Raw genomic sequence first — 144,179 nt, forward strand, 5'->3', positions numbered from 1 at the left:
ACAAATGCTGTATTAAAAAGGTTAAGTTTCATCCTGCATACTGAATAACGATTCAGTTGGTATCTTTGACACTGCGAACGATAGGAAGCGTATAGGGCCATATACGGTGTACCAAAAAGCTTCTGCTCACTGTGTAAAATTATTTTTAATTATATATTAACACTTTTTATAATACTTTTTTGTTATTATTCTGGAAATAAATTATAAAGTGTTATATACACTATTAGCACGTATTAAATGTAGAATAAAAAAAAGTGTACCTTCCGCTGATAAAACCCAAGAACACTCAATTTAGTGTATTCAGGTGTATCGACAAATCCCAGTACACGAAGTTTTATGTCCTTTCCTGTCCTACTAAATCGTTACTTGTTCGAGAAAACTCCTAATAGATAGCCAACAAAGGGGTTGATTGAACATCTTGTGTTGCTTTGCGGAGCAGGGGGCATTGTTTATTTCACTTCTGACTTGATCGTTAAGTTTACGTGTTATTTTATTCATAGAATTAAAAAAATGCTAATCTATTATTGTTATCCATGTTATTCTATTGAAATTGCCAACCGCAAGAATCTTCTTCAACTGAGAAATGTTTCTTTTCATGAGAGATGAAATCTTTTTTCTCGTAGTCAATATCATTTTTAATCCATACCAATGCGCATTTCCGCTTTACCGAAGACTATAAATGCTACAACGAAGCACTTATCCCACCGTTTGTCACCATTCAACTCAGTATTAGGCATTTAATCAAATACCTGCTGATCTCCGCGGCTTCGTGCGAACTATTCCAATATTAAGCGCTTGAAATTGATCATTGTTTTGTTGTAGAGTTATGTATCTTTTTCTGTGTCGATTTTTTAAGTGAAAAGCGGTGCTCGCTTTGTATGGCCCAATGTCAGATTATATAAACACAGACAGACCTTTAAAATAAAATAAGTATGTAAAACATTTCAAAAGATCTGTCAAGAATAAGCTTAATTTTGAATGCCTTAGTAAATTAACTAATACTATATATGTAGAGGCCAGGCCGATTTCAATATCAGCATGGCGATAGTATTGATTGATAACTAAATTTCTGCTGTGTATGTTTTTTTAGATATTCCTATATCCTTCAAGAAAAGAGCGTACCAATTCTTAAAAGGCCGGCAACGCACTCGCGAGCCCTCTGGCATTGAGGGTGTCCATGGGCGGCGGTATCACTTAACATCAGGTGAGCCTCCTGCCCGTTTGCCCCCTGTTCTATAAAAAAAAAAATATTGTTAGTTCTACTCTTCATATTATAATTTTTTTTCCTGTTCCCTCTTTATTCTTAAAACTTTATTAAAAAAAAATTCAAATCATTTATTTCAATCAGACCACCTATAATGGCACTTTTGAACGTTAAATACTTAAAATATAAAGATGATTCTAGTTACCCCTTCCAAAAGGTAGTTTCGTGTGGAGAAGAATGGGCAAAACTCCACACTTACTCTTCTATAAAAAAAATTCAATATTTTTAATATTTATTACAAACATAAATTAAATAATTTTATGTGAAGATAATGTCCTCCCAGCATAAAATTACTAAACTATTATTGTATTATTAGTAAACATGTTCCTCACATATTTACAAATATTGAAACCGTAGAATATTATACATTAAAGATTAATAAAAAAAACAGTAAAACAGCGTCTGAGTTTAACATAAAATAATGCGTTTGTGTATTATACAACAAAAAAATGTGAAATTAGATCAGCAACCAATTGATTCAGTCAAGGCTCTATGATTGTCCTATGGAGCAGGGCCAGCATGATATTATATCACTATGTCTTTATCACTTTAAAAATAGTACGACTTGACTATAATATTATGGAAGTATGGAATATTTTGGTCGCTGTATAATATTATTTATCTGCCTGACAGTCTAAAAGATTCGACATGATGAGTGATGAATATAAAGAATGTCAGCTCTCAGTTGTCAGTTCCGTTTAGACATTGACTGTTGACAATTGTTATTTGTCGGTGTCGGCTAAGTTATTCTAATGATTATGTTGATGTGATTTCATTTATATTTTACTTGGGTTTAGCTTTCATTTAAGTTTTTAATTGGATTAAAGTTTAAAATGTCGGAAAATGAGCTCGATGATGCGTAAGAAAACCCAAGTCTCATTCGTTATTCGGGACGAGGAGGAGAAGAGGCATAAAAACGGTGTCAGCTCACTTCAATTGGATCCTGTACAAGGAAGGCTTTATACCGCCGGTCGAGATGGCATCATTCGCGTATGGCATGCTGGGAACGGGTCCCAGGACCGCTATATACAAAGCATGGAGCACCACACGGACTGGGTTAATGATATCGTGCTCTGTTGCGGTGGAAAAAACCTTATTAGTGCTTCTTCGGATACTACAGTAAAAGTATGGAACGCTCCTAAAGGATTTTGTATGTCCACGTTAAGGACTCATAAAGATTATGTACGCACGTTGGCATACGCAAAAGATAAAGAACAAGTTGCTAGTGCTGGATTAGACCGAGCTATATTTTTATGGGATGTTAATACTTTAACTGCTTTAACTGCTAGCAACAATACAGTAACTACATCTAGTCTTGTTGGTAATAAGGAATCCATTTACAGTCTTGCTATGAATCCACCTGGAACTATCCTGGTTAGTGGTTCTACTGAAAAAGTCCTCAGGGTTTGGGATCCTAGAAATTGTTCACGTCTCATGAAATTAAAAGGACATGCAGATAATGTAAAAGCTCTGGTTGTCAGTAGAGATGGCTCACAATGTGTGTCAGGTAGCTCCGATGGTACCATCAAGCTATGGTCATTATCACAACAGCGGTGTGTATCAACAATCCGAGTACATTCTGAAGCAGTTTGGGCCCTGTTGGCTACTGAAACATTTAGTCATATCATATCTGGAGGTCGAGACAGGCTAGTTATCATAACAGAGTTAAGAAACCCCGACAACTTCATGATCGTCTGTGAAGAATCAGCACCAGTACTCAAATTATGTTTTACAGCAGATCAACAAGGTGTTTGGGTTTCTACATCAGATTCAGACATAAGGTGTTGGAAACTTCCTCCAGTTAACACATTGAATACAGAAATGTATAACCAAAACAATTACAATACTAATAATGTGTATCAAACACAACCCTTGCATCACATACCAGGCGGACGTGCCATAAAAAACTATACAGTACTAAATGATAAGAGACACATTTTGACTAAGGACACATCAAACAATGTTGTATTATATGATGTCTTAAAAGCTTCTAAAGTTGAGGATTTAGGTGAAATTGACTATGATGAAGAAGTTAAGAAACATTTTAAGATGGTATATGTTCCGAATTGGTTTAATGTTGATTTGAAAACTGGAATGCTTACAATACACTTAGGACAGGATGAGACTGATTGTTTTAGTGCTTGGGTGAGTGCAAAAGAAGCTGGATTGACAACAGAGAATGATCAGAAGGTTAATTTTGGGGCTTTATTGTTACAAGCATTATTGGAGTATTGGAATCATCCAAATAGAGTAAATGAGGGTGGCCAAAAAGTATTTGGAAATAATTTCTTTTCAGTTCCACTACATACACCGCTTATTTTTAGTGAGGTTGGTGGAAGAACATTGTATAGGCTTCAGGTAATTATTATTTTTATAACAGTATAACAAATATAAAACCCCTTTATTAGATTGGGACTAGATTTCATACATTTGTTTATTAAATCAAAATATCTTGATACCATATGAAAAACTGATACATAGGAAAGAAATGAGTTAATCTACTCTCCTTAAGTTTATTATAGATAGTGTTTGCCTTAATATTTCAGGTTGGTGATGCAGGTGGCGAAACAGAAGGCAACATTTTGTTAGAAACAGTGCCCTCATGGGTTGTAGATGTAGCAATAGAGATGGCTGCACCTAAACTAAACAAACTACCATTTTACTTGCTACCACATTCCAGTTGCCAAAGCAAACAGGATAGACAGAAAAAAGTAAGTAACTATTTGTAAATTTATTAAACATATTTTGCAACATTTTTTTCTTTTTCACTGATTTACCAGAAACTTTAACCTGATGCATTCAAACATCTTGACTGTTCTCAATAAAATAGGAACTAGAAAAGGTGTATTTTAATTATATCATCATCAGTTTATCATTTAGTAGACATTGTGACAATTGACTATGCAAGAGATAGATTTTGACAATTGCATTCACCCATATATGTAAGAACTATGACTAATATTTTTTTAAATTATTAAAGTATTGAGCTATACTAAAGATAACGAGATTTATATATATGTACCAGTTTTAACGTATTTATTTTTATACCGGTGGTTCTCAACGTAGGGCCGACGCCGACAACGATACAAGGATTCGAAAATTTATTAAAATTATTTGGAATTTCAGTTTTTCACTATATATGTATATTGAAAATTAACATATTGTTCCGTTAACAAAAACCTAGTAATTTTTCCTAAAACCTATCCTATGTTCTCCTTAAGTGAAAAATTCAATTTATTAATTTTAAAATACGGCATAAGAATTTTATATAGAGCATGCCATAAATAACGTTGGCAAATATTTATTGCGAAGGTTTTTTAAAAACATGATTATTTTAATAAAGCTAGAAAAAATCGTGATTGTGATTAATATCTTAGGAAGTATAAAGAATAGCTCCTAGACAAATGAAATACGCGCATTTATGATCCACACAGGTGTTAACAGGAGCAGATTTTGTTTATCAAATCATTTATTAATTTATGTTACACAATGTACGCTTATGAACATCAAGAGAGAGAGAGAGAAATACATACTAAATGCTCCTAATTTCACATTTACTACCTACTCTCCGCTACTCTTTTAAATCGCCAAGTTTTTTGTTTAACACAATGTTTGTTTGGATCTGCAACCATACACCATGTTCCACATGACATAATAAGATATGTATTGGTGTACTAAAATTTATTAACTATGGTGAAAAAATACTTAGTATGGTTTATAATTTTTGATATTAATGTTTAAATCTTACAGGATCGTCTTGTAGCCAATGATTTCATCCAATGCCGTAAAGTTGCCGAGCATGTTGTGGAAAAAATAATTGGTGGTGGAGATGTGAACGGGTCTGGTACAGCCAAGACTGAGGAGAATTCTGATGCACCTGAAGAAAAAGTTGAACTGCTTTGCTGTGATCAGGTCTGTTGTCATATACTGGTTATTACTTTAACTAACGAAATTCATTTTTTATGACTATCATGTAACATCACGATAAAAAGTCCTTTTTACGTTTACTTGTCTGTGGTTGGTTTGCCTCCATACAGTGTAAATGACTTTATAAATCCCTTTGAAATTGACACTGTAAGCTTCTAAACGAATTTATAAAATGCTCTTTGAACAAACGTTGGATGGGACAACAGAAAATTTGCATGAAATGTGCTGTATTGAATAACAATAGTAATGTGGTGCTACTACTTTTGGCTTGAATTAGTAACCTGTGTTGTGATTTTTTTTGCCAGCACCCCATAGAATTTTAAGGCATGCCAGTTTTCTCATAATGTTTTCCCTCATTGTTCGATCTAGTGCAAACTGCGCACATAAAACAACGTGTGCAATTGACACATAGTAGTTTAATATCAATCTTTAATTTCGAAAAAATTTAATTTAATTATAGTTTAAAAATCGATGAAACGAAAAAGGGACATTAAAAAGAGAATTTTTGCAGTAAAAAGTAAATTAAATTATTGCAGTAAAATGGTTTCATTTCAATTTTCTTTTAAATAAATGATATGATTTCATGTAATTTTATAGTTGAAATTTAAAATCCAAATTAATATGTTATTTTATTTATTCTCTCTCTCTCATTTTAATTCAGAAAATGATCAAATAAATGTAATGTTTATTCACTGTATTTATATATAAGTTTTACTAAATGAGTACACAAAATTATACAAGAAAATATGATATCTTAAATTTTACACACAAATACATGAATTATATTAGAAAATAAGCAGACCATATGCTTGCTATCTCATTTTCTCCCACGTTAAATCTTATGAATTTTTATTTTTACCATCTCTTTCACTCACTTCAAAATGTCTATATTATAGTCTACATAATATTTTTATTTTGACACAATAATAATAGAGTATTACTTATTCAGGTTTTGGATCCCAACATGGACCTACGTACAGTGCGTCACTTTATATGGAAATCTAATGTAGAGTTCACACTACACTACCGAATAATAAAGCAATGAAATTCAGTAACACTTCATACGGGATTAAGGATTTGTTGCTCGACTCACAGCATATTTAATTTTTCCTCTGAGACATCTTAGTACTTGAATTTGTGGTTTGAGAGCAATCTAACATTATATGTTTACTTAGTGTAGGATGAAGTTCTGTTATAAAATCTAAAATAATTCATCGCTGGCTATTTATAGTCCATTCACATCCTAACAATATTCATAACCAACTACATTTTTTATGATTGAGTCAATGTAAAGCCTTAAAATGGTGTGAAGTATTAAATTAGAAAGCTGTTGCAATAGTGAAATCAGTGCTAAATGATCTTTACCAAGTAAAACTGTGTTTACTTATTACTAAAGAACGAGACCTTAGCTGTGAAATCAATTTATTTAATAACAGTTATCAAACAAGTTTTTTAGTTAGTGTGTCTATATCTTAAACTGTACTGTCAGTTACTAGACTGTCTTTAACTGGTATCATATAGAAATGTACCAAAACTTATCTAAGTATACTCTGATTTTTAATTCCTTAGAATTCTGACAGCTAAAATTTTTTGACATGTCAGAGATGACAAACCTTTTCGGCCAGGCACATTTTTCAATTTCAATACGTAATGTATGCATTTTGTTAAGTGCAGTGCTCCACAATAAAGGAGGTTTTACGTTGAGTGATAATAACGTCCCTCTTCACCTAAACAGTAACAAAAAGCACTAGTAAAGGGGACTTTTTTTAATTTTGTTAAACTTTACTAAACCTTAAATTAGTAGGCGGTGTTGCCAGCTAAATAATAAAATAAAGTAATTAAAGTTAATTTGATATGTTGTTCGTGATATTTAAATATGTTATTTTGTCGATTAAGTTTAGTTTAGATTTACCTTGGGTAAAGCATAAAAATACGTAGCATTTTCCATGGATAACTTTTTTAGTAGCAACACTTATGAAATGTCTGAATTTTATAGAATAAAAAATCAGAGTATAGATGTATATGACTTCATTAGTAAAAGTAAAAATACTTGCCTCACCCTATGTGCGTAATCTGAAAAGTAGAAATAAAAGGAATATTGCCACAAAAGAATTGTTTTGTATGTTGAATAGCAATTTGAACTTTCAAATATTTTGATTTGTGACGATGTACATTTTTCTAATTTGGTGTGGTGTAATGTGTCACCACATTGGTATTTAAATATAATTTATTTGTCAAAAATTATGTGATTTGAATTATTTAGAAAATAAAAAAACACTAGTTGTTTATTCTTTAAGAATAATGAGAATTGTTTTTTGTTATGTGGCCTATTGACAAATTTCTGTACTGTATTTGTTATTTGTATTGTAAAAGAATATTATAATAATTCACCTTGCACTTTCATTCAAAGTTTTGTGATAGAAAAGCATCAAAATCTTTCCTCCTTGAGTTGGTGAACTAACCTGGAGGAACCAGTAAATAAAATCAAGATGTGTACTCAGCTGTTTGGAATATAACTTAGGTGCATATTAAAAGTTAGTCTTTTATGAAAATTATTTCGACAAATTTTTAAAGTTAAAATAGATTTCAGGAGAATTATGATACATAATTGTCATTGAGTTTTTGAGCAGAATGTATTTAAACTATTGAAGATCAAAAATTTGGCCGTGATTTTTTAAAAATGATTTTCTGTTTATTAAAACAATTTTTAATATTTTTGTCTTTTTCAATGAATATTATTTTAGTGTATAAAACAGTTACATAATGAACAGCTAAAAAATATGTAAAATAAATGTTTATTGTCAATACTTAACAATAGGCAGTTAAATTATTATAAATAGTATTGGTTATGTTTGATATTGTATTCAAATAAACTGGTTCTGTAAATACATCTTACAATTTTGTATCCCCAATTTTTAAGATGAAGTATTTTGGTTCTATTAGCCCTGTCAAAAAAATAAAAAAGTATGTATATGCAATATGCATTACACAAGCTAATGGCTATGTCTATTGAACATACTGAGTTTTTTTCTTCGTTTTTATTTCCGTTTATTTTCAAATATTTCTATGAATCCTGTAACGAACGATCCTGTCTAACGATCACAATTCACGGATCGGCTTTTATATAGGAGTGATTTTAGTTGTTTCATATAGAGATTCCAAATTCAAGTAAACTCGAGGATATAAAGGTTCAAAAAATATTTCATTTTATGGTTGTGGGTCACGAAATGATGACGGATTAACTGGAGGCAGTTTTAGTCCAAAAATCTCTCTCTCAAAAACAAGACGCCTACTGACGTTGAAATCTTGCAAAGGTCTCATATTTGGATACGGGGGCCAAATAACTTTGATCAGTTATGGGCTTCGTAATATCCATTGTTGAATTTTGCATAACACAAACTAAATTGTTTGTAGTAACCGGCGCTATGCTGAAATAAGTGAGCATGTTTTTGAACTTCTATCAGGGACATAGGAAAAATATGAAATCGCGTCCAACTCAACTTTGGATGACCAAGGGAGTGTAACACCGATCATTTCGCGGTGCAAGCTGTCCGCAAAAGTATCTTCCTTGTCCTTGTCTAAGTCTAGCGGCTGATGGCACACCCCGCATGGGAAGCGTATTTGTACTCCGGAGTTGGCAAATGGCAGGTTCTCGTGTCCAAACGCGCCTCTCCAAGAACACCTCTCATCTCAATGTAAGGATTTAGAATGGAAAGCGTTTAACCATTTTTATTTTTTACGTCTGTGGATTAAAAGTCAAAGAAAAGATCCCAAAAAACTTATTTGCCATCTATTTTTTGACAGATGAGAAATGACATAAGTAATGCCTCTACTTGATCTGTGTTTAGTTTTCTAATTTTGTTATCTAAGATTTGTTATGAAAAGTATAGATAACCTAAAATGAAACTATTTCTCTGATGTTGGTTTGATTTAATTAAAAATGAATGGACGAGTCATATTACGTTCCGTCTATTGTATGTTTACACAGAAACAATTTGTAGGACGCTCTTTTTGTCCAGGTTATAGAGTATGTATTAGTCTAATTAGTAAAGATTTACGAAATTTTTCTACTAAAACAATTCCTGATATTGTTGAAAAAAAACATTGTAATGTGGGAACAATAGGACATGTTGACCATGGAAAAACTTCACTGACTGCAGCAATTACCAAGGTTTTGTCAAAAGAAGGCACCGCAAAGTATATTTCTTACGATGAAATTGATAAGGCCCCAGAGGAAAAAGCAAGGGGTATGCACCAATTAATTAGTTCTAATATAGGGCAATAACTGTAAAGTGCTAATCTGAGATGTTTGAAGGGCTTGAAAATGTATTAATTATTTTACTACTATTCTTGTTTATCTATAGAAAGGCAAAGTATTCAGTGTAGAAATAATGTACTCCATTACAGTCTTATTTTTTAGTTGGAGGAAAACTTTGTTGCCTATGAAAAATATTTATTTTCTTAACCATATTATATACAGTCTAATAAATCTGAATGCCAAGATAAGTTATATTTAAACATTAAGAGTGGGTGATATTCGGAAACACAAGTTATTTAAAACTAGGACTACCATATGTCAACATTTTTAAACATAATGGAGTTTCACTTATCACTATGTCTTGTTTCTAAATCATACCCTGAAGGACTTACATAATAACAATGGTTTCCAGGTATTACTATTAATGCAGCACATGTGGGTTATAGTACAAAAAAACGTCACTATGCTCACACAGATTGCCCTGGACATGCGGATTACATAAGAAATATGATATCAGGTTTGTATATAAGTATATAGGTGTGATGAGTCATTTATATTTTTATTTAATGCTTGTAATAAGTAAGAGAAATCAAAATCAAAGAAAAGCTTAGTAGAATGAATAGGAAACTCAAATGCAATGATAAAAATAAATAAACTTCAATATCTATACTTTGCTATTTATATTTTTCAGGAACTTCACAAATGGATGCAGCCATTTTAGTTGTGGCTGCCAATGATGGTCCGATGCCACAGACACGCGAGCATTTATTACTTGCTAAACAAGTTGGTGTTCAATATATCATAGTGTTCATTAACAAAGTGGATTTGGTAGACAATGAGGCAAGTATTATAATTTCAACTTTGAATTAGTTTACAATTCCTATTAACTTCTGAAAAAAAATTACACCAAGAATTCACACACACCTTTTAAGGAAATGTGGTATGTAAAATATACTGAAGTATTATTTGTGAGTCAAAAGCACCTAATTGTAGATAGCTGATTAAATGTGTACATTTATACCTTTTTTTTAGTAAACAAAATGTTAATAAAGTTTGTACAATGCAGTTCATTAAAAGGGTAAGGGCTATCCAGGGAAGTAATTGTGTCAAAAACCATTGGGGTTTTTCTTTAAAATGATTACACTTTTATTGGTACTACTAAGAAACAACTTATGTTGTTGTATATTTACATATTCGAAATAGAATTCAAATCTTTTACTAACTTACAACATAACATAACACAATTGTACATATAAGGTTCATAAAAATAAAACTTTGTGTGATCCCGCTAACACTACCTAATAGGTATGCCCGTATTTAAGGTAGTATTAAATATAATATATTAATACATATTTCCAGGTATTAGAACTAGTAGAATTGGAGATGAGAGATATGATAACCGACTTTGGTTATGATGGAAGTAATGTACCTGTTGTCAAAGGATCAGCCCTGAAAGCGCTTAATGATGACATGTCTGAACTAGGTATGGTTTTAAATGTAATATGCCAATATTCTAGTAGTTGCCAGTCAACAGTTTTGTATCAAAATTGCAATCTTATCGAAAGTTACAGAGTACTGTAGTACTTCTTTATGAAATGTCATAAAATATAAATAAAATAATAAAATCACAATTGTGTCTACTATTCACTGATTATATAGAATTGAATAGAGCAGTGTTTCACAATGTGGGGCCCATTCCCCACATGGGAACAATTCGATTGTTGAGGAGTTTTTTGTAATTTGAACATTTGTGAAAATTATTTAAAATTTGGATTGCAGTTTTTCATTATCTTATCAGTCTAGTTAATTTGATCAACATTTTATCTAAGCTTTATAATTTTTTAGGAGTACCCTCTATTCACAAACTTCTTGATACCATAGATAATTATGTACCAACCATAGTGAGAGATCTAAAGTCGCCATTCCTAATGCCCATAGACAAGGCTTTTACAGTCCCAGGTAGAGGGACAGTAGTAGTTGGTACAATTAAAAGGGGTATTATGAAGAAAAATGATCTAGCGCATTTGATGGGATTTGGAATGAGTGTGAAAACATCTCTCTCTGACATACAGATTTTTAAAAACTCTGTTTCAGAGGTTAGTATATTTTCTTTCTTCTTTTAACCGTCATCATGGTTTAGTTGATGATGTCTTATAATCCAGTTTGTGTGTTTAGTATGGATGAGTAGTGAGGGTTCACCTTTCTGCTTACCAATATTCTATATACCATAGATTAGATTTCTGGTCTACCCTCACAGTTTAATAATCAATAAGTGTAATTAAGAAATGCAACTTTTTTTATATGAAGTTTAAAATATGATTGTTTAATCCCGCGTTAGTTTCTTTAAAGTAGGGTTTATTTAATAAATATTTGACGGTACTTTTTTCCAGGCGTTAGCAGGTGATAATGTAGGTGTATTATTACGAGGTTTAAAACTCCGTTCAGTCGAGACTGGGATGTTGTTATGTGCCCTGGATAGTGCTTCTATGAGTAATCATTTCAAAGCGAAGATTTATTTCCTCTCCCGAAGCGAAGGCGGCAGGAAGAAACCGGTATTTTCCAAATATTCGCAGCAAATGTTTAGTGGCACTTGGAACATTGCTTGTCGGATTGATTTAGGTAATTATTTTGTGTTTCACCAAGTTTATTTAATATTCTTAAAGAGGTGGCAACGCACCCGCAAGCCGTTAACTAAATTAACTACTTCTAACTGAGAAATCTTTTTAATTAAATGTATATTTAACAAAAGGTTTAAAGAAAAAAATATGTTTTCGCACCTACTTATGCTGTCTAAAGTTGGAAAATCATTTTTTTGCTAGATGCTACTGGACATTTATGTGTGTGCATGTCGTAGGTTCGATCCCCGGTAGTACACCATTGGACTATTTATTAGTTAACATTCGCTCTAACGATGAAGGAAAAAATTCGTGAGGAAACCGACATGTCTTAGACCCAAAAAGTCGACGACGTGTGTCAGGCTCAGGAGGCTGATCACCTACTTGCCTATTACATTTAAAATGATCATGAAACAGATTCAGAATGAGAGAGAGAGACCTTAAGAGGTTGTAGCTCCACTGATTTTATTTTTGTGTGTCAGATATTGTTATTGATTTGTATGTTAACCATAACTTTTCTTGGGTTGGTTAAATTTGAAATGTTTTTTTTGGTTCTGAAAAATTATAGTTATCAATATCTGTAGAACAAACCAAAATCCTCATTTTATTCTATAATAGCTGACTCGGCTAACTTCGTTCCGCCTAACACTTTAATAATATTATCTTAAGTATAGTTGAACTTAATTTAGGATTTCATTAAGGTAATAACATTAACACAACTTATATGTTAATACAGTAATGTTTTATTGCTTGCTATTGCGAAAGATCAATGGCAGTTTTACAAATTAGGATTTTTATGTCTAGCGCCAATATTGCAATACTGCATGTTAAAGCATTTGCTCATATGTAACATTTTTTGATGAAGAAACACATTTCTTCACCTCAAGATAGGAATTTCTTGATTTGACCAATTCCATGTAAAATGATGCGTAGTTTTGTCAACAGATGTTGCAAAATAATTCATTTATTGTTATTTAATAACTTATCCGATATTTTTTTGCTTATTCTGCTATTCGGATCGGAGGAGAATCCACCAAAAAAGAGATAACTAACTTCAATCCATCCGATCTTGATTTAAAAGCGGTGTTTTATATATTTAAAATATTTCCTAGACACGTAATATTTATTATTACACTTTTCAGAGCCAACCATGCAAATGCTTATGCCTGGTGACCATGCAGAGGTGTATCTCACCCTTCTAGAGGGCATGGTCATGGTTACTGGGCAACCATTCACGGTCCGAGAGAACAATGTGACTGTCGCCACGGGGATAATTACACAGACATTAAATAGCGTAGACGTACCAAGTGGGAAGCTGGGAAAAGTTCAACTGGCGCTTAGTGAAGAGAAGTGAAGTGTTATAGTGTATAGTGAATACAGCGAAAGTATTGAGGCACTATCTGTTCGAATAAATTTAGCGAACTAAATTGAGCTTATAATGTAAAATACTTTATGTAAATAATTTTTTGTAGATATCCAATAAATTATTATATATATTTTTCTGTCTTTTTAATATTGATCAAAATTATTTTAAATTGTACCGACATTAGATAAATATAGATTAGATTTCGGTATCTACGAAATCATCTGTTTAACTAATAGCCTTCTGTGGATGACACAATGTCGCCATTTTGGTCTAAAGAGAAAAGTCTCCATGATTTCCTTCACCATATGGGCGTTGTATCATATACGCACACAGACATAGTCACACATAGCACAGCCGGAGATCGAACCTACAACCACAGGCCAACACTTAACTAATTCTGAAAAGTCTAGTTGTATATTATTGCAAATTTAATAAACTCGCTACCAGCTACACTATTTACTAATATAACTAGAAACAATATTAAATTTAAATTAAAAAATTATTACATAAAGGAAACAATTATAAATTACGCATAACAAAAATCAGACTTCGTCATTTAATTCATATTTGAATATTAGAACACATCCTGTAGTCGATTGAGAATTCTCGTCAAGAACAGGTTTCTTGCATCGGCTATGTATGAAGCGGCGGTGTTTCGATTGTTTTAGTGCGTTGTTTGTGCAATTTTTGAGGGTAAAGGTGTTTTGTTGTACATTATGTCACTTAATTAAGTTAATTATAATTAACTAAATATTTTCGACGTCCTGGTGGACAGAAAAACTGTGTCCAGTTTATGTTTCCACCATACCAACTTCTACTATTTAAGATTATTTATACAATAAAAAAATAAATAAATAATAATAAGCCTCTTATCCTGAACTGCTTTCTGTTTTCTTTGTATAGTGGTGTCTGTTTATTTATAAAATATCTCTTAGTTCAGTGTGCCTCTTGGTCAAGGCCTCCTCTAACAATTTCCAATGTACTGTCTCCAACAACCCTTCTTCATTTTGGGCCTGCCGTTAGTTTTAATTAGTCTTCCCATCTCTTGCTTTGTCTCCCTCTGTTCCTTCTCCCATCTCTGGGTACTTTGGTTTCACGAGTAGTTTTTGAAGTAACACTTATTTTGGCGCATTAGGGACAATATAAAAAGAGTGGCGGAGAGTTTATTGCCAGTTCCTATCTTCTGTTCTACCCCCTTGATTTGAGAACTGGCAGTAAATATAAAATAAGAATCATTTTATATTTCATTTCTTTTTTTGACGTTCATAAGTGTACATTATGTTACTTATTTTTGACTTTTGATTATGGGAGTAAAAACTTATGCGCGTGCACACCGACACCCTGAAGTTAGCTATAGTCAACATTTTAGTTTTTTTTATTGCTAGTGTAGTTTTTTCTACTAACGTAGAATAAAGCGAATATTTATCTTGTTACGCCAAAGAAGTATAACTTCTAACGCGTATGCATCATATCTCGCATGTTTTTAAAACAAACGTGTGGCACTCGGGGACTGCCGCGGTAAAGCCATTGCTTAGGATTTTTTATCAACTTATGCATTGATAATTGGTTATTTATGCAATAATTTTTAAGTTTTTCTTTGATATTAATTCAATCTACCACTCTACCACACTACAAGACTGACTAAAAAGCCTAGTCTATCTAGCCTTTACCTTAGATGCAAGAGTAAGATATCGTCAATCCAATCCACGATGGATTGTTAATCTGTCAATATAAATGAAAATTTTAAGTGAAACTTCTTAGGCGCGCGAGAATATATTTTTTTCCGGAACGTCACGAACATGTGCAACGTTTTTGTCAAAGAAAAGGGAGAGGGCTATTGGAATCGATTGAGAAAAAAATACACACTTTTGGTTGATGTATTCGTTTATTTATATATTAGAACTTTACATAGCAATTCTGTCGAATGACGTCGTGTGCAGTAAACGCTGATTGTTATTTATTTATATTATAATTAGCATGTATACAGGGTGTAAACAGTGTAAATATAGATATGTACAAATATATGAAATGATCATATGATCACATGATCATCTATTGGGGCTTTTACCTTAGTAATAATTAATTTACGAAGAAGTTTCACTTTTGACATGTGTACTTTGTACGCATGATATTTAGTAGGATGGATGGAGAAATATGGAAAAAATATAATAAACAAGAATAAAAGGGTAAAATAAAACACAAAATTTTATATCATTATATATTTTGTCAGAAGGTCATTAATATCGTGCCAAAACAGTAACAAATTATTAGTAAGAAAAATCATGACTGCAACTAGCATAACTACTGAATAGAGATAACCAATATCTATGACTGCTCATGAGGACAACACCTTTAACACTGGCGTAAACACTAATAAATCGTCAACTATAACACCGATACGACTAAAATGTTCTACGTGAGGGTAGTTGTATATTTAAACATAAAATTAATTGGGCGACAATTTACTTTACACAATAGTTAAAATAAAAGATCTGAATTGAGAACAACGATTGGTCACATAAAAACTAAATATTTTCTCTATGTTGGGCATTGCCCTATTTTTTGGATAAGTTCATCCAAGTATTGTCATAAAGTTTAATTTAATATCTAAAATAACACCTAGGTACATATTTAATTAGGATACAAAAACAGATTTTTCGCTGTCATATTAGCTTCTGAAATAATACTTATTTAAACCAACCCAACATGGGGCCCACGCCCCACTGGGGGGCAATATGATTGTTAAAATAGATCTTTTTTCAATTATTTAGAATTTCAGGTATTGAGGGTACTTACTGTTTTGCGTTAACAATTTCTTCCTTATATTATTACCAATATGAATTTTAAAAAAGGCTTAGGTGTGGAATGGCACAAAAAAGGTTGGGTAACATTGGTTTAAACAGTAATATTATTTCAGAAACAAATTAACTTAAATACATTTTCTATCACTTAATATATAAAATTCAGCTAAATTTTATTTAGTTCAACAGACTCATGCAAGAATAACAACAAATAAAATTTTCAAGAAATAACAATGAACTTCGTAACACCAGTTGGCATCAGTTGATTTTCAAACAATATTGCACTATACCATTGCTGTTTTGACATACAAAATTACAACTACCCTCATTAATACTGCGAACCAGCATTCTACCTTTTGTCCTGAACACAATCCATTAAATACCTGCCCTAAATCAGTCTGTCACTCGTCTACGCCATCTAATTCTTTATACCCACAATGTTGAATTCTAAAAATGTTTTATTCCTTTGAGTACAAGAAATGCATTTGGCGAATTCAACACTAAAATCAATGTGAAAGTCTAAAATTACAAAGATATTGTATACACCGATCTAACATGTAGAGTTCAAAATATTAAACATTTAAAATGCTAACTGCCAGCAAGTGAAGTGAGCTACACTTGTACCTTGGTCCATGCGACAGATAACTTGGCATCTTATGAAATATTCTTCCTTTGAAAAAGTCACCACGGCAAAATCGTACGAATATTATTTATTTATTTATTATCTGCATATATCGGCAGACCTTATGTTAAGTGATACCAGCGCCGCCCATGGTCAATGCCAAGGAAACACAGAAAATTTGTAACATTGTTACGTCATTATAGTTCGAAAGTCACCTTTAAAAATATATAATTTTGTGAAGAAACAAAATGACGCATAGGAAATAATAATTTAATTAGATACCACACGGACTATATGTAAAATGTTGCGTATTTGAGATTTGAAATACGATTTTGCCGTCTTTATTTTTCACACTCATCGATTTTACACGTCTCATCTTGTAAAACTAAAAATGACGGTAGTTTCTTAAAATTGAAAAGTAGATGCCAAAAATTTGTTATAAATAAAATATATACACATATATAACAGTAATGTTTATAGAATAAATCGGTAGAATAATATATATGTGAGACGTGCAATATCAATCAACTTTACAACTACGCAATCCCGAGGGAATAAGGCTCGTATTACAAAACGTGGATTCGAATCGAGTATGAGCAAACAGTTTCCTCATTTTTGACAGGACTCAAATTGAGGTACGTTTTGAAACACGCGCCCGAGTGATAATAAGCTCATAAAATTCGATATTCACCACAGACAGTAATTTGTATTTATCTAAAACATCTATACGGACAGATCGAAACTTTGAGGACTAGCGAACTTCACACCTAACTTAACGGCCCACCGCACATACGATAATAATAGGATTATTCCAAAATCCACCTAAAGCGTGTACCATCTGTACGGTTAGCGTAAGAAGCGAAAAACAACAACGTAATAACAGATAAAATTATACAATGGGCATTTGGAAATTGGCAGTGTGACGCGCAGCAGATTCGTAATGTCAAAACAGAGTCAAATGTCATTTACGACTTCTGACGTATTTGACAGTTCTCGAAAGTTTTGACATGACGAATTGGCGGCTAACAAAATGCAGGGACGATAAACAAATAGATGTAAAGCCAACAATTTAGTAAATTTAGCGTATTCGTGAAATACAAACATTACAGGAACGTTTTCCATACAACTTTGTGCTGTGCACAAGGAATTTGAAATTTAACTATTAAATCGGATAGTTGTACCGATGCAAAAAATCGGATATTCGTACTGATACGAAAATCGGATGGTTGTACCGATACAAAAAATCGGATAGTTGTACCGATACAAAAAATCGGATAGTTGTACCGATAAAAAAAATCGGATAGTTGTACCGATACAAAAAGCGGATATATCGCTGAACTACTAGACTAGTTATTTCAGCTATCGCAATTTATATGAAGCTTCAACAGTGTCATTTGATAGTTAAATTTCAATCTCCTCAATGAGTATTCCATCACAATAAACATAAACAGTAACAATCTTAATGCAAAACATTTGTTTGTATCTTAAATAACCCAAATAATTGGAAACAATTATCACTTAAACTTAAAAAATACACCGTGAAATGTATAGCACCGCAATGAAATATTCGATATCGGCATTTGCGAAGACAAACTAAAAGCACATCTGTTATAATACTTGTGCACTCTCGACCGTTCGACGACTCTGTTCAACGGCAAAACTCGCATTCAACTGCGGGTAGACGTCCAAAAATATGTTCATTACGAGATTAAGACATCAAACAGAAACGCCGAACCGCCGCCAACCGTCTTACAGTAGCTACATAGTAAAAAAACTTAATTCATCGCTTACAACTATAAAAATATCTTAGAAATTCTCACTTACATTAAGAGGAACTGGCAAAATAAATCCTGTTTCATCCGTAACACAACACGAATAGAAAATAACCAATTTGGTCCTCACGTATCAAAAATTCATGATGCCATTCCTATAAAATTGGACAGAACTTACGCAAATCGGCGAGTAGCAAAAATATTAGTTACGACTATATTATTATATGCACGCTAAACAACCGCTGAAAAAATATCAAATCCACTAAATACCCATTAGAAAAAAAACCTATTTTACGGCAAAACCGCGCGGAAGCGTTTAACTTAAAGTAACCGAGGTGGTACAACCGTCTGCAACCTATCACAATAGTTCGGGACCACTTATTGTCCGACTACTCCGAGCTCCACCGGCTTTGACTCCCTCCGCCCGTATCAGAGATTAAACATTTATCAATAGAGTATTTGTGCACGATGCAAAAGGCGCCCATGGCGACTAAATAGCTCATAAGACATCGAATAAAACCTAACCGTCACCATAACACCGAAATTCACATCGAATATGCTTTAATTATAAATAGTCATATATCTATAAGAGGATTCTTGAACATTACGGTCGATAAGCATCGGATAGTCTACCCGGAAACGGCAGGCTTACTACACAACTAGCGTCGTTTAAAATAGAATTACAATAAGTTGCGGGAATATTCTAACAGTGAAACTCGCTACCACATTTACCTTTTTTTTTACTGTTATTATTTTTATAATAAATATTTTTCCGTAAATTATTATCAAATTCGATAAAGCTCTAAGATTGTTCCACATTCACATAAATAACTTTTCAGGCGTCATCTGACATCAAAGCGACGGTTTGTCAAATTATATAATATTAGGGATATCTTCGTCACGATTAACATTTAGATAATTATACATTAAGTGCCCCGCTTACGATATATTTTCAAATGAGAGAACAATTCCAGTGACGCTAAGGGTACACAAGCGAATTTCTAACAAAAACCTAGCAGAATTCACTAGCGGTGTCACTTTTGTACATTCAGGATTTGGAGCATGTTTGCACGTGAGAGCAACAACATACACTACGAATAATTAGGGCCCCAATACGTATCCCTGTGGTGGGCTCTGAACGAGTCTTAAATGAAAACACAACAATATAGGAAATTCACTATCTACTAACATCTAGCATCGAATAGAAACTCTAAAACGTTTTACTATAATATTTGTCGTGTCACAAATCAGTACCATGAAAATCTAACATTGAAGATTACATTTGTAATTATCTAAGTACACCTATTAATATAAGAGATATGAGGGAAACCGCGTTTCCCGACAATAACGAACGGATACACCTACGCTTGGAATATGATACGTCGTCGAAGGCTTTCCACAAATCCACACGGTACTGACTCAAATCATCTATCTCTTTTGGCAAACGTCAATATATACTATTTCCAACATTTCTATGGAATTGGACAACAATTTGTGATAAAGGACGAATCTTAACTTTACAAGTTATCCTTTACAAGTCAACCCTAACAATTTAACTGCGTAGCATAGCATTAAATTAAGTACAGTAGATTTGGTTTAGTATTTATAATAGGACTTAGAGGACATTTTATTTAGGCTATATCACACGATTCTTAAAAGATATGCTGTTAAGCGTTGGTCGAGTAGAAAGTTCGGATAATTTGATTCAAATCAAAGATTAAAAATACATAGAAGCGACAGAAAAACTTCGAATCCTGCGCAGATATTTTAGTTAGTTAAAAAATTTGCGCAAAATTTGAGGATCCTATGGAAGCTTAGCCTATGCAAATTCCGATTTCTCTGGACGGAAGGAACTTTTGAGCGAAACAAATTCGGGTTAATAAAACAAAGACGCTAATAGAGTGCAATTTTAAATGAAGCTAGTTGTGGAACTAAATAAACACATGCATAGCCGGCAAACGGAATAAAACTAAGTAAATAAATTCTGAGATAGCAACAACAAGGGTAAACATTTCATGTTCTTAGCACTAAGGGCTGCCACTATTGCACTAAAGACTGAAGATAAAATATATCAAATAAATATAACATCCGAAATTCTACTAATTAGGAGCCAATTGTCATCTTTAGAAAACCGTATATTTTATCAACAAGGGCTCCAGAAATCGCTGCTAAAACTGCCATCTAGCGTATAAAAACGGAACTTTGCGCAAGATCAGATGCAGTTTGAGGTAATAGTTAAGATATGGCAACAACGTGAACAGCGATCCAATTTGATTTGAGGATAAAATATCTAACTACTAACATTCGCTAAGAAACTAAACATCATTGTGCTTAAAGTCGAATAAATCTTTGACTAACCTAAAATATACTAAGTGCGAATTCATTGTACTAAATAGCGTTTTGGAAGTAAAATGGGGTTGGTATGTATTTTCGCGGTAACGTCTTAATACTATTACCTTAGCCAACTATGTCGCACCCTTACACACCCATGAAGTATGGCAATTATTCCTTTGACTTTAGAGACAAGCTTTGTTAAACTTTATGATTTAAGGGTACTACAAAAATTGGCCACACGGTAAACGAAAATCACATGAGAATACGTATACTTATTTGGATTACTGTACTTTGAAAGCTAGATTCACTAATTTCTTTAATAAACCTCTATCATAAGCATTTTAATAAATCGCCCTTAGCTAATTGAGCGACCCACTTGACTAAGTCAAGATTTTAGGCCTGTGGTAGGAATAACTACACATTTGCCTAATTTGGACAAAACGGGCGTTACCAACCCCGCCTTTCGTTTGAAACAAAATAATTCTATTGAAATTTTTGTACACATAGGAAAATGCTCGATTAAAGGCACTAAGTTAAAAAAAAATAAGTTATAGCCATTCATAAATTCATTTAGTCTTTGTCAAATTGATTCTAAAAGCATCGAGAATAAATCATTTTCACTTATGACTAAAAAACTTAAAATTGAACTAATTATTTTGGTTAATACGGCCCACTGAGGCAGTGAAAACATTTGTGCAACACATTATGCACTAATGGGACATTCCCCTAAGTATTAAAGCGTACAAGCTGCAATCGAAAATGTCATAGACAGTCTGACATATGTCAGATGTCAACCGTCAACGCGTTTCGAAATTCGAAATCCGAAACGTTACAGACATATAGTCTGTGAAATGTCATTGCGACTAAAACTAAAAATTTACGAAGACCGAAAATGCCACTAAAGAACAATATAAGCGATGTGTTACCATATGAAAAAAATAAAATTAGCCACTTTTACGTATACTTATTTTGTTCTTTAGAACTCCTTAGAACAGCGACAAGACAACCACTTAATGCTTAGACTAATTAACCTCATATCCAACCAACATAGAAACATCACATGTATAGGTATTTTATGTCGGTGTGAGACATTAATACTATTGCAATATAGGCATTTTGTAGACTTTAAAAAGTCATCGTGTTGCCAGTTAAAAAATATATTTCTTTTGGGATGTAGAAATTCATTTTAGAGTATTGGCCCGTATGAGTCGAATTTAAATGTTTTAAAATTGGGCATTGTAAACTTTGACAATACTAAAGATTTGACTCAATACGGATTAGAAATTGGAAAGTGACTAGAAAAAATGTTATCTGTTTATAAAACTTTATAAAAGTGAGAAAATGTTGGTAATCAATTCCTTACGCACTCACACCGACGCAATTGGCAAGGTTGTGGTGTTACCACAATTTAAAAATTCGCCAAGCAACTATGCAATATGGCTACCAGAGTGTACTTCAAAATTGATATGATAAATCTGAATATTAGAGATATTGTGTCGGGAAATTCTGTTAAGTTTTATTTAATTTTAAAAAGTAAAAAATGCATGCGCACGGCGCAGTAGAAGCGAATCCAATAGTTCACATTAAATCGCGAATAAAAATTTCCCGTCACAATTTCAAATATATAAAAAAAACTGGCAACACCGATTCAGTAAAACAGTATAAAATAGCATAGCAGTGGGTTAAAAGGGATCACAGATTGATCAGTGTTACCAGTTAAACACAGAATGGGGGGGCGGGGAATTTTGATATTTACCAAGTCAGTTCCACATTTGACACTCATTATATTCCTCAAATTTGGTATAATTTTGCCCCTAACCAAAGATAAATATAAAAATTCCCAATACAATACGGTTTTCTATCAGAAGCAAATTTGTCAGGTACGGATATCTTTTAGAAACACCATGCCCCCCATATTAAATTTTTATAATCATTTTAGAGATCAGAACAGCTCCAATATAGTATGAACCGGATAAAACAGTGAATTGACATGTCAGAAATTAAATTAATTAATCGGCCCAGTGGCCAAGTAGTGATATGGTCTCATAAAACGATTATCGTACCTCTGATTTTTTTGATAAAAATCATTTCTCTGATTAACTTTGTGTCTATAGTTTTGTGTGCGACGCCTTTCTTTGTCGTTTTGTTTCTGTTTTTCTGTCTCTTTCGGCGTCTCGGTGGATGCTTTTTCCTGAAATTATTTTGTTAGCACTTTAGTCAACTTACTCGATTAAAATATATTTATTCAACAAACACGCGCCTAAAGAAGTATAAATTCTAAAATGTATAAAAAAAAAGAAATAAATTTAATGAAACATTAATTTAAAAAATTGTGATAAAAAGTAAAATCGAACATCACATTTAAATATTAACTTTTAATATTTATTATTTAATTGATCGTATAATATAATAATAAATAATTATTATTTTTGATACGCCAAAGTATAACTTCTAACACGTGTACATAAGTACACACAATCTTTTCTTTTAATTTATTACTTTAATAGAGTTAACTGTTGCATACCTAATAACATATGTTTTTTTATTTTAATGTAACGTAGTTGAAATAAATAAACCGCCTTCTTTGACCTATTAACATTATTAACTTGATAAGCACATATTTGTTACAAATGTCCTACAATGCTTGATATCTATAACTACTGACCCAATTAAAGATATCCGAGATAATGTAATAAAATTATCAACTTAAATCAATGTTTATATAAGTCACAACCTAATGAATGGAAAACGTATAATATATTTTCCTTATTAAGGATGAAAATTAATGCTAATAATTACCTCCTTATTATCAGAGGTTGTCTTGTTTGAGTTACTGGTTGGTGACTCGGACTGTATGCGTTTGGGCGACTGCTGGTTCGAAAACTGTGGAGAATGTTCGATCTGAAATTTTATATTAAAGTTTGAACTCATTTATATATTATATATTTAAATATTAAAAAATAAAATACGTTTATTTTGGAACATAAGATCTTCCAGGTATCACTTATTCCACGTCAATCAATTCGAACTTGTAGGCATCCCTACTCATCGGCAAAGACAGAGGGTGTAGGCCGAGAGAAAAAGCCGGCGTAAAAAACTCTCGGTACTCTTTTAAAAAAGCAAATCATCAAACAATATTTAAAACAAATATATCAAATTAATTAGAGGCAGCCTGCCCAGCACTAGTCCCAGGCCCTTTTATCAACTAGATCTATTATATATTTAAGCAAATATTTACATTATATCAAAACCATTTAAATACGTTCGTGCAAAGTACACACATCAGAAGTGAAATTTACTTGTAAATTATAACTAAGGTAAAAGCCCCAATAGATGATCATGTTCCAGTATATGATCACTTCATATTTTATCATAAATAAAAATACTTAAACATAAGAAACAAACCTGTTGATTGGGATGCGGGGCGAGCGCAACTGTGAGAGTGAGATCGCACCACATCGCCGCTCTTGCTCTACGGGCGCACACGCACAATTGCTTCACTGCCTCCGCTAGCGCCACTATCGCTATATTATAACGGTAAAATTATTTGAATTATTGTAAAAAATATATTTTTATATAATTATACAAAAATAAAGAAACATACATCAATGACAAGTGTGCACAACAAGGGAAACATTACGATGATAAAGAGAAAATAACTTAAACAATAAAAGTTAAAAACAAACTGGAGAAATCCAAATGTGCAATTTAAAACAAAAAAATATTAATACATTTCTACTTTATAATTGTCACTATCGGTCACGCGTTGAAAGCATTAAAAGATTTTTTACGCGACACCTAGATCTCATAAGCAGAGGATTTTACATAGACAACCGTACCATCACCGACTTAAAAATTTTAATATGATATCACTATGATCGGAGAAATTTAGCCGGTGTTACCTTCTTACACAAATTACTAAAAAATTCCATAGCAGCGACCTCTTATAGGTCGGTTATCGAAAGCTGGCGCGTGCACAGTACTCACACTAATTCAATTTCACTATACAGTGTGTTTAAAAATATGACTTTTTTGTCATTATGACTATATTTAGTCTACTTTGGGTTTAGTAAGGTTGGGTGGGTTGTAAATAAATAAAAATGTGTCAAATCGTACAATTCTTTCATAAAACTGTTTTTATTAAGATGCTTAAATTAATTATTAACATTGTACGCTATTACAGGAGATTGTCCTGTTAATGTTTGCCCGAACCATTATTATTAATTATTTCATTTCATAAGCCATTTTTTTCTAAGTATTCTAACCTCCGACCAATTAAGTAAACAATCACAGACAAAATAATACTGAGAAAAAATTTCAACATAAACATTTTTTTTGATTTTACTTTATTTTGTACTTAATCTTATATAATTTGTTTTAATTTCTTTGTTTGTAAATCTTATGTTTACCATGATTGTCATAAATTTTTGATGAATTTTGTAAAATAATCAGTAGACTTAGTATGTATTATGTATGATCTATATTATGTATATAAAATTTTTCTGTATGAGTTTTATAACACTACGGTATCAACTCACGTCCATCCAAATATCTGTGCGGGGCCAACTCCCTTCTCCTAGCGGCTTGAACTCCAGCCATTGCGTTACGCCAGGCTAGCATCGCGCTCTCTATCTCCGTGTGAGGAGCGCTGAAATATTAAAAAAAATGTAACACACACACACACACATTTATAAATTTAGTTTATCTGTGGGTGGGGAAAAAAATTACTTTTCATCCACCAGGATGTTTTTTTTTATAGAAGGGGCAAACGGGAAGAAGGCTCACCTGATGTTAAGTGATACCGCCGCACATGGACACTATCAATGCCAGAGGGCTCGCGAGTGCGTTGCCGGTCTTTTAATGATGTTCCGTAATGTTTTTTTTTAAATTTTTTATAGAACAGTGGGCAAACGGGCAGGAGGCTCACCTGATAAGTGATACCGCCGCCCATGGACACTCAATGCCAGAAGGCTCGCGAGTGGGTTGCCGGTCTTTTAATGATGTTCCGTAATGTTTTTTTTTGTTTTTTATAGAACAGTGGGCAAACGGGCTGGAGGCTCACCTGATGTTAAGTGATACCGCCGCCCATGGACACTATCAATGCCAGAGGGCTCGCGAGTGCGTTGCCGGTCTTTTATGATGTTCCGTAATGTTTTTTTTTTTAATATTTTATAGAACAGTGGGCAAACGGGCAGGAGGCTCACCTGATGTTAAGTGATACCGCCGCCCATGGACACTCTTTAAACATGGAAAAACTTATCTAACAACATTCCTTACAAACAATTGGTCAAAAATGCGATTAAAAACAGAGGCGTTGAGTTTATTGCCAGTTCTTCTCTTTTTACGCCCTTTATTTGAGAACTAGCAGTAAATATAAAAATTAAGAGCATTTATTACTTCTTATTGACGCTCATAAACATTGTGTTAACTTAATAAATATATGATTTTAATTTGATTAATATTATTAGCGTTCAATTAACAGCCTAGCGGTTTAACGTGTGGCCTGACAGAGGTTTTTAATTAAACGGCCAATTAAGCTAATTGGCTGCGACATATACACTTAAAAAAAATGTGAGCTGTCACAGGACGCCTGGCAAATGTGAAACATCGACATTATTTTGTAAAAGTAATATGCAGAAAAGAACAGACTGTGATAGGAACTAAATATGTCATAATGATAAAATCAAATATTACGATTTTTTTCCAGATAACGATGACTATTTGTTGAATAAACATTATATTCATTAAATATTTTTAATGTGAAATTTACTACTGCATTTAGACTGTATATAATATAGCGTGGCGACGCGTCGCCACGGCATGCGTCGCCACGCCAGAAATCGGTTTTACGTGCGGCTATAGATGTTTCACATCAAAAACTTACATTTCAGCCAAGTTCTTAGCGTCCTCCTTCCATGTACTGGGATCGTATGTGGCCGGATCCAACCCTTTATCATCGGAAACATTCCCCTGGCCGCGTTTTAAAACCGTAATTTTGCCGTCCTCGTGTTTATTCGACTTTTTATTGTACGCAACGCACACACTCGCCCGCAACGTCTCCATCTTCCCCATTAATGTTAACACCTGAAAATTCATTTAAAATTGAGGGACTGTCTCCTGCGGCCTCAGGTGACTTCTTGACTTAGCGATTAAAGAGTGGCGGAGTATTGCCAGTTCTTTTTTACGCCCTGATATGATATATGTGTAAAATATATTAGTCTTTATGGAAATGAAGAGGCTATTATAATAATAATTAGCGACCCGCCCCGGCTTCGCACGGGTGCAATGCTGATACTAAATACACTACAGAAAATCTGTGAACGTTGTATATAAAAATGTGGGTTATCCATAAGAGATAGACATATACCAACATGGACTTTTCTGTAGACCTTTTCAATGTGTACAATACTTAGTACATTATTTTGATAAAACTCGTAGGGTTCAGCCTGCGTTTGCAATGTAAGCGGAAAAAATGTAATTATTTACGACATCACATTAGAAACCTCAAAAATAACAGTACTTCTCCACTATTTAATGGATGTTATTATACATATAAACGTTTCTTCTTGAATCACTCTATCTATTAAAAAAAACCGCATCAAATCCGTTGCGTAGTTTCAAAGATTTAAGCATACAAAGGGACATAGGGACAGAGAAAGCGACTTTGTTTTATACTATGTAGTGATAATATTGGTATCTATATTAATAATTATGAATGTGTGTATCTAAACTGAAGGGAAGTAATTAAAAACTAAATAAAATAAAACTTTTATGATAAAGAACATATATCTATAGTCTGACTTAGTAGACTAGACCATAAAATAATAATAAAAATATTATTATATTAATAAAAATAATATTATAATTTTTAAATTTGAACTTTGACGTGTGGGTATTTGGAACTAAAGGAAAACAACATTCGTTTAAATGTAATGGAACGGACGTGACGTATCAATCGCTTTATATTATTCTATAATATTTACGCTTTATACATATATTTATGATTACTAGTAGATTTTGACGTGACAACGTCTTATAAATTGGTTTGCCGGGTGACACTTCAAGAAACTGCGTTACGCTCCGCTCACGTTATGCGCTCACAATGAGAGCGAGTGAGAGGCACGCGTCCCTTCCACTCGGGCATGGTTAGCCCGCCTAAGAGCGAGAGAGACAGACATAAAAAGTGATTCATCCTTCTTCCTACTATACGAATGAATATTCACATTAAAATTATTTTACCACTCAAAGTCGTTGTCACGTAAAACTTTCGCCCGTATACCGACTTTACAGGCAACCAATTTTTTTTTGTTCTCATACTATTTATTATACCAGCCAAATAATACCTTAGTATGCTCCCTCAGCATATCAACAGTCAATCTGTCTACCCTCGAAGGACATGGCGGTAGTCTCGGCACGGGAATCGAGTTGGAGGACGACACAGCCCTCCCCGGGTAGGCCAGGGCCAATTTCGCCTCTGTCCGCTTCCTCTCCCTTTCCAACTGCTTCCATTGCTCATAGCAGGCGTCTAAACGGGCATGGAGGATACTTGATGACGTCACTGTACCTCTGGAATTAATTTTTTTATACGATTTTAAACCAGATATAACAAGACACCGATGTTTTTGCTTGGTTGACCGTTTCGAGTTTGTTGTGTCTACCTGCATTTTTGTTGCTGTTGTTGTTTTGTGAATGTTTATATACCTTCATCTGTGCGTTCTAGTAATAATTATTTAGTCTTAATTTGTAATGTTTTCTCAGTAAGCGAATTTTTAACTCATATGAGAAATAAAGTTATTCTAAACGTATATAACTGAATGGCGAATATTGAGTCTATTTAATATCGCCTTAGAGTTAAAACAAGAAAGGCTAAGGGCATGGCAGAAAAATGCATAAAACTGAGACAAAACAAAAGCAATAAAAGCATACAAACAATGAACAGGATAATAGTAAAAAAGAACATAAGGGAGCGTTCAAGTATGACGTAACGAATTGTGGGGGGGAGTTTGGGGTAAAACGTTACGATGCGGGGCGGGGATTGAATTATGCCTTATTGTAAATATTAATTTCGACTCTCCGATACTTTACACCAAACAAATGGCAATTTAAAGGTGCAATTAGTCGCTGTGTGGCAACGAAACGTTTTACTATTGGGTACAGAAAATTGTTAGGGCGCGTTACATGGGGGGGGGGGTCAATAATCTTCCAAAATTGCGTGACGTAATACTTGAACGCTCCCTAAAGAAAATGAAAAATGACTTAGTTAAATCTTTACCTCATATTCCTCATAGCGTAGAAGGGCGCTAGAAGGGGCAAGTCCATCATAGGTGATGGCATCACTGGCGGAGGGACAGGCGGACTGGGTCCTAGTAGGGCACCTATACCTGAAATTGTGTTTTCCATAACCCCTTAATATATTTATATGTAATATATTCTCGTATCACAATGTTCGTTCCCATCCTCATCAGAAACGGCTCGACTGATTCTTATGAAATTTTTATTCATATTCAGTAAGTCTGTTTCAAACCGTGATAAGGAGTGTCCACACAAAAAAAAATGTTTTGTTTTTATTTTTTTATGATACATACAACACTTAATTTTCTTCTACCCTCTAGAATCAACCCCTTATTTTTTGTTAGTAATATCTTCGTCTATCGTCTTTGGTTAAGCGGGTACTCCAAAAAAAGCGAATTGGTTATTCGTTGACTAACAACTTAGATATGAATAAAATTAAATCAGTGGCGGAAAGTTTCTTGCCCGCTCTACGCCCTTGACTTACGTACAGGTATTAAAGGTGAATTATTAATGTATTTAACTTTTTTCTGATGTTTGTAAGTGTAGGTACTTGTTTACCTATATGGATAAAGTTATTTGACTGGACTTTGAATACTGCTACAAACTACTTCAGTTAATAAAGCCTATAATCATATATATATTCAGTTATTATTAACTCTTACAATACCCCATATAACGAGATATTTCCCCGCTCAAACGCAGAGATTTCTAAAGTTTTTTTTTATATGTAATTTGTCAAGTTTATAATTCATTTTGCAGACCTGCACCTACAAAAAAAAAGGTTTTACTAAAGTTGTCCTACAACGCGATTTCCAATAACGCGGTTATAGGGGAATTACTAGAGTAGAGTTGATGTAGACATCATATCCTTTATTATTAACTTTTATTATATGATTAAATGGTTAACTCTTATTAAAAGAAAAATATTTTTAGTTGCGTCATAAATCGATCGCGATGTACGCATCCGTTTTAATTGAACCTAAACCTAGGTTTTACTAAGATAGTTAAATTGTTACTAAAAGTATAGACTGGCCGACTCCATGGTTTTATTGGTCATATATATTATGCCAAAAGCCCAAGGTTCGATACCTAAATAGATCAAGATCAAGTAGTTATTTAATGAAATAAACGTCCGTCCCGGGTCCAATTACGCTTAACAGTAATTTTATTGCGTAAAAATGCAATAATAACAAATTGTAAATTTTCTGATACTTAATTTAAACATTTCTAGATATAGCAATCAGCGGTGGCCTAGAAGCTGTAGCGTGCTACTCTCATCCCCGAGGTCGTAAATTCGATCCCCGACGTAGGATCGAACGCTGAAGGAAGCAATCGTAAGGAAACCTTGCTTTAGACCCAAAAAGTCGAAGGCGTGTGTCAGGCACATGTGTCCACCTACTTGCCTATTAGGGACCAAGCTAATTTACTGCAATTAATCCTCCCCTCTTTTCAGGAAATCTCAAAAAAAATAGTACATGTAATATATTTTTGTACTATTTCTGGAAAATGCATTACCCTTTCAAGTATAGACAATGTGTGGGTATGTGTAAAAAAGTTTATAATTACTGCTGACGTAATCACCAAATAAGAAAGTCAAAGACAAGTATAGTGCTTACGTAATAGTTGTACGGCATTTGGACAAATAATCATCGAGGCCATCAGAAATCTGAGGCGCAGAGCTAAAATGGAAAGCTACTCACCAAGATTGAACGGTGTGTTCTCATGCAAAAACGACACGTCAACATTCAATTGATTAGGCGGTGGTCTACTCCTCATCAGCATATTCATTTGCCTCGCGATTTCCTGCTGACGCATTTGATCCCTATTGCCCCCATTCTCGAAGTTCGGCCTCTGCTCCATACTAAACCCCTCCCTGGGTCCCTGGTTCATCTCCCGTCGCATAAAATCGTTCTGAAAGCCATTCGGCTTAAAATTCGGTGGCGGTTGGTTGAAATCAAAATTCTGAACTCTCTCCGGCATTTGGTTGGTCATGTCATTATAAAATTCTCTGTTATTCGGTGGAAAATTTCTGTTGAAAAACGGCGGCTTCCTATCGTCCATTTTGAAGTCATCAAACTGCCCGTTGATTGAATCCGGCATTTTATAGTTCATAGGATTTTCTTCTCTGTTCCGATCGAGGGATATATTCAACTGGTGCAAGTAAGAGAGAAGATCTGTTGTCTCCTGGTTATCCTTATTTGGGAATCTTTGGGGATAGTCAAAATTTGAATAGTTCATATCGAGATTCAGACTGCTCGGCCTCTGGGGAAAGTTGAACATATTTGTCTCTGGAAGGGAGTTTCTTTGGTTCGGTTCGAAGAAATTATAGTATTTATCGTCGTATTTCGTTTGATTCGTGAACTGTGCACCGCCAATTTCTTGAGCTGCCAAACGTAGTAAATTCAGTTGTTCTGGTGAAACTGTCTCATCGGCAACTGGTTCGATGTTAAGAAAATTAATATCATTCTCTGGGAAATTATTGAAGCTATTGAAACCATTTTGCATGTAAAGGCCGTTCTCATTTTGGTTAAAATATGGAGTGTTTTGAAACGATTGAGAGTACGATGGTGATAGATAATTAGCATCGTTTTTGGCGTATTGGTTTAGGCTGGGATGTAAACCGCTTAGTGTCTTATCCGGTATTTGTGTTGAGCTGAAAATAAGATATTTTGGCTTCAATTTTATTATATATTCGATAAGAGATCCGAGGATTGATTGTTTCTTAAAATACCTATATTTAAATATTAACTAAGAATATGTTTTTTAGAGATAAAAATGGGGGGATGATATAAGTAGGACAACTGGGCTTATGTGGCTACGCAAAATTAGGAATCGAGAGGAGTGGAACCTCTTAGAGGAGCCCTATTGGCCGGCTAGTTACTAGCATTTATATAACTCCACATTTTGTGTATTTTATAGCAATAAAGAGAATTATTTTATTTAAAAACAGTAACATTAATATTATTACTGTTTTTAGAGGCAGCGTTAGGCTAGAACCCTGGTCGAACGTTTGAACTCGGCTGTGCAGAATTCGATTTATATGCGCATTTAAAACTCGCTTATACGGTGAAAGAAAACATCGTGAGACCGGCCTTCGACCCTTAAATCAACGGCGTGTAACAGGCACATATAAACTTGCATTAAAAAAGTTTCGAAATACATACAGAAACTTGAGGCTCGGAACTAAAAACGTTGTAGTGCGTTGCTTTAGCTGTTGAGCTTATAGAATTTGTAATCCAAACCATCATAATTAAACCATTTAAACCATCATAGGTTAATATATATAGGTAATATATAGTCATAGGTAAATATATAATCAAGACAACTTACCAGCTTGTCTCAGTTGGCCCTGGCTCATCCAGAATCTTAGTGATGAGATCCCGTACCATCGAGTTTTCTTCCATAATTCTGTCTGACTGTAACAAAGGTATTATAAATATATATTTTTACAAACAATATTGGAAAACCAAAATTATAATACAAAAACAGCTGGTTATTTTTAAGCATTGCATCAAGCCATACACCTCTCGAACACTCTCAACTCACTCGAAATTTAAGATTAAAAAATTAAAATAAATAAATAATATTTGTGAAAAACTTTTCATACAATAATTCTTTATATCAGTTCAGTTTAAACATGCTTATAGAAAATTGCTTAAGAGTTTTTAAAAAAACAATACCAAACAAAGGAATCACTGACCACTGTGGTTGAAGTAGAAATGTCATGCAAAATTTATTTATTCATACACTCTCGCAATAATTTAGGTATGCACACAATTTATGTGGCATCAACGGTTTATGGTTGCAACTAGGCCACACTACCTTTGTATGAAAAAGAAATACTCATGTCTAAGTTAGTCTGAAACCGTAAAAAAATTATATCAAATCTATTTGTTATAAGTGATCACAAATTATTGCTTTGGATAAATATACTACTGTATATTATGCCATTGTAAACGATTTAAATTGTCTATAGTGTAACTAATTTGTAAGCATAAATTGTTTGGTAATATTTATTTTTTGATTTCATACAATCTAACAAATATAACATACACACAAGTTAAAAGATATATTGAATTTGTTTTTTGTTGCATAATATTTTATATATTGAACAAGTATTATTTTCATATTAGGTTGCTACTATTGCGAAAGAGGATGCAAATAATTATCATATGTAATATAGTTTAGCCAACAGTTTTCACAATACAATACCTTCTAAGAGTACAATTAAAAATATTATTCAAATTTTTAATAGATTTTATTTTGATATCAGGCAAAAAAATAAACTAGATGTCAAATTTATTGCTTTTTTTTAATTTCTTTGAAAGTATAAAGCAACATTTTCTTACATCTTAAATGACATCACTGAAAATCAGTGCTGGGTTCATAAGGCTTGCCTGAGTGCCCACAGTGAAAAAATTAAAACTGCCCATTACAAAGTCTTTATTATAAATTAAGTTTTAATCTTTCTTTAATCTTTTGTGTGCATGTTAATATATTTTACAGCACACATATGCTTTAGTTTAAAATACACAAATTCATATATACAATCACTTAATGCCAAGAAAAGTATTATGTTACATGGTGTATTACAATTTAGAAAATGTGAACGCAATTTTTGGTAATTTCTAACTTTAGATACCCCTAAGGTTGTCCTATGTCAGTTCAATTAACAGATGGCCTAGTAATGAAAACTTTCCTCATATTAAAAATTCATGAGAAGTGGGCGGACTACTGCCTACAAAATTGTTTGTGGTAAAACAAGGTCATTGTTTTTAAATGTTACTAACATCTTCATATGGTCTATGTAAGTGGCCACTTAACACTTATTAAATACAGCAATAAATCCATAAAATATCATTAAACAGACTGTACCACAATACCTTTTCAACTATTTATTAATCATTATTTAATTAGCCGTTTGATATGTAGCAATATTTCAATAAAAATATATAAAATACAATATATGAAAGCCACAAATAATAGTTTAATTGTTTATTGCGTGAAGGACAGTGTTTTAGTACTTTTAGAGAAAGTAGGAAATATAGGCGTATAACTGCGTATTTAGATTCAAGCTGTCTCCTTGTTTATCGATTCTTTGATGTTATTGTGTATAATTCACGTAAATACCGATGAATAGTCACTTGTTGTTGTGTCCTCTACCGCACAAACTAAAATTCTAAAAATATTGTCGCCACTATTCTGTCATCGTTCACCTCGATGTTCATATCATACGTGGTTGATGGAGACCCCGTTATGTGAAGGTGTGAATGAGATGAATTTATATTAATTATATTAATTTACCAAAATAATACGTAGATTACAACAAATCAAAAGAATTTTCCCGGATTTTGGGTCATATTGACAGCTACAATTGGACATTTACAACACCCAAGGGAAATCCACTACCCAACAAACACCATTTACTTACCAGATCTGCTTCATTTTCAACGTTTTTAAACGCGTTACTTATGTGGCACAAATCACTGAAGGCCATTTAAATTTTAATATTATTTCTTGCCACGATACATAGGAGCTACGAGTACTAAGCCATTTTTTCATTGACCTATAAATGTATAAACCGCGCTATAGCCTATAAACTTGCCATCGGTGTTGCTGTCTTTCCGTATACCGTGCAAGGGAGCATGTAAGCTGCCGAGTGTCGAGACAAAGAGTAAAATAATTATTTTAAAGTGTTTAATTACTTTTATGATAGTTTTTATTAATTATACCAAGATTTTTGGTTTTATAAAATTAAATTACTTACCCAAAACGAAGAAAAAAATAATCACAATTTTGCAATTTCCCGCGCTCTAATTTTATTACAGATGATATATTTTGTTATGTCAAGTTAAAAGAAAGGTTTAAAATATGTTATAAATGGTGACCCCGACGTGATCTTTTCCGCAAAACAGTATAAGGTTAATGTTGAATATATTTAAGCTTTAATTTAATATTAAAGCTTTTTTATTTTTTTTATTTAACGCTTATATTTTGAATTTAAGTTCAAAGAAGGCTAACATAATATTATTTTATACCAAGGATCTTCTTTATCTAATTTCGTATATTAATTGTAATACCTTTTAAACATTAGCCCGGTTAGTTATTTTTACTCATTGCTTGTGGCAGCATTACCCATAACAATTGACGTTGACTGACAAAGACAATGACGTTGTCATAGTTAACTGTACAAGCGCTCTCTCGTTTTAAATATTAAAACTTTTATACCACTAAGTTATACTCCGTTGTATTGTTTTTCATAGTTCCTTAAACGATATGTAGATGGCTCTTGATTCTTCTTACAAATATTAAATCACCATGACGACTCTTTCCCATTGCAAGTAAAAAATAGCATTGAACGATTTACAATATTATGCTTATATTATAAAATATATATATTCGATGATAATTTCTTACTTATATTCTATCAAATATGTAAATTACTAATGGAATTGCTGAATAAAAGGAAAATATCATGTAGGTAATATGACCGTATTTCGAAAGACAATTAAAAAACATTGCTGGTTTTTATACTTTTATTATGTTTTGTATTACTAAATATAATATCGCGGCATAATTATTGTTTGTTTTTAAAGGTACTAAAATTGAATCCATAGTCCGCTCTTATGATGATATATCAGTAGGCTACTTATCAAGATTTCAAAACCATTTCCGATGATTTTCGTAGTGACTATAGAACCTACACAAACTGTTATTATTTATTATGTACTCGCAAATTGAAAGATTGATTATTTCAAGAAACTGCCAAATTGCATTTCTAGGCGAGTCGCACTAGTTGCTATAACATACCACCCTCGTAAAATAGGGGCAATTATCTTTCTTAAATTTCACGAATAAGACATAAGGTACATTAGGTAAATAAAGCCCAGGGGGTAATAAGGCCCACGTTTTAAATTTCGCGGAAAAACATTTATATGACACTTTACTGTTTACGCACGTGTGCACATTGTCTGTGTGAATGTTTCCGTATTGGTCCGCAGTCCGCACTCCGCAGTCGCTAGCGCCGCCATCGTGCCAAAGTTTTGCGATGCGTTGATGAAGAGACTGGCTACTGTGCAATTTTATAATTTTTTATTTTACGTTTCATTCAATAATTGACTAATATCGCTGTATTTATTACCGTAGTATGTACAATATAACAGATTTTTTCGTAGCCAAATAATTTTTAGGCTTATTAGGTTGCTTTGTAAAAACGTGGCATGAGGTTAATACAGCCCATTATAACGGTACTTGTTCCTTATTGGCCTCTTGCCATTAAGTATAGCATTTTACTGCTAATATATGTGTCACATTGTTACAGATTTTTATTAAAATGCCTCCAATGAGATCTAGTGGACAGAAGACAATTTCGGGCCGCTCTGGCAGCAATAGAATCAGGGCAGCTGACGCAACGAGCTGTAACTGAACGCTACAACATTCTAAGACGAACTCTCCGAAATCAGATAAATTCCAAAAGTATGTAGTAGTAGTAAGTAATTCAAAAAAGCGCTTAGGTCTTAGTTCCATAATGACAATCGACCAAGAAATAGATCATGTACAACGCATTATACGATTTGCTAACATCGGTGTACCTGTTACCCCAAAAGTAATACGAAGACAAGCATTTTTATTTTGCGAGAATTATGATACTAAGCAAAATTTAAATAAAGACTTGCATTGCGGACAAAGACAGGCTTAAATTGTTTTTGAAAAGGAACCCGATCCCGATCCTAGCGATCCCGCCTATAATCTTTAAAGGGCAAAGATAAAAAACAGAATATAGTGATATATATTATATATACACAATCATGATATTGTGCTTTATTGTTTGCCTAGTAACACAACTCATGAACTTTAACCCCTCGATAAATCTGTTAATAAGTCTTTTGAGCATCACTGGGATCAAGAAGCTATGACATACATGTATCAAAATCTTGACGAAGTCGAACTTCAACAAAATATTCTCAAAAGCTTGTTCGAAGACTCATGAAAATATTAAACGGATTCAGGGCTTCTGGATTGTTTCCATTCAGCCCTGATTTATTAACAGATGAACCATTTGCACCAGCGTTCTTGACCAAACATCCTCCACCACAAACTTCATCTATTACTGAGGCAAAAACAGAGTACCCTGAAGTAACGTCACGTTGTGACACTGTTTCACCCTTAATACTTAACAGCGTAGAATGTACTATTGTTGACATTGTTACCCCAGAAAAGCAAATTGGTGTAAGGACATTAACTGAAATTGCTACATCAACCTTTTCTGTGAAAGTACCACAAAGCAAAAATACAAATTGTAATGCTTCGACTCCATCGCCAACATTTGGTATTGTGACAAATGGTCCTCTTATTCTAAGTTCAGACTCAGAGGCTTTGGTTGGTTGTGAGACTTGTTTTTTATGCAATGTTTTTGATGTCATAAAAATTATTTATATAATATCAAAATGTCTGCCCCATGCCTCAAGGCAATGTAGTCGCAGACGTCATCTGTATTTTAATAAAACCCATCCACGTAGAATGAATGCAGTCATGTAATTGGCAATAACAGTTATTATTCTATTAACATTGAATGTTTGCAAATTGTATAATAGAAGTAAAGACGCCCCACCGAGATGTCAAAAACAGCTGATAGGGCGCTCCCGTTGTTGACATTTGTAATATCTGTTGTCTGTGGCAAAATCACAATGGCGGAACGAATTTTCTGTTGTCTTTTTTTAATTAATATCTCCCGCTCGATTTTGTTGACTTGAGGTTTTTTTTTATAGAACAGGGGGCAAACGGGCAGGAGGTTCACCTGATATTAAGTGATACCGCCGCTCATGGACACTCTCAATGCCACAGGACTCGCGAGTGAATTGCCGGCCTTTTAAGAATTGGTACTTACGCTCTTTTCTTGAAGGACCCCAAGAAGAGTGTTAGAAAAGTAAAGAATGGTAAATTACAGAAATTGAGTGTGGTAAAAACTAAAGGGCTTATAGGTATTGGCTGTGTTGATGATAATTTGCATTTTGTTAACCCTTTTAATTATCAACTTTATCTATAAACATAAATTTATCATTTATTTATTTTATTTTAAATACTTAATCGGAAGGAATAAGAGTTTTTAATTAAATGATTTCTTAATAGGGTTTTACGTAGTTTTAATGTTTTATTTGGAATCAATAAAAACTAAGTATGTATGTACTTCGTTTCGCCTAACAGTCAGAGGCGGATTTGCAGACCTAGCCGCTCTAGGCCCCAGCCCATATGCTGCCACTTTCTCAAAACCTATCTATAGATGAGATACTATGTTATAGATATCTTAAGGAACGGTGATCCTCATTAAACTGCGTATGGATCGACTAGTGTGTATAGGAAATAGTAAGTTAATTCCTCGCACGCTGATTCCTAGACACTGCTAAAAATAGATGAATACATAGGTATATTAACACGCAAATTATAAATTGAAAGAAAGAGCAATAAAGAATTCATTTAAAAAGGTAGGCAAAGTAAAAAAAACGTAATTCACCACTTTGTTCATACCACTAAACCACTGAACTACTTTATCCACTGTATAAACACATTCCGTCGATTTGCATTAATTACAAACGGCCCTTTGTGATTGTTTGTGATGCAATTGTATCAGTGCAGAGGTATTGTAACGAATTTCTGCCTTTATACCTGTATCTGGTGCGATTGACCCTTATAGTTTCGTATGCATATTACGTAGTGAATGAAATATTGAATTACCTTTTTTATTAATAGTGAGCTGACCCGAACTTTCTTCCACCGAATAGCGATAATTATAATGTTACCATTAGTTGTTAAACTTAATTTAGGATTTCATTAAGGTAATATTACTACAACTTTTATTGCAAATACAGAAATGTTTTATTGCCTGCCATTGCGAAAGAAGAAAGGTAGTTTTACATATACCTCTTCTATCTACCGCAAATAAAATAAATCTGTGGCGCTACAACCTCTTTAGGTCTTGGCCTCAGATTTCTGAAGCTGTTTCATGATCCTTTTTCCATCTAATAGGCAAGTATCATCAGCCTCCAGTGCCTGACACACGTCGTCGACTTTTTTGGGTCTATTTTTATGTCTGTTTCCTCACGATGTTTTCCTTCAGCGTTCGAGCAAATGTTAAATGCTCACATAGAAAGAAAGTCTATTGGTGCACAGCCGGGGATTGAACCTACGACCTCAGGTATGAGAGTCGCACGCTGAAGCCACTAGGCCAACACTGCTCTACCGCCAATATTGCGATAATTTACAGCACGTTCTGATATACAACATTATCTAGCCCATCGTTACCTAACAATTTTTATGTCGCGACCTGCGAAAAATCCAAAAAGTCAAAACAGTCTCGCGATCAAATAAATTATATAATATTTACGTATTACTCATAAATTATAGGTAATTTATATATAGCGTACTATTTTTACCGAATCTTTTGAACCTATATGTAGACTGCGACCCCCTTTGAAACAAACTCGAATCCCCGCTTGAGAAAGGTCTATCTAGCTTAAGTTACGACTAATAGGTAATTTAAGTCTAATCTAATTTAGTAAATACATATTTAACATTAGAAGTTTTCCAATAAGGCTACTTGCAATCTCTATTAAAGGGAAGACACTCTGTTCATGTGTTCTTTTCACTCACCATTGTTTAGTTAAATCAATAAGACATATTTTATGTTCCTTGTTAAATTTATATTTTTTTAAGTAATAAATACGCAATTTGAATACATTGTTTCTTCAATTTCAAATTTCGAATCCAAATTCTGCTCACCAATAATTATCAAACCACATAAAAACTAAATCCCACATGAAATTTCAAAACAAAGAATTCGAATAAAGAAATCAATCGCGTTCGAGTCAAGAATTTCCCAACCGTGAGTGCGAGTGAGATAGAACGATCCACAACTATTGGTGTCAGAGAGAGACGGACGCTGCGTTAATCCTATTGGCTTATACCGGGCGATGTTTGCCACGATTGGTCGCTGTGCCTTATTGAACTGTCACTGAAGACCGCGGTTAAGGGGTGAACGGTAATTCGGGGGTAAATTGGGGGGAAAGGTCGTGGGTGGAGGGGGTTTTGGTGATTGACTTGTGGGTAGTTTTTGGGGTTCCTTTGAGGGATTTATATTGAATCCTCTCAATTGATGCAGTCTTGGGCGGATTTCATCTGTTGTCTGTGCTATCTAATACAGGTTATAAGTATAAACAAAGTAATACAAGATTGCGTTTGTATTATATAATGAAAAATAGCGATACCTATAACAGGTAATGGCCATTTTTTTACTCTTTCTATTCTCTATCACTAAGTATATAGATAAGTATTCACACAGACATACCTTCTTGCTGATATCAATAGTAAGTAGATAATCTACTTATGGTGTATTGCAAACTCTTTTTTTTTCATTTGTATTTTATCACAAAAAAGTGTTATACTTTTAAATGGACCTGCAGAACGTTAATTATTTAACGTACAATAAGTTTTGTGTGTCGAATAACATTGTTGCTGGGAAATATTATAAATAAAAATAATCTTTTACGGATAAACTCAAAATCTACTAAATGGTGGATCCAATTAAATAGTAGATTTTTTTTAAATCTTTACGTTATTCCTATTTTCATAGAACAGGTGGCAAACTGGCAGGAGGCTCACCACATGTTAAGTAATACCGCCGCCCATGGACATTCTCAATACAAGAGTGCTCGCGAATGCGTAGCCAGCCGCAAACTCACCATACACAACTGATACGCTCATTTCTTGAAGGACCCTAAGTGGAATTGGTTCGGAATTACTTCTGCGGGCTAGTTCCATAGAATGATATGAGTGCGCGGCAAAAACTGTCTGCCTGCTCAAACACAAGCTATTTTTATCCAAATATGTCCAACCGCGATAGGCTATTGTTAGGAGAAACTTAAAGTATAGTAACTTAAAATAATATTAAAGGAGGGCCCTTTAATATTATAAGCTACATTTAGCTATTTAATTGTCTCGTACTCGTATCATTAATTATGCTCACCATGCTTTTTACGTTGCCTTTGTTGACATGAGAATTCGCTTCTTGAACTAGCTAACTAACTAACTTTAGTTATTTAAAATTTAATTTTAAATTATTTTGTCGACAAGCAGCATCACAAAAAAGTTATAAAACTGAAAACTAAAATAAATGACGTACATTATACATAACTGTATACATAACATCCCGCCAAATTTTCTGATTGGTGAAGAGAGCGCGGGAAATCTATTGACTTTTCCTCTCTGATGTCATTTTTCGCGGCAACGCCACGCCCTTCCCTAATATTCTATTCTTATTGGATCACAGATAGCAAACATCAAAATTGAAAATACCTAGCATATGACAGGACATTACAATCATTTATCTGCGTTGTTTATAGCTTTTTGTATTGTTGCGTAATACAAATACTTATTTAATAAAAAAAAAACAGGTCTGTATGTATAAGTTTTTTCTAATTTAGAAGGCACTTTAATTTTGTTGATACAACTGACAAAGTCAAAAGCTACGTTAACAGGTTATGCTAGTATAGTAGTATGGTGGAGTATATAATGAATACAATATCTTAATTAAAGTAAAAACAATATATTTAACTGATAATTAAACATTCTCTGATTAAATTACACGGCGCATCGCAGCGATTGGAAAACCATTTCAATAAAATCGGCGTCATTATTCTAAATGGCGCGACGCAACAGCGTAATGCCACAAATTAAAGCTTAAAACGGGCGCTTAACAGCTGACCCAAACCCCCTCAAATAGGGTTGCCAACTATGACATTAACTCAATGGTTAAAATAGTCTTCAGTAAAGTCTTGTGAGTTATCATATTTAAAATAAATAATAATAATAGTTATCGTGAATATCTTCTTGTTATGTCTTATTTTTTTTTAATCATACAAATATAGTTTTCTATATTATATGATTATGATATATAAATAACGAGTCTATCTAATTAAAAGGTAAAATTGTTACTATCAAACGCTGAAAAGTGAAATTTTGATGTGGGTGTGGCTAGCGTAATTAAAACGTAATATCAATCTATAAATAATATTGAATTTTATTAAAAGAATACACCATTTGTTTATTCATAAGAAAACTCGGCACTGATGGAGGAAACATCATAATAATTGCTACCTAGAACAAATTAAAATTCTTAACACAAATAAGCGTAATAAACAAATTAAAATGCGGGCGGGCAATGACCATATCAGCAACCCTAATTCTTGTATCCCCATCAGAGAGGAAAAGCAACGGGGCGGAGCGGCCACGCCTTAACGCAGAGACGTCGTGTGCGGTACGTCAAAAGTGCTACGAACGCCGCGGTGCGCGCGCGAATCGCTGTCACAGCGAAACGTCAACCCGCGTAGAAAATAATTGTCAATGACCAGTTGAATATACTCACGAGTAATTCCTCAATTCTAAAGAGACATATTATTTAATTAATATTAGTACGTAAATAAATGTGGTTGCTATAATTATAATAATCCGAATTGGGTGAATAATAAAAATGGAAGTGGCACAAGCACCGCTGCAACTTACGCAAACAGAACATCCGGACACTAGAATAGCTGGTAAATATTTGTATTATATTATTATACTAAGTGGTCTTATTTCGCCCATAGATAAATAATAGAAACAATGCTATAAAACCTCTTTTGTTAGTTTACGTTTTCTAGTCTGTGTTAATTTTGTTTTAATATTCAAAATAAATTTAATTCTGTAATTATTCATTAATAATAGAAATAAGTACTTGAATGTCGCTTAAACATATTATTAAATTATATATTAATTTATTATACTTTGTGAACACTGATTTATTACGATGCAATTTCCAAGCTTTTTAAATAATTATTTTGGAAATATCATACGAGTAATGTCAAATACATTTTTGATTAGGTATCTTACCTTCTTCCGTTATTAAATTATCTCTTATCATTATTATAACATAACTCGACAGCAAAATTAAATTCCTGAAGTTAAAGGCTGATTTATTTAGTCAGTAAAATTAAATAAAACTTAAAATCAATGTAACTTAGGTGAAGGAAAATATTGTGAGAAAAGTGGAAACGGGCTTGCCATAGACACAAAAATTCGACGGCGTGTGTCACCCACTTTTCTATTAGATAGGAACCTGAGGCCCAGACTTAAAAGGTTCTAATACCACTGATTTATTTTATTTTAATTATAAAGGAAAAACGAGATTCAGAAGTGATTCTTACTAAGCTCAGTATTAATGCAATTATTGCCTCATTTATTAAAACTTAGCGGGATAATAATTCAATTAAATTGATGAAAGCAGGTTTTAACTAAGATATAATCTACGTCAATAATTAAAAAATACAAAATAATATTTTAATAATTCTCGTAAGACGTCTACGGCGTAGTCATTAGCCGTGTTTCAGAAATAAACACAAGTCAAGTTTAATATCATTGTGTGTAGAACTATTTTTTACTTAAGTTTCTTTGTGTTTTATAGGATAACTATATAAATCTGAAAACCTAAAAGAATCTAAAACCCTTTAAAAGGGGCTATACAAAAAATTACAATAAAAAATAAATCTAACTTAAATTTCGTTTATAACTTATATTAACTTAACTAATACTAATATAAGGCAAACTAAACTAACTCATGGTTGTTTGGATTAAATAAATAAATAAATAAATATTATAGCCTTTATTGACAATCTTGTAAGTTACATTTTATATTTAGAAATTTAGAAATTTAGGCAGTTAAGGTAATTGTAAATATTATCATATTATTTCCTATTAGACACCAGTTTCTTGATTGTCTTGCTTTTCAGCACAGGCGTCCCCGAGTGTTCTCCACAAAGATCTATCTCTTGCTTTCCTCATCCATGTGGCTTCTGCCACCTTTTTAATATCATCTTCCCATCTACGACGTTGTCTACCTTTACTTCTCGTTTTATGTCTAGGGCACCATTCCATAACTTCTTTGGTCCATTTTTCCGTATTACTTCTTATCAAATGCCCAGTCCATTTCCATTTTAGTTGTTTGATTCGGTATTTTATGTCTATAATATTAGTTTGTTTCCTTACGGTTGTTTGGATTAATAAAGCTTTAATAATTATAATAATATAAGTCTCAAGACGTAGGTAGATGATACTCCATCTACGTCTTCGGCGGCGGTGCCGGTATCACTTAACATTGGGTCCTGCCTATTTGCCCCCGTGTACAATGAAAACATCTAGAAAACAAGAGCTATTTTAGTATCATAGAATGATTACATATGTCTATACGAATAGTATAAAGAGAAAAGTAGTATATTATTATCTATGATTGAGACGAGGAATTTCAAAAACTACTGAATAGATTTTGAAATTTAAAATATTTATGTCCGATATTTTATGTTCAAAATGTCCAGGCCGCTAATAAAAAAGAAATACGGTTTGTATCTATAAAAAATCAATTTACCGTCCGCCATTATTCAGTGTTACTATATATTTACATTTGTATTCCGAACACGATTTCCGGTAACGCGGGGTCTCTTCGACTGATTTTCAGCCACTCCATGATTTGCCACTTCCCCTGTCAGCGAATGTTTTGAATACAAAATAGCCAATAGATGAAATTCCATTTTCATGTTCTAAATTCAAATTATGTAGTCGAATTTCGAATAAATGAGGTCGCTGGTTGTTTATAATATTCTATTCAGTAAAAAGGTTAGTATACATTGTGTATATGTATAGTGTATTTCGTTTGATTGTGATAGATTAAAAAGAGACGACTCGTGTCGCGTGTTTATAACTTGTCTATGACTTTTACCGTCCTTTTCAAATCAAATCAAATCAAAATATCTTTATTCATATAAACAAAAACAAATTAATTGTAAATTTACATTTACAACCAGTTTTCAAGTCAAGGGCGTAGAGCGGTTAGTGTGCTTGGTTTTTCAATAAATTCTGACATACAACATAATTAAATCCAAATTCCTATCGTATTTGGACTTAACTATGTTGCACTATCTACATCTTCCTGTATCTGACTTGTTTGTTGTTCATATAACCTTCGTTCTAATAGTTATTTTTATAAATAATAGGTACGTAACATATTATTTCCCCAAAATATTTACGAATTTAACAGCACACATACTTTAATAAAACACATAACAAAACATATAGCTCGGTACGTTTTGATCGTTCTTTTATGTAATATCTTTTGAAAGCTATAGGAGGACATAAAAGAAAATTGTATGAGACATAAAAAGTACAGTTTGGGAAATTGGAAGTCGCGGAGAGAGCGAAGTAAATCCCTGTATCAAGATAAATCAATGTTTGTACAGAGGCACTCATGGGCGAACAGAGAAGAGAATGGAGTCGTTTTTAAGATTTGTAGTATTTACTAAAGTGGACTTACTTAAATACACTTTAAATATGATTGAGATTATATCTAAAATATCGATGTCTTTCTACATGAAGATCTTGAGTGAGAAAATTAAACAAACAAAAATAAATACAAATTTATCTTTTAAGTTTGGGCCTAAGATTTCTGTATCTGTTTTGGGATCGATTGTTTTTTCTAATAGGCAAGTATGTGCATATAGACTTTGGCCAGTATTCTAGAAAGTCAATCAAACTTAAATTTAGTTTCCAGAGCTGTCAAAGCATTTGTTTGTAATATGTTTGGCATGTGACTTGATACTGGAATTAGATACCAGAAAGTCTATTTATACATAGTCAGGGTTCGAATCTGCGAACTTAGAGTTGCAAGCTGAAAGCACTAGGCCAAAACTCCACAACATTAAACATGTTATGATTTTAAATGACAAACGTACGTACTAATGAACAAAAGCCTTTTTTTGGGTTTCAAAATTAAATTTAGAAGCTCCACCTATGTCTCTGTCTGAGACGCAGCCGTGAAACTTTGTCGCTTGCCGTTTTATTTGGTTTTCTTTTGACGTACCCTCGCATTCTGATTAATACCCACCCCGCTATCTTTTCTTAAATGCTTTATTCGGCGTCTTTTTAAACACCTAAAATTTAAACTAAAATAAAGAATATTTCTCCCCCTTCACTTAAATGGTTCTCATGTTTACATAAAGCTTTTGGACCTGGATTTGATCCTTGGAAAACAACAGTTATTTCGGATGTCACTTACATTTACTTGAACTAGATTTACCTGAAATTGGATAACAAAAAATCGATATATATATTTTTAGATGGTTAGCTAACTCAATCATATGCAATTTTGTAAGGCCGTGATAAATACGAATGCAATACAATACCAAATGCCTCCAGAACCTCGACGTCCGTTGTTCCACAACTGAGCGTTTTAAGCCCGTTTTTACCACGCAGCACCACTATGTCCTCCTTTTAAGAATTGATACGCTTCATTCTTAAAAGGCAACGCATTTCCTTTGGTAATATGAGTATCTATGGACTTAGCATCAGGTGAGCTCCAGCCCATTTGCCCTCTGTTATATACAAAAAAACACGTGTAAAGAATGTTAATGTCTTCCTTCTTATACATTCTGAGGTTGTATGACGAATATAGGCGAATTTCGTTTTTGTTTAATTTATATATAAATTTTATCGCTAACAATCAAACCGAACCTTTGTGAATTAATACAATTTGTGAGTGCGTGTTCTGAACTAAATCAAATTACTGTACGCGGTAGTTAGTGATAATTGAACGACAATCACAGGGCGTGTTCATTGGTTTGGAGTTCATACTGGATAACGAAATTAGAAAGAAATATCATTAATAATCAGGTGGATCTGTGTATATCGGAAGAAGTTAAACAAATGAAAGGGAATACACGATGTAAAAATATTAGCCCTTTACTATAGTTATTTGTAGGTTGTTGGTATATATTCATTTGTTTCAAATTTTTACATATCTTTTAAAAAGAACCATTGTAAATTTATTGACGCTGTTAATCTCTATAGCAGTTGAATATTTATTCATGAATGTAGGTACGATGAATCAGTGTTATATGTGGCAAAATTATTGGCGAATCCACTATTATATGTAGTAGAATTTTTTTGTTATTATTAATAGAATAATTACTGTAAAAATCTAAAATTGGATATGTAATAGTGTTACTTACTACTACTATTATTGTCATGTGTAGAATAGCTTGTAACATAAACTGATCATTATATATCATTTAAGGAACTTTAAGATATTATTGAAATACAATTACTACAAATAAATGCAGCTTTCCTGTTACATGAATTCATGCAATAAGTTAACATTATAATTTCTAAGCGACTGCAAATCGCCTTATCTTAATACGAAATCTGTGGCGTCCAGCAATCACTTAATTGATTCATTTAACAACTATTATTATGATTCAAAGTGCACCCTTATTACATGGTAATAAAGTGCATTATATAACTTGAAGCTCAAAAATAGTGACGTACTTACTTAAGGGTCGATATTGGGACCCCACTTTTACATTGTATACAGAAATGCTATTAGGAAGAAAGGGTGTGATTTCAATAGTTATTTTATTAGCTTTATTGAGATTAAATGTATCGTAGCTTATAGATAAAATTATTTAGCAGGTTGGAATAATATTAATGCCACTTGTAACAGGTTGCAAAAAGTCAAATTTCTCTCATTTACTTAGAAAAAACACAAAGATATCGACGTAGATTTAGTATACTCTTAAAAGATCCTGAAAAATTGAAACAGCCTTTGAAAATCGCTACAGGAGTTTTAAAATATTTCACAGGCGAAGAAAGTACATCACCACTTCGCTGGTCACCACCAACATCCGCTGCATTGGTAGCGGCCGCTTTAGCACCGCCAGCGCTTAGGCCATGGCTGCCTGATCCACCTACAAAGAAGACCAATCACTTGGGTAAGACAGGTTGGCATCAACCCTATTCTACATTCAATTTGTTTTCCACTATAATATTTTTAGTAAAGCATTATCTTTATATATATAATTCTTCTGTGAGTGTGTATGTCACTGAACTTCTCTCAAACGACTGGACCGATTTTGACGAAATTTTTTGTGTGTGTTCAAGGGGATCTGGGAATGGTTTAGATTCACAATTTTGTCCGCTGGACAATGTTTTTTTTAAATTAATTTTTAATTTATTACTAGTTGTTGATTTTGGAATGTTTTACATTGGATCCGACAGACTACCATCGCAGTGTCAAATTTTAAATAATATTCGAATTTTAATTTTAATTTTTAGTCTGTCCCGACAGCGCTGCGATCAAATTAAAAAAAAGTTTTGTTATCATTGTGTTATTGTAGACCATGTGCTGGATCGTTAGATATTGTCATAACATTTGAATAATAATTTTCATCAAAATGGTCCAGAATGTTTTAGCTTATTAAAAAAAGTTTGCAATTTTCAAATTAAAGACGTGTAGACAGGACAACGTCTGTCGGGTCCGCTAGTTTTCTTGTATTCCTGTATTTGTTTTTTTATCTTTGCTAACTATTTGTTAGGTTGATACGTTGATATGTAATTCCGCTTCTAATTTTAAAACCAGTAGGTATAATCATTATTGAACTCCAGGTTTAGTGTGTGTTGTATGCGGCGATACAAGCTCTGGAAAGCACTACGGCATCCTCGCATGCAACGGATGCAGCGGCTTCTTCAAGAGGTCCGTCAGACGGAAACTCATTTACAGGTACGATTATAGAACTATGATATGAAACTTCTGCTTATTTGTGTATTACTTTTGGTTTATATTTATTTCCTTGTAATGAGAAATATTTAAGTTCTATGCCAATCCCAGGTGCATGTTAATTCAGTATCGACAGTTTTGTATAATCCAAATAGTTTTCAATCCAGGGTATGTTTAGAGATTTCATTTCTACTCAGAAAACAATTGTATATAAAAAATTGTTTCTAAAATACTCAATAGTGAAGAGTATATATGTACTTTTAACATTTCTCTTCGTTTGTCATTCACAATTTCAATAAATATTGTCACATTTAGGCTAAGAACAAAATAAACATTAGAAAACAAGGAATCATATTTTTTTTTTGTATTGGAGCTTGATACACATATGGAAAAACGAGTTATTATTAAAAAATCGTAATTCAGCGAAACCTCATGAGTAATATAACATACATTTTATTATTTGTTCAGATGTCAACTAAATTTCAGGTCAGAAACCTCGATTTCAAAATTGCTCCCATTTTAAGGTTTGTATGTCAAACATTAAAGTCAATATTTAAAGCTAGTAGGATCTGTTTATACTATATTTTAGTAAATTTCCAAGAGTTCCCAAATTATCTACTAGATTGATCTGTCTACTAGGTCCGATATTTTATAATGAAAGTATTATACTCAATTTTTCCTTGATTGGTCATCCAACTTTAAATATATCTAAGTATATATGCTTTCTTCCGTATGAATGTAACACAAAAGGTAGCGGTTTTTGTGCGGCTTTTACCAAAATCATCCCTAATTAAGGTTTAATTAAGCATTTAATATAACGATTTTAATTCTTAATATTATTATTTTATAAGAATGACAAATCGTGTGTTGTTTGCTCAAGTGTTGATTTGATCTGTGTCACAACTGTGACCTTATTATTGTTTTTTTTTAATTCATTCATGTTTTTATAACATCCGGTTTAGTGCAGCCTAGTGCTACAACATTTTAGGTGTAAGCCTCAGATTTCTGTTGTGTGACCAATTGGTTTTTACTAATAGACAATTATAATTAATCTATAAAATAGTAAGCTATCTGTGCACAATGTCTGACAGTAAATTAAAATTAAAGTTTAGTTTTCAAGTATAGACAATGTGTGGGTATGTGTCAAAAAGTAAATAATTACTGTTGACGTAATCACCAAATAAAAATCTAAAGACCCCCCTCCCCCTATAGTACATACGCAATACTTGAACGACTCTGTAAGACTTATAAAATTCCTATTACACGGCCATCGTTTTTAATTATCGTAACAAAAGCTATTCAATTCCTCATTACAATTCAATCTAAAAATGCAAAAAATCAAGTGCCCCTCGGTTGTAAATCCTTTAATCTCCATCAAAAACCTGTCGCATCTGTAACAAAACTGCGGATATGACAATGGGGGACTAGATTCCACTTAATCCATTCAGCATGCTCCTAATTCTGTCTGCATCTGTGGTCCAGTTGGATTCTTTTGGTGTTTTCATACCGTACATACAGCAAATGTACCAGAGAGTTATAAACTATAAGCGTTAACTCGCTAAGAAAAGAGCGTTTGCAAAGAAAGTGATACATTTAGATTGATTTGATTTAATTAATAACCACACCAGCCATATAAAAATAAATGTCATGAATAAAAATAAAAAATAAAATAAAAACATCGACATATTCTTCTTACGAAGGTTACAAAGAGCTTGAAGTACATTTATAAATACAAAGAGGTTTATCAACTCGTGATGTAATTTTTTCGCTTCATGGTTGAATGGTCAAATGATCCGGTAATTTAATTAATCATATTGGTCTGATTTTGGATTTAGTAATAGGTAATGATTATTCTTATTAGTAGATTTTTAATAAGGCAACTTCTCTTCCAGTCTACATAAAGCCGGTTCGGCATTGTCTGAGATACCTATTGGTAGTCATACTATAAATTTGTGTTCTTTATTATATTTCGCAAAAATCCCGAATAAGGGTAGATAACATAAAACAGTTTAACATTTGGACCTCTCATCCCCTTTCAATTAAACCGGCCTCAATATTATAATCGACCCTCAAACATAAGTGTGACATGTGGCCCTTTAGCAAATTGATTTACGAAATCTGTACAATGTTGTGATTGGTACTGCGGGTCGTAAAATAGTGATTTAATTGTGTTATAATAAAACACTAATGGTAGGAAGAAGAGCTAACCGTATCTTACTCTTACAGCGGTAATTAAATTCTTCAAATACATGTTGATCCGAAATCTGTCATTTTGATAATTAACTTGTTTGAGTATACAATCATTGGCTAATTACTAGGAAGATGTTGTCCAGATGACAGACCTCGTTGAGACCTGTAAGTAATTAATAACAGAAAACGTGTCTTCCAATCTAAAAATAAAAATATAAATTTAAATCTTTATTTTTTATGTAGAAATGTAGTATTTTTGCTACATTCAATTGTGTATTTTTTCAATATACCTATGTCTATTAAAGCATATAAAGTAAGTGCGTGGTTACGGTTAGAAAGCTGCTGTTTTAGCTGACGTTTCAGCGATTTTTTATAGAATAGGAGGGAATTTTAGGATTTTTTTAATAAAATAAGGGGCAAATCTAGGATATTTTTAAAGGATAGGGGGGTAATCGATGTCTCTACGGGACGTTTAAAGGGACACGCAGTCCATGGACAAAATATGTACCTATATTAGGGTCCAAAATATGTTGAGAAATATTTGCAATATATCTGGCAAAAGCTGATCTGAAAATGATATTTATTTATACCTATACAATTAACCTAAGAAGTGTTAGCCTAGTGGCTATAGCGTGCGACTCTCGCAAAGTTTGGGATGCACATAGGATTGATCGACTGTCACGGTCTGATGAAAACAATCTGAGATTGTCGATTAATTATTGGGTTCGAGCGTTAGACACTAAAAGTCGACGCGTGGACACAGGAGGCTGATCTATTAAATTGGCAAATGATCATGCAATAGATATACAAATCTACGGCCCAGACCTACAAAGGTTTTAGCACTATGGATTTATTTTTATAAAACTACCCTAACAATTAAAATACATTAGTGACCTAGATCCATTAAGACCTAAAAGGTATTACTTATCCCTATTACAAGATACTTGACATGACTATCGAAAAATATACGCCCTCTTAGCACTACTATAGAAAGCATCTATTCAGTCTCTGTTTGCAACAAATGTCACTGCGAAAGCCTATTATGTGGAGGATTACTGGTAATGAAATATCTTTAATCTTTATTAGTATTTCTTGCTTTGATCGAATAGTTTTTCCTCTAGCGGGGATTGAGGTCTGATTGCTTTTCCTTCGTCTTATGTGAGACGTGGGATTTATTACATTTTCTTTTACTTCTATTTTTGTTATGTATCTGTGTTTGGGAATGCTTGGTTCAGTTGTAAAAGATTCTTATGTAACAAGCAAACCCGTCAAACGTTGTTATTAAAAAAAATCTAAATCGGTCCACCCATTCCTGAGTTTTAGTGATAAATATTTCTTAACCATATATAGTATATGCTTGCTCAATCGTAACTTATGTAATTCTTGTGTTTTAGAGATTAGCGGTTTAGTTTATTTTATTATTATTTTTGTATGATTTAGATTAAGCTTGGTGATTCTTTAATTTTTTTATTAGATTACCCATCAAATTTGTTTATTTTTGGGTTTTCCCTTACTATGGTTGCCTGGAAGAGATAGATTCTTAGCGATAAGGCCTTAGACACATAATTTTTATTTTTATTTTTTTTCATACATCATCACTACATAGTATAAAACAAAGTCGCTTTCTCTGTCCCTATGTCCCTTTGTATGCTTAAATCTTTGAAACTACGCAACGGATTTTGATGCGGTTTTTTTAATAGATAGAGTGATTCAAGAGGAAGGTTTATATGTATAATAACATCCATTAAATAGTGGAGAAGTACTGTTATTTTTGAGGTTTCTAATGCGATGTCGTAAATAATTACATTTTTTCCGCTTACATTGCAAACGCAGGCTGAACCCTACCAGTTTTATCAAAATAATGTACTAAGTATTGTACACATTGAAAAGGTCTACAGAAAAGTCCGTGATGGTATATGTCTATATGGCATATATCGCGTATATTATCGGAGCTTTCCAGCGACAGAAATAACAATACATAATAAAAACCTGCTTTTCATCAGCATTGCACCCGTGCGAAGCTGGGGCGGGTCACTAGTAAATAATAAAAATCATATAATTTTAAAATAATATAAAGGATTACATTTACGTGCTACGTCATTGTTTTTTAAATTATTAATATTTTTGCAACCAGATGCCAAGCGGGAACCGGTCGCTGTGTAGTTGACAAAGCTCATAGAAACCAGTGCCAAGCTTGCAGACTGAAGAAGTGTCTCGCAATGGGAATGAACAAAGATGGTAAGTTTTAATACGTCTTGAAACTTTTCATTGATTTTGGCATAGTGGCTTTGGCATGCGTACTCTAATATCTGAGATCGTAGATTCGATCCCCAGCTGTACCATGGACTTTCTTTGCGCATTTAACGTTCGCGAAAACCGGCCTGCCTTAGAGCCAAAAAAATGCGACGGTCTGTGACAAGAGGCTACCTATTAGATTGACAAATGATCAAGAAACAGATACAGTTCTTTAAACATAATATGAATGTTCAAATATTGCAGGAAGAATTAAACATAGCGTAAAATACCGGGCGTTTTTAAAATGGGCTACCGTAATATTAAATTATCTCCATTTAATTGTTCCGTTGGGGTCGTGTCGGCACACATTACATGGTACGATTCACTCTGAGTCTGACGGCTAGCATATATGTTTTGTTATGGGAGTGATTTTGAGATTATTGTTAATTTGATGGGCTCTGTTTATTTCGTTATAGGGAAATCTTAGTTAGCCAAGTGTTTCACAAATTTGCCGTAAAAAAAGTATTTACAATTTTCTTAACCTACAAACCATGATTTGGTTCCTGTGGAAGTAGGAAGTACTTTTAATACAGCATTTCCTCGCTGTGTTGCTGATTTGTTGAGCCAGTAAACCATCAGATCTGGGGTCAGACGGTACTATCTAGAAGGCGCCCACTTAAACCTTTAATTATATGTTTATATATGATACAGACGTTGTCCTGTCTACACGTCTTTAATTTCAAAATTTCAATTTTTAATAAGCCATTTTGATGAAAATTATTATTCAAATGTTATGACAATATCTAACGATCCAGCACATGGTCACACACGATATAACACAATGATAACAAAACTTTTTTTAAATTTCGGGACATACTAAAATTAAAATTAGAATATTATTTAAAATTTGACACTGCGATGGTAGCGCCGTCTGTCGGATCCAATGTAAAACATTCCAAAATCAACAACAACTAATAAATTGAAAATTAATTAAAAAAACATTGTCCAGCGGACAAAATTGTGAATATAACCATTCCCAGATCCCCTTGAACACACACAAAAAATTTCGTCTAAATCGGTCCAGTCGTTTAGGAGGAGTTCAGTCACATACACACGCACACAAGAAATATATATATTAAGATTACCTACATACAGACAGCTGTATTATTAAACATAAACTAACCACTGCTTAGCATTTAGGAATGTTTTTTTATAGAACAAACGGGCAGGAGGCCGGTGGATCAAAGTTTGATTTTTAGGGCGCTACTGTTCAGCTTAAAAAACAGCTAACGAGTATGCTGATAAAACATGGGTGAAGACAAAGTTAATCCACAGTAAAAAAAAACAGTGGCGCTACAACCTCTTTAGGTCTTGGCCTCTATTTCATGATCATTTTTAAATCTAAAAGGCAAGTAGGTGATCAGCCTCCAGTGCCTGACACACGTCGTCGACTTTTTCGGTCTAAGACCTGTCGGTTTCCTCACGATGTTTTCCTTCACCGTTCGAGCAAATGTTAAATACGCAAATATAAATAAATTACATTGGTGCACAGGAATCAGGGAATTTTCCGGAAATCGAACCTACGACCTCAGGTATGATAGTCGCACGCTGAAGCGAATAGGCCAATACTGCTACTCCAGTAAAATTGTGAAAAAAAAATTTGATCCTTTGCTGTTGCGTGGAATTTTACCATGGAGAGTGTTCGGAGGAGTTGTTCGGATACCTGCAGCTGAGTTTCATCATCGTCGAGACAGAATACGAAATTCCACCCGTATCACCATAACGTCCGTCGTCCGCAACTGAGCGTGTCTACGGCCTTTCACATAAGCCTTTCCTTTTGTCCTCTCTTCTATAAAAAAAGACAATTCAATTAATGGTTTAATAATAATAACTCTTTATGATTTAATCTCATCGCTACAAAAAGAAGAAACAAAATTCCTAATCTCCTCTACGTATATTTAAGTCACAACTTTTAAAGATATTTTTAAATATTTAACCTGGCACGCGTCGGCACGCGACCATAACCGTTCAGTATACAAATGAGGGTTTATTCGACCCTAAAAATTGTAATTTTTACGGTTAACCCGTGCATAAGTTTGTTAGTTTAGTGATCAATTCCGGTGGGATTGAAATGGTGTAATAATGTATGGAGGAAAAAGACCTTACGCCAGCTAATTGAAGCATGTCTTAGTTTTGAAGATTCAATTATTCATCAGTATGATCAGTAAGACCTTGGAATTACAGTCAACTTTTGAAGGTTAAATACCACTTTATTAAACAGAAATACTTTGTGAAACCATCTGCCCAATGTTTCCGAATCAATTCAACTTATTGCTCTTTTAAGAGCACACCGATTTATAAAATGCCGGCAACGTAATTGCGAGCTTCTGCCTGAGTGTTAATCACTTAACATTTAATGAGCGTCCTATCCTAGTGTTTCAGTTGATAGTATTATTTATTCTCTATCTTTTTCAATTCTATCAATTCTATAAGGTGATACTAGCAAAGAACTTGTCACCGTTATAATGAGTTCTATTCGAAAAACCAAAATATTAGTTTGTAAATAATACTTTAAATAAAAAGCTAAAGCATGCAAATACAGGGATCGAGGCTCTGAATATGATTGTGTCCCATTCGGTGACCCTTGGTCCGTAGGGTTCTAATGCTATAAGACTTTATAAGGAAATTCGTAAAAGTTAGTTAACATCACAGGAGGCCGAAGACCTGCAAAGCAGCTACTTCGGACAAAGAGTTTACCTAGCTATTCAAAGGGGGAACGCTGCCAGAACCTTGCCTAAAGGGACTCCTTTTAATAATATATTCATTAATATATATCAGTTATTATATGTTAAGGTTCTATATTGTTTTTATCTTTAATTAAACCATCATAAAACATTGTAACTCTTTAATTATAAATAACTAGCTGACCCGGCGAACTTTGTTCCGCCTTAATGGCAATAAATAAGCAGTTTGGGTTTTTTTATTGGAAAAAATACAAAAAAATTAAATACCTACATTAATCATTAATTAATATTTCTGTATTTTAGTACATAGGTTGCTCTTCACTTAAGTACCTTGTGATACACGACATTTTTTGTTTTATTATCAGGCGCAAAAACAAACAACGCTGATGGTCTTCCGACCCGTGAACATGCCACGTATAATTGACCATGGGAAAAACATGAATGTTCTAGATTTAAACCACAAACTTTTAAGGATTGGCCTTGTGATTTGTTGATGGTCATGGCAAATGCAAGACGTATCGGAAATTGAAGTCTTTTAAATTCAAACGGCATATCGGTTGGGATCATCGGGATCCTCGGAATAAGAACTTCCTCACCTTTGAATTTTCCTATCATTATCGTAGCGTAAATTACATTGTTCTTCAATTTTCTAACCACCAAACGCATACCATTATGTAGTTCAGGTCATCTACATCTTTATTCTTTTTCTTCTTTTTTATCAGTAAGCAATGTAACTCTCATGTTTGTTGTCAGCTGCAGTTTCGTCACATAGCGCCATAGATTTGACGATTTGAGGCAAGCGTTTATTTCGTCGACAGCCGTAGATCTTGGAATTACTGGCAGTATTTGGCGGAAATCGCCAGACAGTAAAATCATTGCTCCTCCAAAACATCTCGATTCATTGCGTAAATCTTTTAATGTTCGGTTAAGTGCTTCCAATGCACGTTTATGCGCCATTGTGCATTCGTCCCAGATGATGATTTTCGATGCCGCTAAAACTTTGGCCATTGCTGAGTGTTTTGCAATATTACACGTTGGTTCTCCAATAGTTTGAAGATTTAACGGTAATTTTAATTCTGAATGAGCCGTACGGCATCCTTCTTACAATGTGGCTGCTATTTCAGAAGAAGCAACTGCAACCGCTATGTTGGATCTCGCCCGAACAGTTGCTAAAACTAATGACATGAGGAATGTCTTGCCAGTTCCACCAAGGGCATCTAGGAAATATAAACCACCATTTTCATCATCGTTTGCCTTCATTAAAGTATCATAAGCTTCCTTTTGTTGGTATTTCAACAGGGGTACATTCGTTTGAACTACTAAATCTAATTCCTGGTGATCATATTCACGTTCCCGTTCCAATACTCGATTAAATGCGTCATTCGACAACAACAACAAATAGAAACATTCATCATTCTTTGGATGAACTGTATACATACGACAATACCGAGTTTTATAGTTCTCTTCACTGTTTATACGAATGGGCAATAGCACTATCATTATAATTAAATTGTAAATTGTAAAAATAATTAAACGTATTTATTTAATAGAAATATTTTGAATATTGATTTCTTACAAATATCAAATTGTCATATATACGTCATTACACAGCTGTCATTATACGTCAATTACATAGCTATCATTTGCGTTTTATTATTCCAAGTCTGATTCTTATTTGTTATACCACTTTTTATAGTGACTGACGTTTCATGTCAAGTCCCACGGGAACGCTGTCGAACGGGATAAAAAGTATCCTATGTCCGTCTCCTGGCTCTAAGCTACCTCCATACCAATTTTCACTCAAATCTGTTCTTTCGTTCTTGAGTTATAAGTGGTGTAACTAACACGACTTTCTTTTATATATATAGATTTGCACACGCCTAAAAATATTTGCCTTCAGGCTCCATCCAGTAGAAAACATCCGAGGTATACTACGGACGCGGAGCACGAAGAATTTCGTACAATGACCTTTGAGTCTACTGCCAGTGATTGAAAACATTTTTTTTAAAAGTACGAATATTAAAAACGGTAGTTTAGAATTTGAGTTAGCTTTGTAAATAAGATCATCGACTTAATATAGGTAAGTACCCAAGGATAGCTTTTTACCCGACTGCGCCAGAAGGAGGGTTATGTTTTTCGAGTGTATGTATGTATAATTCTTTGACAAGCTCTACTAAGAATTAAAATTAATAGGAATTTTTAATCGCTTTCCGTTTACTGGCCATGTTAACAGTAACATAACATAAAAAAATAATACCGATAAGCGTTAAAAAAGGAATTACTACTTATAATAAAACAAACAAATGGTTATGACTAAAAGGTTTACAATCTCTGAATACGGCGGTCACTGCATCTGTGTGAGCGCAACGGCAATATGTTTATGCGCGAGCGACAAAGACATAAGATGACGGGTCATTATACGAAATTCTTCGTGCTCCGCGACCGTAGTATAGTCATCATCATCTTGAAAGTACTTGATACTTGTACTTGACCAGCGTAATGACTAATAAGAGGTTATAATGGATTGATCTTCACACACCCTTTCACATTCTCGTTTAGCAGCACAAAGGCCTGAAAATGATACCAAAATAATTAAAGAATCAATTAATTAAACCTACACATAATCAAATATCAAATAATAAAAATATATAAATATTAATATACCTAAAGAAAATTATAACAAATTTAAATAGTTCAGAGGAAAGCACCAGCTATGGTATCACCGGTACTATATAATATCTAAATAATTAAAGACATTTTCTGTTGGATTTAAAAATGCATAAATATTCCTTCATGTCACTACTTAAATACCTTGTATCTGAAAGTCTTTCGATTATTTAACCGTAAACAATATTCATAAAAATAAGCAATAAATATGTCATGAAGCACAGTTCTCATGCGATTATCTAAGTCCCCTTGAGTATTAAGTTGGCAAGCTGTTATTAGTAACCCTTGCCTGAGGCTTACCATTGTACCAATTCAATTCTCCCTAATAGAGACAATGTTGTCACTCACGCCTCTTACATCAATAGTCGATATTATATTTGGCTTATAATATCTATAACCATTAGTTTATATTTGTAAAACCTTTGCCTTTATGTAGTTTACTGGTTAGTGAATAACAAGAAAATTTTACCGAAGTGTTTTTCTCTTTATCATCTCGTTAGTAAGAGTCGTATAGGTCTTAGTTCTGTTTTTAAACTGTATTTTTACCATTTTTCGTTTTAGGTTTTTTCTCTATAAAGAATATTTTATTAATAATTCGTGGTACGATGAATAACCAACAATAATAAACACATAATTATAATAATGAACCTGTCAAAGAAAAACGTGTAGGTAATATAAATACGTGTCACGTAATTAAATTAAATAACACCAATTAAAGTGGCAAAGGAAAACGCCGAGGCGTTTGACAAAGTGAACCGTCGCTAGAACCCAAGATAATGACATTGTCGCGTCGACATCTCAAAGTGTAACTCAATTAAGCTTTCCTTTACACTGCAGAGACCCGAGAGCAAAATAATGCAAAGCTTAAAGCGATAAAGGCCAGAATATACCGGGGTTGCGCAGGGAGGCGCACTCGGTCCGCCCTCATTACTCCAACATCTTTTTGTCAGTTTCTTTTCGTGTTAAATTAAATCAATGCTACATTGTTCGAGAACTCGTAGGTTATGGTAATCGAGTAATGGAAGTTTCAAGTTTGATTGCGGAGATTTTTGTTTGCGAGTTTCAAATGAGCTTTGTTCGAGTCTGATTTATGCATGGGATCGATTTGTTTTGTTTATAGAAAAAAGTTTTCACGAATTTATAATATATTTTTAGGGCCTGTTTCACAAGGTCCGGATAAGTTCCAAATAAGCTATTTATTACTTATTGGTAGGATAAATAGTATTTTTGTGTTTCAGGACTGTCAGATAGCGCTATAGTCATGAAATGTGAAGTATCTTATTTGGAACTTTTATCTTTCGAATAATTTATGTGTTGCATAGCTATTTGGCACTTTATCCATACATTGTGAAACAGGCCCTAAATCTGTTAACTTCTTATGTGTATAACGTTATAGTTTAAATTATACCTTATAAAATGTTCAATACGACAACGCAACGAGAGATGGCTTCGGCCGTGGCCGAAACATTAGTTGACTCATTACTATTGTTCTTTATAAATCTATCAAGCATTTATAAGTCTAAAGAGGGTGGGAATTTACCGAACTATATGTTATTTTAATTTACTTTTAAAATACATCTGAGCGGATGCAACCGCATAGATTCTTCACGGTAGGGCGCTCATTTGAATAAGTGTGAACTGCCTTGGGGCAACGCTTTGTAGTTTTTGCTTAATTATGTGTTTGTAATGCCCTTCATTATAAAGAAGGCGGGTCTTGTTAGATTCGGCTTAAGGGCTTGTGGTTTATTTAATTGACGAATTTGGATTTTAATGGTATTCAACAATGTCTAATGTATGCGAATTTCGTCCTAACTACATGCAAGGTAGATTAGATTTTTCAACCTAGATCCCTTTTAATATATGCGAATGTCATCTCAACAAAATTGAGAAGCCCTCTGTGCCTGACACACGTTCATAAGTGCACAGCCGGGGATCGAACCTACTACCTAATGTTCATCAACTAGGCCAACTGCGCCTGACAGTAAACTGAACAATTTAACCAACATGAAAAACAAGGAAGGATTTTTTTCAAATGCATTTGTCGCACTCCAACATGTCTCCTAATGTTATTAATTCAAACCACAGTGGTTTTTAAATAAGAAATCTATGATATAATATTATTATATTATTTTGTTTAAAGACTCCTTACTGAGACATCATTTAACTAATCTAAGTTTAATAACATTGCTTACAGACTACAGTGTTAAAGGGAAGATGTTCTTGTGTTACATTTTTTCACTGTTTAGCACTTTAACTAACGTGAACTAACACTAATACACAATACTTTTGTAATTATATACTTTCAATAATGATATGTATATGTATATAATAAATTAAACGTTTTGCTAAGTTTTTTCGAAGGCATTCATTTGGAAAAATGACATGATTGTTTATTTAGTTTATTTTTGTGACTATGGACTATGGATTAGATTGGAAATGTAATATGAATTAGATAAATAATCGACCAGTAATGTAACGAATAAATATGAGCAGTTAGCTGAGTGGATTAGAATAAACTAAAGACTAGATTTATAGAGTATAGACTGGATCTATACACTATACCTAGACTTGATATAAAGACGGCACTATTCGATGTCGTCAAGTAAGAAAACTCTATCCGACTAAAATTATGAGTGACACAGACAAATTTGCCGGCTCCAAGAGAATTCTTTGAGGAAATGAAAGATTCATTTGTAAAATTAAATGCTAATGGAGTGATTTCATATTAATCTCGCTGTTGCGTACTGTCGCAAACAAAATTAATAATTGCTTTGCAATTTCGTTGATTATAATTCACAATTTCGGTAAAAATTGGTATAAATTATATCTGCTATGTAATTTTGTTAATAATAATTTAATAAAATAATTTTATTTACGATAAAAGATCACCATTTATCATACAGGGTCAAATGCATACATTTATCACACATCTTCGTTGGGTTTCAATATTATCGTCAGTTTTTACAAAAGACTCATGTCTAAAATAAAATTCTAAAAGAAATTTAAAATAAAATCATCTATAAGTACCTATTTATCATTTTCTATGTACGCATTTAATACTCGCTCGTACTTTGGAGGAAACCTTGCTTTAATCACAAAAAAACAACGATGTGTGTCAGGCACAGCCTACTTGCCTCTAAGAAACGATCAGGGAACAGAAACCTGAGGCCCAGTCCTAACAGGTATATGTGTTTTCTGTAGGTATATGTATAATTATGGCTGAAGTCAAACTGTACGTCTGGAGTCTAACGATATCTATTTCAATTTAACCTCAAAAAGAAACAAGTTTTGCGGGCTTTCCGCTAAATAAGAATCCTTTGTCGCTACTCCTCTCTTCGAAGACACGCTCCTTAAAAGCCAAAGCAAACATCGAAATTCTGGGCTTTGAATATATATATCGATATATCGAATGACAGTTTCGCAGTCATTTCGAAGGGAATGCTAAAAGAAGATTGTTTGTGGTCAGCAACAGGAGTCGGCTCCATATGGATTACTCTTCTCACCTATGGGCGGCGTAGTCACTTAAAAACATACTGTCAATACAGTGTCGAGAGAAGATTTTATTTATTTAAATGTCATGTCCACGTTCTCTCACTAACCTTTTTGAATTTAGTGTTTCATGGAGCGTTACGTTTCGTTTATTACGTTCACTAAAATTATATCTGATTAATTTAAATTTTATTAGCAGTTCGTCATGACTGTACCGAAATCCAACGTCGAATCCCAACACTTAACTGTTTATATCAGAGTTAAAGCTATAGACACTGATTAATGCGATTTTAATCCTTCCATAAAACCCCCAAATCCGTACCGTTTTAATCGCCCCTGTAACGTCACGTCGCCATTTTGATTTTGGACTTTACTACATCGGTTTAAGATCTAAATTCAATTGATAATGAAGTAACGATCAAATGAAGTATCCTAAAGGATTTCTAACTTTTAAGTCGACCAAGTTTGCATCCAATCTCAAAAGGCTTAAGGTCGCGTTTTGAACTGTCAAAATGATAAATCTTCAGATTTCTATAGAGGATTTTCGACTTTATTCTTTGGTGTTTGGAGTCAAAATCATTTGTGGGGTGTTCTCAGGAATCAATAACCAGTAAGCCGAATGAATTTGTTGGTTGCTAGAGGGAGCGGTACTGGTAAAATTTTGTATAGGATTGAGTGAGATGGTATGATGTTTGTCTGCTGTCTCCGTAATGGATTTAGGGATCTGTAGCAGATGAGGCTTGCACCTGATCTCCTTGATTTTATTTTTCAATTATGCCAGACTTCTTTTGAAAGGGTAATTTTATTTTTAGAATAATTTACGTGACAAATTTCACTTTCACTACGTTTAAACGAATTCTGATTCATTGCAGTTGTTTATTCAATATATAGTTCGGCTTCGCAACCCTGGGCTTTCAATATAATAAATTGTATGTATATATATGTTACACAGAGATATTGTCGCATTATAATAGTATAATAAAATCGATGTATATAGTTATTTTTAAGTTTCTCCATAATATACATTCATATTATCTTATTATTAATTTAGACATAACATTTATAACTAACAAAAATACACACATAAACACACAAAATACTTAACAATAATCAAAAGAAAAAAGAATGAGAAAAAACATTTTTTTTAAAGAACAATGTATGTATTACTAAATATTATATTGTAACAAGTACAATAATTTACTAAAAATCATTCGAAATAAAAAAAATATTTCAATATTTTATACAGGAAAGAAAAATATGATAATTGTTAAATGCTTAATATAAATTATAAAATAATACTGTATGTAAAATTGATCGAAATATAAAAACTATAGTCATCCCACTCCGGAAGTGAGAGCTCAAAGATGGCCGGCGGAAGTGGGCGGAGTCATTTGATTTATAGTGTGGCATGGCGGGGCTAACGTTAACTACACGTTATAAGTTAGTAGCTTATAGTTATTTACTACTCAGCGTTCAGCTAAGGGATTTAATTTAGGCACTGGTTAGGAAAGGAAACTGGTCATCAAAAACTCCAAAGAAATTTGTACTTGTATTCATTAATTCATAACAACCGGATATAGAGTATTTACAAGTCTCATAACTTAAATAGTGATATTCTTATGTAATATTAAAAATATGTAACAAATATATTTTTGTAACTATTTTTTTGAAAAATCATTAATATATATTTAAATGTAATTAGGTTCATAAGTAGATTGCCTACATTCTCTATTTGTATAAGGAAACAACATAACATTTTAACAGCTTAACATTTTTTTTTTCATGAAGGCTCTTCCGATATTAAGTGATACCATAGAAACTCACATTGCCAGATGCTCTCAAGTGCTCGGTTACACAGCATCGATCGTAGTTCACACAGACTCGGAACCGAAAGCTATAATATTAAATGACAGCCTTCTGCCCTCCGACACTCTCTCGGGAACCCACTCGGGTTATGTACCCACATAACCCTCTCAAGACTGCATTGAAAAAGGTTCATATATAATTCTATAAGAATTATAAGAAATCTATATTTCATAAGAAATGTATATTTAATAGTTAAATGTCCGCTGCATTGCAATGGCTGAACCATAAACAGGATTTGTCAATCAAATCAGAATAGACGTCACATTTTCCTATTCTGTTGCAGTGTAAATAAATTCGGTTGTACGGTGGAAATATCGCAATGCATTACTTAGACCCGAACCGAAAAAATCTAATGCGTGATGGATTGATCAACTTGCCTATTAAGAAAAATCATGATACAGAAATCTGAGGCCCTGACTTTTTGACAGGCTTTTTATTATTTATTACACAGTAGAATTGAATCAATAAGCACACGTTATAAATAAATGTATTCAAAATTTCGTAATAAATTCATTTGATAGATACATTTTAATTAAATCAATTGTACTTAGTTTAAGTGATTGGCTTCAGTTAAAACTTTTTGTATTTATTATAGAGATCGATCTTGATAGAACAGTGTTGCCCTAGTGGTTTCAGCATGCGACTCTCATCCTTGAGGTCGAAGGTTCTATTCCCGGCTATTCAACAATGTACATTCTGTCTCTGTGCGCATTTAACATTCGCTCGAACGGTGAAGGAATGTATGGAAACATAACTTAGACCCAAAAAGTCGATGGCTAGTATCAAGCACGCGCTGATCTTGCGTATTTAATATGCCTTTGAAAAATTGCCTGCCTTTGCCTCAGAAATCTGAGGACCAGACAGAAAAAGGGCTTGCGATCGGTTCTAAAAATTATATTCAAAAAATCATTTTTTAATCTACACAGTTATTAAAGCTAGTTATATTTTATTGATTGAAATTATAAATTTATCAATAGCTGTTCAAAACGAGCGTCAACCACGCAACACAGCCACCATCAGACCTGAAACCTTGAGAGACATGGACCAGGAGAGAGCTCTGCGTGAAGCCGCCGTCGCTGTTGGTGTATTTGGGTAAGTGTCAATTTATTATCATATAGAAAACTGAAACGATTTATTCAATTTTTTAACATTTGATTTCTTATAATAGTTTTAAGTTAAATCTACTGACACCTTTGGATCAGTTTTATTTAAAACAAATAAAATTAAATAGTAAGTAAATACTTAAAAGAAGAATTAAAGCTCTACGTATAAAACTAAATTATATCACTCCTTTACAAAGTATTCTTAGCTTTGGAAGTCTTACCTCTTAATATCAGACGAGCTCAGTCTTAAAATTTATTTAAAAGTTTTCTTTCTACTTCGTAATTAGCTACTTAGAATATATTAATTGTGACTCATTAACCCTAGGATTAGTTTTACATTTCTGCTTAGATGTTTTTTTTAGATTTTTCTTTATTTTAGTTATAGGTAGTGTTTAATGTTATTTAATTTTATTTTTCTTCTTATCTTCCGTTCTACACCCTTGATTTGAGAACTGGCAGTAAATGTAAGATTAGAAACATTTCATATACATATATTTATTATTTGACGTTCATAAGTGTACATTGTGTAACCTATATGTATAAATGATTTTAAATTTGAATATAATCAAATCAAGTTATAAGTTAGTATTGTTGTACTTTTGTAGGTATTTTTTATTTATTTATTGTTCCATACGGTTGGCTGGAAGATATGTATAGTGGCATATTAATTATGCAACATACTTTTTTATAGGTTTTTGTATAAGGTAGCGAAAATATATATTAATACAAACAAAATTGTTACTATTCTATTATCTAAGCTTAAAAAATCTTGTAATTAGTAACCCAGCCCACGCAAAAGTCTTCCAAATCAGATTGCGCATCAGAAATTAAGAATGAAATTTCCTAAACATGACCAACAAATTGCACTTGACAGTATTAAAATTAATTATTAATTCACAATAATTTTTCCCTTTTTCATCGGATTCAAATTATTTATCAAAAAAAACCTATTCATATACAAATACTTGTAAATAGTTTTCGATGGTAAAATGTCATTAAACCTAGCCATTAAACTGACGAAGATAGCTTTGAATTATTTCAAATAGTATTGCATTCGTCACGAGAGTAAAAAGAAAAGCACGTTTCACAATTCGCTGGCTTCACCATGATCTCTCTAACGGAAACGCTTTGTGGAATACTGTACTCACTCCTCTCTCCCGGAAACAGACTATTTTTATCTTATATTTTCGTAAAAAGCCTTAAAATGATTTGACAGTTTCTTGGTTAAAACTTTTCGATTTATCTATATTAATTGGTTTTTAGTTTAATATAAATATAGTATACACACTCAATGGTCCATTAACAAATGGGTACAGTTTTATATATAAATTTTTCTTATTATTAATGAATTTAGGGAGGCCAATGCCGAAAAACAAGACGATCAAGAAACCGGTGTCTAATAGGAATTAATGAGACAATATTTATATTTTCTTCAACTAAATTCAGTTAACAGCTAAGTAGAAATTATTATACTACGGGCCTGTTTCACAATTTATGGATAAAGTGCCAATTAGCTATGCAACACATAAATTATTCGAAAGATAAAAGTTCCGAATAAGATACTTGGCATTTCATGACAAATAGCGCTATCTGACAGTCGTGAAACGCAAAAATACTTTTTATCCTACAAATAAGTAACAAATAGCTTATTTGGAACTTATCCGGACATTGTGAAACAGGCCCTAATTATTTTATTTTATTGTGTGCTTATCTTATCTTATATATGTTTTAATTGTATTTTATAATTTTTAATTTCTGTTTTTTGTGAAACTTACGAGTACTAGACGCTCATAGAGTGGCGGAAAGTTTATATGTAGCCAGTTCTTCTCTTCCGTTCTACGCCCTTGATTTCAGAACTGGCAGTAAATGTAAAATTAGAAAACATTTAATATATCTATATATTTATTATTTGACGTTCGTAAGTGTACATTGTGCAACCTATATGTATAAATGATTTTATTGTATGTTGATTATTTGAATGATTATTCTATGTTCCGCATTTTAAATTTATTTATGGCAATAAATTGTGATGTATAAACGTCTTCAAGCCTTTAACTTTCTGTGTACATGTCGCATTTAGAACACAATTCTATATTTAAAAAGTAATTTGTGACAAACCAGTCAAGGTAAAAGGTCAACTAATAATTGCACGTCTAGCCATTCTATTAATAATCATAATGTCACTAATAGCGTCAAAAGTAATAATAACCGGCCATATTTAGAAGTAGAGAAGTCTGGATATGAATGACGTCAAATCATTGAGACGTAAATCAAGTTTCAAAGTGATCAAAGGTGAGTCACGGATGACCGCGTGGCGTGGTCATTTACTGGAAGGGTTTCCTCTTTGGTGCTTCATCTATTATTATCGTGCTACAAGAACACATGGACGTTCTTTGACTATTTGAATTTGGAACTTTTAAGGCATTGAAACCTGCAATTCAAGTCCTGCAATGCGAGGCTTTAGCTTACCAACGTACAGAAATCCTCTGATCAGTTATGTCACTAAATGATGCCTGCAAAGTGCGCAGGAGACTTCTATCCTTCTAGAAGGAGCTACGTTAGCCAGAACTTTACGCACAATAGATCTAGTGAGAGTCTTAGTACGGAAACTGGGTCCACAAAACTTTAATATTTAGTTTAAACTATTTTTATTTTTTAACGGTTTTTTTATGTAATAGGAGACAAACGGGCAGGAGGCTCATCTGATGTAAAGTGATACAGCCGCCCATGGACTCACGTTGCCACAAGGCTCGGTGCGTTGCCGGCCTTTCAAGAATTGGTACAAAGAGGTGGTGCGCGGCAAAAATTGTCTTAGAAAACGCTAAAAAAGATGATTCTAGTTGCCCCTTCCAAAAGGTAGTTTCGTGTTAAGAAGAATTGACAAGAAACTCCACACTTCCTCTTTTAAAATATATAATAAATAAAATAATTATATGCGAAGACAATATACTTCCAGAATAAAACGACTACACAGGTCTATTATAGTATTGTTAGTATACATGTTCCTCACATATTTACGAATATCCAAGCCGTAGAATATTATACATTAAAGAGTATTAAAAAAAGCAATAAAATTTAGATCAGCAACCAATTGATTTTGTCAACGCTCTATGGTTGTCCTATGGAGCAGGACCTGCATGTTTCCAAGCATTCTTATCTTCAATAGAATTTGTAATATGCTTGTTTACAAAGTGCACTTTTAATTTAAAAAAAGTAAATTTTCGTTCATTTAGTTTAAATATATCACAAGGTATATTGTAACATTTAACTATTATTACTATGTAGGTTAAGAATATTTATTTATTTATTTAAGTATTCCTGCAGCTAATCATTAAACAATATCCAAACAATTATATTACACATAAAAGCCAAAACGGAATACACATACAGAAAAAAAGCACAGTTTTACAAAGCACAGTTGTAAGATTGATTGATTGGTAGATTAAAATATAAATTTAATACGAAGGACCAAACAAAGCCATTATTAGTAAAAGATACCTGAGTTTCTTACATTTCTTTTTAAAGATTTTTTTAGTCACATTAAATATATCGATTTGCTGGTAATTTATGTTGTAATCTGTAATTTAAATGTATATGCCGAAATTAGTTAATTGGAATACATTTATAGCCATACCTACGTTTAAGAATGTAATAAAAATTCGTTTGTCCTAGAACTAGCAAACAAGAAAACCCACTTTCAGCGAAATGATATAACCCCAGAACATTTGGCAGTCAAATCTGAGCAATCGTGGGGAGTGCACAACGGTGTCTAGTAAATCATTTGTATGAGTTGTATGCTAATGTAATATTTGTGAATGGGACTTTTATGAGCTCTAGGAGGGAATATTTATTATTTAGTGTTTACGCGTGGTATTTTAGATTATATTGAATGTTGGAATAGTGGCGATTGCTCTGAGGAAATTTGAACTCGATTTACCATACCAATTCTTAAAAGGCCGGCAACGCGCTTGCCTACTGGCAATTTTTATTTATTAAAGAAATACACTATCCTTACAGTATATCGTACATAATACACTACTGTGAACTCTGCGAATATATTAATACAGTTTCGATCAGCATTCAGTTGTTGCAACGTTTTTCTTAACGGGGATCTGTGCATCACACTGTTTCTGGCCCTTGTTATACAACCTTGGCGTTTGTCACACATATCCCATAGGTACAAAGAAACCGTAGTTCACCATAAAAAGTAAATAATTACTAATGACGTAATCACCAAATAAGAAAATCAAAGAAAGTTAGCTAAACCCATATTCAACAAATTTTAATATGCTTGTTGCAGCCCTCCAGTATCGCTGGCAATGGCACTATCGCCAGTGCGGTACCCACTTCTATCTCCCCATTACCCAGCCTTGCCCCCACCGCCACCTATTCAGCCAGACTCCGTTCATGACACTCATGATGAAGGAAACGCTCACACTGATAGTGATGGTAAGTTTTATTCAGTATTTTATTATCTACCCGCGGCCTATACGTGATATTCAACTTAGGAAGACCTCCTTAAGAAATGAAGATAAAACTAATTTCACTATGTATAGAACTTCTTCATTCTGCTTTCAGATGACAGCATTGATGTGACAAATGAAGAGGATTCTACGTCATACTCTCCCCCAGCTATAAGCTACCCACAAAATTGCATGGCTTATGGGTGAGTTTCTCTATTGTAAAAGTTTATTTCTAATATTTACAAATGTTAATTATACAGTTTTGGTCAGCTTTTTCGTAATTCTTTCGAACAGTCTCGTCTTAATAAATTTTCTTTAAACATGTGAATGAATAATCACTACATAGTATAAAACAAAGTCGCTTTCTCTGTCCCTATATCCCTTTGAATGCTTAAATCTTTGAAACTACGCAACGGATTTTGATGCGGTTTTTTTAATAGATAGAGTGATTCAAGAAGGAAGGTTTATATGTAAAATAACATCCATTAAATAGTGGAGAAGTACTGTTATTTTTGAGGTTTCTAATGTGATGTCGTAAATAATTACATTTTTTCAATGCAATTTGCAGCGCCCTGGGTGTAGAGAGCGCTGCGGAGACGGCAGCTCGTCTCCTCTTCATGGCTGTTAAGTGGGCGAAGAACTTGCCGTCATTCGCCAGTCTCTCATTCAGAGATCAGGTAAATCAAAAACTAATCTAAAACAGTGGTTTCCCCAGGCATGGAGTGTTAAAATTTCCAAATTACTGTAACATAAATATCAATTTACAATTCTTTTCTTAAAAATAAAAGCGGGTATTTTAAATGTTACTCTGAAGCAAACTCTCATGGGCTAATTTATATGAAGAAAAATGGTGAGTTCATGGAATCGACTTCCGGTGAGAGTCTTCCCTGAGAGATACGACCTGTATCTATTTAAACTTAGAGTGACAAAGGCCGGCAACGCATTCAATAAAAATGTGTGTATGGGCTGCGATGACTGCCACTGGGCATCTTGTATGAACGTGATACGAGAATTTTATATATTGGTAGAAATTAGTACATTACTCGAAAAATGTATAATTATTTCAGGTTATCTTATTAGAAGAAGCATGGTCCGAGTTATTTCTTCTAAACGCTATACAATGGTGTCTACCATTGGACGCGGCCGCTGCGGCCTTATTTGGAACCGAACAGACTGATCAAGGTAAGCGTTATAAATACATTTATTTAAAAATATTTATGAAATAGACCTAACAAAATGAACTTAAACAAATAATTTTTGTTTAAGCTATCGCAGAATATACTTAAGAATATCAATAGCAGAAAATCACCTGCATCACACACCCCTCACACTCACACCCCACATAACACACACACACACTTGCACACAAACACACAATACAGCCGAAATAATATTCGTTAGTTAAGTGAATTTAATAAGTTTTATTGATTTTTTTTTAGAAGTATGCTCTTTATTTATTTTTGGAGTTCTCCCAGGGAAGCAGTTCAGCTCGCTAGTTCAAAATAGAAATGCCTAAAGTAGGACACAACAAAAGGCCTTCTTCCACTCAAAATACACACAATCTATGTGTCAGCCTACGAACTTTACGGCTCACGTTATATTCCGGGATAGCTTAAGTCGAGGCTTAAATAATGGTCGCTATCTGATCTGCGCGATACAATACTGAGTTTTTAATAAATATTTTTTGCAGACAGCGGTATTAGTTCTTCAACCCGTCGTCGCTTGAGGGAAGTGCTTTGTCGGTACCGCGCTGTTCTCCTGGATCCAGCTGAATTCGCTTGTATGAAGGCTATTGTGCTTTTCAAATGCGGTATGTATACATACATTATTATTTTTACATTATGTATCGTTTTGTTAATGGATAAATTCAAGGTTAGATCCAGGAGATGCCATGAGGTTTTAGCTAAAAACCAGTGTCGCTACAGACCTCTAAATCTTGCCTAAGATATATTTCGTGAATATATGTCATTCTAATAGAAGCCAAGCTATAGATCAGCCCTTCTATGCCTGTTAGATCTAAGGCATGTCAATTTCCTCACGATCTTTTCCATTACGAATAACTGTTCAATCATCTCATAGTAATAAAAAGAAAGGATGCAAGCGGTTAGAATGTTGTGTAGGCATAAAAAATACAATTGAAATGCTTTTCAGAAACACGAGGTCTCAAAGACCCTTTACAAATCGAGAACCTTCAAGACCAGGCCCAAGTGATGCTAATGTCTCACACGCGAAATGCTCATGGGGCTGCCCCTGCCCGTTTCGGTAGACTCCTCTTACTCCTGCCCCTTCTGAGATCTGTCACTCCTATGCAGTTGGAAAGAGAGTTCTTCTCTAAGACTATCGGCCAGACGCCAATGGAGAAGGTTTTGGCTGATATGTATAAGAATTAAGCTTTTAAGGCAGGGTTACTCTGTAAATGTACAGCGATATTACTCTTATTAGATATTCATGCTATGATCGCTGTATTGTGTTTTAATCTGTGGTAGACAAAAAACTAAATTTTCTTTTTTATTTTAACCAGGATTAATTTATTATGTGATTATTTAATATTTTAATATGAGAGCGGAGAAAATTGTATAAGAATTTCGTACGCACTTGCTTAGACATGTACACTCTAGTCATTTTATGAATATGTAAATATTAAATATTAGATTCAAAACGAATTAATGGCCTCGTAAGGTAATATTTGTAAATATGTAGTATGTAGCACTCAATGTGGCGTGAGCACAAAAACTATCAAATTCTCCCAAAATATTCGGTCAGTCTTAATTCATATTAAGACTCCGTGTTCCATTATCTATAATTCTAAGGTTAAGATTCAGAGTCGAGACTTAACTGTCACTACGGTATGTCAAAACGTATTTTGACAGATATCATAAACTAAAAAATAAATAACTCAAATAGAGTGTAATCCAGACTATGGTGCTGATCTGTCAAAAAACAATAAATTTTTGACGTAACGGAGACAGACATTACTCGTTTCTGAATGTTCCTACAGTTCGCGCTATGTCTCACTTCTGATGGTGTCCTTTCTACTAGGATTGAGTGAATATCCGAAATGATCGGAATGTTGTGTGATACCTGTTAGTTAGAAAAAAAATTGAATTTTAATTTGTCACGTTTGAGAATCAAAGAGAAAATCGTATTACGAAGGTTCTGGTAAATTTTTGTGCTCACTGATACGAACAAACTTACATTACCTACTAAATAGAATGATAGTTGTAATATGCTTTTATTATAGCGCCACCTGTCAAACAATTTGTAGTTGAAGTACTATGAGTTATAACTAGAAGGCGCTTATTGCAAATTTAAATGGTAAAGATTGTCAAAGTTTTCTCTATTCATATAAGCCAATAAATTTTACAATATGCCCACAGATCGAGTAAAGGTTTATGCCTTTGAATTTTCATGTTTCATGAGTCAGTTGTAAATATTAAAGAATAAATTAAATTTACGTATTTGTAAATAAACTTGCATTTGTACTTGGTAACTTGTTCCTTCGTATATATTATTATAAATGTTGTAAAAAGCCTAAATAATAAATGTTAGCTTAATTTGTGTATTAAGTATAAATACTAGTGAATGTGCTTATAATATATCGATTGTTTTCTTTCATTATAACATTATCATAGCCGTGTGTTTACTGCCATTAACCAAAATGTTCATGATTAAATGTAATTTGATGTTCAGTTGTTTTTTTATTAATATACTGCATAAAACCTTTGATACAAAAATATTTTAATTCATCCTAATTTCTGAATATACGCCATCTAGTAATTGGTTACATAATTTCAGACGTCATCGTGCTTTAATTTGTAGTTATTTTGTAGATGGCGCTAAAATACTTCAAGTAATATATTTATCTTGCGAATAAACGCCGCACTTTTTAAAATTATACACAAAAAATTCAATCTTTTCAACAAATTTTACCCATTACGATTACTTGAAATTTAATTTAAATGCAATTTTCTCAGTGACAGCGCAACAAAAACACACAGGGGCGCTCAAGCCATGGTCTTTATAGATGGATATACCCATGGATTATATATTAATGTTTAAGGATCTGTTTCGACATCATTTTTCCAATACTGGAGTCTTCTACTGGATTCCTAGAAGGCTGACCTTCTGAACATGACGCGCGCCATCGACTTTTTACATCTTAGTAATTTGATTATGGTTTCCATCACTGTATAAGCTAGTGTTAAGTGTACATAAACAGGAAACTCCATTGGTAAACAGTCTTTTAATGGATGAGATCCGCTGGCTTGAGGCACTAGGCCAACATTGGTTTAGCATAGAGCTAAAACTCAAATTAATAATTTTGTGCTCATGGTATCGTCTTTTTACACCACATGATGTGATGTCGGTAAAGCCGACTCCAGATTCTTTGTGAATGAACAATTAAATAATAATATCTTAATTAATTATATATATTGCATTAAACAAAATATGGCCGTTGTTAAAGTTAGTTAGTTAGTTATTTTATTAATTTATAATAATTTTAACTGAAGTATTTCCGAACCAATTCGACTTAGGATCCTTCAAGAAAAGAGCGTGACAGTTTTTAACCGGCCGGCAACGCACTCGGGAGCCCTCAGGCATTGAGAGTGTCCATGGGCGGCGGTATCACTTAACATCAGGTGAGCCTCCTGCCCGTTTGCCCCGTTCTATATAAAAAAATATACCACACTCATTAAAAATCAGTCTCGATAATTATTACATTAGTTTATTCATTAACTTAACAAAAGATAAATCTTTTTATCCACAAAACTGCAGAAAGTGTGAAAACTACTTATAAAATTTCTAAATATCAATTGCATCAGTAGAAAATATTACAATTTAATAGTCTGATAATTTAAAACCTAATCAAACGTACTTTGTGAGAAACAACGGCGAACTAATAATATTTTTAATTAAATTTTTATTGTACAGTAAATAAAGAAATACAGAGCTTTTGGTCTATATAATATAAATATGTATATAGAAAATATTCACCGGACTGTTATGTATGACTAGTTTTTACAACACTAAAGTAGATTTTACTTTAAAATTCTCGTTTGCAATAATGTCTAATGACATAGTGTCATTTAGATTAATGAATAGATAGTCTAAGTTAGTATTAGTTAGCGACGCAACCCCATTACCCCTAATTTTATGTTAGTTATAAGCTCATATTTCAAATTATTCGTTACTTTCATTTAATAATATATCGGAACATATTGTCAATACAACAACCACCACCGAAGTAAACTCACGAATTAGAAAAAAACAGAAAATTTGTATCGAATAACTGTCAAAGTAAATGATCTAATAGGAAAACCAAATAGGAGTGATTACTTATGTTATTGTAAACCTTATTGTTGTATTCCATATCAATTATAATAATTACAATTTGATAATATTAATTAAGTCTTTCCTGTTGTTCATTAATTATTGTAACCACAATATCTCAAAATATTGAAATAATTAAAACTAAAAACCAAATTAACGCTATGAGTAAATATAAGATTCAACTTATTCTGATTATAAACATTATTGAGTTTGGTTATAAGTTACAGCTTAATTAGTTAACGTATATCGCAAACCGTTTAGACCCCAGTCATACTCCATCTAGAAAAAACTACATACTAAGAAACCAACACATTTTAGCGATTTGTGTAATACAGTCAAACTCCATAGACAAACAAATCTGGACACATCTAAGAACAGACATTTTGTATTCCCGAGCCAATATGAAAGACTGTTTGGACTTTTGGTTCATTTCGTTGAATTAACCCTTAATTTATGATAAAATCTCCCACTTTGGATTCTAAGATAGATATGACAAAACATAAAAATTACGCTAGCCGAATTCAATTTCGATTCTACCTAGTCCGAACTTATCTTGGCATGACCTTGAGGTTCCAAAAACTAACATAAGTAGACGGCGCACTCTTATAACCACTCTGAAATGCATACACACACACACACACACCCATCCACATGCTCAAATACTTAACGTGTTTGATCAGTTGTAACAATCATTTTCTTAAATTAAACATGTACCACAGACTAATTGTTATCTAGTTACCCACAACAGCAATCACTTTTCCAGCGGCTACATGCCTTGGCGTAGACATTTGGTGTCACTGCATCTTCTACCAAATTTCCCATTGGAGAGTATTCAGAAGTGTTGTTCGAGTTAATACTAATAATCATCGGATGTCGAGCTAGAATTCGAAATTCCACCCGTATCACCTTGACATCTGTCGTTTCACAACTGAGCGCTATTTAACGTGATTTATCTAATGAGGTTAAAAATAGTTCATTACAGAATTAAAATTAATTGAATTATAATTTGAAGTTTTGTTTATGCTGCAGAAATCACTCATCAGCGTCCTTAAATATGATGGTAATAGTCTACATTACGTAAACGAAAGGACAATTTACAACTAGAATTATTTTCCGACATAGCCATAGGTATTAGAGGATAATTTGTGGAAAATCCGAGAGTTGATTTAACTGTACTAATGATGATATGCATAAAATATTGATGAATGATCACATTAGGTCTTATAGAAAATGTTTTCGGAGCGAAATAATTGAAATGAAATCGTTTATTTGCTAAGATAGTGGTACAATTAGATACAATTATTATAAAAATCCGCACAATCCGCCATATATAAATCGGCATGCAAATGTCATTAATATTATTATGTCACATAATATAAGCATTAACATGTCGTAATAATAGGAAAGTTAAGTTTATTAGAATTGGTGTTAAAAATACCTAATGTAATACATAATTGGTGGTGTTTAAAATACCTAATGATTGAACGTAAATTAAAATCGTACCACTTTTATGTACACATGGAAGGTATATATGGACCAGTCTAACCAGTAACTGGCCGGCCCAGAAGCCAAAAGGTCGAAAAGTTGTAGTTATGCTTAGCAGCTGAAATATCTTTTTTTCTTATAGAACAGGGGCTAAACTGGGAGTAGGCTCACGTTATGGTAAGTAATATTGCTGCCAATGGAAACTCAATGGCAGAGAGCTCGCGAGTGCGTTGCCAGCCTTTTTGTTAGCGCGTTCCCGGTATGTCACCGCAATGATTTGTTAGCGCAGATTGTACGAGTTGCTACTACACACTTTGGGCAACGAATTTAGACACGGGTTAGAAATTACAAGCGCAGAAAATAAGGATTTCTTGTGCCTATTCCAAGTCGATCTGCTAGTTTAGTTCGTAATTGGCGGCGCTGGCGTCGTCGTCGTCTATTTCATAGGCGTAATATTATATTAGATATTTTGTTCTTTCTTAAGAACAATTATTTTAAAACTTTCATGGAATGTCAAAGAGCTTCATCATTCACAAGATTGGGCCAATGATACATAGAAAAGATACAAGGTACCTGCTGTTACAAGATTTGCTACGATTTTTAGCATGAAATAGGGATGCACTTAGCCCGTAAAGCGAGATAGCAATAGTATGGCAGAAATATATCAATTTTGTATTTTCGATTGCAATGCGATCGTTCCGACTTCCGATCATATTATGGCTGGGACACTAGACATTCATCGGTAATACAAAATATTATTGGCAATATATCCCGGGCTTTACATTTTCGTGAAAAATGGCCTGCCTGCCTTAACATAAAGGGTTAGTTCAACATTATAACAAACAAAAAAATACATTAGATAATTCATTTATATTTCAATTTCTTTGTACAAAATGTTGACTTACTAGTCATACACGGCCTGGGCATGATGTGACTATCAATTTACATCTAAATAAATAATAAACAATTTTAACAATAAACTAAAAGGACTATTATATCACATAATTATTGTTAAAATCCACTAACATACAACCATACAAACAAACACATGTTATATATACAAAACACAATTTCATCCACACACTGGACACAAACTAGGTACATTTAAGAAAACTATACAGATCTTAAAAGATTTTAAGGAATTTAAATACTTAATTAAAGCACATTACCTGTTCAAATAATTAACTTAATAAATAGAACATTTTATTTATTAATGACAGAAGATTAATCAAGAATAATGTGTATGACAAGAATATAGTTATATAGTAAATATAGATGAATAATGAACACTGCTTTGAGGAAAAATGTCACATGTGAGTGCAAGGCTATATGTCATCAAGGTCTTTAGAACTATGCCACATTATTATGATTCATATAATTCAGGTATATTGTATGAACCAGCAAAAGGTATAGTGTTAGTAGTTTTTTCCACAATAATGTACCCAAATGGTCTATTTGCTTCAAACTTTGTGACACCAATGCGATAGCTGAATGCTGCGGCAGCAGCTGCTGCTGCAGTAGTTCCTTCCTCTGTTACCTCAATCACTGCTTTATGGGCAACTTTTGAAACAAATGATGGTATTTTCACCATATTCTTCAAGTTTGACCGTGAGTAATCAAACAAATCTTTTATACCCATACTTTTAAGTGTATCAGTTAAATCTAAGTGAGTTTCCACTTTAAACCGGGGCAAATAAATATCTATTTCATCTTCAGGAAATTCATTCAAAGACTTTGCTAAGCTAGCAAGGATATGGTTTAAAGACATTCGGTTTAGATTCAGAAACATTTCATTAACGGTAACATTTTGGTATGGCAACATAACCAGCATTGATAGACGGTTTTCTTTACCATAAGGCAATTCAATTATTCTTGCTTTAAGATCCTTAAAGTTTGCAAATGGTAGTATTTGTCGATTGTACATCATTTTAACTTGTCCAATCACATTTCCTTGGTTGTCAAAGAATGGAGCTTTTGTTGAGGTTGATTTATTGAATTTAAATGTCCACTGCCCTTTAAAATATAAGGCACTTGTAAGGATCATGTGACTATTAGTTAAGTCATCACCTGAAATCAAGTCTGATATTTTGCCCTGGGTAAAGTTGTACACTTTACTATTAACGATGTTAGCTGTTTTGTATGGCTCCGAAAAATTAAGTGCTGCAAATGACACATCATAGTCGCTTGCAGTTAATTCGAATTTCTCTGTAGGACTAACACATTTATCAACAAACAAAACATTTAATTTGTTTAATTCAACTGTGGTTGTCTTCACTATTAGGTACTTTTCTATTCTTTTGAAGCTTTCCCTAACGTTTCTTAAGTTTTCTGGGGCTATTCTTAAAGTATGGCACACTTCCTTTAAAGTATTGTTGGCAGATCCTTCCGCAATTACAGCAAGTACAGTCCATATGGTTATTGGAGATATAACAACATTAGAATTAGGTGATTGTGTTAAGGTCCGGTCAATTAATTCCACTGAAAAGTTTCCGATTCTTTCAGATAATTTGATATTGTTAGCAGCTTTTGGTATAAGAACTGAAGTGTAAGCACTGCACACACAAAGTACGAAAACACATAACGACCCAGATATATTCATTTTATTTACCATTAATTTTAGAATTAAACTAATAAATTAAATACACTACGGTAGGTTTCACATATAGCCAATACAAATGATGAGTAAATCACTTTTATATGTACAACGTTTATAAACGTTAAACATCTATAGAATTATGAAACGTAATGGGAAAACCCATCGGCGACTGCCGAGTGATAAAACCAGTTTGTATGCGGTCACCCAACCGCGATAAACGTATTATTTATTAAAAGAGGAATTGCAAAATTTGTGTTCACTGTACAATATATTATTGTTTTCGCAAATACAATAAATAATTTTAATTAATTATTATTTTATATCACTATTTACAATCGGACTTTGTGGATATCTGTGATAACAGGCGCTATTATATTTATGACCCTCCAACTCCAACAACGATGCTAAAATTAAGCTTATGGAGATAGTCATAGTAATTATGATCTCAATAACAAGTTTTGCAGCTGAGATTCAAAACTCGTTGCGGACAGCTGAAAAAGACTAACTAAACTACTGTAGCGTATAAGATTTTGATGTATGTACTATGTAGCAACATAAATACAGGACACTAAGGAAAATAGAAAACACACGTCACTCAGAACAGACTTTTAAGACGAGTGAACACATATTTTTTTCCTTGAGCGTTTATATAAGAATATAAATTAATTACTGTTGTTTGTGAAGAATAAACCACTTAACAAAGATAAAAATGTATTATAAAACAGTAACACTGAACACAATGAGAATTGACAATTGACATGGAAACGTTATATGCAGTATGCACTATGCACCCTAAACTATGTAATATGTATTACACAGTTATCTCTTTACAGTTTACACAAGTTAATTAGAGTATTTATTAAACTTGGTTTTGAAAACTTTTGTGCCTGATTGTGTGCACATGCAAATTATATTACACGATTTTTAGTAGGTACGTTGTAGAAGGCGTTTACTTAGTTTTTAATTTCGATATTAGATAACCACTCACATAATCTAATCAATATAGAGATTTTAATGTACCTACCTACAACGAATATATGTGAGAGAAAGAGCGACCAATTCTTAAAAGGCCGGCAACGCAGTCCCGAGTCCTCTGGCATTGTCCATGGGCGGCGGTATCACTTAACATCAGGTGACTCTCCTGCCCGTTTACCCCTGTTCTATAAAAAAAAAACATCTAATACGTTTTTTACAGTCGTAACATTATTTACGTAAGGTCGGTGGATCATGGAAGGTCCATGCTCCTTTGAAGGCTAAGGCAGAATAGTTATAGTCATGTGTAGACAAATTCCTTTCATTCACACAACGCTCCATCAAACTCAATGACAGACGCTGTGGCGAGTCGCTCGTGTTGCTATTTTTTTTGTGGGGTCCCTAGCTCCGTAGACTTCGATCATCATCGTTAAAATTGTAATTTGCGAGCTCAGCAAAAGTTAAGTTTTTTATATAAATATCCCATTATTATCATATTTTTTACTGTAAATTGTCAAATACAGATTTTTTTATTATAACTAAAGAAATAAATAATAAGTTTACCTCGATTTCAGTTAAAATATCGGTAGTGTTCCTATGAAAGCCGGTGGTTCCTTATAAGGCCAATCAAAAATTTGACCTGAGAATTTGGTTGGCCTTGCTACGGCACATGGGTCTCAACTCTCAATGGGAAGGATTATTCAACTATTCAACTTAGACTGAATAGACATTTCTTTCAAAATGATTATGTTACAGATAGATTGTATTATAGATATCTTTAAATTTCTTTTACGAAAAGGTAATGTCTGTAAATATATTAGGAACATTTTGGCCTTACAAAGAACGGACCCATAAGCAGGCCATTATAGGTAAAAAAAAGAAAATTATTGCAAAACGAAATTTGTTATCGAAATAATCGTCTTTACTATAATTTTTGAATATACTTAATTATAGAATAAGTTCTAAGTTGTACGATAATGTTCAAGGAATGTTCGTTGACTTTATTAAAGAAGATTATAATACGTTAAGCATTATATTTTTCGTTTAAATGAAAGAGCTTGTTATCTAGTTTTAGTAAAAGCGGATATTTTGATTATAACAATTCTAGTTTTAAGTTGAACGGCTGATTTATAATATTGGCCTTGTATGGAGCCCTGTTTCTTGCAAGGCCGTTAGGAAGAGCTTTATAAAAGTTAAGTTTAAGAAATAGTGATTACGTCTACAATAAAAAAAGTAATTTATATATTCCACAATAAAACAAAGTGTCAATTAATAATTTGTTTCTTTCATTTATCTAGTAAATTAATGAATAAAAACTGTTTATTCGTTATAGTACGAGAGGTAGCAACGTCTGGAAAACAAGCTTTTCAGGAAGGCCAGTTTTTAGATATCCTATCTCTCTCACTCTCCCGCACGTCATATGGACGATCTGGCTGGTGCACAGAACATATAAAGGAGGTCCTCCTTTATATGTTCTGTGGGCTGGTGGTAGTGGTTGCGTTCATCAGTGCGCATCCTACCTGCACAGGTAAAATATCGATTTTTTAAATCATTTTAAGAAGTTTTGTTTCTTTTGCATTATATTTATTGTAATTTCCACAACGTAAATCTAATATTGCCAGACATTTTTAATGCTGTTAAAACTGTCCCAGACGCTAATTTCGAATTTAAAAAAAACAAAATAATTCAGTATCGCCAAAAAATTTTTATAATATTATTTAAGTATCTAAAAACTTAAAATTAATTTGCCAAACAATTATTCGGTTGTATAGAATTCACATTATACTTTAACGTTAGGTTCATATACGTACCTTGAGAAAAGTTCACAAAACCAAAAAAAAGTTATCATTCTGGAAAACCGATTAGTCTCTGGGGTAGGTAATATAGCAAACTGTTGCATGATGGTTTGTACGAAACAGATAAGCTAAGTAAAAACACATAAAGGAGAAACGAAGTTAGTAAGAAAACGCTGGGGGAGCCAGTATTAGTATAGTTATATATAATTTGATAATTATATATTGTACTTACAAGGTAGAGTTAAAGGTAATAAAGTCGTTAAGTGTTACCGCGTCTTCCGAACATAGCGAACAGATGGGGCTGTTGGGTTTTAGTGGGTCGATGTCCATTGCACCATACGGGCTGAACCCCACACTCCCCGCGTCAATTTAAATCGTTGCCCCGACGCGGGCGTCAGTAAATTGATTTCCCAACATTAATAAAAAAGGTAATAAAGTGGTTATTTAAATGTGGGTACATTTTCATTTATTTGATAATTACTATAAACATCATATTCTTCTTCAAGTGCCTCTCCATTACTGCAGGTTGGCCGTCAGTTTTCTGAACCGCGTCTTGTCCTGCGCCAGATGCAGCAACTCTTCCGCATTTGCAATACCCGTCCACTCCCTGGCGTTGCGAAGCCATGACTATAAACATAGTAAAGTTTATATCTAATATCACTGTAATTTTTTATATAGGTCGATTTGTCAGAAATAACATATATTTTTCATTTCATTTGTGAAGTTTTTTTGCGACCTTAATAATAATAATTAATTAAAGGCTGCTAAAAAAAAGAGACATTAAACGCAAGCCTGTTGGATCTGCATTGGGTGCTAAGTTTGCTTAAATATGTAGTTAGGTACATAAGTTACGGTGCAAATGTATTATGTATATTATGTGATATGTATGTAGCTAATCTTTATATTTAATACATAATAATGAAGATCGAATGAGGTTTATTGGTGAGTCATAGGAAACCCAAGTTTAGTGGTAAATATAACTTATTGGTTTATATTTGTTTACCCTTACGTTAATGTCTGATACATTCAAATCTACTAATTAAACCTACGTAATATTGACATCCATAATGCTAATGTGGTTTCCACATACAATTATGTACGATCATTATTAAAACATCACATTTATATTATTGGAAATAAAATACAGTTATTATTAACTTTTGTTTCGTTGCGATATAAACTGTATTTTAAAGAAAGTGTTCTACTTTCACTTTGGAATTTCCGTTACGAGATTAAATAAAGCTATATGATTCGTCAGGCTATTGTTTTTATGTGTCAATAATGTCTGTTATTGAAAACATTACAAATATGATATTTGTATTATTATCCTAGAAGCTAGTACATTTTACTATTCACTATTTACTTTATTATTCATGTTAAACGATTGATAGTAAATTTTAAATAAAACTTAGTGATAAAGCGAGTAACATCCCAGGGGGTTATCGTGTTTTATTAAAATCAACTTGCAGTAAAAAGATAAGGCGTAAGACAGTCCTAAGGTTTCAAATATACAAGTACTAAAAATGTTTCTTTTTTTTATTTACAACAGGTTGGTAGGTAGGTACTATGTTATTACTGTTATTAAAGAAGCTTAGCAATGTCTACTATAATATAGTAGACATTGCTAAGCTTCTTATTATAGTCTAGTAGTACTACCAATATACTGATTTTTAAATCAACGAATGTAACTTTGCCAAACTTATAAAGTAAACCTTGAATGTCGTTTGATCCTAAGATCCTAAGAATATGCGTTGGAAACCTACTCCCTGATCTCATATCAAGGAGTAGGTTTCCGACGCATATTATACACTCATTCTGGTTCGCACTACTGCATTCTAACATAATTGTGAAAATATACTTATAGAACCTCTAAATTTAACTTTTACAATATATATAAGTATGACTATTTTGAAGTGTTTATCATGAACTGAGAAGCTGAATTACCTACTACAAATTTTTGTATTATTTTAATAAAAATTAACGTTTTTTTTATAGAACAAAATGCAAATGGGCAGGAGTCTCACCTTTATTACACTCTCAATGCCAAAGGGCTCGCGAGTGCGTTGCTAGCCATTTAATAAGCTGTACGCTATTTTCTTGAAGGACGTTGTTTATTTTGATATAATTCTGTGTAATTATGAAACAAACATTGATGCTAATAGAAGTTATGGTATAAGTAAATTTGAATAGTCGTTAAGTACTTAATTTACTAAAAATTTTGTGGTAAAATGATAATAAAAAATTTAAATAAATCTGCACTACAACCTTTTTAGGCCTGTGTCTCGGATTTCTGAATGTTTCTTGATCACCTTATCATCAGTCTGTGACTGTCACACACTGTCGACTTTTTTTCTAAGGCAAGCCGGTTTCGTCAAGATGGTTTCCTTTTACAGTTGAAGCTAATATTAACATAGAAAAAAAGTCCTTTGGTGCACAGCCGGAGATCGAACTTACCACCTCAGGGATGAGAGTCGCACGCTGAAGCCACTGCCAACACTGCTGCAGTGATATTAAAACAAGATAAAAAAATGTCAATTATTTTTATCTACAGTTACTTTTTATTACATTAAAATATAAATGACTGGGAAATACCCATCGTTACTTGTTTGGACGAACGTCGACATAGCAACTTACAAATTTAAGTCCGATGTAACTTGTTAATGTTAAAAAAAAAATAAGGATGCATAAGTTTTTCGTTTGAGTCACCAATTGAAATATATAATAATTATAAATCTAATTTGTGTTTCAAATCTAGTTTATATTAATTATATCCAATTTTTTTTCCAATTTTGTAATCCTAATATCCTAACTTCCTTTAAAACCTATAATCGGAACCCCTTCGCTTCACTCTTTCATTTCGCTTCAATTAAACGCTTTAGCTATATCTTCTATCCACCTTCTTCTGGGCACCCTCTTCACCTTCTTCCCTTTGCAAGGAGCAAAGGGAATTATTCATCCATTAGCTTTAAAGTCCTAATTTTATCATCTCTCTATGTGACCCATGTCACTTTGGTTTTGGCTCAATATAGTTAATTATAATATCTTAGACGTCTATAGGTGCAAGTTATCTGTCTGTTATTATATTCTTTCTGTTTCAATTTATAGTAGAGCCATTAAATACACAAGGTAACTGAGTTTATATGCTTTAATTTTATAGAGTGCATACCTAATTAACAAAATCATTTTTAAACGATTTGTAAATTATATCAATTCGTAATAAAGTCATTATCAATGAGTAATATTTTTATATTCAAGCTCTTACCCTGCATGCCCACTTCACTAATAATAATAACATATACTATATTGTATATCAACCTCGGTAGAACCGGCCAATCCACTCAGTCACTTCCTCGATGTCGTAGAGACGACACATACAAAATGAATTTAATTGTGATACTGACTTTTTGTTACGCGTTCTCAAACGCCGCTTCAGAATTCAGTGGGAGAGCCAGGAACTTTAGTTTAGAATTATTGCAATTCACTCAGTTGGAGACAGATGGACACGTCGTTATTTCGCCGTTTGGTATTTGGACTTTATTAACTGGTATCGCTTTAGGTGCGAGTGGAAAGAGCAAGACGCAAATATCGCACGCTTTATTTTTGCCGAGAAATCAAAAAGCAATAATAAATGGTTACGCAAACTTGACCGAGTCGGTGCTGGATCCTACGTCGACGGATGTACAGCTCGCAAGCAAGAATTTCATGTTTTTGGATAGGGATTTTCATGTTTACCCAGAATTCCGAAGTGTTATGACAAATGACTTCAATGCTATGATAAGCAATCTCAATTTCAAGGACCCAACTGCAGCCGCACAGACAGCCAACGCTTTAATCAACAATTCCGGTGCAAAAGTATCCAACGTCCTGACATCAGATGACTTCACAAATTCAAGATTGATTTTAACAAACGCCATAACCTTCAGGGGTCTGTGGCAGTCACCATTTAATGAAACGGACACATCTGAGGAGAAATTCTACAATGAAGACAATAAAGAAGTTGGCCGGGTCAATATGATGTATCAGCGAGGCCGACTTCCATACTCAAATATAAGAGAGTTGAAATCACTCGTTATGGAACTGCCGTATGGGAAAGAGGGGAAATATGTTATGTTAGTTGTCCTGCCGCACCCGAAAGTTAAAGTGTATGATGTGTACCAACAGTTCCAAACTGTAACATTTTCGGAAATCTTTACCAGACTGCAAGATGACGTAGACAACTTTGGTTTAGAAGACATTGATATAAAGTTGCCTAGGTTCAAAATAAGTACAAATGTTGTTATGAACGGGCCTCTGATTAAGATGGGTGTTGTGGATATATTTGACCAGAACAAGGCTAGTTTTGATCGCATTTCGCCAGAAAGTATATATGTATCTGCCATTGTTCATAAAGCTGATATAGAGGTCACAGAATCAGGTACCGTTGCCTCTGCTGAGTCTACCGCATATTTTGCCGATAGGATATCAACCCCACGTTTTAATGCAAACAGGCCTTTCCTATACTTTATTATGGAGAAAGCAACAGAAACTGTGATATTTAGCGGCATTTACTCTAAGCCGTCTGTGTTTTAATGTTTTGATAAAGACTGTTTTGTATAAGTGTGTTTTTTTTATAAAACAAGTTTTTTGTAAATACGTACTGGTAACCGTAAACCGTATTTGTTTTCCTGTTTCGGATGTTATAGTCAGTGTTGAATTAGTAATTGTCTGCCAACCTTAAGCAGCGATGAACTGTCAAGGTCGTATTGATTCCTACACAAATTATCACATAATAAAGAATACGACCACATTGTTGGCATTTTAATTTTTCCCCTAAACAAATGATTGCGTTTTGCAAAAGCAATAAGTTGACAATAATAGGAATAAATATGATGCGTTTCGCCACAAATGGCATGTTTATCCTACCGTTATTGCCTTATCAAATCAAAGTAGGTATGTCATTAAACTAACAATGAGAATAACAGTTTAATACTGACTCTGGCTCTAGAGGTAATTAACCTTAATTGCAGAATAATCTTAAGGATTTATAATTACTACTTTTCGGACGTATTATTATATCTTTACTTTAAATTTTTGCCTTAAAAATAATAATCATTGACTGATATAAAACTGAAAACAATCTCCTATTACAATGTACTATGTACTATGAAATAAGATTATGTTATGTAAAATGTTCCATTATATTGGAAACGAAAGCATCTGAAACATATATATCATTATAGTGGATTATATATAAATTAATGTGTGGCTAATTGTTTCAATCCCAGTTGCGTAATGTTGTGGTTACACACTTATAAAATCAAGGTTGTAACTGATGGTGCTAATATTATTACATAAAAAAATGTATTGAGATCTTGAAAAGGTACTGTTATAGGTATATTATACTAGTTGGTAGTAGGTACGTCGTTCTCATAATAACTACAAATTAGTACTGACCAAAAATTTGGTAGAAAATTACAAGAGATTTAAATTTGTAAACATAAACTGTATTAGGTTGTCGTAGGATAAACATTGAAACCCAGAAATGGAGATCTCAGTTTTCATTGCCTAAGCGCGACTGGTGATAGATGTATAATAAAGTAACAATATTTCACGACAGGCGTAACCCTTTAACAGCGCAACTACAAAAAGCAACGCTTCCATTCGCTTAATAAATACTATTCAGCCATTATATTATAATATGGCATTTAAGTTCATAGTAGCTAAGATTAGTACTATACAATGTTTGATTCTCATATTAGAATATAACTGGCATTTAACATTGATGAATACACCATGTTTTATCGCTTAAGTAATACTCGACGAAGTTTTATGTTGATAATTATCTATTTACACTGTTATTCTAGCACTAAAGTGCTGTCAAAATGTCAAAATCATGATAGTTGACGTTTGACAACATCATGTTTACATTGATAACTGGAATTGCTATAAAAATGAGGGAAATTGGAAAATTTAAAAATAAAGACTACTCTGGATAGAATGAATTAAATATAAATATTTCCATAAGTGAAGTGATTCACTCCCAAGAATATTAATCTAACGAAATACAAAAAGCTATAGATACAACTGCTGAAAAATATTAAATATTATTTTAAAATATCAAATAGCTATGAACTACCTTAGTATAAAGTAACTTTAATTATTTTTTTCTAGAAAATAGACATGTTTCCAAAAAGTTTATTATTACCTAGAATAAGGATATGCAGAAGCTTAAACAGTGTAGGATATATATGTAACAATTTAAATATAACAGGTGGAATAAATAACTATCACAGTAAGTATTATAATCCTAACCTCTACTTAGGATACTTGGGAATATCTGAAGAATTAAGAGTGTACCTTTTAGATATTTTTATAACTTGTGCAGTCGACTATATTATTAATACTGTTTGTTTTCAAATTATTTATGTAGTATGATGCAATATTGGTATGATAATGATATTAAATTGATAGTTACTTTTATGTTTTATATGGTTTCTTATTGTTTAACTGGTAATACTTTACTTGTAGTGTAGGATATAATTTGGTAAGATATAAAATCTTTATAGTAAAATATATTAACAATACCTATATATTGTATATACACTTTTCAGGTCTTACATGTCATAACTTAAAGTCAACATTTACTTTGAATCAAAGACTACCAACATTTTCCTATTTACTGCATTTGAAATGTTATTCCCATGTTGATGATAAAATTCATGAAGAAAATACCCAAAGGGAAAAAGGTAAATTATTTGAATTACTCAACTTGTCCGAAATATGAGAAGTTGACATAAGTTTTTAGCTTTTGATTGTATAAATTGTATAATAAACCTAAAAATGTCTCTTAGACATGGAAAGCAGCACCATATAATATTATATACAGATAAAAAGACTAATTGACATCCCTTATATAAGAGTATTTAATAGTGAGCCTGTTTTATATTTTACGTAATGAAACCACCATAAACATAGTCTTATTGGGGATAAATTTTATTAAAAGGGGCAGATTCAAAAAATATCCATCTGTGGGGATGGTAAATGGTTCTTAATATAACTCAAATATTATTAGCTCTATAAAATAATGTAAACAAGATTGAGATATCTATTTCTTCATACTGAAATGTATTATCATATTAAATTTTATAATTATTTTCAGAGTTAAATAATATACGTCAGCTATTTACACAGCCTAGAGTAATATTAAATGAATTAACTGCTAAGACACCAGAGAAAATATTTGAAATACATTATAAGCAAGCTAATGTTGCACCAAAAGGATCGAAAAAGAAGCCATCGCAGAATGACTGGACCTGTGCTTATTCTTTTGTGTGGCCGGAAAAGATAAAGTTTGAAGGGTAATTTAACTGTAAATATAGACAGGAAATATATGTTTCTGTGTGTGTTCAGACAAATTGATTTGGGGCCGTTCAAGTATTACATAAGCACTATAGGGGTCTTTTTATTGATTTGATTTGATGATTACATTGACAGTATTATTTACTTTTTTTACAAATATTACGCATACTTACATTGTGTTTGCTTGAAGATAAAATACATTTTCAAGGATTCCTATAAAAAATTAATATGTTTATGTACTTTTATTCTTGAGAGTACTAATTACTTTTATTAAGTAATAATTATTCTATTATATTAAAAAAAATGATCATGAAACAGATTCGGAAATCTGAGGCCAAGACTTGAAGAGGTTGTAGCGCCACTGATTTTTTTTTATTATAAAAGAGTGCTGTTTTATATATGACATTTCAAAAGCTACTATGACATGACAAAATCAGTATTCCCAACCTATGTATGAATGTCACTCATAAAATCAACGGTAACTAAACCTTTTAAAACTAAGATTTGTTTAATACCACTACACTTTCAGAACATCAATATCAAAACGACAAGCTGCAGAAAAGGCAGCCATTCAAGCTCTTCATTGGTTGTATATAAATAAACGGATAGACAAAAAAGGCAACCCAATATATGATACAAATGTGTTGCAAACTTTGAAGAGCACTATCAATAGTCCTATACAAGGGTCGATAAGTGAGAGGTCTATTGAGAAAATTGAAAAAATATGGAATGAATATGAGAGTGAAATTAGTAAGTTCTTTGTCTTATTGGCTTCTATATATATACAGACTTCTGTATAATTTCAATGAATTTTATGCATAAGATTGGATCAATATTAAAATAAATTAAACTAGCGGATCCACTAGACGTCGTTCTTACTTTTTACTTTTTTAATGATTTGTATATCTATATTTACTCTGTATATGTGCTAATGATAATATAAATACATAAATATAAAATCTGTGTTTATTGCACAAGACGTTATGCGACAGAATTGCCATCTAAAGTTCTAATATGTAACTACTAAACAAATACATCAGCCGATTGCGTGTATTTTTTCTCGATCTTTCTACTCTCAATCGGTCTCAATCTCTCCCTTTTCTTCGACAAAAACGCTGCACATGTTCGTGACGTTCCAGAATAATTTTACCCTCATGCGCCTAAAGAAGTTTCACTTCAAAAAAATGATTTTGTAAACTTGGCTTATTCCGGACTATAACTTTTGTTCTCTGAATCTTAGGACTAACACAGGAAGCTATTTAATTACAAAAAACACAGTAACAGACTTAAGAAAATAATTAGGAAAAACATTTTAAAGAACAGTATATAATTAACTAATTAAAATTTTAAAGAACAGTATGTAATTAACAAAAAGTAGGACGTTTGTCAGCTCACTTAACGGAAGTAACAAAAGGTCCGTTAGACTGTAATCCGTTGACTCATGTAATACAGCGATTAATATGTGCATTATTAAGAAGTTTTTTAAAAATGCCTAACAAACTAAGATGTCTTTGTCTGTTTGATGACACTACGTTATAGCTTGTATTTGAGAAAAAGTAGATTAAAAACGTATTTATGTAGTGACGTCATGCTCGTTTGGGAATCATTGGTACGTATACGCCCGCCGAACGTATACGCCGTATACACTGACACGTTTTGCATATGTTGTACGTTTTAGAATAATTATTTATTTTCAAAAATGTTACAATTAAATAATTATAATACAAAATAACTCTTAGTGTGTATAGGAACTTCCTTGCTTGGGCTCGCCGGGTCTGTATTCTTTGTTAGCAAGTCTTTAAGGATGCGATATATTGCAGTAGATCTGCTAACGTAATACTTAATAAGCCCCCAAGTGACATGTATGTATCATTAAAGCTAATATAGTTTTAGTGACTATTTGTACGTATTACAGAAACAATATATGATGCAACGTTTAAAGAGGCTAAACAGCGACATTACAATTTCCCTGTTAGAGTGCAGAAAGACTCCACGATTGATGAAGACGGTAAGCATATTGAGTGATGAGAGTAAATTTTTACGATGCACATCGTCACAAAAAACCGACACCTTGACACCGGCTTTAGTCAACATTTTAGTTTTTTCTGTTGGTAGTGTCGTTTTTTCTACAAAGTAGAAAAAATAATAATAAAATCTTTGAAAAGATTTTTATCCCGTTACGCAAAAAAATTGGAATTAAAAAAAATAATAAAATTGATTTGTTTGATTGTTGACTTCACACTTTACCGATTACTGAAGCGATGAAGCATAAAGATTGTATTGTTTTCAGACGGTATTGTAGGAAGTGAAGAAGAGGACAAAACATTAGGTATGTATTTTATTTCAAAATTGTATTGAATTAATTGTTTATCTTTATACATATAATTCAACAGTACGTGTGCATGTCACTGGACTCCTCTTAAACAGCTGGACCGATTTGAATGAATTTTTTGTTTGCGGTTGGGTGGACCCCTGATTCACAAATCAGCGATGTAGATGGCGCCATCTACTTTATATAATGTGATAAATCTTCTGTGCACTTGTTCGTAATTAATCTCCTAACCGGCTGAATAGATTTTGATGAAATTTTTTGTGTGTCGATAATTATTTACATAATTAAATATTTATACGTACTGCATATGTACAGGACAACGTCTGTCGAATCGGCTAGTTCATATTTCGTTCTATAACCGCTGGATTAGTCTTAGGTTCGATGCCCGACGTAATAATACTTGCACACGATTATCAACATGGACTTTACGGGTGTGGAACAGCTCTGGATTTAAAGGCCTGAAGTTCGTTGTGGTTGGTTGATTTCCGGTGAAAAAGTGATTTGAACATTTTTTTTTTTGTACCACAAAATTAGGACAAACACATGTCAACATCAACTTACATTCGAAAATATAAAAAAATGCGGTGCCGTCCCTAGGACATGTGGACACGACCAGAAACAACATTCTAAATATGCTTCTTATATTCTCTCTTCTTCTTATATTCTGCTTGCTTATATTCTCTTATCAGTGAATTACCTACTTAGGGGTAACGGAAAATACAAATGTTCAAAACATGCTTACATTGATAATACAAGGAAAAGTTAATGTTATAATTATATGCAGTTAATTATTATTTACCGATTTGTTTATGGTTTACATATCTCAAATCTTTAATTGACTTTAAATAAATTGTTTGAAGTGGAGAAAATCAATTCCAGGGATTAGGATCGTTTAAATAATCGTTAAATAAAAAAAAAATCAGTTCTCTGTAGTCGGTTTACTGACGATAGTGATAGTGTGATAGTGACGTCATAAGAAAATACTGTTGGAATGGTTACATTTATCAAAAGAAAATTTTAATTTTATTTGTTTGATAGATATTTTGTATGGATATAGAGGAGGTAAATGGAAATCACAATTGAATGGATGAAGTGAAATTTATTTGTACGTATAAGTACAATAATTATAATAATAATTAAAAAGGAAAAAGATGTCGAACGCTGCCCAACGCGGAGGCCGATTGCCGACTTAAGCCTTAAATTTCAGGTTCAATTTTAATGACGTAGAATTAGTGATACCATAATGATCTTCCAAAATTCCTTCCTGAATGATGTTCCAAAATAAACGTATTTTTTTAAAAGTGGAACGCCTCAAAGCGTGGTAACGCCGCATGCGTCATGTTTTTGCGTGTATGCAGCAGCCATCGAATTATAAGATGTTATCACGTTAAAAAATCTGTAAATAATTTACGTTTAACGAGAGTTTTGAATTCATTTAAGGCCAGCGGGATTCCATTTAAAATTTGATGTACTGAATAGGCACAAACATTTGTTTACCACCACACGTTTATATATAATTCATTAATGCAGCTAGAGGATTTCTAAGGGCAAGATTCAGTCAAGACTCGGAGCTCAGTATGACTGTTGAATATCAAAATCATAGTGAATTTGTTGGTCATGTGTTCAGAGTCGTAATTGTAAAACAGGACTATAGGAGTCCATCGCGGACAAACAACGTGACACGTCATTTATATATATTAAGATTAATTAATCACATATTAAATAATAAGTACATATTAGGCTCTTGATCCTTCATCGCCTGTGACGACGATCGGTTATTACGACCAAATATGTCGTTATAATAGATTTTGACCGTATATATTTTCATTTCTATAAATACGTTCTTTGATTTGAGGGAATAGTTAATATCAACGGGATGAACATTAAATGTTTGAAAGTTACGTAATATAAATATTTTGTATTAGATTTTTTTGTTTACTTTTAATAGACATCAACAATTTTTAGTAAGATTTTATTTTATATATTATGATTATTTGTATATGTAAGTTTCTATTTCAATTTAAACATCGCTTAGTAAATATATTTCTTATAACCAGATTTCCGAACCACCATACACCCAGTGTTTGGAAAATTAATAGAAGCGCCATCTAGTGCAACTCTGGCGAGGCGAGAACGACACTTGGAAAGGATTTTTAAACATTATGAAGACTCCTTGACTCCTCTGCCTATTGATCAATATGCGTAAGTAACAATAATTTAGCTTTGTCTGGATTTTGTATTCAAAATCACTGTTTAATTTAAATATGTACGAGAATCTTTCTTCAAATGGCTGTATTATTAATATAATTTATTAATATTTAACACTCACATGTACCATCATACGAAAACCAGTCGGCATCATACGAAAGCCGCCGACTTTTTGGGTCTAAGGGCTTGTACAGATTTATACGGCTGATTAGAAATGATTACGAAGTAAATACACAAATCTAAAGTCAAGACATAAAAAACTTTAAAAAAGAATTAGGTTAATTAATAGGCGTAATAAGCATGTGTCGTGCGTTACAATCAGCATTGCATTTGATTTTCCTAATACGTGCTAATACGGTGAAGGCGTTGTGAGGGAAACCTAAGAACCCCCGAATCCCTTATAAAGAAAAGTTAGCAAGGGTATCTGTCGCCATGACCAAGGGTTGAACTGGATTCTGGAACTCAATCAATGTTAATATGGTTTTTTATATGTACAAAAAGGAGATAGGTCACCTAATATCGAAAACATATTGACGGCTAAATATAAAATTTAATTGTGAATATAGATATACAAATATATAAATATATAATGTGATCATATACTGGTACATGATCATCTATTGATGCTTTTACCATAGTAATAATTAATTTACAAAGAAGTTTCACTTCTGATGTGTGTATTTTTTGCGCGCGCACTTTTTTTTTAAATATGGCGTTGGACATAACAATTTGACTAAAGAAAATTAATTTGAATCGAGCGATTATCGATTATGTTTAAATGAGTAGTTATAATACGCTTAAAACGATAAAACCTCGGTTACGAAGTGGTTTTACCACCTTTAGAGGCAAGGGCTTGGAAATTCCAGTAGTTCTAATGAAATCATTAACAGCTTTATTACGGCTTAGATAAGTCTCACAAGGCAATACTTTAGCCATAAATTGAGATTATGAAATGGTTATGTGCTTAAGCAAGGAAGTTCAAAACTTTATTATACATAATACAAGACATTTAGTTATAAGGAGAGTGCACTAGAGTACACTGTAATGTCCTATGTGAGAAATACCTTATTTTACTTCCTCAATACCACATTTATACTCAGATCAGTAGGACATGGAACCAGGCGGTGTTAGTATGTGGAGAGGTTAGACGCCATTCCTCATACCACTGCGTAAAATGGTGTGTGGAATGGCGTAATTAAAGTGACCATTTATTCTTCGACTCAAAACGGGACATTTGTTTATTTAAAATATGTAGTCAATAAAAAAAAAACACTTTTTGAAGTTATTGGAACGAAGTTTCTTATCGTTTACAATTTTTGCTACAGGTATTCTATTTTATATTTTTGATATAGCTCTCGCCAACGTCCATACCACGTTGAATACACCGGTTCTCGTCCGATCACCGAAGTTAAGCAACGTCGGGCGAGGTCAGTACTTGGATGGGTGACCGCCTGGGAACACCTCGTGATGTTGGCTTTTTTTTCGCAGAGATATGAAATAAAAAATATTTTTGTAGTCATTTAACTAAATAAGTCTTGTTTTTCTTTCTTTCTTCAATAATCACTTATCAATAATTCCCTTAAGTTTCCTTGCAAAATACAGTTATCAACTACCATTAAAACATATTCATTATAAAAAATAATGTTTCAATAAAATGTCATAAAATTCTGCAAATTCAAAACTTAGTGAACTAATATCACAATGAGAGCAGCTGCTACATGGAGATGAAACAGATGAGACTAAATTAAAACATCTGAACCACGAAATACGAAATATGCTTATAAATTTCTGGTCTCGTAAGACTTTAGACTATGAAATATAATATTGGTGTCAAAAAAATCTATCACACTGTTATGATAACATTTAAATATAAATTAATAGAAAGGAAATTCGCTCTATCCGGTTGTTAACTTACGAATCACAAAATATGGGAAACCCAAACTGTTAGTTATATTAATCAGAAGCACATTTGTTTTAATAGCGTGATATTTGATATGAGGATTTCAAAAAGAATGAATGATTTTAAAAACGATTGGCACGTTTTTGTTTTTATATGCTGCCGCACAAATTTTCGCGCGGTTTCTATACCAAACCGAAACCATAGCCTGTCAAAATTCTCCAAAAATTGCGTGACGTAATACTTGGACGCTTCTTAAGCCGATTAAAAAATACTTTAATAATTCAATAAACCTTAGAATAATCTAAAATGTTCTCAAATATCACTTTGTGTTACAAATTCTAATATTTGCTATATCCGAGGATGACCTTACCCCGACCGGAATGACCTGAACAAGGTCGACTCGACACCGCGACCTAGTCTAGCGACCTTAACCCACGCGCGTCCCCAAAATCGTCCCCGTTTCGACCTTACTGATAAAAGTGGGTTATATCAGTCGATTTACTTTGTGGGATGAAATGGGAACGCGTTTAAATGGGTTTTTATTCTTTGAATCAAAACGGGACATGGGCTTAATTGAGGTTAAATACTTATAGTAAAAAAAACTTAAAGTTATTTATTTAAAAACAGTTGGCTTAAAAATCACAAAATATAGGTAACAAAATAATAATAATATAGCCTTTTTTCAGATCAACTTTTTAGATACACATATAAACATAGATTACATGAAACTAAGGTTAAGAAAAAAAAACTAATACATATTTGTATCTTGCTGGTTTTTTTGCAAATCTGTTTGCTAGTCGGAAAAGGCCTCCTCCAACCTTTTCCATTCATACATTTCATGGGCCACTCTGCCAGATTGACCCAGGTACCCAAATAGTAAGTTATATTTATCAGAAAAATTGTTTTAATATAGCTGGTGACGATTTCAAATAAGATTGAAACCCTTGCTACGTTTTTTTATGTACAATTTTTTTTATGTTCTATTTTTTTTCTGCTGCTTAAATTTATTTCTGCCGTTTCTGAAGACGAGAAAACGAAAAAACTCTTTCGAAACGGGACTTCTGGTCACTTTAGGAATTTAATTTGCCAAGGCTCGTAAATAAAACAACTTTGAATGCTATGAGTCATACGGTTTGCGTGAATAAAAAAAAATAATGTTTATCCAGTCCATTGGCGTCATAGGTATTAAGAAATTTATTATTTTTATAAGCTTCGGAAGCCTTCGTGACGTCACTCATCAGTGTTACGTCATTGTAACTTTAGGATCACGCAGCCCTAGTTTAACTTGTGAAATCCCAAAAGCAAATGTCACAAAACCCAGATTTCACTGCGCAATAGCAAAGTTTTTTAACGAAACTGAATTTTGATTTAGTATCGTTGATGTGGAATTTTTAAATATGTTTTCAAAAGAGTTGTATTGGCCTAGTGGTTTCAGCGAGTGACTCTTATCCCTGAAGTCGTATGTTCGATTCTTGTTTATGATGTAAATGAAACTGTGCAAACGGTGAAGACAGCAATCATGAGTAAACCGGCCGTACCCTACCCAAAAGTCGACGGCGTATTGACGGTTGACAGATGACATGACGTGAAACTATCTGCTCTTCAGCGTAATGTTGCTCCTGAGCGAGGGCTAATTACAACCACAGCACACACGCATTACTTAAAACATACAGCGTTCTTTAAAAAAATGTTCATCATTTTTTTTTTTTTATGTTTAACATCCAAACACAATAATCTATCTCAATTCATTTTTGACCATCAGAGATTGACATTTTATTCAAAATATTGATAAAAGTGTGCCAATAACCAATCGACGGATTGTATTAGCCATCTGTCGATACAAGCTATCCATGGTAGGTCGGATCGGTATGTGGATAGACCTTTGTATGACAATGACAGTTCAACTGTGCCAATATTCTATCTTAATTAGAAAGCTATTTGAAATGTTTCAAACATAGACATGTATATTTAATATTATTTGTACGGTTTTATTTATTTTATTTGATTTATATTGATTATCAATTATGAGTAAAAAGAGCTAAGGGATTTCATTCTATCCGTCGCCAAAAATAGATTGTCTTCTTAGGGTTTGGTTATTGGGATTCAGATAGGAGATCGATTAATCTTAAAATGTACGTTGGCCGTACGTAAAAATGCCTAATATATAAAACACAAACGTTTACTTTAAAAGCATAAAGTTACAACATTTTCGTAAAAATATACGATATATAAAAGTTTTAGGGTCTGTTTCACAATGTATGGATAAAGTGCCAAATAGCTATGCAACACATAAATTATTCGAAAGATAAAAGTTCCAAATAAGATACTTCACATTACATGACGTATAGCGCTATCTGACAGTAGTGAAACGCAAAAATACTATTTATCATACCAATAAGTAACAAATACCTTATTTGGAACTTATCCGGACATTGTGAAACAGGTCCTTAGTATTTAGGCTTGAACGGTATTTTACAAAATCTCTGTTCTTAATATGAAATTCAAATTGATTTGTTTTTACACCTATCGTGGTATAACTATAATTTATATTTAACTCAAAAATGAGGATTATTACTATAACTATCAAAAACTAAACTTTATACAAACATTTTCTTCTGTATTAGTAACCAAAACATGATAAAATAAAGTTTAGGATAAATAATATTTTTGTATGGTCGTGTAATGTAACGCACGAACGTTGGGTTTTTGAACGAAATCTTAACCTTTATCGCCCGATTTCCTTAATTAATCCACAATCTCAGATTGTTTTCAACCTGACCGTGGCAGTCGATTGATCTCCTAGCTGTATCTCAAAACACAAACCCTACGAAGACAATCAATTTTTGTCTTCTCACTTAAATTTACTTATAATTATTATTATCGAGAAAATCAAAAGCAATATTTAATGGTAATACATTTGAAATTGGAACATAATAGCAAAAACAAGTCATTTATGTCAGTCAGTCATGTTTGCCTATAATAATGTGGTTATTTTACCAATATATCAGTGTCGAATTTGGCAAGCTTTTTAATAAAAAAAAAGGTCTTAAACTGAGTATGACTGAATGTATTAAGCAAAAAACCCGTGACGAATGCTTGAATATAGGTTCATTATCGCATATTTACTTTAACTAAAATGCTAAACTACGTCATAGTAATACTATTAGGGTTGCCACCTTTTCATTAATTAAACTACATTGGTTATACAAGACAAGATACATATTTCTTTTTATAATTTTTTCCTTCCTGTTGTTGTTGTTGTTCCTGTAGTTGCTTGGAAGAAATCTCTTGTTAGAGATAAAGCCGCCTGTTGCATCCCTTATAATTTTTATGTGTTAGGTATTTGTTTTTAGATAAATGTAACAATAAATATAAAAATAATAAAGTCAAAAAATGTACATAGTATCGAAGTAAAGTACCTACAATTTATTATTATTTTTAATAAAATATTTTTGTATGTTACTTTAATAAATAGTTTGTATTCAATTAGTATCTTAATAATTGCACAGCTTTACAATCTTTATTTAAATCAGCGACAATCAATTACTTCCGTTCAACGAAAATTATTTACCACTTAAGAAATCACATACTAATGAAGTATGAGTATATGAGTACAATTGAAATAACTTCCAATACTATTTTATAAAGTACGGGTGGTAACCCTAAATACCATGAATGGTTTACCAAAATGACGCAATATTTGAATATTTGAAGTTATTATTAACACAAGATAATGTAAAGTCCCGTAATATCTAAATCCACAGGTTTTTGGCAATTTCTCGTATTTCTTAGGTAATCACCGCTATCAACTCTTGTATATATGTCGTAATTAGAACCCTTGAGGTCCAATTCATTGACCCGTTGATCAGTGAATGATTTCCAACACAGTATTCAGATTCAGATCAAAGAAAATTCCAATCTTAATTACGAATTAAAGGATATGTTTCTTCGCATTTTTTTCATAATTTTAAAATCGTCATAAGTCCTTTGAAAACGACAATCCAATAGTAGATCAGTCTCACGTCAGTACGAAAGCTAGGAGGAATACGATGTGGACAGGTAATGTTTCTACAATAGAGATTGAAAGGAAGATGGAGTAGGAGCTAAGCGTATTGGGACAGTGAATTCCATGTATGACTTTGTGCTACAGACTATGTAGGAATCAACGTCATATTGTTATGGGTTTTTAACTATAAAATAAAACAAATAAACATATTTTAAGGCATTTACAAAAGGGAACCTTAAGCTAAGAAAATACAATCAAACATTAACACTTATTAACTAATCTTATAAGTAAAAATTAATCTAAATTTATAAGTTGTAGGCGCCAAGAGGATTTTTTATGTTTGTTTTATCCTAAATGTCAAATAAGTGGTAAATTTAAGTTTCTCAGAATCAGTTTACGTGATTTGCAAAGTACATAAGGAAAGTATGGTTTAATATTGTTTTCGTGATTTCTAGCACGCTTGGGCCAAGTGATTAGCCCGTATTGATAAACGATGATAAACAGAAAAAACCCGCCACTATTACGATATAGATTTGTGAATTGGAATGTATATTGAATTCATTTGTATTTTTTTATCCTCATAGTAATTTTTAAATGTGCTTTATGAGGTAATTAAATTTATAAGTTTTGTTGTTTTTATAAATTGTTTGATAATTTAAATAACATTTATTTGCCTATAGAGTTGACAATTTACCTACTCTTAACTCTTATATTTATAAGTTAAATAATTTGTAAAAAAATATTGATGGCTCCTATTAAAATTTGGCGGAAATTATAATTTAATTTAAAATGTAAGTATGTTAGTATATTAAATTCTACTAATAAATAATCTAACATGTTTTTGACATTCTCGTCAATTGTTACAATAATTATTTTCGGAAAACAAAATATTTTTTTAATAATAAGAATTTTGTTCTGAATTGTGACTACACAAAAGTATGTTTATCTAATATTTGTTAAGCAAGACGATTTTTCATATATACATTGTATTTTTCAGAGAGGAAATAACATCTAAACTAGAAACTTCTCGTGTGGCGGTGATCGTAGGCGCGGCTGGGTGTGGTAAATCAACTAGGGTTCCGGCAGCCATTTTGAGAAACTGCGGTTTTGGAACTACCGCAATTGTGTCAGAACCCCGAAGAGTAGCGGCTATTGGACTAGCACAGAGAGTCGCTGATGAGTTAGGGGAAAATGTGAGAAAACTTGGCTTTTCATTGATTAAATTATCATATCGTCTGAATGAAATAGAATTGTACCAAATGTTTTCTTAATACAGGTTTAATCAATACAATTATTTAATTAAACAATTTATATATTTTTTTATAAAGTATTCAAAAAGAGCTTAGAAAAGAAAGAGCTAAGGCAGGCAACGAAATAACGTAATAGAGGGAAAATATCCTCCATTAAAACATACTGTTGACCCAGGAACCGTACATTTTGGTCCTTCGAGCCGGATATGTACTGCAATAAGTAATGTGTATAGCAAATAAATTATCTATTTATCAAACAATTAGCTAAATATATTATTACAAAATCCAGGTTGGTGAAACAGTGGGATACCAGGTTCGACTTCAATCAAAACCCCCGAGGCCGCCAGCTGGCGCCATCTTGTTTTGCACTTCTGGTGTACTTTTGCGCAGGTTACAATTCAATCCAGGTATAAAAGGCCTTTCTATATGAAAACAAACGAATTCTTTTACCGATTAAAACAGAGTTTGTTATATTAAACTTGGCATTTCTAATGCTTTATATTCTATATAAGTAAATTTAAACCTAATTTTGCTCTCCACGGCACTCCGGCTTTTTATATATGAAGTTTGACAGATTTTGGGTGACGAAAATCGCGTTATACTAAAGCGCACTACACTTAAAATAAAAGTCTGGTAATTAAGACAAATAATCTATTTTATCTAATTTCAAATAACTTTTTTCACAGGACTCGAAGGATGTACTCATGTGATAATAGACGAGGCTCACGAACGGGACGTTAACACAGACATCACCTTGCTTTTATTGAAACGCGCACTCAAGATCAATCCTAAGCTTAAGATTGTTGTCATGAGCGCTACATTGGATATTGGAGTATTTACAAGGTATCGTGTGTTTTCATATAAATTATTTCTTTTTATGTCGTTACGTAAACAAAAAGAAAAATTCAAGCGTACAAATTCTTAAAAGGCCGGTAACGCACTCGCGAGCCCTCTAGCATCGAGAGTGTCCATGGGCGGCGGTATCACTTAACATCAGGTGAGCCTCCTGCCCGTTTGCCCCCTGTTCTATAAAAAAACAGAATTCTAAATAAATATAATTTGTTATCACACTATTCAATTAAAATCGCATCCATTTCGGTTAAGTCGTTAAAGATCGTTAGAGATCTTTTAGGTTTTCACTATGCCAACCAAGTTTAAGTATTTCCAAATACATTGGAATAGGGTTCTTCAAGAAAAGAGGTTACCAATTCTTAAAACGTAACAACGAGCCCTCTAGCATTGTGATTGTCCATGGGCAATGTCTCATTCATAGAATTTATTTATGTATTCACAAAAAAATGTGTATTTTGTATGTTTTATAATGTAGGCTAAATGATTTTTTTTTTAATTTTAGATATTTCGAGGATTGCCCGTTAATAGAAGTTCCAGGTCGAACTTTTCCAGTTAAAGATTTTTATTTAGATGATGTAGAGAAACAATTTAATATTAAACTGAAGAATACAAGAGAAAATTGCACTAAAGAGGATGGCAAGCCGCTGATCAATTGTCAAGAGGTATTGGGTTTTTAACCGATTTGACTAAAATATGAACGGTGTTTAGACTTCCAAGATAGTGTCGCTTTAAAAATTATTCAGAATTACTTAGATTAAAATTCATATCGTCTTTAATAAATCAAGTTTCATCAAGTTTTTTCCACGAGATATTCACGGATTTCAAGAAATAGTAAAAATGTTAAGCTATTGCATAGATTTTATCGCGGGCTTTGAGCGCGGCGACCGAATCAAGAAATTCCGTAACGAAAATAAACCTAACAAGATTACCTAATATAGCTGCCGCCAACACTTATTTTATGTATAATAATCCTATATTTATTTCTATATAAAAAAAAATGGTTGTCCGTAAAGTCGGTTTACGGATGATAGTTTAATGTGACAACGTCTTAACAAAACATTGATGTAATGATTGCATACTGAAGTCTTCGAGTTGAAAAGAGATAGATACAACAAGCATACAACGAGCGTTACAGGATAATGAGCGTAACTTGGTGCGTAAATGGAGCGTAAATGGTGACTTTCACCATTATAATACGCGTAATAGAACTAATTTGAGTGTGCGACCAACCAGGCTCCAGAAGATAAACCACTCCTTATATGGAAATTGTATTCGTTTTTACAATAAACTCCCAAGCGAAATTAGAGAACTGTCACTAAATAAATTCAAAGCCCTTGTTAAAACTAAATTAATTAATAAAGCCTTTTATAAATGTGACGAATACTTAAATGATCCTAATCCTTGGGATTGATTTGCTCCAGTTCAAACAATTTGTATTAAAAACATTTTATTTGGCGATTGAAAAGAGTGGCGGAAAGTTTCTTGCCAGTTCTTCTTACCCGCTCTACGCCCTTGACTTGCGAACTGGTGGTAAATGTAAATTTACGATTAATTTAATTTGTTCTTCTTGACGTTCATAAGTGTACATGTTTACATATGAATAAAGATATTTTGATTTGATTTGATTAACGGAACAATGAGTGTAAGGGGATAATCAGCCATGCTTTTTTGTGCAGCCTGCGTTCATCGATTTATTAGTCACGTCAAAATCCGAGTAAATGTTTAAAAAAGTTATATTTTGAGTTTTTGAAGATTGTTAAAATTGTTCAAGGTTGTAGAAGTCATAAAAGCAGTTGATAATACAAAGACGGAAGGCGCAATACTAGTCTTTCTCCCGGGTTGGGCTGAAATTAAAAAGAGCAAAGAACTATTGGACCAGATCTATAATGATGGGACGCATCTTATATTGCCCGTGCATTCGAGGTTAGTTCGCTTATTTTTTTAATTTTTGGTTTATTTTCAATAATTATTCGGCATATTTGAAGTCCTCTTTTTCATGTATTATGTACTGTTATATATAATAAGTTTTATAATAAATTATAGTAAGTTTTCATGCGTCAACCTGTATTGTAATTGTATTAAAAAGGGAAAATATTAAATTTAAAAAAATATATGTGAACTGTCAAATCTTGATTTATACCAAGGAAACATATAATCTGTATACCTTTTAGGTCTGGCGTCAGATTTAAGTATCTGTTCCGTGATTATTTATAATAGATTATATAAAAAGATAATACTTTCCTTGACTTCAAGGGTCTTTACCATACGACTGTGTGTTGAATACATACTTTATACATTAAGACATTGACATTAAGTCTAATAGACACTCAATAATCTAACCTAGTGCCCCAGGAATAATAGTTGCATGCTGACTGATTGGTGACTAACTAAAAAACTCTTTCACAAATTCCTCTTTTCATTAATACCTATTGCTACGATTTAGAGGTTTGCACTGGAAGAACACCTATGCTCTATAAAATCCTTTATAATAATTACAGATTGTCAACGGCAGATCAAACAAAAATGTTCAATAAACCACCGCCAGGCGTTAGAAAGATAGTTCTCTCCACAAACATAGCGGAAACATCGGTCACCATTCCCGATGTCGTTCACGTGATTGATACGGGCGCACACAAAGAAAACAGAGTTAAACAGGGCACCGGTGAGTCGTTCGTTCATTTATCGACATTCTGATTCGAAGGACCAATTTTTAAAACTCCTTAGACAAGTAGGTAATCAGCTTTCTGTGCTTGACTTAGGAATTATGTTGCATTCAGTCATCTTGGAAATTTGCTCATTGCAATATTTTATTTTATTTCATTTGTATTTTTATCAAAATAATAACAATTACAGATAAATTCAATGCGGCAACATTTATATCACATACAAAACAAAAGTGTGTGTAACACAAATTAATACACAATATTAAATAGTAATAGATTTAATTATTCACAAAAAGACAAACTATTTCATACAGTATAGGAACTGACATTTACATATTTATGATATAGATTCCAAGCAATTTGGTTTTTTTTAATTCCAAATATTAATACTTTTTTAGGGACAGCAAGCTTGGAAACAGTATGGGTATCCAAAGCGGGTTCAAAACAACGCGCAGGGAGGGCGGGACGAGTTCAGTCAGGTTAATAATTAACAATAATATAGATATTTATATTAATTAAAATAAAAAAATTACGAAACGTCACGAAGATGTGCAGCGTTTTTGTCAAAAAAGGGGAGAGAGCGGTTAAGACCGATTGAGAGAGAGTGAGAGAGGGAGATCGAGAAAAAATACACGCTATTAATTGATGTATTCGATTAGTAGTTACATATTAGAACTTTAAATGGAAATTATGTCCCATAACATCTTTTGCAGAAAATGCAGATTTTCATTTATTTATATGTATTATCATTAGCATGTATACAATGAGTTAAGAGTGTGAATATAGATATAAATACATGGACTGATCATATAACCTGACCGAGTAATAATTAATTTACAAAGAAGTTTTCTGACATATGTATTTTGTACGCACTTTTATTTTAATTAGAAATTAATTAATTAGATTCTTACATTAATCTTTAAATTCTCTGCAAAATGAGAAAACATTACGACGTTTTTTGTATCTGTTTCATGATTATTTTATTTGTCTATCCAATAAGCAGGTAGGCGATCAGCCTCCAACGCCTAACATGCCGTTGGCCGTTAACTTTCGAGCGACAATTGAATGCGCCTATGGAAATTAAGTCAATTGGTGCCGGGGTTCGAACCTACGACCTTAGGATTGAGAGTCCAACTCATAAGCCACCAGGCCAACACTGCTCAAAACCTCGCAATAATTTAAGACTAACACGTAGTATAAAACCTAAAAAAGTGTTCAATAACACTACTTATGGTAGGTTACTTGGCACACTGCAAACTGTGCCAAGCCGCCACAAATCTCGTTTGGCGTTTGGATGGCGTTTACACGCTTGTGAATGCGTCAGTCTGCAATATACATCCAAGCATGGCAGACACCGCACTTGTGACGGCTATTACATTTGGTTTAACGTACTTTTAAACATCATCAAACCATAATATGATATGATATGATGATCTTTTTTTACATCGGATTCCAGATGCATGGTTCCATTTGATAATGTTCCAGAAACGAAAGACTCTCCTCATTAAAATTAAAATAAAATAAAATACACAGATCACAATGGCTTCTAAACGCGGACCAACATGTAAATGCATCACAGCGCTTGCCGCAAACGCCCTTTGATCTGCGTTAAAAAACCGACACTCGACTGGATCGGAAGCAAGCAGGCACAAGCCCACGCAAGCCAAGCCAAGCCAAACGCCCTGTTTACATGCTTGCGATTGTCGATGCTTGCCAAGCATTGGCAAGCGTGTAAACCTACCATTACAGTCTCTATTAAGGGTTATTTCATGTCTGATTTAGTAGTGAACTTCATATGAGTAGTGCAAAAGATATAATACAGTTTTTAGTTTTAAACTGACTACATTAGGTATAAGATTAATAAACAAATTGTTTTTATTTATTATTTCATACATTTATAGCGAATTTTTCAGGCTTTTGCTACAAACTGTATTCAAAAGAGAAGGAGGCTGATTTCACACCGCATACGACTCCAGAAATATTGAGGTATTTTTTTATAGAATAAACTTAAGTGTAAGTGGTAACCACCTATTTTGGCGCGTTATGGAAAAATGATGAGAGTTAATTTTAACGATGCACGCGCGCACACCGTCACAAAAACTGACACCCTGAAGTTAGATATAACATTTTAGTTTTTTCTAGAGTTAGTGTCGTTTTTTCTAGAAATATAGAATAAGGCGAAAGATAATCTACTTACGTAATACTTGAAAGACCCAATATGTGGCTCAATCAACTTGTATTGAAATGATCACTAAACTTTCAGGATACCATTAGACCAAACAGTGTTGGATTGTAAGACCTACGCACCGGAAGAGAAAGTGGAAGATTTCCTCTCACAACTTCCACAGCCTCCGAGCAAGGATTCATTGCGATTCGCTGTCAATGACCTCATAGACTTAGGTAAACAATTACTTTATACCTAAGCAAGTTAGGGGGCGTCCATAAATTACGTGAGGTGTTTTTTTTAATTTTCTGCCCCTCCCTCCCCCCCTGGTGAGATGTCGTGAGATTTTATTAAACCCCCTCCCCCATCCCTCAATCTCGCGTGAGATTTTTCAAAATGTGAGTTTGTTGCGTAAACGCGTTGGATTGTTATTGTAAAAAGAAAATAACAAATTTGCTTCGTGCTTTTTAAAAAAATTGCGTGATATTTGCCGAGACCCCCCCTCTCTCCAACGTAAGATTAGATGAGATTTGACTCGACCCCCTCCCCCCCTTAAACACCTCACATAATTTATGGACGCCCCCTTAAGTGAAACTCAAAATCATAGGATAAGCACTCCCCTGCGTACTCTATTCCCCCCATCCTATAATAAAACTCAATGGTCACAACTCTCACACAACTCTGTCTACAAACAAAAACTAATTTGACTTATTGAAGAGTCCGCAAATCTAGAAACAGTTATGTTATTGGACATTATCGGAAACGAGAATGTTAAATTACAATTTACGAGTAACGGAAAAACTAAAGGGCTCATTTTGACTTCAAGTGCGAGACTGTTTACTTTTTAATTACTACCTAAAACACATATAACTTATCTTATGTAAGGTGCCGTTCAAGTATTACGCAAAGATTTACTACAATTTATCCCCCCCCTACTTTTGTCAGCAAAAGCTCTTAAAAAAATAGTGCATAAACATACTATTTTTTTTATAGGAATCCTTGAAAATGCATTTCGTTTTCAAGCATACATAATGTGTGTGTAATATGAGTAAGTAAATCATTACTGTTAACGTAATCACCAAATAAGAAATTCAAAGGCTCCCCTCTCCTCCCCTCTATAGTTCTTACGTACAACTTGACCGCCCTCTCATTATTTTTTCTTATACATAGCTGACCAACAGTCTGCCTGACGAAAGTGTGATTTAAATCTAAGGCATGCCTTAATCCTCACGTTTTTGATGAGAAACATCTATAGCCGCACGTAAAACCGATTTCTGGCGTGGCGACGCATGCCGTGGCGACGCGTCGCCACGCTATATGATATACAGTCAGTAAATGCAGTAGTAAATTTCACATTAAAAAATATTTAACTAAAATAATGTTTATTCAACAAATAGTCATCGTTATCTGGAAAAAAATCGTAATATTTTATTTTATCATTATGACATATTTAGTTTCTATCACAATCTGTTCTTTTCTGCATATTACTTTTACAAAATAATGTCGATGTTTCACATCTGCCAGGCGTCCCGTGACAGCTCACATTTCCTTCCATGAGATGAGAATTTTCGTATTCCAGGGGCTCTATCAAAGACAGAGCAACTGACCCGTCTAGGGATACTGGTGTCCCATCTGAACATATCTCCCCGTCTGGCCAGGGGCGTATTGCATTCGGCGATTGTTGGGAATGTTGTCGCTGCGGGGAATTTGGTCGCTCATTGCTCTGATAACGTCGAAGTATTTGCGAATGCGGCGGACAGGAAGGATGGTTAGTATTTATATATTTGGTGTCGCAATAAAGTAGTGAAATCAGAGAGTAAATTGTATCTCTAGACAGTTAATTAACTATCGATATTCAATCAAGTCGCTAAAGTTCCATCAGACAAGTGACAGAACGAAAAGTTAAGTTTCCTAATCGTTCCTAGACAACAGGACTAACCTAACCTAACATAATCAATTACAATTTAACCAACCACGGAATTTCCAAGCTCTCACTTCTTCACGATGTCACCGAAATAAACATGGCGGAATCGACAACATGTTTACAATTTCCCTAAAGACCACAATTTGAAACAAAAACCACTCACACAACAAAAGTTTGTTGTTGTTGTTGAAACGTTTAACCTTCTGTCAGACAGATGGTTAAACGTTTCGATCGATATTTAATTAAATGTCAAGAGATTCAATTAACCCTCTAATTTAAATACTTTTCTGCGACATATATAAAGGTGAATTTGTATATATATATATATATATATATATATATTAAAAATCAGAAAAGTCCTCATTTGTCTATTTCATCACTGTGTAAACTGACAAATGAGTTTGACTTTAAACCATAAAATTTTGATATTTAAGTTGGCAATTAGATAATAAATACCTTCGCTCAATAAACCTCAACTATAGTCGAAAATAAGTATTATTACTATAACTATCATCAAAGCAAACTTTATACCAACCATTTTTCTGTAATATTAACTGGAAAATTATAAAATAAACTAAAAGCCTATTTTTTTTTTTGGTTTTGTAAAGTGTTATATTACGATAAATGATAGTATTACCACAATTACCCAAATAGTTTAAAAAACCTAAGATAAATCCAGTAAAACTTAAAAACATGGGCCAATCGGAGCTTTACTTTGACGTGCGAAGATCTAATTGGATTAATCAATAAAAGATTATTTAAATGATCCTTATTCTTGGGATTAATTTGTATGATTAAAAGATGGCTGAGATTTTCTTGCCAGTTCTTTTTTCCCCGCTTACGATAACGCTAACGCTTACGCCCTTGACTTGCGAACTGGTAGTGAATGTACATTAAGAATCAATTTAACATCTTTTCTGTTGACGTTTACAAATGCCTATATGAATAAAGTTATTTTGATTTTGTCATTTGGTCACAAACTGCCAATGCTGTATTTTTGTGATTTTGTATTATTTTTTTCAGAGATTCGAAACATAAAGCGAAAATTTAGTTTGACGTCCGATCATACGGCCTTACACTGGATTCAGGACTCGTTCGAGCAAAAGTTGGAGGAAGTTGGATGGAGGGAGGTGGATGGATGGTGCGACATGTACGGTTTGAGGAAGGACCGGCTGGCGTATGTTAAATGTGTGTGTATCTTGTAAATTAAAAAATTGGTTGCCTGTAAAGTCGGTATACGGGCGAAAGTTTTACGTGACAACGACTTTGAGTGGTAAAATAATTTTAATGTGAATATTTATTCGTATAGTAGGAAGAAGGATGAATCACTTTTTATGTCTGTCTCTCTCGCTCTTAGGCGGACTAACCATGCACCAGTGGAAGGGACGCGTGCCTCTCACTCGCTCTCATTGTGAGCGCATAACGTGAGCGGAGCGTAACGCAGTTTCTTGAAGTGTCACCCGGCAAACCAATTTATAAGACGTTGTCACGTCAAAACTATACATTAATTCTTTCTTATTCTAATTTTAGAATAATTTATTTGCTTTTGAAAATTAAAGAAAAATAATTTCCTTCACTGAACTAGTATATGTTGTGTAAATGAAAGATTCAATCTAAATCTTTCTACTGTCTTTGCACACGTACACCAGGGTAGAAGCCTTTAAAAATAATAAAAAGTGAAAAAAAAAAAATAGTAGAATGAAAACCATTGGAAAAGGATTATTATTATTAATTGTTTTTCCTTTCAATTTTATAATACTTTCCTCCTTTTCCAATGGTTTTCATCCTAATATATATTTTTTTTTGGTTTCAAAAAATATCGACCCTGGTCTATTAGCCAAATGTGTTAGCTGGTGTTCGAGCGCACAATTTCCAAATCCAACCAGACAACTAAAAACATACTTGTTAACTGGAATTTGTTATTTAATTGTGAAATTGATTATTAATAGTATTATTGAACTCCAATATTATACAGGCTGATTAAAAAAAAACAAAAAAAAATTGAGAAGAAATTTAAACAAATATATGTATTGTATTCCAGCATTGTCAAACCTGCACTTGGAGAACTTACTGAAATGTGGAATGTTAGAGAAAAATCCAGAAGTTGAAGATCTGAATAGATATTCGAATATAGACGAGATGACGTCAGCGATATTATTATCCGGATCTAATACAATACTTTTCACAAAGAAAATGGTGAAAACTAAAGGGAAATTGAAGACAGCGGTGGAATTGTTTACGAGGTATATATATAAAAAAATATTGCTTTGTCTTAAAGTTTTTTCTAGATTGAGCAAATGCTTATAATTTTCTAGATGTTTGACGATTAAAAAAAATATAATTTTTACACTAAAATCTAGATAGAATATAAATAAACTCTAATACGCAAGATGTGTCAAATTAACGTACTTACTGTCAAAATATTAATGAATCAAAAACGATCATGACACAGATTCAGAAATCTGAGGCCAAGACCTCAAAAGAAGTTGTAGCGCCACTGATTAAAAAAAATCCTAGTAGTAATAAGGTAAAATTAAATAATTGCATAATTTGTATTCATGTCTATGATTATAAAAGGCTTATGTTAAACTTTATCTTATTTAACTTTATTTAACCAATTTCTGTGAAAACACACACATTTATTTTTGTAAAAAAAAAAAATATTTTTCCAGTGTAGGCGAACGTGCCCATATAGGAGGCGAAAGTATTAACTACGGAATAACTAAACGCAAACAAAATATCAATTTACTGACTTATTTTGGTGGATATCATTCGATTGAACGTCGAGCGTTGGTCGTTCATAAGACGACTTTAATATCACCCTTGACCGCTCTACTTTTCTCTATGGGAGACGTGCAGAAGGTAAATTTCAACTTAGATATTTTTTAATAATATATAGAACGTCCGCCCATCCTCAACTGCGCGTTTTTCAAGGCAGTTTAAGAACCACCATTTTCTAGTGTTTTAATTATTTTTAAATTTTTGATTGTTTTTTGTTTTGACACTTTATTGTATTTACCTTATTTCGCTGGTCGTGTCCACATGTTCATATAGGGACGGCACCGCTTTTTTATATTTTCGTATGTAAGTTGATGTTGACATATTGTGTTTGTCCTAATTTTGTGGTCCAATAAAAAAAATAAAATCTCTCAACCTTTTTTCTGTAATATTAACTGAAAAAATCATAAAATAAACTTAAAGCTTAACTTTATTTATTTATTTTATAATTAGAGTTAATATTGTCTTGGTTTGTTGTATTTAAATGTGTCAGAAAAAGATTAATATAAAATGGCGTAAATCTACTTACGTAATTCTTGAACCGCTCCATAGTAAAATGACAATTTTTTTTTATTTTTTCAGAAAGTCAGCGTAGAAGACACAACAGATTTGTATTTGCCAAGACACAGACTAACAATCGAAGTGCCGACAAGGTAAACTATTAAATGTTAAACTATTAAGTGTAAAAATCGAAAAAATTCGTCCCAACGAAAAATATACGAATTTTGATAATCGCATTGCCATTTTGTGCCAGTTTAACATTTGTAAACGCAGTTGGGAATTATATGGTTTCCAGTTATTAAAAAATATGGTACTACAACCTTTCTTAGGCCTTGGCCTCATATTTCTGTACCTGTTTTATAAATTGTCAATCTAATAGGTAAGTAGGTGATGAGTCTCATGTGCCTGACATACGACGTCAACTTGAGGGTGAAAGTTATACTCTAAAGCCACAAGACCAATACTGCAACATTTTACAAATACATTAGAACAATTTTTTTTTTTAAACTCAATTAAATATTTATATATAATATAAATATATATATTTATATATAATATATTTCGCCGGGAATCAACCTTATTATACAGATACTTATTTAGTATCCGCACTTTTGATTTCCTAATGCAAACATATTGAAAAATCATCAATCAATAATCTGTTTACTTGTCAACTGTCAAAATGACAACTGACGTCGTAGCGTCGCGGTTTATTTTTAATCTGTATTTTTTTCAGCCAAGCCGACCACATACTACGTTTAAGAGAAATGTTATGGAACACTTTCGAATACTACATTGAAAGAAATGTCAACGGAATTTCCTTCGAGGAGTTCACGAAGACGTCGGCGTTTAAAAACATTCTCATGAAGACTGTAGCTCGTGTTTTAGTTGAAGCGAATAGTGAATATGTTGAGAAATTCATCAAGAATACTGATTTTAGATAATAAATATGCGATTAAAAAGTGTTTCATTACTTATAAAACAAATTGTTTACATGTGATTTATTTGATATTGGCCTAAGAATTATGTATATGTTATAAACTATTTTCGTATTACGTTCTCGTATCGTTTGTTAATCGTATTGTGTGTTGCAAATGTTGTATGAGAGAAATAAAGAATTATTATTATTTATTTTATTACAATCAATATTTTGAGTCTTAAGGCATTGTGCCTGCTTCCCCGCGATATGTTCCTCCTGGATGGATCATAGTCTCAAACCGCGTAAATAAAGTTTTGCAATAAAAAAGATAACACCTTCTTAGATTATATTTTAGACGAATTTTATCTAAACAATTCTTAACCTAAAATTATATTAAAAGAGGCTTGCTTGCATACAACTTGCTTCTGAGTATAAGTAAAACATGTTTCAACTGAAAGCTCAGTCTGTTTGGTCTTATTGTTTATGGTACCATCTTTTCTCCAAAAAGTTAGCGTTAATAGGGCGTTGGTCGCGTGAAAATACCACTTATTACACATGTTTTAGTCGTTTTCTCTACAATCACATATACGAATGGACGATCCGCTACGAAGATCTTGGCGGGAATCAATTGTAATTGATTATTTACACCTGATTCAATAAATTCCAAATCAACTTTATGCACCAATTTGGAAACATAAAAATTATTTGACGTTTCACTAAATCTGGCGTATGGTGTAAAAATATCTAAACCCATCTGACTCAAAGGCGCATTTAAAATTAAATTTGATCTTATTTTAAATCTTGGTATTGAAACTGATACGATCTTCTTTTCTTCCATTTCCAGTTTACGTACCACATCTTCGATAGATGTTTGTCTGAAACCGTCGTATAAATTATCTAGAGACACCTGTCTGTTGGGAAGAATCACAATCAGTGACATATTATATCCTGTATATGGCATCTCGATTACTTCGGATCTTATGGAATCTATTTTTGAATAATGAAATTGTCCAGTTTGCTGCATCATATTCACTTCTTTAATATTATTGGGGCTCACATAAAATGGTCGAATTGTTGTCCTGTCGTTACTAAACGGCGATTCAAAGACACCACTAAACTTGATGACACAGGTCAATATCACATTTGCATCTGTAAAATCAGTATCGTTTAACACATAATTATTGGTTTTGATTCCAGCGTCGAATACAATTCTATTCGCCACCAACGCAGCCGTGTACGATTCTCTAAAATCAAGCTTTACTGCTAAAATATCAAAGTTATTAGTGAGATCATTTTCAAATTGTTTCGAAATTGTATTGTTTATATGGTAATACAAATTATTTTTGCTTTGGACAATGGTATTGTTTAATACACTCTGCGTCAAATTCTTATACCCAACTCTTATTCTTGCCTCATTGTTGGGGAGGCGCAGAATGTCGTATAGCCGCGTTTTACTCTCATTTGTGACGCCAGTTGTCAAACCTGTAAGAACACTCCACACTCCGAATGGCGATATCAATGTATTATTTACTTCTTGATGCGTAAAATACATTAACTCCATGCCAAAAATGTTCACCCTTTTATTAAAATCTATAAAATTTTGTGCCCGACTGCCTAGTATAAGACAAAACACGAAAAGTAAATACATTTTGTTGATTCAATGGCGACTGACCGACTATCACTTTTAAAACCCGTTTTCTCGCTCAACGAAGGATAATATAGTAATAATATTAAATGTTAGGAATTCCCGACTTTGATTAAGCCAATGGTTTCCGATGATGCTAATTACTTACTGATAAAGACTGAGTCATGTTTGCTTGAATATATTCAATCTGTATATTATTTCGCTTTAAAACACGTTTTAAGTATGTTTGAATATTTCCTAAAAGCCAAAACTTTAGACGTGTAAAATAACAATAGGTAACTTTTGCTCTATAATTTTTATAGGCGCACTAAAACGCGCGATAAATGCGAAATTACCTCGATTTTCAAATCAAAAAGTATGACCTAAAACAATAAAAAACACATGGGATGGCTAAATACTGTAAAAAAAATACTCCGATTCGTAATCATTAATCCAATAGATGGTCAAATCACAGACTGACACCCTCGAGTTGTAGTGTCACTGGATTATTGTTAAAACAGAAATTGATGAAAAGCACTAAAATTCTATTGAAGAAGTTTTATTTATATGTGTTGAACAAAAGTCAAAGCCAATTATTAAAGAGCATCCGTATTTTTTATTTTTAAGTGTAAGATGAACATAAATCCATTTGTTGTTAATTTTTCTCTAAATAATCAAAGCGTTTTAAGTTTGATTTATAGAAACTGACACATAACATGAATAAAAAATTTCGGATTTTGAGATGAAATTTGACATTGCATGTTCACACTGACTCGCTCTAAGCAAACTTTAACATCGTGCAGAAGACATCGAATATATCCGGTCTTAATTAACCAATTACAAACATTTTAATTCAACAAAAATGTTGTTCGAAAAACGTGTGACTACAAGCCGGTTTGAAAAGATGGCTAAAATCGTTGTATTGTTTCGATAAAACTCAATGTCGTGGTCACGCTATTATAATGTTATGCTCAGATCACACAGGCTGTTATTATTATTTTTTAAATTAAAATTCATTTTTATAGTTTGCGTGACCGTAAAATTTTTAAATCTATCCAAACATGCATTTTTTGAAGTTTCTTAAGGAAAAATAATGATAGTAAATTTTTTTTCATTGCGCCACCTTAAAAAATTACTTATTTAAGCTTAGGAGCCGCTTGTCACTTGCGGTTCCCGTTATCAGTAAAACTGAGCCAAAATCATCGCCGCAATGAAGTAATGATCATGTACCGCTTGGGCATTTAATATGTGCATGGCTCAATACGCGCGAGTATGGAACAGCTAGTGTGGTACTGTGGTATAATTCAATAAAGGTAGCCCAATATTGGGAAACGATACAGAGGAAGCTCGAATGCGAGAATGACATTGTCAAATTGGGGTACAGATAAATTATTAAAAATTTAATATATTACTTTTAAAAACTATTTATTAAGTTTATTTTAATTTGATTTTGCTAGAAATAAAAGGCTTTATATTATTATATGACGCCCACAGTATAAGTGTGGCCGTAGCATAATACTGATGTCATGTACGTGGGAACTAAAATGTAAAAACTTCAATATTGTTAACACGATATGAATTGACTTATATAATTGCTTATGCAGTACTTAATTTACCTAGTAGTTTTAGGCTTAGAAGTCCACTACACTAGCACCTTTTTTAACGCGAGTTGACGATAAATATCCGACGATAAATATAACTGATCCAGGAACCGTCATATTTCTGTATCTGTTTTATGATCATTAGGTGATCAGCCTCCTGTGCCTGATACACACCGTCGACTTTTTAGGTGTAACTCCAGTGTCGAGGGAATATTAAATGCGCACATAGAAAGAAGTCCATTACTGCGGATTGAACCTACGACCTCAGGGATGGAGAAAAAGTTCTATTTTAACACCTCATATATATGTACAGTATATAACATGAATTAGACGATAGACAATAAGAGGCCTGAATCTTCTGAATAAGAATTGCATTAGTCATAAAAACAAAATCAGTATTAACTGCTCTTAGAAAATAAGTGCTCTTTCGTCTCTTTTTGTCAAATTGTATTTACGCTGTTATGAAACAAGACAGATTTAGTTAAAACGATTTATTTTGTAAGAGGTTAAAATGGGTTAATAAAGACATTGTCTGCTAGAATCCCGATTTTTATCTTTAGGTCCCTACTAATATTATAAAGAGGAAAGATTTGTGTTTTTGTATGTATGTTTGTAAAGTTTTCACAAAACTATTGAAAAACTAAAACTATTGAACTCTTTCAAAAATAATTTCACCATCTTTACTGGCTGACATATTACAAATAATAAAAAGACAATTATATAAACCAAAAAATTATGCAAAAAATAAATCAGTCATCGCGTGCGCTTCGGAAACTATTCATGATGGAACAAAAAATGTTGTACAGTATTATATATGTTGATGGTATGTTAGCCTATCGCCAGTCGTTACTCCAAAAAATTACAATAATTTTGCTGGTACAAAACAAAACTACGTCAAATGTTGTGTATAGGAGGTTCTAAGAAACCGAAGTTCTACAAATAAATGTTTTCTCTAATATTATAGAAGAAAGTCTTGCATTTTGAATTTTGTATTTATTTTAAATATTTTATCATAATTAAGCTAAATCTCCTGGACTGATTAAAAAAATATTTTTCAATACCTATTTTTTTAATGTACATTAGTACATCGGATCGTCGGACATTCTACGTAAATGATCACGATGATGGGCACTTCAAAATGTATTAGATATAGATTCAGACCAAATTATCTGAAAGGAAATAATTAAAAACTAAGCAACAATATTTTGAGTAAAATTCCAAGTCTGGGTAGTAATTTCATACATTAGCTCGATTACTTAGTCTCCAATTTTAATTAATGATAATACATTGAATAAACTATAATTTTTTGTCAGTTTTACAAAAATATGTCTCAAACACAACACAAATATTTTGACCTTGGCAATAGGTAAATAGAATAAACTCAGTATTCACATAATACTAGGTACCTATACAGTACATAACGTATTTATAATTCAATGTCATGGTGACTAGGTGACTAAACACTGGACAATAATGGTCATATCAACATAAACTTACTTTTATCGTTTAGAAATTTACCACGGCTGGCAAGTGATGTTTAATCTATTTATTTAATTATTAAAGTATACCACATCATATATAATGCATTTTCTACAGTATATGTAGTACAATCTATCTAAAAAAAATACTTTTTACTAGTAATTGAAAGAATCTTATTTGCCTAATAATTATAAGACTTTTTAAATAGATCAGCTCTCTACCGAATATATCTAAGTCAAAGTCATGGTCAGAAATCATTTATTCATATAGGTAACATAATGTTCACTTATGAACGTCAAAAAAAGAAACATACATTCAATGAATCGAGAAGAGAAGAACTGGCAATAAACTAAGTTCAGAATAAGAAGTATTTGTTCTGGTGTCATCACGAAAAATTCGAATGAGCGGTAACTGAACTCCTAAATTGGTTTTTACTGACGAATTTTGTCAATTAAAAACATTCAATTCGCGATTTCAAATTATCTTTAAACAATTAAAAATATATTCTATAATATTTCGAAGTAAATAATATGATGGAAATAGGTATGATTAATGATTTACCGCAATTAAACACAGTATAGTATTAAACTTATTTAATCAGTCATTTACAAGTATAAAATAGTGAAGTTTCTCTGTATCAAATAACTAAGCCACAACTTGCAGCCTCAGTTTTTACTTTATTAATTTATACAATTTGTGGCACCGCGTACACACCAGTGAATAATATTAGACCAGTCGTTCGATCCGTGATGACAAAAACGAATTCCTTGTTCGCTTCAAACCTCTGTCCTAGAATACGATCTTCTAAACCAACGACAGTAGATGCCGCAGCCACAGTACCTTCTTCGGTCACTTCAATTTCAACACTTTGCACTGTTTTAGAAACATATAGTGGACTGTCAGACACACCTGGTAACTCCGCCTTTTCAGCGTCAAAAATCCTCTGAATTCCTGAGTATTGTAAGGGTGGTATTAAATCTGCTTGCGTGGATATCTTAAATCTTGGTATGTAGCAATCTATCTCCGGTAATTCACCAGATTTAAAGTATGTCATCCAATTTAACGGCTGGCTCGCTAGGTTGTCTAACAGCGCCTTTATCGGCATCCCCTCGAATGGCAGAAGAATCAACATTGAAAATTGCTCCTTTTTTCCATATGTCATTTCCAATATCTGAGCACGGATTTGATTTGAATCACCGAAGTTATGAGGTGCCTTATGATACATCATGTTTACTGAACCAATTGTCTTTCCTTGCCAATTATAAAATGCTTCCTCTTTCGTCTGAGTCGGGTCAAAGGGATACGTCCAGCTTGCTTTAAAGTACAAAGCGTCCACTAATATCATCCGCAAATTCTCCAAGTGCTTTGGTTGCACTGCATTGCGAATTTTTCCTTCTGTAGCCACGCAAATGTAGTAATTAATATCCTGCGCGAGAAGCGTTGTATTAGTCGGATCGACAAAGTACACTTCATTATTGTAATAATTTGCTGATTCACAAAACTCCTTGTGAATCTTTATGTTGTTGTCGGAGAACATAGCTGATTGTCCTTTAAGCATGACATCTCTATCTGAATTCTTTAATAGATTTGCCACAGCAGCATGCAGAGCCTGAGTTGATCGTAGATCGTTCGGCAACCGCAACTCTCTCATTAACTCCAGAAAAGTCTCCCCAGCTGATCCTTCAGCTAGCAGCGAGAATATACTCCATACAGATAGAGGTGATATAGCCACATTCCTTTCACCAAAACTCTCTTGGAAAGCATAAACATTGTTCAGTAGTTTTAATGCAAATTCGTTAATAGGTGTGAAGTTGACACCAGGGTTTGTAGGCGTCGCAACCACGATGCTAACTAAATAAATAATCTTCCACATCGCGCGGCTTGATAGGACAAGGTTTGAAGCAATACTAGTATTGCAAGCGGTGCCTTTATCAATTTCAATGGAATCTCACGGATACAATGAGAATCGCTGTGTGTATACGGGAACCCATATCGTAATCAATTTGACGCACGATTCAATAAAGCAATTAAAAAGTTCCATTTAGGTTCTAGTCACGTTGAGCTTAAGGTTTTAATATCGTTACAATATAAGGTAATAAACGTTTATATAAAACGTCTGTTAATTGGCTGATGCATCGTGCTGAAGATTTCTAAAGAGATACTAAAATGATTATACAGTTATATATTTTAATTGTTGCTTTCGCATGATCCCTACGTCACGATTAATTTAAATAGCCAATTAAATAACTATAGATTTAATTTTCTAGTTAAACTTGATAACCAGTTCATATAATTTAATATTTCCTGCTTTTTATAAAATATGCGAAATTAAAGATTTTAGTCGTTGCTATATACAAGTATAGGTATCGTGGAAATATTTAGTACCTATATAATTAAATTGTATAAACAGGAAATTATTCAGGAAATAAACATATGAAGTGCGTAACACATAGTTATATTACATTTATCTCTCAAATTTGCATCTTCATAGTTATATTATATTTTATCCTATTTTACCTAAGATCAGAAGCAGGTGTGTCATTGATAGTTTAAATTATGAGATTGATAATTGAGAATGAGAGAGAACTCAGACTCAGCTTATAATAAATATTATATTAGTGAATATTACAAAATATATTACTTATAGCGAAAGAACAGAGATATTTTTTTTGTAAATTTATATTCCGGAGTCAAAGTAGCGCCAAAATGCAACACAGTATACTCGGGACTTCATTTTTGCTATCTTTTCTCATTAATATTTTATAAGGTATTTGAGTTGCTGAAATCAAAATGAAACAGTCGCGTATCCGATCCAGATAACCCTCAAGATATAATATGGTAATTATTTTTCGCTTGGAAGACGTTAAAAAGGTTTTTTATATACGAGCAGAAAGCTAAAGCGTCTCTTTAACCGAAAAATACCGAAGGAGCTTATCCATTTCACGTTTAATTTTTTATGTGTATGTCCAATACTTCCCTGTCCATGGACCGATCTTAATGTTTAAAGATTGCTTTAAAGCAATCTCAATCTAAAGATAGCTTGGATGTAATATTTGTTAAATTAAAAAAAATCAAATCATAATCATTTATTCATATAGGTAGCACAATATACACTTATGCACGCCAAAAAATATTGGTTCATATTAAATGCTTCTTATTTGACATTTCTTGTCTTCATGACCTCTAGTCCTCAAATCAAGGGTCTAGAACGAAAGAGAAGAACTATAATAAATAAGAATAGACTCGCCGCCACTCTTTTTAATTGCCAAGACTTTTGTTTTACACAATGTTTGCAAGAAGCTGCAAACATTATACCATGTTCCACATGAAATCTCAAGGCGGCGGTATGACTTAACATCAGGTGAGCTTCCTGCCCGCTTGGCCCCTGTTCTATAAAAAAAAATAACGCGTTTCGGACGTTCGTTTATAATATTCTTTAACTTACGCAATCCCCTTGTATTGTCCGTAAAAGAGAGGTCACTTCGTACAAATCGCGCGTGTTCCACTTGAACTATTACTATGTACGGAACTAAGACATTATAGTAAGATTTTGTATTACATTGTTTTTAAAGTAATAAACAGGCCTTGCTAACCACTTCACAAATACGGACTTATTAGTCAAATGGTTGCATATCCACTCTACGTCATTGAAAATGAAAATATATTATCCTAACTTAAAAGAGATGCTGCATCTGGCACAGGACATAACTCGCTTCACAAGCTGACAGCCAGCCTCCAGTAATGGAGAGGCACCAAAAGAAGAAGAAAGAAGTTTAGAGTGTCAAAACGCTGGTGTATCGGATAAACACGTGAAGGTTCCTACTGTATGGTATTTGGAATAATGAAATAAATCAATTTTTAAATATAAGACAATCAAATAGAGCTACCAAATAATTTGATGAGGATCAATATGGTTTAATGGATAAATAATTAACTTATAAATATTTATCATTTATTAATAATTTGTTTTAATTTTCTATAAACGATTTTTTTATTTATTTTTAATATTGTAAATCTGTATATATTTTGTGTTTCTTATTAAGAATTTCAAGAACTTAACATCATAAAAATATACTAACTAGTAATACATTAGAATAGTTTATCAATTAATTGGGTATTACACTAGTAAGAAAGTAAAACATATATAAGGCAAGAAACAGAAACTTGTTAGAAAGAAAAATAAATACAAATTAAACTTAATTAAGGTTATATAATGTGTGTGTCGTTTAAAATGATATTTTTTATGTTGACGCAACCATATGCATATAACAGGATGCAAACGGATAGGAGGCTGCCGATGGACACTCGCCAGAGACCTCGCGAGTACGTTGCCGGCCATTTACTCAGTGGGTAGTTCCACACAGTGGTGGTCATTAACCTACACTTTTAACTATTCATTTAAATGATCTTATTATTTTTTTAAACCAACGTTTTAATTGAATAAACAAACTAATGACAAAAACAATAAAACTACAAATCACAATAATACCTAATCTAATTAATGACCTCGATTTTACGATTTAAATGTTCTAGATTCCTGCTACAGATGCATATATTTATAAGTATGTTGGAGTTGTTTAAGGAAAATGATAAAATAATGCTATAGCATTGCGGTTAATGTTATGGGCCGGACCTCATTAACATTAACCGCTTCTTTTCTCGGTAAAAAAAAACTATTCATTTGGGTTTTTAAAATAAGCATAACATCGTATTAACCATGCAAACAGGCAGATGTGTGACCAAAAAGCCAAGCAGCAGGGGAGTGTCGAAATATTCCCTTTCTTAAAAAGGGACTATTAAGTTAGAGTTGGCGTCTCCCACCGGGCCCGAGCGACAACTACTCCGGAAATATCCTCATAATATTTTTTATTTTCGTCGTTTAATAGAGACTTGTATGGGTACCAGGTAGGTGCATAAACAGTATGACAATAACATGTGCAACGTGTGCAAAGAATTTGTTCCAAATTATTTTAGTACCAATTGATCACTATAATGGTTTTACGAGACAAACAAAATATATCTTAGGTGTGCGTTTCAGTGTTCGGCTATACTTTATATAACGGTACTTGATTAGAAATTATTTAACGAATATAAATACAATGTTCTATTTATAAAGTTATATAAAGATTTACAGGTTAGTAGCGCAGTTGGGTAGAAGATATAAAGAGAGTAGGAGACACAATTTGGACAAAAAGAGCTAACATTTAGAAAATAATAGAAGCAGCTGGAAGAGGCCTATGTGTCACAGAACAAGCTGATTATCAAAATCGGCACATGTCTGTTTTGGCGGCAAATCTAAAACTCTTGTTGTGTGTGTGTGTGTAATAAAGTTATTTCTTTCTTTCTTTCTTACGTTAAAATAAACGTAACGCGAGAAAACTTCTGATCAATGATTTATTATGACTTTGATGTGGGCTTACTCAACAACAAAACTTTGATAGGCTGCGATTAGCATTTCCTAATGAAGCCCCATCTCGTGACTTTTAATTGGTTTAACGAGTTTAAGCGTGGAAGTAGCAATCTCAATGATGATCTGAGTGAGGGACGACCTTTAACAGCGAGTACTGAAGATAACATCAGTGCTGTGCAACGCATGATAGAGGAAGATAAGAGAAGAGTGACCTATCAGCAGATGCGGGCAAGCCTAGGCATTGGAATGACTCATATAACACGAATATTTAAGCGTCAGGAAGCTTTGTACCAGATGGATTCCCCAGACTTTAACCGACAACTAGAAAGGTTGGGAAGGTGATTTCGCGACAGTTGTGCTAGAAGGAAGCAGACTCGTATGTCAAACGCTGTTTGCCTGTTGTCTTGGAAAAAAATTTAGACCAGCGCCCTCGAAGCAGGAGCCTCCTTCATCACGACAATGCTTCAGCGCACTCCGCATAATGATCCGTTGAATAATTGACTATGGCAGCTATTAACAATAATAGTAATAAAGCGCAAATACATAGGCGAACTAACTAACATTACCGCATTCTCAATATAGCTCCTTACCAGCTTAGCTATATCTAGTGTGAGGTTACTTAATTAATGCAATAGTAACTTGTGTAAACAAAATTTTTCCACGTCATTTGCATGTTTCCACGTTATTAGTTATGCGGGTAAAGACATAATTTATCAATTCTGTTGCTAACTGTTTGGTTCATTGAACTTTGAAAATGGGTTTATATGACCTTGCTATATGCTTGTCTATAATGAAATAATAGTATTATTACAGAATTCCCACCACGAGACGGAAAATGTCAAATAAAAGATAAAGAGGAAGACAGAGAAAGAGATGAATAGATGATATAAAGAGAATTGGAGACACAATAAGGACAAGAGAGCTAGTAAAACAAAACAATGTAAGCAGCTGCAGAGTCTATGGATTTGGGAGTTCCCTGTAGATATTGTACGATACATGAGTATTGGTCAGCCAGCCAGCACCATATATTGATTGAGTGAAAAACAAGAAGATTTCTAAACGATGTTTCCTTTGGCCGTACGAGCATGTGATTAAATCCCATCCAACTTTGAACCCACAGCCTGTAAGAGTGACGATTACGACACTGATGGTGTACTTAATTTTATAATTTTATAATTTTTAATAAAATAAAATTTAATAAATTTAAATAGTTGTACTTTTTTGATGGGTCTGGTTTATTCTGACATTGTTTTTCGGGTGTTGTTGTCGTTGGAGCACTTGTGTCGTTTAGAGATTTTCTCCTGCCAGCAGACGAACCAAAACCAAAACGACTTACGAGTTTTAGTCTTGTCCAATTGAAACGAAGTTGCCTATCAGATCCCAAGGTGATTGTGATTTAGCTGTTTATGTATGTATGTCCAGGTGGTAGAGTCGGGGTTCAAAAAAAACGTTGTTGTAACTTACCAAACAAACCAGTGCGTTCGAACAAATTGTATGGGTAATACAATCTTTATAAGGATAATCTGATTTCTAAGTAGTCCATAATCGCTATTTTGAGTGAAATCATCAGAGAAATACCATGTACAAATTATCTACAATAAATTTTTCCTCCTTTAATGACCGGCAACGCACCCACTAAAACTGGGTGTCAATGGGCTGCGATGACATTCCCTTTTTGGGCGTCCCGCAGGCTTGTTTGCTTTTTATTTTAAATATAAAAAAATAATTTAAAAAAGTCCAATGAAACAGTAAAACAGTGTTGCCAAGCGAGCTATCACTTAAAGCGTGGGCTGTACCTAAAAAGTCGGTGGCGTGTGTAAGGTACAGAAGACAAAAATTATCGCGAAACATATTTAGACACCTGAGGCCAAGATCACAATGCTCTAAACAATTAAAGTTTTTGGTACTCATTGAAAATCTCGTACTTTATTATATGAATTCAAAGAAGCGCCATCTCGTTTTGTATAATGCTTACTGACGTATCGCAGATGTAGGATTCATATAGTTTTCATTCAAGTTTCCACATTAACTACTAGATGTCACTATTTACATTTAATTGAAATATTCAATTGAAAATGCAAATTCTTAATAATTCTTAATTCTTAATATAAACTTTCAGTGCACAAAGACATCCTTTAACGATATCTTATATTAAATATTTATGATCTAGTCTAACTAAAGACTAATAAGTAATTTAAAACTAACCTTATTTATTAAAGGATATTTGACATAAGAAAGAGTCCAAAAACACTACTTACAGACTCTATTAAGGGGAAGACACTATTTTTTATTTAAAACCGAAATATTTCAACTAAGGGAATACTCAAAATTGAACAGAACCCGGTTTAGGATTTTTTTTTAATATACACGCTTTTCTGAAATATATTACGTGTATATATATTACGATAATAATATTAGATTTGGTCTTTGAATATTTTTTATTTCAATGTTGCACTCGTTTGTTTGTTTGTTGTACACATAAAAATTTAGTATTTTTTTATAAATGTATTCAATTAAGTAAAACTAAATATTATAATATAAACAACCAAAATTCATTCTTGAAACAAAGCGAGATCATTAAGAAAAACAATAAACAGACGAAATTAACATAATTATATTGGTTTCGCGTGAGAACAAGGCAGGTGAAACACCTTTGAAATACAAATGTATTGTTTTAAGGCTCCCCAGATAAACCCGAGTCGCTACTGGCCGTATTTCAGTTGCCATGGAAACGGCTACTGGGTAAAAACGATGCTTTCATAGGACAATAGAGTAAACATAGTTTGTCTTTGATTATAAAGTTCTTGTAGCTTATCCCTTTGATTTTTTGATGTATTTCTTATTTTTTTCTCGCGTTTAGTTTCCCTAGCTTTTACTTGAAACTGGCATAAAGTTATAACTATTGCCATATTTACAAAAAAAAAAAGTTCTTGTATAAATTCGAATAATCATGTCAATTGTCAATTGAATACGAACCACAAATTATCTAAATAATATATTTACTATAATAAATTTACTAATACTTCTCAAAAGGAAATCATACCTGAGTCATATTTTTGTATTTAGGAAAAAAGAAAAATATTATGCTAAAATATTCAAGTCTTTCCTCCATGTTTCCATTGGGGAGAGACTCTTGGGCCGTGGGCTTTAAGTGCACGGGCGCTAAATAAAGGTTAAGTTGACGCTTAGTAGATAGTACTGGTGACCACAGAACTGGTGCGTTCTTGGCTCAACGAATAAGTATCGCAAAGCGGGGAAATGCTGCCAGCGTTATAGGTACATTGGCACAGGTACCAAACGTTATATTAATTTTTATTATTACTAAATAGGCAAACAAAATTGCTAATATTATACATTTTCCCCTATCTTTATGTATTTACATTACATACCTACTTGGGGATGTTTGGCGGACTCTTTTATATGACAGACGGTTTAATTTGATTTGTTTTTAATTTTTCACCTTATATGCTTTCTATTACATATTTTTGTAAGTATCTGTCATCATGTGTATAACAGATTAAGTGCACTTTTCTCGATCTCGTGCCGCCCAGTCTGTCCCGTTAATTTTTTTGAACCATTGCCATCCCTAGCCCTCGGATCCGAGTTTTCAGCACCCAATGCTATATGCCGGAACCGATTTTTAATAAAAATAATAATATACATTCATACATATTTTCAAATTCATATTTACGTAATCAAAATTCGCCATAAGAAGTTTTGGTTTCCGACTATTACCTTGTATCCACTGTTTAAGCATTCAATGTGTTAAGAGCAAAAATAAAATACCTATGTGCCACCCCTTTCAATAAGTTTGTTTTACAAGATGCTTGTAAATAGCTGTTATATCTATGCGATGAACATGATAAAACGTTGCTCCATCATATATCAGAATGAATTACGAATCAATAAAAAACAACTTAAGCTTTTGTTTGGTCTCTTTCTGTCAAATTGTATTAACACTTTGATATGAGAGATGAGTACTTTATTATGTTGCAATGGAATTACTTTTATAAATAAGGGAAAGAACCTTATATGGCGAAATGGTTACATTCATTAAGGCAATCTGGCGAATATAAGATGAAACGATCATTGTATGCAATCTACGATACTAAGCGAAAGCGGTACTATTACATTATATACTTATTTTGCATTCAGTTTAAGAGTAGTCTAAGTTTAAGTATAGTACCACGTTTTCTTTTTTGTTGCCGCTGAACTTTTGCTTTTAAATAGTTTCCCCAATTAGGAGTGAGCTCTTGTATGAAACTTCATTAATTAATTTAATTCATAGCCGTCAGCTATGCTTTCATTTTAAATAAATAAATTAGTGACACCTTATTTAGGCTTGGGCCGAAGATTTTTGTATATGTTTTATGATCATTTGTAATCATAGGCAAATAGGTGATCAGCCTTCTGTGCCAGAAATACACCGTCAAGTTTTTGGGTCTACGTCGAGCTCGTCCTTATGATGTTTTCCTTCACCATCCGAGATTTTTTTTAAATACGCCCTTCTTAAGAAAGTTTATCGGTGCGCAGCAGGTTATCAAACCTACGATCGCAGGGATGGGTCACACGCTGAAACCACTAAGACAACACTGCACTAATTTAAATAAATACCAATCCATTAATAATGGCGTTATACCCTGGTTCTAGTGCATTTATCTCAATATAAGTATCTAAATAAAGAAATTGTTTAATACATAATAGTCCGGTAAATTTAGACCAAAAAATGAGAGGGAAGGTGCATAAAGTCTTCTTGTTGAATTACTATTTTTTAAAATTTCAGCACATTTAACTAAATCTTGTTTTTGAAAATTGCTGCCGTACTTACGATAACAACTTTTATAATTTTTTTAATCTTTATATATCAGGAACTGTAGCTCGTAGGAAAAAAGTATTGATACATTTTTTACAGATATTTTATGATCTACATCTTTGTTTTAAGTACTTTTATGATAAAACTGACCAATTCGCTGGAAATCGCGACAAACTCATTTTTTATCTTTGACATTGAATAAAAAAATTCCACTACATGGGAGTGATGAGAACTTTTAAATATTTTTTATTATATTTTGAACAATTTTACTGATTTTCAGCTTGTTGGGACTTTACATACCTTCAAATGTCTAAATTGACCAGCTATAAGTAGTTTGAATAAATACATATATTTGTTTACAGGATATTGTAGGTTTCCTAACGATGTTTTTCTTTACTAAACAATTGTGTCTTGATTGAACAAATCATATTCAAGTTGAGAGGCGTTTTGTCCATATTAAATACACGATATTTATATTTCCCGTAAACATGATATAAATTCAATAACACAGCTAATACAACGCCCGGCTTTGAAACGAAACACCGCGCAATTAATAACGACGTTATTTCAGCACGCTTTATTATCCTGTTAGATGATACGAGCTATCTTTTTTAAACTATGATAAAAAGCTCAAAACAACGGCAGTAATTTTACTTTCTTAAACGAATATTTCAGTCGGGACCAGTTAAGCATAGCTTGCAAATGTCAAAAATTTGAAACTATTAATTAAACAAAGACGATCTAACAAAATTTTTTGTTCAAAAAAAAACCTTGTTAGATTGAGGTTTAATCTTTTGAATATCCTTTAGACTGTGATTTTAACCATAGATTAAATTATACTCTATGCTCACACAGGCAAAAGCGTAGATCTGTTAAGTGCCCAAGTAATACCTTAAGTAGAAACAGCTTAGTATGTTGAACAATTTACACCGCATTTGCATTTAGCGCTGCATGAAGCGGTTTGCCAGACACTTTCAAAAACATAATTATACATAATAGAATGTATATATTATATAATTTATGCTTTGAAAAAGCCGGTGTATATCAAATCATTATATCATTATATCCAATTTGTGGAAGAAAAAAAAGTAAAGGATACTAAAGAGAGCGCTTTGGTGGTTTAGCCATGTGGAACGGAAGAATGAGAAGCGGTTAACTAAATCCAATGTATATCCTACCTGCTACCTTAGCAGGTAGGATATACATTGGATGATGAAATCGGTTTTGATAGGCCTTGTTATACATACGTAAACCAGGAGGTTCTAGAGACGACAAGTTAAAACTTCCCATAATGGAGGAGCTTGCAAGAGGAATGTCAGAGGAGAGAGGTATGTAAGGATCGTAAGTGTGTGCGGTTCTTCTGACGAAAATCCCTCTCTGCATACCCCTTCGGGAAAAAGGCGTTATGATATAAATTAATAACAATAAATTATAATACCTTCTTGGTATTGGTTAGAAAAAATAATACTAATAATTGTTCTAAAATATTATTAAACTTGTAAGACAATTTTTATAATTACTATAAAGATTCAACAATACAATATTATGGAATTACGTTTATTATGAGTAAATACGAAATACGAAGCTTTAAACCGATATACAAAAATGTCAACTTCAGTTTAAATATAATATTTTAAATGTCTGTAAAAGTGGCATTTTCCGAGATGAAAATTCTTGGAAAATTCATAATATAGATAACAGTAGCTCTCTAAGATATTAAAAATTGCATCGGGAAACTAAACACGTTTTAAAAATAGTATCTCGAATCGGAAATTGAATATTGTGTCACGCGCTGTATAGGAAATTGGTTCGTGACTTAGACTGCCTGGGGAGTGTTGCTCATTTAACCGACTTTAAAAGACGCAATTTAGTATTTTAAATTTACTTTAACTTTGGTCCGAGACAGTATAATATATGTCGACGCAATGGCGCCGGTACTAACACATACAACAGCATAATAGAGACTATCAAATAGTATGTTATTTTGTAGATCTTAACTGATTTGAATATTTTGACTTTGAAGTTATTAAATAATAACAATGGAAGCTGATACAAGCGCCATTACTCGACATATACAATATTGCTATATCAATTATTTATATTTAAGTGGTTTGAAATATAATCATAAAATATGTTTACAAGTGAATTATAATCCTTAAGTAACTCCAGAATTTGAGGCAATAACAATGTTTGTAAATGTTTGGAGAAGAGGTAATTTAAGTGATTGAAGCTAAAACTTGGGACCTTATCAAAGTAAACCTGACATCAAGTCATTATCACGGAATCGCATACCCTCTGGCATTGAGAATGTCCATGGGCGGCGATATCACTTAACATCAGGTGAGCCTCCTGCCCGTTTGCCGTTGTTCTATAAAAAAACCAAAAAGTTTTACTTCTGACATGTGTACGTATAAAGTACACATGTCAGAAGTGATACTTCTTTGTAAATAAGTTATTACTAAGGTAAATGCTCCAATAGGTGATCATGTACCAGTATATGATCACTCCATGTTTTTGTTTACCTGTATCTATCAGAAAAAGGAATTGTAGCAAAGGGCAAAAACTTATAAAAAGAATATTCTAATATAATAACCAGTTATTAACAGTTGTAATAATACATCAAATTTTTCTATAGTATTTTTATTGTTAATATTCACAGCGACGAAGATCTCGTAAACATAGTGTTACATAAAACTTATAAGAGGTCGTTGATTGACAAAAATACAATGTAATTTCCAAAGCAGTGTTATCTAGCGGCTTAACAAGCTTCGTCTACGAGGACATTATTAACCTATGCAGATAAGTATTATATGGTATTATATTAACTATATATAGATAGTTTAGAACTACTTAGATAGATACATAGTACCGGTGACCCCAGAGCTGGTGTATTAAGTACCGCAATTCAATGAGGTAATGCTGCAAACCTTAAAGTGGCACTGGTTCTAACTTTTTAAATTTATTTATTTTTTAATTATTATCTAAGTTAAGAATATTATATTTATTTATTTATTTGTGTATTGGAAACGTAACATCGTTATGAAAATTATGTTTATACGTCATGTTAAGCATGAAAGCTATGTAATATACAAAGAGTTGTAACTCATTCTTTCTTCAATTTGCAGTTTTCATAATACAAATAGTTCTGTGAAAAGCTACAAATGATCTAGATATCTATTCCCTGGCTCAATGCTGTCTATGAGGTCCGAGCTTCACGAGGTGTTATAGGGTTGCTTTTGTACACTATGATAATTCATTTTTGTATAGAATTACAATTACAGTTTTATTCTTTGCAGTCCGTAAAAGGATACATAATCCTTTTACGGACTGCAAAGAATAAAACTCAAACAAGTTTTTATGCAAATAAAGAATTTGTAATTATTGATTAGTTTATTTGCTTATGAGTATACTTTTATACAAATGCACAATATTTGATTGGTTTGAGGGAAAATATACCTAATTGTTTGGGGTGTAAAACAATTGAATTCTTTGATTCCCATCAATCATCATCATCATCTATTTAGTGCGGCTCTCTCTTCTTCTTTAGATCGCAATCTATTTAGTGCTTCTTGCGTCAAACTTAAGGCACCCATAGTTTCGAGGTCCTTGACAACTTCTACGCACCCTCGGTCTACCAGGTTGTCGCTTGCTACCAGGTTGTGGTGTCAGAAAGGAACCTGGGGTTCTTTGCTATTGCAGTTTATAAATTAGACGATGTTCGCGTTTTAAGGATGTTTTGAAGTTCTTTATTCTAGCGAATACGTCAAAACCATTGTTGCAAACAGAGCCAAAAAATAGTTATAAAAATAAAAACAAAAATAAAATACGTTTATTTTGGAACATAGGATCATCATGGTATCACTTATTCCACGTCATTAAATTCGAGCCTGTTGGCATCCCTACTTATTAGCAAAAAAGGCAGAGGGTGTTGGCGGAGAGAAAAAGTCGGCGTAAAAAACTCTCGATACTCTTTCTTTCTTTCTTTTTTAAAAAAAGCAAATCATCAAACAATTCTACAATATTTGAAATAAATATAGTAAATTTTCATAAACTTAATTTATGATGATTGTTTTCCGCATACGCTGTTGAATTAAAGGTTTTCAGCTTAAAAAAATAAGCTTAAAGCCTTTAATTTAAAGAAGAAAATATTTTTTACGATAAGTTTAATTTATTTTGTCGTTTCATATGGCGTCGGGTGAGGATACTTGAATTAAATTTATAAGTTGGCAACCCTAGTTGGTTATAGCCCGTTATCCCCGGAGAAATTATCGGACGAGTCAGTCTTCCCTGTTATTATACTTTGTAACCAGCTCTGATAATATTTTCTATGCAAAACTCGTATATGTATTTTGTTATATTGGTCATATCACTTTAGGATCATTTTGACATCAAATTCCCTCGTTGAATATTGCGATACACTACAAGAAAGTTCAGATATATTTTAAAATATGCTGACAAATGTTCTTAAGACATATTAAGGTTTAGCTAGTAAACCTTCATCAAGTTATATTGTTAGTTATAAGATTTAGGAATATAAGTAGAATTTTTTATTGTTTTTATGTAGGATAATTGGTGTGGGAATTATTTTGGAATGCTATCGAATTAGTAGTAACTGTTAAGATAGAAAAATGTAGTGGAATAAAAAAAAAAAAGAAAGAAAGTTAAAGTCCGTTCGTGTGTGTAATCGAAGCCATCTCTGGCCCGGTGCTGCTATGTGTTGATCTGGATGCTATTGACAGGCGGGCTTAGCAAATTATAGACGATAATTCACGTCGAATCAAAAGTCAAAAGTCAAAAATTCATTTATTCATGTAGGTAACACAATGTACACGTATGAACGTCAAAAAAGAAATAAACATTGAATGCTTCTAATTTTACATTGTCCAGTTGTTTGCCAGTTCTCAAATCAAGGCCGTAGAACGAAAGAGAAGAAGAACTCTCCCCCACTCTTTTAATCGCCAAGTTTTTTCATTTACACAACGTTTGTATCGAGCAGCAACCATTTCACTATGTTCACATGACATCTTAAAAAATTAAAACAAAGATTTGCCCTCTATCGGAGGCATGGTGAAATAGGAGCACGCACTTACATTCTCGTGGGAACAATACGCAAATACATAGTCATAACCTCAACTCAAGTCTTGACCATTGCTGTTCAGATGCCTATCACTCGTCTATCGTACTCCGTATCATGTTCTATAGAACTACACAATTTCGACATCTCCTTTCAAACAAAACTCATTTAGAAGCATACTGGAGTTTTAATCCTTAGTTATTAACATACTACCCTATATATATTTTGCCCTGCCCTATATATATTTTGTTGTAAAAATTAAAATAGGTAAAAAAAACTTTTTAAGTTAAACGGTTTTATGTTAAACATACATTGCAATGTTTAAGATAAATGTACTAAAAACCAAAAAATAATAAAATAGATACAGTCGTGGGAATTATAAACATATGCATAGACTAGACTAAAATAAAACCGTGGGGAATTTCCATGAGCAAGAAAATAGTAAGTAATTTCCTCACCGTCTGCGGGCCAACTGCCTATTTTAACGACGAATTAAACGATTCTTCTATCGCACATTAAGTCGATAATTTGTAGACAATTTATACCTTGTATTTATTTAATGTGTACCTTGCCTAAAGGGACTCCTTTTAATAATATTTTTTAATAATTAAATTTTAAGGTTAGTTATTAGATATATTTTTATTTGTAGACAATTGCCGTGCCCCACGGTTTTATTTCGAGACTGCTCCTCCAAACGTACTCCTCTTTCGTCTAGCCGGCGATATTAGGCATTTGTACCTCAAAGCCAATTCGTGTCTACGTCGCCTAGGCACGCCATGCTCAGTGGATATCCATTGTGTGGGCTAGGTTTCTAACACATAAAATCCTATTGTCTATACAGGCATCAATCTACGGTATTAAACAAAGATTTCATTCTCTTATAGCATGTGAAATATTGGAATCTTAAGTATTGCAATACTAGTTATTAATTATTATTATTATTACTATCTTTCCTAAATTGCGATGGAAAGAACATGTGAAAAAAGTTGAATTATTATTTTTGTAGAAAATTAGGTTAACATAATATTACTTAGTAGCCATAATTATTATAAGCAAGATTGTAATTCAAGTAAAGTCGAGCTTTTTTGTAAGAAAAAAATTAATACTATTTTTAGAATATTGTATGTATTGTATATTTGTGTGCTGAAAATAAATTTTTTTAGACAATTACATCGCAATATTTTCTTAAATCTTTAGTTTATTATTGAAAGGTGATGGAAGACAGCGCCTACATGAATACAAAAATCTCCTATCCACTAGCAAATTTACTGAACACATTGAATTATTGAGTAAACTATTGTGCGACTCGGAGCGACGTGAGACGAATGGTACTACTATTGGCTGGATGCGAGGTGACTGCTAAATTGTAAAGATTTATATTGGATTTTCAAAACTTCCGGAGTGGTTTGCGAAAGGCCTTTTCTTGAAAATTCAGCTTTAGAAGCCATTAAGTGCAATGTTTTCGGTTATTTTGACTTATAAATAATATGTTTTTGTTTTGTTAATAATATATAGGAGAGAGTGACAAGGAGCGAGGGTAGAACCTGGATAATGGCAAATGAAGATATGCAGAGGATTATGCATTGAGAAAGGAAGGGAGGTGGAAGATACGCTAACTGATAATAAACGATAGGAATTCTAGTCTAGCGACAGGAAGGACGGAGAAGAGGAGATAGGAAAAGGAGAGAGATGATAGAGACAGAGACCGATTGTTGACAAAGCAACAAACGATAACCTAAACAGTGTCTCGAAAGCATAGGCCACAATTCTTAAAGGCAGGCCACGCACACGCGAACCCTCTGGCATTGAAACGGTCCGTGGGTGGTATCACTTAATATAAGATGAGTTCTTCCTACCCGTTTGCCCTGTTCCATGAAATAAAAACTCACACAAATTTATTACTTACTGTCAGTCGAGCTCGCCAAACTTCTCTTAAAGGCGCCAACTGTGTAGGCAGGCTATTAAACCAGGTATACTTAAGATATGTACCTATATGTACTTATACAAAGCATATCTGTGTCTATAATTAATTGAAGGATTCCCGTTCATTGGTCAAAGCCTGAAGTTGTTGTCTGTTGACATTTGCTAGTACAATGAATGAAATATATATCTTAGACCGAATTCGATGTGTGTCATATATAATAACTGGATTTTGTTTTGATATAGCCGTATAAATATGTTATAACCCAAGTCCCATTGGCGAGGCTTCATCTCCATATATATATACAATTTACATAGTGAAATACTTCTATTCGCCGGAGCGCGTTCAATTTGTAAAACGTATATAAAATGATTTCAAAATATACTTAGAACAGTAAGATTTTCTTTTAATTTTAAGTTGAAATTTGACCAAATATAAGCTGTAAATAAACAATTGAGTATTTTTCGATTATAATTTACGTATTGTATAGGACCCCGCCATTAATTATGTAAAACTTTCGTCATAAAATAATATTTGTAATTTTTAATAGCAGTTATAATATCAGTCTCGAATCAGTATTCAGTGCTCGGGTTTGTTTGGCAATAAATTACAAAGTTTCACTTGAAACCAACAAACTTCTTGAATATCATTAATTCTAACGAAGCTCCAATCTTAGTAATAAGTAGGATTCAGGTCGTTTTGGTCATAAGCGTTAGCGTGAGCGATTTTATCGGACGAATCAGTCTACATATTTGTATGTTTTATTATATTGCTTACAACGCGGTTGCTTAGTAGGTCCATATAGTACGTATAAGCTGTGTATGTATGGGTTTGATTGTTCTTGTATTTCAACTATAGTCTTTAAGACTAGACCCTAAATGGTATTTACCAATTTAAAACGCATTTATTCACAATCAGCAAAACGTTTGATAATATTTTTTATAATATCTTTTTCAAAATAATTTATTTAAAATATGTTTTAATTTAGAACGAAAGAGGAATACTCACGTTAATAAGATACAACATAGTGTTGTCTTTTGTTAACATAGCAAATATAAGATGTTTAACATATACAACACGCGTTTGTTGTGACCACTACATTATATTCCTAACCGAAATTACTTTTTACGCAAAATATTTTCCACTTGTCAGCCTCAATCGAGATGACTTCGACAGGGATTATAATTCGTATTCGCGCTTCGGTACTTTTCCATATTTATCAGAAACCTCATTTCCACGCCTATTATTTTTACCTATATTTCATCCGCTTAGATATAAATTGTCTAAAATCTTTTAATAGCTGAATATTCTTATCCGTTTCGTTATTAAGTCTAATGTAGGTACGTAAGTACTAACACAAATCTACTTTACAATATAAATGTTGAGGTAGGGAGTTTTTAATAAGTTGGAAGTGAAATTGATTTAATTTTGTAACCCACCAACCCACTGTTTCTTTGGTTATACAATATGTTATATTGTATATATTTTTATCAAATTATGTATATATTCCCCCCCCACACAAGGACTCCCTCACAAGTCGTGGTCAACTAGTCTGTTCCAACTGAATTATAAAATATTTTAGATACTTGACTTAATTAATTCTATATAACACAATTTTAAATGGAAATTCAACTACAAGAACAAGTTGAAAGAATATTATAATTGTTGGAGTAATGGCATTACTGTCAGCTGCCAGTGTCATTACGTTAGATTTATATTAAACTAGTGACCCGCCCCAGCTTCGCACGGGTGCAATGCTGATGAAAAGCAGGTTTCTATAATACATAATAAAAACCTGCGGAACGGAAATAACTATATATAAATATTTATTATTTATATATAGTTATTTCCGTCGCTGGAAAGCTCCGATAATATACGCGACGTATACCATATAGACATATACCATCACGGACTTTTCTGTAGACCTTTTCAATGTGTACAATACTTAGTACATTATTTTGTTAAAACTCGTAGGGTTCAGCCTGCGTTTGCAATGTAAGCGAAAAAAATGTAATTATTTACGACATCACATTAGAAACGTCAAAAATAACAGTATTTCTCCACTATTTAATGGATGTTATTATACATATAAACCTTCCTCTTGAATCACTCTATCTATTAAAAAAACCGCATCAAAATCCGTTGCGTAGTTTCAAATATTTAAGCATACAAAGGGACATAGGGACAGAGAAAGCGACTTTGTTTTATACTATGTAGTGAAGACCTTAAAATCAAAACCGTTAGTACCTACTAGAATTTGCCAATATTGCTAGATCTATAAATTAACGCAAATTCTTCAATGGTCGATATATAGATAGTTACATAAATATAACTTGTTCTTTAAAAAGAAATGTTATCACTATTTTTGTTATTAATACATGTTTTGTTTATGGTAGCGATTCTATAGTCTTTTTTCCGATATATTTATTAAATGTGAGGATATATCCATTTGAGAGACGGCTTTCTTCAGGGGATGGCCTAGTGCCGTGCAGCTCTCGTACCGGAGGTCATAGATTCTATCCCCGGCTGTTAACCAACGGAATTTCTTTTTATGTTACTTAATATTAGATCGAATGGTTCCAGCTTACCTTAGACCTAAACAAGTCTAAGGTAAGCTGGAATTAACTAACAACAATTATTAACAACCCAATTCGACTTAGGGTCCTTCAAGAAAAGAGCGTACCAATTCTTAAAAGGCTGGCAACGCACTCGCGAGCCCTCTGGAATCGTCAGTCAGCAGATACAGAAATCAGAAAAGGTCCAAAACCTAAAATGGTTGTAGCACCACTGATTATATTTGTTTTTTATATCCATACGCTTTATCCATCTACGATCTCAAAACAATATATAGGTTAAAGTTAAGTATGACTTTCGTATTTCAACACAACAAAGAGGAGCTATACTTAGTGCAAATTGAATCTGAATCTTGGGGCTAGCATGCCGTTCAAAGAGCACTGCACTCAGAAGTTACAGCTAGTTAGCATACACAAATACGTGATTTCCAACGCATATTATTAATTATCGCTGTGGATCTTGACTCAGCATAACGAAGTTGCTTGTTTGTTACAATGAAGTTAGCCGGAAGTGTGGCACGAACTTTGTTAATTATTGCGCCTTCAACTTGCGAGCTTTTGTACGAAAAACATATATATCTTCTTAAGTTTATAATCCATTGTATTGGTTCTTTATTTGTATTAATAATGTGTTCCTCGTTCAAGTTTACATGTCGGTATTATTATGTTACGATTATGTTTATTTTTATTTTTATTTAAATAAATAAATAAATGTTATTCATGCAAGTAGTAATGGATGCTCCTTACAATCTTAAAATATAATTAATTCAAAAGAGTGGTGGAAAGTTTCTTTCCAGTTCTGGTCCGTTATACACCTTTGATAACTGGCAGAAATTGTAACTTTTTGACGCATTAGTTTATCAGTTACCTAAATTAATTAATGGCCACCGAATTGTATATATTGTATAAGTGTAACCTATTGTAGATGCATCTAGTGTGTTTGTTTTGTGTTTTATTTTTGACTTTGTTTTTATTGTAAGTTTCTGTTTGGTTTCCGAATAAATAAATGAATAGCGAGGCGTACAACAGAAACCCAGATCCTTACTGGCTGGAGGCTCACTTGATATTAAGTAATAAGTGCACATGGGTACTTACATTTCTAGAAGTCGCGCCAGCGTCGCAACCCCAATATGCCTTATTTTATATTAGTTATAAGCTTATGTTGAAAACGATTTAAGCCTATTTAACATACTTATATAAGACGTATTTAAAACATATAGAGCGTTCGTATTAACTAAGTGACGGTTATTAACAATTATGTGGAATTATATAAAACAGATGATTTATTAAACGACTCGTCTAAATCAGCTCATTAAATCCTCTTTAGTCCACGTTAAATAAGGGCAATTCGTGGAAATCACATGACCCATTTTCCGTACATAATTTTCATGTACAATACGTGGACGCGATGTTGTGGCCAGAAATAATTATGTGTGGAATTCAACCAGACAATAATATACTGTGATCACGAAAATCGGATGAGCTTGCAATATTTCAATTGTTAAACTTAAGTATAATTCTAACATAAAAAAAACACAGAGTTGTGGCTCCATTGTGTAACTCTTATCAATGAAGTCCTGTGCTCCGACTTTGTGTCTATCTGCGCTTTTAACACTGAATCCTTCAATGAAGGATTAACATCGCGAGGTTAACGAGGAACGTTTAAGCCCCAAAAGTCGACGCTGTATGTCAAGCAAAGAAGGCTCAAATGCCAGCCAATTAGACGTAAATGAAACAAAACAGATATAGAATGACTTCGATAGACTACCTGTCTATGAGTGCTATTAACATTGTTTCTAACAATGAAGGAAAAACATCGACAATGCCAGAGGGCTCGCGAGTGCATTGCCGGCCTTGTATGACTTGGTACGCTCTTTTCTTGAAGAGATATCATTTTATTAACAAATGGAGATACAGAGCACACCTGGCGAGGAGATAAGAAGTTGAGTATATAGGAAAGCGACAGTCAGTACAAGAGATAGGAAGATTGAACCGGTTGCTATGACGCTATGACGGGTTTGATTTTCGATTATAGATTAGTTTTGTGTGGGCAGGTTGGGAGATTAGCTTCCAAGAAAATTTACCAAACGTATTACGAATTACTAAACAATTGAATATATACTTTTAATATAATTTAGGCAAAAAGTATGTCTGTACAACCTGATTAAGACTGAGTAAGACACAAAACTGTTAGACCAATCTAAAACTGAAAAATACTTTCATTTTTATATGAATTTAGCTTCAAGGTAAATTAAGGTTATATTAAGGCACATTCACATTTCACGCTCCCAGCCACGAAAATGTCTGCGTGTGACGTCACAAATTGTCCTCTATTCAGTAGCGAAATTACGGGCGACGCGTGCCGAACTAATTTCAACAGAATATTATTCGGATAAAATTTGGTAAATTGGACTATTATGAACGGGGTTTCTGTCAACTTTTATTGCACACTAGCTTTTATGTGTGCGTGAACAACCAAATGTTTGATACGAGTACAAAATTATTTACTTGTCACCATAGGTTTTAAGTTTGAATTTTAGCGAGTATATAATTTGTCACGCGTTTTTATTATTGAAGTTATACTTCTTTTAGCGCGATGGAGAAAAATGTGAAAAAATCGCTCGAAAGCGATATGGCCGTCAGTTGCTTTTCATTAAATTATGTTCCATTTTTTTTCTTTTATGTAATGCAACGAAGTGTTAATCAATAAATAAATAAAATAAAAATAAATAATTAAATAGTGTATATATTCAATAATTAAACGGTACGGAAATTCAAAGCGTTGTTGTATTCCTTTAAAATGTAAATTGCGTTTCCACAAACAAACATTTCAGTATGGGAACCGAAAGAGTACTATTGATAAATTTTTAATTGGATTGCATTGGAGGCACTAATGACGCCGCTGTAATGACGTCATCGGTATCGAGTACGCCATTGATTGAATGGTGGTAGAGCTTGGAATATTGAACCGACCTATTTTTATAGACGTGAAAGGAAGCTGTCAAGCTATTGATTTACTTACAAAACATACACTATCCCTACAGAAGCCACTACGATACGTCTAAATTAAGAATTTGTGAAGAAACTAAGATATCTGTGAGAGATTTTGTACAAAACCATTGTAAATAAAACCAATAGAGATAATAATCGAACGTGGTTCACTGACAATGTCTAGAGATCCATTGAATCTTCATCCATTACTGGGATTAATGCTAAGGAGATTGTATTAGGTTCGTGATACACTTGAACTTGCTTTCTTTTCTGCAAAATGTTCAAAGACTTTTTATTCTTGTTTATTTTAATCTGCTGACACAATTAGGTAAACAACGAATATGTAATTGAAACTAAAAGAATAATTATTAAAAAAAAACTTCTTATAGTTATTCTCACACAAGAAGAGTGTTATTTAAAATAAAAATAAAATAAAATACGATTATTTTGGAACATAAAATCGCCATTAATCCACGTCATTAAATTCGATCCTGTTGGCATCCCTACTCATCGGCAAAGAAGACAGAGGGTGTTGGCCGAGAGAAAAAGCCGGCGTAAAAAACTCGCGGTATTCTTTTTAAAAAATCATTTACTTTTACTTTTTAAGTAATTTGTTTAATTTTTTTAGCTAACGACTGATGCCTGAGACAGTATGGAGATTTTCAAAATTATTGAGAAGTTGTTTATTAGTTGCCATAATATACCAGCAAATAACTAAACTTACTATAAATAACCCTGCGGTAAGAATAGTTCCACCCAGTATAACTTTTTAACAAGCTTTGTTCGCCATAGCTTGTCAGTGGATTGAGGTAATGGATGTTAGCGATATGTAAATCGTTCTCCGTGTCTTCGAATCGAACGAAACGATTCCTCAAATATCTTTGATTATCATCTAAATCCCAGTTATTTAACAAGCAAATATCCATTCGGGTGTCTTCGCGTATCATCGGTTTTAATGTTTATTTTAGGTTTTATAAGAGAGGTTGTACGGTAATACAATTTTAATTATTGTTATATTATTATAATATTGGTATTTTTTATGATTATGATTATTTTTTAAATTATTTAATACTTAAAAGTTATTGATATTGAAATTACTATTAAGGATAAATAAAATAGTAATAGTTTATTTTCATACACATATTACGTAATAAAATATGATAAACTTGTTTAAAATCTATTAATTATGGAAATAAAGGCTATAATAATATTAAAAAATTCGTTAATTACTTCTATTTATTATTGATCGAAGCTATGACCATTTGATGTTTTGTAATTTTGTATGGATTACTTTGATGTTCCATCGTTTTCAGAGCAAGTAAGTAACAAATCATGTATTGCAATCTGACACTTAGTATTATATAATTTGTTATAAAAGCAGCACAGTGATATTCTTACCACTGGAATATTCGAAGGTAGGTTTTTATTGAAAGGGGGCAAATGGATATAAAGCTCATCAGATCTTTAGTGATACAGCCGCCCATGTGCATCGTCCATACCAAAGTGCTCGCGTATGCGTAGCCGGAAAATTGATTCTCATACGGCAATGAAACCTATTACGTATAGCTAAACATATCAGAAAAATGTCTATAACATGTTACAAAATATCTCCAGAAACCTACTCTTAAATCACTATCGTTTCAGTAAAGTTTAAACTTCAAAGTCTTAAACTCTAAATTCAAAATGAGCTTACATTTTCACGATCGGTAAACATACCGAAAGCCTTATCGTGTCATGACATATCGCACTGCAGTCACATCCGGCGAAAAATGGCGCCGTTTCCGGTGCTAATATTTACGTGTTTGCTACTGCACGCTGCATGTGGAGGTTGTGATTTATTTCACAAGTTAATTGAGTACATTTCCTTTAGATATTATTTATTACAATACAATGTTTCTTCTAATTATATATTTAATCTCTGTGATCATTGTGATATTTAAAAAGATAATTCAATTGGGTCATTAATATAACCCAATGCATATATTATTACATACAAATACATGATCATGTACCATGTATTTGTATATTTATATTACACACGTGCTAATGATGATTTGCGATTACCGCACAAGACGTTATGTCACAGAATTTCCAATCTAAAAGTTCTAATATGTAACTACTAAACGAATACATCAACCAATAGCGTGTATTTTCTTTCTATCTCTTAATTGGTCTCAATCGCTCTCTCCCTTAACAAAAACGCTGCACATCTTCGTGACGTTCCGTAAATAAACCTCCGTAAAGACTTCATACAAACAAATAATTGAAATCATTAAAGAGAAAAAACATTGTTAATTAATTCTCTTTGAAATGTTATCCGCATCATCACTATTATTTTTCATAAGTAGTTAGTAATTATGTAGTTGATACCTTTGTACCTGAAAATAAACAACGATTTAATTGATCAAGCACTTGTTACAACAAGATTAAGACATGATTGTACAAGCAATTGGTACTTAATCTGGAACATTGCCACTTTATTTACGTTTTGATTAATTTAATTAAGATGCTCATAATCCAATTCAAAATTGTAGTTAACAGGCAATTATTATTATTAAATAAATACTAAAACTTGCAGTTTAGATTTATTAATACATACACACAAACATTAAAAAAACTAACCCCTTGTTACACTCGGGAATTAATAAAACGATTTATTGGTTTGTAATCTTAATTCAAATGACATAATTAGCTTTCAAAGGTAACAACTGAAGGGAGTATTACGTCATCTTCATAATACGTCCTTGTTTCAAAAGCGAATTTTAAAATCCTTTTCTCACGATACCTTAAAAGTAAGTTCTTAGGCAAGCCATTGAAATGCTCTGAAACGAATGGCCTAGAAAACACGTTTTACTCTCCAAAGACGTTTAGATGAAAGAAACTAGATGTCTTTGAAATATACTTGGGAAAGTAATTACATTTCTGTCTAATTTTCTAAGGTAAGTTATGTTCAATGTATTACGCCAATTATAATTACATTAATCAATAATAATGACTTAGTGCACTTAGGAATCTATTAGATTAGTATTGTGATGGTAACGATAAGTGATTATGGTAATTTCAAGGCATATATTTGTCAAACAAATCATTAATTTATATAATATAATTATAAATATACAATATTTATAATAAATTTGTTTCTCCCTATTTTATTATTTGTAATATGTATTTTTACACTTCTTGCCTACCTTATGTAGTATACTCACAGTGATTTTTTCCTTTACTCACAGTGGTTGTCTGGAAGAAATCGCTCTAAAGCGATAAGGCCGCCAGTTGCTTTTCATTAAATTATGTTTATTATTTTTCTTTTATGTAATGCAACGAAGTTTCAATAAATAAATAAAATAATTAAGAAGAAAATTAAAACAAATTTTAAAAATTTGGTCGCCGTGGGAGTGTCTCTCTAACGCTGGCAACATTTAAACGTTGTATTGCGATACTTATTGGTTGAGCAAGGAAAGCACCAACTCAGGGGGGGAACTCTCAGGTCTCTGCTACTATCTAGTAGCGGTGACCTGAGAGTTCTGGGAGAGTCTGGTACATACCAGACACCAACTTAAATCTTTAATAAGCGCCAGTGCACTTGTTCAAGATGATCTCCACGGCCGGCGCAGGAGGCGTACTCCAAATCGAACTCTCTGTATTTCGACTCTTGTAACTGAGCCGTTTATTATTTTCTGTGGCCGCACAGGCTGTGTAGTGTGTTGCTTCGCGTAGAAACGTGTATAATACTGTTATGGTCTCAGGCTGAAAGACCAGTGCTGTGGAACACGTCTGTTTCACAGCATAACGCTGTGCCAGGGCAGTTACTGCCGCAGCTCCGACACATTATTGAAAATCTACCTTATTCTTTCTTATTTATGTCGATAGTTTCTTGAATATTATTTTTATTATTTTGTCTGTTTCTGTGTGAGTGTTTCGTTAGTAATAAATGTTATGTTATGTTAATACTACTACTAAATATGAACTTTCTATTGAGACACCTTGTTACTATGATCAAATTATAATTTACTAGCGACCCGCCCCGGCTTCGCACGGGTGCAATG

At 32.9% G+C, this 144,179-nt stretch overlaps 9 protein-coding genes and 1 non-coding gene across 11 annotated transcripts; 6 read left to right on the forward strand and 4 right to left on the reverse strand.

Annotated features, from left to right (window-relative positions):
• The first annotated feature begins 1,980 nt into the window (after positions 1 to 1,980).
• Positions 1,981 to 8,655, forward strand: LOC111003293 (WD repeat-containing protein 48 homolog). Its single transcript, XM_022273722.2, has 4 exons — positions 1,981 to 3,622; positions 3,811 to 3,975; positions 5,015 to 5,176; positions 6,141 to 8,655. The coding sequence occupies exons 1-4, from the start codon at positions 2,108 to 2,110 to the stop codon at positions 6,234 to 6,236; spliced, it is 1,938 nt and encodes a 645-aa protein (XP_022129414.1). The 5' UTR covers positions 1,981 to 2,107; the 3' UTR covers positions 6,237 to 8,655.
• A 386-nt stretch (positions 8,656 to 9,041) lies between these two features.
• On the forward strand, positions 9,042 to 13,530 carry LOC111003303 (elongation factor Tu). Its single transcript, XM_022273733.2, has 7 exons — positions 9,042 to 9,438; positions 9,862 to 9,966; positions 10,141 to 10,289; positions 10,809 to 10,932; positions 11,295 to 11,545; positions 11,840 to 12,068; positions 13,207 to 13,530. Exons 1-7 carry the CDS (start codon positions 9,132 to 9,134, stop codon positions 13,416 to 13,418), a joined length of 1,377 nt encoding a protein of 458 aa, XP_022129425.2. The 5' UTR covers positions 9,042 to 9,131; the 3' UTR covers positions 13,419 to 13,530.
• Positions 13,531 to 15,634: 2,104 nt separating this feature from the next.
• LOC111003302 lies at positions 15,635 to 34,858 on the reverse strand. The gene is made up of 10 exons (XM_022273732.2): positions 34,683 to 34,858; positions 32,582 to 32,667; positions 30,952 to 31,904; positions 29,232 to 29,340; positions 28,303 to 28,525; positions 26,844 to 27,043; positions 25,498 to 25,607; positions 24,365 to 24,483; positions 23,759 to 23,860; positions 15,635 to 23,150 (listed from the first exon to the last, which is right to left on the reverse strand). Exons 1-10 carry the CDS (start codon positions 34,746 to 34,748, stop codon positions 22,965 to 22,967), a joined length of 2,154 nt encoding a protein of 717 aa, XP_022129424.2. The 5' UTR covers positions 34,749 to 34,858; the 3' UTR covers positions 15,635 to 22,964.
• A 7,727-nt stretch (positions 34,859 to 42,585) lies between these two features.
• Positions 42,586 to 73,324, forward strand: LOC111003290 (photoreceptor-specific nuclear receptor-like). The gene is made up of 11 exons (XM_045632137.1): positions 42,586 to 42,837; positions 47,965 to 48,093; positions 48,767 to 48,881; positions 53,203 to 53,306; positions 65,047 to 65,161; positions 69,473 to 69,621; positions 69,751 to 69,838; positions 70,204 to 70,312; positions 70,703 to 70,817; positions 71,326 to 71,445; positions 71,787 to 73,324. The coding sequence occupies exons 1-11, from the start codon at positions 42,774 to 42,776 to the stop codon at positions 72,023 to 72,025; spliced, it is 1,347 nt and encodes a 448-aa protein (XP_045488093.1). The 5' UTR covers positions 42,586 to 42,773; the 3' UTR covers positions 72,026 to 73,324.
• A 3,978-nt stretch (positions 73,325 to 77,302) lies between these two features.
• LOC111003299 (serine protease inhibitor 77Ba-like) lies at positions 77,303 to 79,595 on the reverse strand. Its single transcript, XM_022273729.2, has one exon. It carries the CDS (start codon positions 79,060 to 79,062, stop codon positions 77,815 to 77,817), a length of 1,248 nt encoding a protein of 415 aa, XP_022129421.2. The 5' UTR covers positions 79,063 to 79,595; the 3' UTR covers positions 77,303 to 77,814.
• A 2,322-nt stretch (positions 79,596 to 81,917) lies between these two features.
• On the forward strand, positions 81,918 to 86,601 carry LOC111003298 (serine protease inhibitor 77Ba-like). The gene is made up of 4 exons (XM_045632057.1): positions 81,918 to 81,923; positions 82,051 to 82,129; positions 82,494 to 82,501; positions 85,038 to 86,601. The coding sequence occupies exons 1-4, from the start codon at positions 81,918 to 81,920 to the stop codon at positions 86,382 to 86,384; spliced, it is 1,440 nt and encodes a 479-aa protein (XP_045488013.1). The 3' UTR covers positions 86,385 to 86,601.
• Positions 86,602 to 87,736: 1,135 nt separating this feature from the next.
• Positions 87,737 to 112,857, forward strand: LOC111003296 (ATP-dependent RNA helicase DHX30). 2 transcript variants are annotated; one of them, XM_022273724.2, is made up of 22 exons: positions 87,743 to 88,086; positions 88,406 to 88,540; positions 88,954 to 89,152; positions 89,683 to 89,903; positions 91,069 to 91,161; positions 91,444 to 91,482; positions 93,543 to 93,687; positions 100,597 to 100,792; positions 101,139 to 101,256; positions 101,536 to 101,692; positions 102,204 to 102,363; positions 103,473 to 103,624; positions 104,200 to 104,363; positions 104,763 to 104,843; positions 106,278 to 106,350; positions 106,628 to 106,764; positions 108,108 to 108,296; positions 109,476 to 109,640; positions 110,494 to 110,695; positions 111,125 to 111,314; positions 111,813 to 111,883; positions 112,465 to 112,857. In XM_022273724.2, the coding sequence occupies exons 1-22, from the start codon at positions 87,975 to 87,977 to the stop codon at positions 112,670 to 112,672; spliced, it is 3,207 nt and encodes a 1,068-aa protein (XP_022129416.2). In that variant the 5' UTR covers positions 87,743 to 87,974; the 3' UTR covers positions 112,673 to 112,857. The 2 variants fall into 2 exon arrangements, with proteins under 2 accessions (XP_022129417.2, XP_022129416.2); XM_022273725.2 differs by lacking the exons at positions 111,125 to 111,314; positions 111,813 to 111,883; positions 112,465 to 112,857 and having other exon boundaries at positions 87,737 to 88,086; positions 109,476 to 109,642; positions 110,494 to 110,668.
• On the forward strand, positions 95,051 to 95,169 carry LOC123689988. Its single transcript, XR_006750830.1, has one exon. It is a non-coding gene; the product is annotated as a 5S ribosomal RNA (ribosomal RNA).
• Positions 112,778 to 114,418, reverse strand: LOC123689958 (serine protease inhibitor 77Ba-like). Its single transcript, XM_045632136.1, has one exon. The coding sequence runs from the start codon at positions 114,293 to 114,295 to the stop codon at positions 113,162 to 113,164; it is 1,134 nt and encodes a 377-aa protein (XP_045488092.1). The 5' UTR covers positions 114,296 to 114,418; the 3' UTR covers positions 112,778 to 113,161.
• A 3,511-nt stretch (positions 114,419 to 117,929) lies between these two features.
• LOC111003297 (serine protease inhibitor-like) lies at positions 117,930 to 119,280 on the reverse strand. The gene has a single exon (XM_022273726.2). The coding sequence runs from the start codon at positions 119,222 to 119,224 to the stop codon at positions 118,037 to 118,039; it is 1,188 nt and encodes a 395-aa protein (XP_022129418.2). The 5' UTR covers positions 119,225 to 119,280; the 3' UTR covers positions 117,930 to 118,036.
• Positions 119,281 to 144,179: the final 24,899 nt, after the last annotated feature.

This window comes from Pieris rapae, chromosome 18 (assembly GCF_905147795.1).
Source record: "Pieris rapae chromosome 18, ilPieRapa1.1, whole genome shotgun sequence".
Taxonomy (NCBI): Eukaryota; Metazoa; Arthropoda; class Insecta; order Lepidoptera; family Pieridae; genus Pieris; species Pieris rapae.

Coding starts and splice junctions, on each gene's coding strand:
- LOC111003293 (XM_022273722.2), top strand. CDS start 2,108: ATGAGCTCGATGATGCGTAAGAAAACCCAAGTCTCATTCGTTATTCGG. Junction 3,976..5,014: donor AACAGGATAGACAGAAAAAA/GTAAGTAACTAT, acceptor TAAATCTTACAG/GATCGTCTTGTAGCCAATGA. Junction 5,177..6,140: donor AACTGCTTTGCTGTGATCAG/GTCTGTTGTCAT, acceptor TTACTTATTCAG/GTTTTGGATCCCAACATGGA.
- LOC111003303 (XM_022273733.2), top strand. CDS start 9,132: ATGAATGGACGAGTCATATTACGTTCCGTCTATTGTATGTTTACACAG. Junction 9,439..9,861: donor CCCAGAGGAAAAAGCAAGGG/GTATGCACCAAT, acceptor AATGGTTTCCAG/GTATTACTATTAATGCAGCA. Junction 9,967..10,140: donor CATAAGAAATATGATATCAG/GTTTGTATATAA, acceptor TATATTTTTCAG/GAACTTCACAAATGGATGCA.
- LOC111003302 (XM_022273732.2), bottom strand. CDS start 34,748: ATGGCCTTCAGTGATTTGTGCCACATAAGTAACGCGTTTAAAAACGTT. Junction 25,608..26,843: donor GCTAAGAACTTGGCTGAAAT/GTAAGTTTTTGA, acceptor TTAATATTTCAG/CGCTCCTCACACGGAGATAG. Junction 23,861..24,364: donor CCCCGCATCCCAATCAACAG/GTTTGTTTCTTA, acceptor ATAAAATTTCAG/ATCGAACATTCTCCACAGTT.
- LOC111003290 (XM_045632137.1), top strand. CDS start 42,774: ATGGAAGTGGCACAAGCACCGCTGCAACTTACGCAAACAGAACATCCG. Junction 69,622..69,750: donor CGCTCACACTGATAGTGATG/GTAAGTTTTATT, acceptor TTCTGCTTTCAG/ATGACAGCATTGATGTGACA. Junction 69,839..70,203: donor CAAAATTGCATGGCTTATGG/GTGAGTTTCTCT, acceptor TGCAATTTGCAG/CGCCCTGGGTGTAGAGAGCG.
- LOC111003299 (XM_022273729.2), bottom strand. CDS start 79,062: ATGGTAAATAAAATGAATATATCTGGGTCGTTATGTGTTTTCGTACTT.
- LOC111003296 (XM_022273724.2), top strand. CDS start 87,975: ATGTTTCCAAAAAGTTTATTATTACCTAGAATAAGGATATGCAGAAGC. Junction 100,793..101,138: donor CTGATGAGTTAGGGGAAAAT/GTGAGAAAACTT, acceptor TACAAAATCCAG/GTTGGTGAAACAGTGGGATA. Junction 102,364..103,472: donor CGCTGATCAATTGTCAAGAG/GTATTGGGTTTT, acceptor AAATTGTTCAAG/GTTGTAGAAGTCATAAAAGC.
- LOC123689958 (XM_045632136.1), bottom strand. CDS start 114,295: ATGTATTTACTTTTCGTGTTTTGTCTTATACTAGGCAGTCGGGCACAA.
- LOC111003297 (XM_022273726.2), bottom strand. CDS start 119,224: ATGTGGAAGATTATTTATTTAGTTAGCATCGTGGTTGCGACGCCTACA.